The sequence below is a fragment of the Ptychodera flava genome, chromosome 3 (assembly GCF_041260155.1).
Source record: "Ptychodera flava strain L36383 chromosome 3, AS_Pfla_20210202, whole genome shotgun sequence".
Taxonomy (NCBI): Eukaryota; Metazoa; Hemichordata; class Enteropneusta; family Ptychoderidae; genus Ptychodera; species Ptychodera flava.
The window spans coordinates 15,200,024-15,344,202 of NC_091930.1; the positions used below are offsets into that span (position 1 = coordinate 15,200,024).

The window sequence follows — 144,179 nt, forward strand, 5'->3', positions numbered from 1 at the left end:
TGCTCGAATCTCGAGTTCATCATGCTATGCTAGTTGATGTGCCATTCTGCCCTCCGGGTCTCGGAATCAACATCCGTATGTATGTCGTTCAAAATTGTTCACTCTAAATCTTCATCATCTTAGGAAGTTAGGTGTGGCATCCCTTTAATGGGATTTTGCCCTTTAAGTTGCACTTATAACTCTACATTATCGGTAACGAAAAACGGCGACGGATATTACTTTGGTTTACATAAGAATGTTACTGTCAATCATAAGATATAAACAGGTTTTCTAGTAGTGAAACGGTTAATCACCTTACAACTTATACTTTTGGTTTCATATGTGCAACTATCTTATTCTCATATTGCAAGAGTTTGTTTTCAGTTATTCTTTAAAATTGTTTCCTTTTAAATATTGCCAAAAGTATATTAACAACATTCATAATTCTCTCAACTGAAAATTCAACGCTCAGCTGCTGGTTGTCGGTGGAAAGTGGTATGATTTATGCATTCGTTGGACCAATGCTGGCTGTTATCCTTTTCAATTTGGTGATATTGGGCATAGCACTCCGAGTGATTTGCCGGCGAATCACAAACAACACGGCAGACAAGTATAAGAATATCAGGTAGTAAATGCGTTCATTTCACGTACACTTCAATTGGTAGAGATGCTAACACACAGAGTCACACACGGTCACACAGACTCACAGACTCACAGACACACACTGATATATATATATATATATATATATATATATATATATATATATATATATATATATATATATATATATGGGGGTATGTTTGATATATATATGGGGGCATGTTTGCGTGCGTGTATAAAGACGAAATGAACTATATGCAAAATGAACAATATGAATTCCATTCCGTGCACTAGCACTATTATAGCAATATCCCTTTTTTCCATTGTGATATATTTAATCTACTTACTAAATTACCAATCATACTTACTTAGCAATCTCATCTTTCAAATATAATGTTTAAATTTTAAAAAGATTGGAGTAAAAGAATTTACCCGTGTATCTCGAAGTAACTCAAAGCTTTCCCTGTATGTATGTGAACATGTTCACAGATTAAGTCTGAAAGCTGCTATCCTTTTATTGCCATTGCTTGGCATGACTTGGCTGTTTGGTTTTGCTGTCTGTCAGTCATCATACTATCTTCTTTGAGTACATCTTTGCCATTGTCAACTCACTCCAGGGTTTCTTCATATTCATCTTCTACTGTTGGAGCAATAAAGAGGTGAGGTCAATTGTTTCGAAGAGATCCTGAGTCACAGTTTTGATGACAGCTTAAGTATAACATTAGCTAACTGACTAATCGACTAGCTAACTAACTAACAAGCTAAACAACTAACTGACTGACTGGCACACTTACTAACTAACCAACTCACTCATTTACTCACTCACTCACTCATTCACTCAGCAAATAGGTGATGTCTCAAAAAACGTTAATTTTAGAATTTTCATTGATTGTTAAAATTGGCAAAAAATGAAATCCGGATTACCGTAAATCTATGCAAATGTAAAAAGCACGCTACTGATCGGACGTGCCATGTTTGATCCCTGGATCCTATAAAGTTGTCATTTTTCAGTATTATTGAATCTCGCGTATGACATCTGTGAATATATGACCACTAAATTTGAGTCGAAAATGAGCAGAAAAAATGTTCAGCTTTTGTCGGAGAACTCGTAAGTTCATAATCCGTTTCCTGTACGACCATTTGACCCCTATTTGCATGTGTCATGAAAGTGCCCATCACGATTATTCAAATTTATCATGCTGTCAAAGCAATGTTACATGGGAATTCAAAACTCCCGCCCAGTGTATGCAAATAGCTGTGTCATTAGTAACAACCCATTTTGCGCCCACGGCCCTGTAATTACCGCTAAAGGTACTTCATTTACTATATGTAGTTTCCACTGTCTCGCTTGAACATAAATATACACTCTATATAATGAATGAAGCATCAGCATAGAAGAAATATTATTAAATTACATAAGTAAAGAAAGTCAACGACTTAAACAAAGTCTTTTCATTGATAACAAGTTCGGAAACTTACGTTACTTGATATCCCGTTTATAGATAGTAATTGCAACCTTCTGGAATTCACATATCATATGTCTCCGACGATAGTATGATAAACATGCTTCAATTATGTAGATTTCTTTGAATCCCAAGCAGTCCCTTTGCGTCAATTCATGCAAGTCTTCCGTTTTATTCTGTTCATCTTCAGGAAACATTTTAATCATTTTGCGCCTCGATTGCTTATTCAATCAACGAATTTGCTTTTCATATTTACATTTAATTCCGATGCAGCTTTATAATAGACAGACCCAACCGTAATGAGACTTTGTCTATATCTTCATCATCGTTGTCGTCGTTGTTAATCTTCTTCTTCTTCTTTTTCTTCTTCTTCTTCATCATCATCATCATCATCATCATCATCATCATCTTCGGCTTTATACTGATATTAAGGAATGATACACGTGATAATATTGTAAAAAACTTGCGTTTTCCAGGTGCGTTCTCAGCTTGCTCGAAAGAAGATTGCTTTTCTGACGGCTCGAGGGCACAGTGGGAGCGTTACAGTATGGTCAAGTTTTGGTATGACGACAAACCGTGTGATGCCATCACGGCGAACTGACACTGTATCGGTTAACCATTGTTGAGCAGGAGCACATCAGCACACATCGGCAGACAAAAACTGTCAAACACGCAAACATACACATACACACACACACACACACACACACACACACACACACACACACTGATGGCTTGCACGACACGTGCTCACCGTTTGTTAAAACGATTTCAGGTGGTAGAGGCACAGTTTACATTGAGTCCATGTTATGATAAAAGAATTGAGTCTGTCCGCTCCTTACATGATGAATTGTACAGTGCGCAAATTAAAGCCCGTAAAAAACAATCAATCTGAATCAAATGAGCATTGGGTGTGCGGTTTTTCACGTGTACTCACCATGGAGATGAAAAGGACACTTTTGATTCCGAAAGGGCCTGAATATCGCCTGAAGACAGAGAGTATCATCGGGTCGTGTACCAACGGAACCAAAGTTTTTAGAGATTCGAGTTGTCTGAGGGAAACACAGCTAAATAATCTTTACGGCCCCGAGGTCGTACGGCGGAAGGGCCCGAGCGTGCGAGGGCCCGTACGCCGTACTACCAAGTGCCGCAAAAGTCGTATCAGGGCCGTAAAGGTTTTATCATATACCTTATGGAATGATAAAAATGTAGTTTACATAATATTCAACATTGTTAGGAGATAAAAATGCGTGCGATATCAAAACTTCATCGCCATTTGTGTCAGTTTTTCATAAATACGATGGCCGCTTCCCGTCGCGGATTGACATACATAATGACGGCAGTTTGTTTACCTGCAGAATCATAGAACGCGCAAAGCAACATGCGTAGTATAACGTGACCAACAGAGATCCAGGTTGGAATAGAGGTGTAAGAAGGATAAAAGCGTAATGTCAGTTTCTTGTTAGTCATACTGAACAGCCACGCATATAGTATACACAGTATTTCACTAGAATTTAGAAATACAAGCATTTGCAGTAATAGAGCGGGAAGCCACTGCAGTGAAACGCAATAAAACTGCTTACACTAATCAGTTTTAGCTGTAGCCGTGGCCACTTTGGTGTTGAACAAGGCTACTTGATAAAGACCAAAAAGTCTGCTTGTACAAAGGCAAAACTAGCTCTGTCTGAGGCTCGAGTTGTAAATGAGAGTTTACGATTGGCACCCTGTGTTCAAGATTAAGATACAATGTAACATTACCATGGACTGGTCCATGTACAAATCTTTTTTCTTTCAACTTCCCCAGACAAACTGTCTGCATGGGCCATACAATGTTGTCGACTTTGCCAGATGGCTACAGCTGAAACTAATTAGTGTGAGCAGTTTTATTGCAGTTCACTGAAGTGGCTTCGCGCTCTATTACTGAAAAGGGTAGTAAAAGCCGATGCCGCGCACTACGATCTGAGCGAGCTGACGTTTTTTTCTAATCTCGCGCCGGTTTTGTGTACGAATGGAACGTTTGCGGATAGCAACGCGTGTAGTAACCAGAATCGAGATAGTCTGAAATGCACGCGATTGCCCATATTTGGGCATCGGGCCGAGGCGTGATATGTTAAAAAATGCACGGATCTGAGGGCGCTCTCTCCCATAGCTTTACATATGCACGTGAATGAAGGTATATGATGATGACTAAAACAGCCTGTAACAGATCTATTGTCTCACAATTTATCTTCTTTTGTCACTAAAAAGTAGTTTTTCTAGAGGTGGGATCAGAGAATGCGTAAATACCCATTGTGTTCCGTAAATAGATGATATTTTGATAGTAAACTATCCATTTTCAATTCTGGAAACTTTGGCTGTCAACCAGTTTACAGTTCGGACAAGCGTTACTGCGTACTTGGGAGGCGTTGTATGCGCATGCGCTGATAACTCTAATGACGTAAAACACGAAAGGCTTTCGTCTGCGACCGAGCCGAGTAAAAGCTATGCAACATTTCGGATTGTTCAGAAAGGAAACGCGGATGAGGTGTATTAGAAAAAGTATATTGAATGGTCATATTTGAGTTCCAACCCTACATCGCTTATGACAGTTCTTTTGCAATGGACGGAGAAATTACTACTGAAAATGACAGCTTATTACGTAATCAACTGGTTTGATTACGTAATCAACTGGTTTGATTACGTAATCAACTGGTTGATTACGTAATCAACTGGTCTCTATTCAAAGGCCAGTAGCTGTTACTGTCTATTACAGTTTTTTTATTATTCTATTTTTGTATGTTTGACTCACAAATGCACGTTAACCCTTTGAGTGCAGTAATTTTTCCCACCAAAATTTCAGTGCAACGTTTCACACCATTTTTTATAAATTTTTTCTGTAATTTTTGTTGATAATTTTGGATCAACTGGTCATCACATTCCATTGGCTACAGTTTTCTACAAAATTTTTGCAAAAATCTGAAAAAAAAAATTGACTGGGGCACATTTTACAAAGGTGACAAAATTGACTTTGGCGCTCGAAGGGTTGTTAAAACGCCATCTCCGAAGGTCACCGGCACAGTATCTTTGTGAATTTGAAGTCTAGTCCCGACCAGAATCCACATGTCAAGAATAACAATATAGTCTGCAAATGTACAGGCCGACTCGACTAGCTTAATACCGTGTATCTAAACATAATTTTCGATGTACAACAAGAAACTGAAATTGACGCAAAACGCAAACATGATGAGAAACTGATTAAAAGATATAGATATAGCTAGTGGGCTTTTGTCATCGACGTTTGAGTGTCCCATTTCTCGACAAATTTGCCAATAATTGACGACAGCAATAACAAAAACCATACTGTTTTGAGCCGCTTTGAATAAAAAAGGCGTAGAAGATAACAGTAAATGTTCAGGTTTAGATGTGATGTCTTCATTATTAATGAAGCGTGGACGATTGACTCGTTATTCACCAAAGCCGATGACTATATACTTTAGAAGGGCTGAGTAATTATTGATGGCCCTCTTTCAATGATGATTACACCGGTAGTAAATTTGATGAATATACAGGCAGGTAAATATGACATACAATTTTTTTAAGAAGCGAAAAATGATGGCTAATGGTGGTCGCGGTTCTGATAATGCTGCCCTCGTTCTGCTAGTCAAGCTAAGTCGTTGTAACCCCTAACTTAGCGAATTTTATGAGTAAGTTAACTTGTTCTGCCCGACGGGAACACTATGGAAACAAAGCAGGGAACGGAAGGAATGATTCGTCTTAGTATATACCAGAAAACAAGGAAATCATTTTTCGTTTTTGCTTTTTGGGTTTTTTTATTAATCTAATCGACTATTCCCTTTTCGCTTACTATAATGGGATTTCAGAAAGATCTCCTTTTATCTCGACAGTGAATCTCGTAAGCTTTTTTATCTCACGATTTCGTTTCACTCACGTGCATGTTCTAATCAAATGACTCATTCTTAAGTTTTTAAATTTAAACTGTGCTTTCAGAAATTTGCTAAGGATTCACTGTTTATGACAAAGAGAAATGTGCAGTAGAAGCGGCTCAAGTCCAATGGGTATCAATTGAGTAGACACATCACTTACGACAGAATAGTGTTTATTCCACATTGGAGTATGATAGTATAATATCTGAAAGAAAAGCGAATTTAAAATAGGTAATCCAAATCATACTTATTACAAAGTGATAAGGAATACGCAAATAAAAGAAAATATGGAAAAAAGATATTTATAGCCACGCGTCAGTGACCATACGATGGTTACCTCAACGTCCATGGTCATTATCTCATTACACCCTAACACTCAATCAAGTTAATTGTATCACTTTCACACTCGTCACGAGCTTTATGTGAGTGCCGGGCATTCAATTATCCGACTCATGATCTATGGTATGAAAAGACAGTCAATAGAGTGACTTCGACCTGATGATATAAAACGGGGAGATTCGGTTCCAACTTTGAAGGACTTTTGTAAACATATTCTGTGCAAAATCGGACGAGAATGCTTTATTTGTGGCCACTGTGGAAGGGCAAATTGAACTTAAATAATTCATCTCTTCGATTCGTTTCATAATTTTTAATATTACGTTCGTGTCGTGACGTATTCATGAGGGATTGGCCGGCACAAACATGTATCTAGGCTAATCGCCTGAACGCGGAAAATTTCCGCGTTACCGAATTAATGGCTTATGACTCCCCAGAAAGTAAATAGACTACCGATCAAGTAGAACAAAAGATCACAATGTTCGTGAAAATGTCAACACCCGTGATATTTGTAGAGCAATCATCGATTGACAGTCAGTTCACCTCAAGTAAGGTATCTTTTCATATGGAAATGATTTCGAACTTACAGCGTTTGTGCCGGGGAATGCATGTTATAAATGTGTGTATATAAAACTTGGAATATACAATATTTGTACAATTAATTGTCTTTCTTTGAAAGATCTTCACTAGTTTTGTGAATGCATTAACGCTTTATATTTAACTTAAAATACTGGTAACCAATGTCAACATTCTCCTGATAAGCTGTTAGTAAAATTAACCTTATGTAATACGCTAGCAGGTAATAAAGCTCAGATTTGCAATTCGAAGTAAACAATTTATCTTGTCTCATTTGTTTGCGCATGGAGAACGCGAATCAGCAATCGTAGTCATCAAGTTGGAGGATATTGTTAAACTCGTAGGGTTCAAGGGATTTAGCGAAGAATTTTTTGCCAAGAATTCGGCCTTGTTTGAAGACAAAGAAAGTGTTCGGTTTTGTCTATCCAATTCACAATTGAGCTACATGTGTAGCAGACTGAGAGAGAGAGAGAGAGAGAGAGAGAGAGAGAGAGAGAGAGGAGAGAGAGAGAGAGAGAGAGAGAGAGAGAGAGAGATTCCCTGTAGAGGAATTACATTTTTCCGATTTTAAATTAAGCACATTTAAATAAAATACAGTATTTTATTACTACTAATAATGAGATATCATAATATCTATGACATGATATGACATTGGAAAAACTAATTTTTGCTGTAATGTTTCAGCACAAAGGACGGTCAAGTTTTTCAATTGTTTATAAAACAGTAATTGCATGCCCAGGCCAAAATGCACATTTATAGAAATACGATTTCAGTTATAACGCATTAGCAACACCGTCACAGAGTGAGGATCATAACTACAATAATCTTTTCTCGACATTTTGACGGGGATAGAAAGTGAAAGGATCAAAGGTCTGTCTTGCGAACTGGAGTAAACTATCTTGTCACGCATCACACATTTTCAATTTCGAACACTCAAATATAGTAATGCATGATAAACGTATGCGTCATTTCCGTCATGTTGCACGTGACAATCACGTGATCAGATATGATGAGAGTCTACCGCGAGTGTTGTAATTCTCGACGTGAATGCTTACGATATGTAACTGAGATCTAAGGGGCTAATGAACCTATTGGAAGGTAATTTTCTAAAGATGCCAGACAGCAGTTTCAATCTTCACACATCATCAGCTACTATTAATGTAAAGAAAACGATTAAAGTATTCTCATTATCTACCGTTTAGCATATTTTAAACAGACGTGACGTTTACAGCTTCTATCCGATTGAAATTTTACTTTTTGTGAACCAAGTTTTCTCAGTCATAATTTTAGACTACTCGTCAATTATTCCGCCGCTTGAGGGCACTAAATGAACCCACCTATCGTTTCACGAAAACCAAACATCTAATCTTTAACCGAGGCTTAATAAAAGCCTTGGCGCGTCTGCGGACCGCCTCATGTCATCCGTAAATACACTACCTTAAGTTTTCCAATCCAGCGATGCAGAAGCTCGCCTACAATATATTTTAATATGCGCAGAAGATGTGTATTTAGCAAGTCTAATAACATAAGCTGGTGTTGCGGAACCAATTTGAGAAATGGGATGACAGGCGCGTCTCCTGGGACAGTTCACGAGTGCAGCCCTGCGCGTGCGTACGGACAAGGGCTACAGTGGCATCGACGCTCATGGGTCCCAGCCCTTGCTAAACATTTACACTAATGCCTTCTGGGAGAACGTGACCTAACATATGTTTGAAAGACAGACTACAAGAAATTGACAATGTGGGACGTCTTCGCGGGAAACATGAGAAGCCCGGGTGTGTCATCATTGACAATTCTGCTCGCTTGGTTTGCTTTGGGAGCCGCCAGTGTCTTTGACTCGTCCACAGAAGGTAAATACTGAACAGTTAATTGATACAAAATGATGTTTCATGCAAAGTCAAGTGTTTGCTTTCGGTAAATTACCTTTAAGAAAAACCAACTCAGGTGATTGTTACAGCGGCTTAAGTCTTCACGAAATTGTAATACGGTCTTGGCGGGACACGTATAAGGGGACTTGACAACGGTTCTGTAACGCGTTTCTGTTTTTGTCGCTGGAAGACAAGTCTTTCGAAATATTAGTACTAGCAATTTCCTGTGGTGTCAATAGTCGGTCTATGTCCCGGAGGATGACTTGTTGAGTATTTCCTGCGCTGAACCTTCTGTTCCAACGCTCCTCGTATTAAGCGTTTTCAGTGGATTGGTTAATTTACCGTGGATGCGTATACGTTGCTGTTGATGACGTGACGCAATGTGTTCAGGTTTAGGTAATTCGCTTTGCGATGCAACGCAAAGCAATAGCCGGAAGCACTGACTTGAAAGTGCAATATCAGTTACATAGAGAGTCGAGTGACGTTTAGCTCACAAGTACTACATTTCGATACTGTCCGGGAGGAAAGTTCTGTATTCTCTAGGCCTTGATGAGGACAATAATGACTCCCAATTCTCACATAACTCACCACCAGTTACTGTATGTAGGGATTCTCTGTGAGCGCGAGAGAATCAATATTTATTACCCGCACGACAACCCTCCACGTTTGGTGATAAGTTTCGTCTCACCCTGAGCCCAGGCTTGATGTGTTTCTGTGTCTTACAAAATATTGGAAATGAGTGCGTTGAAATTCTGACTAGGAAGTGTATTTAACCGATCGCCAGGAGCAGGCATTAATATAAACAACATCCAGTGATACAATGTTAAAATTTAAACTGTTAATGAATTAATTATCTGCTCGCTCCGTCTCGGTGCGTCACAACTTCCTAGCTCTTAAACCAACAGAGCTATATTTCCCCTACTATATAAATGCGTAATCCATACCTGACACTGTTTAAACCATATTTCAGATTTTCTAAGGTTAATACCCGCTCATTTGATGTGCTCATGTTCGCTTCATTAATTGTTAAATTTTTGGTTGAGTCTATCACCCTTGTAAATCTTCAACCTAAAAAGAAAATAATGTCTAAATGGTATATGTACCCGTTAGCGTTATAATATATTTTTTCTGTATATCGTCAAACATCTACTAAAGATTACTCGGCAAAATAAAGTGGATGAAAGCGAAAGCAGATAGAAAGTGCAGGTAGCTTTTATAATTTTTTTTTTTCATTTGTTGATTTTCGTTATTTTTGCCATCAAAAATAATCTCTTAAAAAACACGCTTCGAGACAAAAATGCCCATATTGAGTAAATAAGTGCTATATTTGTTCTATAGTTCCTAACAGCCTATAACCTCCGACTGGAATTTACAATGTTCTTAAAAGAAAGCTCTTTACAATGTCGACAAAATATTTGCTTTAGAGCAATGAATGGCGATGTAGAGAGGATACTGGCGAGTATCTTAATCACAAGACCGTGGAATACGAAGATTGGGAATGCAAAATTGTTGACATACCGTGCAATACCTGGCGCGTTCTGATTAATTTTTAAAATGAGTTACATTTCAAAACAATTTAAGCATAAGTGTCCCTGGAATTTGTATATGTAGCTCGTTATCCCCGTTAATAAACCGTCCGATGATGACGAAGTTAAATTAGTCACCTGGACTGGACCAAATTAGAAAAGAACGGAGTGTGTGCGAGTGACGTTGTTTTTTTAAATTAAATCCCAGTCCCCATAGCACGGCAACTCGCCTACTCATCACCTACATGGACGCACACAAAATTTCACAGCATGTTTGCATTAAAAGCTACTCGCTTCCCCCTAGCAACTTAGTAATTTATGCTGTAAAAGCGTTTAAAACAACGCCCAGAACGGCAGCGAATTCGTTGGACAGGGATTGACCGTACAGTCGTTAATTTCAGTGAGATCGGATGATCGATGAAGTGTATTTTGGCAGGTAATTTATGTCGACACGGAGACAGTCGCATATTAAACGCCAAGTGCCATGATTTCTTACCCCCCCCCCCTCCCAAATTACAAAAAAAATTGACTATCCGGATGCTTCTTTTCAAAGGGGTGAATTTTCTCAGGGAGCACGCCACACAAAACGTCGATTCTGACCTACAATTGTAGCCGGTTGCTCAGGAGAAAAAGTTCACAATGTGAGTGAGAATGGCACGCTGGGCCGCCATCGACGTTGACAAAAGAACGGATAGCAAAGACAGAGAAGAGCAACGAAGCGAAGCGAAAAGAGTTTTTAGACATTGATAAGATTAAATTGCCTCGACAGGAGGGAGTAATTAGCACACTAATGAAAACCTTGATGGTAGTGTGTCATGCTTTCCAGCAGAAAAACCTTATTTTGTCGCGGAAATTAGAGTATGAATACATTTCTTGATACGAATCCAACAAAAGAAGACACGAGTAGACAAACAGCTTTATTTACACTGCGAAGGAGGATGTTCAGCTTGATAATTAAATATCAGAAGGGTTGTTGACTGCATTGTCAGCTGATGACATGTTCCTCCTACGTGAAAGGAGAAAATATATATACATTGCTAATATCTGCAATAATTGAATTAGCATAGAGAGAAAAACGCAGACTCCAATACAGTCGCTGAGAGAATTAACACTGCGACTAACCGATATAAAATTGTGATCAACAATCACATTTGCAATTATTATTGCGATATCATTAAAGTGCGGTAAAGCTTAAACAAGAAATTATGTTTTTTTTCCGAAAGATGGAGTTTTGGAGGGGGCTTTTAACCCTAGATGTCACTTATTTGAACGTTAAATGCCTAAATTTTATTTACAACACAATGGTCGAAAGCCTTTACTGTAAAGTAATGTTTACGGAGAGAACACCAATTACAAGCCTTATGTAATTATATTTCAACGCTGCCAGATGTTTAGAAATTTAACCCTACGAAGAGAAATATATTAACACCAATATTCAATTTTGAACACACGTGTGCAGATTGTGTTAATCAGCCATTGTATTGAACACCTAGGTGTTCCATTACTGAAAATGTGTTCAAAACCGAACGTATTTACGCCTTCAAATGGCCGTAACATTTTTTGAACGAAATATGTGTCAATGGCTAGAGAACACTATATACACTTGTTGGACACCATCAATTTTAGGCGTTCAGGGGTAGTCCAAACCTTGAAATAACATAACACACAGTGATATTCAGTACAATTGATTCATTTTGATTATATACTAACGATGACTCGAGTAAAGTACAAGTATTTAGTGTCAAATGGACGAATAAATATAACCACTTTGTTAAGTTTGTTAAAAAAAACACCGTCAGAGTCTTACACCTTTCCTATCAAAAATTAAACAGAAAGAAAGTTCCACACTAACAGTGTGGAACCAATTTTTAAAGCAATATTGTAATCAGCGTTGAAAACAGGTTTTACTTACATATAATTTGGGTCAAGTTGTATGTTTATACTATCTTGTTAAAATCATACAAAAAGAATGGTGTTTAAAATATATGTGTGAAATGCATACACTCTGTTTGTAAGATAATTTCTTGAAGCCATTTTACTTGTAAAGACACATAAATTTCGGAAAAAGATAGTCAAGGATTCCCTTATGCATATGATACATAGTTTTTTCTATGTTACAGTGAATTCACAAAGTTAACATGTCAAATTGTCAAAGTGTCACATTTAGGCACAGTATGCAGAAATTGGGTCTTTGGCAGTGTCAAACCTATTTCCTTGTCCAGCAAAGTCCTTCATCAACAAAAGGATTTTGTTTTTGATACCTTGAATTATAAATCCTCAAATAAATCAATGACATTTCAAAAATCTACTTCTCAGAAATTAAAAACACATTAACTAATTAAGACCTCGTTTCATTAGTTTTGCTCTGTGTATCAACAAGCGTTTGCTCTTAAACCTGCAGGAAATTTTAGTCCTTACTGAAACACCCTGGTAAAAGAAAATTGCCGTCTGAAACCCATGGCAACAAACTAAAGTAGCTTACTAGCCCATTCTACACCAATACAGAAATAGTATAGCGGCCGATAGAGCTCGCTGTGTTATGTAGATAATTTTTGATAGCTCTCTTTAGGATGGCTTGACAACAAATGGCAAAAATAGCTGCAAAATACAGAATTGAAGATTTCCTCATAATATGAATATATCAAATTGCGACCACCCCCAAAAATGTGTCTTGCAAATACCAAAGCTATCAGACGAGCACATTTGAGAACCATGTTTTGACCAAAAAATGGTAAAAATTGCAAACAAAATAGAAAATTGCACACTTCATCATAATATTGCCTATAAACTTGATGTCAAAGCAATCAGACAATGAGCTATTGTAAAAAATGACCAAAAATGACAAAAAAATGACTTAGAAACACAAATTTGCATATAACCGCCCAACATGAACATATCTGATAGCGGTAGTCCCTGTGACCTGTAATCCAAATATTTAAGGAATCGTACTGACTGTTTTGACGAAAAGGCTTCTGGTGTAAAAATATGAGGACGATGCCACACCCGTTAGATAAGCTGTGCGTCGCTGACACAGAAGCTAAAAAACGGTTACTAATCCATAACAAAAATACAGAAATTTATCGTATTTAGTTTCTGGCCCTTTAACCTTTAGCAACCGATGAACTGATGCCCTCAAGCTTGTTTCCAGACAGACCTATCCTCAATACAAATACATATACAAGGTATAGAAGATGACCTAGATCAATCCACAATACACATACATGCACACAGTATGGAAGATGACCCCGCCCTATCCTATCCTAATAACAACACAATAAGTACAGTCATGTACACATGATAACAGAAGGTGACCCCGGCCTATCAACAAATACTGGCATGTACATGCTATGGAGATGACCTGGCCTATCCACACCATCTCATGTCATGATGTGTACGTGTACTGAGTAATTGTATCTGCGTATTGTGGATAGGCCTAGGTCATCTTATTTGCATAGGCCATAATGTTTGCATGACGATAGGCCCATGACGTCGTGCAGTGAAGGTTTACCACCTGCCACCCAAAGGAAAAAAAATCACACATTTTAACCATTCCAAATTCCATTCTATACAATAACTACGAAGGATAATAATACAGATGCTTTAAAATTTAACACATTTTACTATTTTGGAGAGAAAACTTACCCTTTTTGGTCTTGCTTCTGCACAAGCAAGACTGCAGCGTACGTGTACAAGAAAAATGCCACAAGTTCTATTTTGATGCGTGATGGGATAAGAAAAGAGACCAAACTTAAACACCAAGTGTTTCGGACTAGAACGTCTCTTGTACGCCGATGTTAAAATCAAAAAGTTCATCGTGGTTTTCGGATTTTCTTTTCAATTCTGCAAAATTTCAACTCGTACTAACATGTGCAAAATTATTTTTTAAACTTCCCTTTTTTAGAGAAAATCATGCTCGCAGCAGTTGTAGACCATGGATATTTTTCACTTCCTGAGAAATGCGGTAAATCGAAATCCGTGTACGTTTGCCAGACAGCAAGGCAGAAGTAAATTGAATATAACCATAGAAAAGTAAAAAAAAAATTAAGATTGTTGTTTCACAGTATTGTAAATTTCTGTATTGCTGAGTTTTTGAACGCTTGAAGGAGATGTTTGTAAACACACCATGTTTAGGTCTTGAAATGTACATCAGTTTTTTATTTAAAATGTTCACAACTTCAAAGTTTAACACCGTCATTTACATTTTGAACGCTTAATTCCTAGTATCCGCTATTTTAAAGTGTGGGCGTCTTGGGAAAATATTCCTCCAATTTCCAATACACCTGGTCTACCATTTGTGAGGGCTGGTTTTAAAGGTCTCTGAGTAAACATTTTATCGTCCTAATATTTCGAAAACCAAAAACTCCACTTTCCCAACAGAGAAAACGCATTTTGAAATAAAATAACTATCGGTAAATGTTTAGGTAATAAGTTTCTCTAGTGCCAACTTTTGCACAGCGACCCTTGATTCTTATTCTTAATTGGTAATATAAGTGATGACAGTTTCAATAAGGATAGTTTGAGGAAAAATCTTGACTCTTTTTACTTTCGAGGCGCATACTTCTATTATGGTTGGTAAGCTTTTATTTCTAAACAAGTGTTCGCCGTTTGCAAAGTGTGGCATTTAAAGCATAGAGCAAAATGTGGGAAAGTAGCGTCCAACTGTATTTGCAAAGGGACAAAAACAGCTGCACCTGGAATATTTATCAATACACAGTGTTCGAAGCGGAATAAAAGAGAGGTTGGGTACAATAACTGAGAATTGTGCTCTTTTCGTCCGTGGCTCGAAAGTATTGACTTTATTTCTGGTGTTACTGACTCTTCCAGTGTTCTGTGGCCGTTACATCGAAGTGACCACAAGTTCGAACCACAACGCCACCGTGTCAACAGCCAATCGGAGCGAAGAGAACACCGTGTGCACCGAGGACGGCGAAAAATGCGTAGCAAAATGGCGAATACATGCATCAGATGCGAAGACCATCCGAATACGATTTCACAGCTTGGACATACCAGGCACAAGTGATTGGCTTGACATATACAAGGCGAGGGAGTGTCCAAGTGAGGCACAGAAGGAGTACAGACGTTTTAATAATTATAGCCCACCAAGGGAAGAATTGGTCATTGACAACGGATTTGCCTGGGTAAGGCTAAGGTCATACGGGGAACACAAGTACAATAACCAATTTAGTCTAACTGCCCTTTCAGGTATGTTTATCTGTACACAACTGCTGGCCGTCAATGGTCTTTATTTTAGTTGTCAATGACAACGAATGCAACGATGATGTATGTATGTATGTATGTATGTATGTATGTGTGTATGTATGTATGTATGTATGTATGTATGTATGTATGTATGTACGTATGTATGTATGTATGTATGTATGTATGTATGTATGTATGTATGTATGTATGTATGTATGTATGTATGTATTTATGTATGTATTATGTATGTATGTATGTATGTATGTATGTGTGTGTGTGTGTGTGTGTGTATGTATGTATGTATGTATGTATGTATGTATGTATGTATGTATGTATGTATGTATGTATGTATGTATGTATGTATGTGCGCACACACGTTTGTCTATCTATCTATCAATAAACCCTTTCTATTTTAAGTTTGGCTCGTTTACATTCTTTACAATTTTTCCTTGTCAAATTTCTGTTACAAAATGTTACAAATGCTTTTAGTGTTACATGAATTAAGTCAGCGGCCGAAGTACCCTTACAGCAGTGTATTTTGTATATTTTCTTCATCAGTTTGATTTATTTAATCGTCATGACTCAGCAAATTGTAACTGAGTAAACCTAAGATAGATCAGCGGTCGATATACGTATATAATCAAACATATTTCCGTAACATTCATTAAACGTTCTGTTATTTAGGGCACACGCATAACATATTCTTGGTCTTCGTATTGCATTTTCCATGTAGATGTCAACGACTGTGCTTCAAGCCCGTGTGAAAACAACGGCATTTGCATAGACATATACCGTGACTACACATGTTCCTGTGTAGGTGGCATGTCGGGGAAAAACTGTGAAATCGGTAGGTGCTCATTTTAGAAACGCTGCAATTGCTACTGCAACTGCTAAAGTAGTATGCGCCTCGAAAGTGAAAGACTTAACCCTTCGCTCAAACTTTCCTCAAGGAATATATTATTTCAACCATTCTCTTTCAAAATAAATGATAGAAATTGGGGGTCACGGTGAAAAAATTGGAACTAGCGAAACAAATTACCGAACATTTGGGATGTTCGAAATTCAAAATAGCCGCCATCCCTGCGTTAACTCTGGTGGGGAAAATTGAATTAAGAATGTTCGAAAAAACTAAGACTACCAATTTATATATCTCCATGAGCTGTAAATGAGCCCCTACAAGTGGGAGGACAGAAAAGAATTGGAAAAATTTGAGAGTCGGAGGCGCGTTCTACCTTATGTAAATGATAGGAGTTGAATCCGTCGATGGATAAACAAGGACAGGCCTTCATAACAATTTCTATTCATTACAAATTCACAGAGTCAATTTTTATTTGGCAATATTTGGAGAAGTTAGTGACATTCTCGTTATCCTGAAGAATGTGTTTTTCTGAGGATATGTTCAATGAATAATTAAAGAATATTGCTCCTGTAAAGGTTGAATTCTCTTTCTGTCTGTGTGTCAATTGGCCTGTCTCTGTCTCTGTCTCTGTCTGTCTGTCTGTCTGTCTGTCTGTCTGTCTGTCTCTCTCTCTCTCTCTCTCCTTCTCTCCTCTCTCTCTCTCTCTCTCTCTCTCTCTCTCTCTCTCTCTCTCTCTCTCTCTCTCTCTCTCTCTCTCCTCTCTCTCTCTCTCTCTCTCTCCATTCCATGGACAGACATCGCAAAAATGACAGCATCACCATCCGGGACGACTCACGAAAATGCCATATTGACGAGAAAGTCGACTGTGCTTATGAACTCAACAGCATAAAACAACAACAACAGCAGCAGACGACGGACACATCTTCAACAGCTACGCAAAAAGAGGCCGGCGTCGTTTTGACCGGAAACACAGCCTTTGTAACGCGGGGTAAAAAACAGTTTATTGTATATCGCCATAACAACAAAAAAATTATCTACCAGTTTTCGTTTTGTCCCTTCAGCGCTGTTAAGTATTGATCCTGTGGCTGATTAGAATGAAATGGTCTGATTAAAGTCATAACAGAATAATTTAAAACGTGACAGTGTCATCAACTTCAGGGACTGTGTGTTAGAAAATAGAAGGCTAAAAAACGTTCCCGTAGGCTGTAACGGTAACATCAATCATGTGTTATTTTCAGCAAAGTAAGCAGAGACAGACAAGCTGTAAAACGAAACAAGTCTAAAAGTAAAGAGCTTTAGCATGTCACAAGAAGACTTGCTCCAAACAAGAGGGACATGTTGTTTTTCCCCTACTTTAATTTCCTGTTATTAACCGCTTTCATGTACAGCTATTTATGAAGTGCAGTGTAAACATTTAATCAGTCAATAGAGTTTTCCGTAAAAACGACTTTCCCGCCTTCAATGACGTCGCCAAAACGGTATAGCGATCAATCATCGAAACTTGAGCGGACTAACTGTGACTGCTTCCCATCTTCGCGTATATACGTTTTCTGGAGCAGAAGGGACTAAATTAAAGAAAAAACTAGTATTGTATACAATGTATCACTTACATTGATTGTGGCATGTATTCTGGTATTCGTTTTGAGGTTCCTGGCTCATGTAAAGCGCAGTACAAATATTTAAATTGTACAAAAATAATAGTACAGAAATAAATTTATCTAGCTGATTAAAGTAAAATATTACAGTGCCGAGGGTCAAAGTTAGCGGATGTATGTAATCGTCAATTTGGGTTTCATTTGGGCAACTGCTGTGTGAACGGATTCAAAGAATATATTGTTTTAAAGAGTTCCGGAATATGACCTGCTCGTAATTCTAATGAGCTTGTCATAGTTCGGGTTTTTGAAATTCCCTCGTGGTGCCAGCTTTAGACTACACTGTGGTTATGTACGTCAAATTTACCTTCGTTCACATAACAATTGTATACGCCACGTGAGAATTCGTTCAATGCACGCTGTTTTCTGTGTCATACAGGGACGACAGATAAAGATGACACAGCATACCCAGTGAGGGCGACTGTCAACACAGTACAAGGCAAAAGTAAGTTCAAGTACTCATATTCCCCTAACCTACCATAGCTATACAACGAATCTAGTATAGGACTGTTCATGATTGACGTCATTGTTTTAAAACATTTTTCCGCATTTTGAAATTACGCTTTTGAAAATTACGCATGCAAGAATGACGAAAATTCATCTTAATAGGCAACTGCTAGTATAACAAGGGATACTAATATTGACGACACAGAATATAAGCTGCAAAAACAGCCACACATGCAACATTGATACAATTTGTCCGCATTTCAAGCATTAGTGCGAGATGTCACGTGCGTGCAGCTATATTTAGTAACAAACCTGTAACCGTGAACAGCGCTATTTTTGCACCAAGTGTGTACCCACTATACAATGTAACGTTGCTATTTACGTAGCACTTTATTGTTCACTCTACCTTGCTTTTGCATGTAGATGGCAGTAGAAATAGCGCCAAACGGCCTTACAAATGCACTCCCATGATCATTAACTGTAATCGTAAATTCATCCGTCTTTTTCGTGTTTATCACGACCAGCTCTTTATGAGCATCAGCAGTTCTGACTTCGAGAAAGAATTCATCTTCATCAATGACTAACATCATACAATATTTTATCATAAACCCATGCCCAATCGCTTCATCATCAACGTGACGTTTAACGTAAAATATCAGCCGTGATATTTCACGGTAAACGTCAAGATATGCACGATTAATGTCGCCAGTTCTGGAGTATTCCCGAACTACGTTTGCAATGTAATAGTAAATAACGTAACAAGAAAATGGCTGCCGCTCTCTGAATACGGGAATTGCATATTGAATCTTGTAATATTTTTTCCGTTGTTTTCCTTTGTCATTTTTTTGTCAATTTTTGGACAAGCTCTAGCAAACATTCTGCAATTCTCCCGGCACAGTCTACCTCCGAATAGGTAGTAAGCGCGTGCCATGACGGTGACAACGATGTCGAGGGCGCGACAACCTGCTGACATGGCAACTCTCAGTGTAAACAAACAAAATGGCCGCCTCTCATCGGCTCTGTTAAAGACGATCGAGCCTGATCGCAATCGAGGGAGATTTAAAGCGGTAGAAAGTTTTAAATTGGTTACTATTGTAATAACACATGGCACCATAAAACGTTCTTCCCGAGCGATTGTTTTTGAGTTTGGTATCTTTACTGAAGCCTGTTTACAAAGGTAGTTACATATCTATGCGCATAGCGAAATAAAAATAAATCCTTAAAATTTCAGGTTTGTCCTATCATTTGTAAAGTTCAGGGCATGGGTATCTGATAAATCGGTTATTACCCAATATCGCTTACATTTCCTTGCGTCGTATTTGCTTTCATGTCAGTATTGCTTCGTCAGACACTCAACTTTGCTGTTCTCTTGTCCGACGCAGCACAAATGACACCCATGCTGATATGACACAGGAACAGGCGATATTTTGCAATAACCTCTAAATACTATGTCGCCAAGAGGGTTCGTTCCTTCACTACCATTTTTTAAATCAAGAAATTGTCCGGTCAATTAATCAAAAATTGATAAATAAAAAGTACGATGAATATCACCTTTTTATACTTGTTTCACTTTGAACGCATCACAGGTTCTGATAAGTGTCGCACTTGCGGTTACTACTTTCCGAACCAGATTTTGTGAGGACCCAGCGGGTGGATATAACTGCAGATGCGCAGATGGTTTCGAAGAGATGGCTGGTGTTTGTAAGCCCTCTCCGCAGGGGAAGGCTGAAATATGCGATGGTAATGGCAAGTGTTTGGTTTTTTTTGTTTTTTTTTTTTGTTTTTTTTTAATTCTTGTTTTATGGGGACAGAGCTATCGTTCATCTTACTACCATGCGGTCTGAACATGATAATTTGCGTTATTTAAATAGCGAAACGATACATTCAGCGTGTGGAAATGTACTATATGTTGAAGGTAACCATAGATTTGAATATAAAAGTGTCTAAATTGTCTGTCAAGGGATAAAGCTGTGGTCTTTTCAAAATTTTATTATTATTTATTATTATAGCTTCAAATCCGTCCGGTAAGTTCTTATTCCAAGGGCCGCATATGTGAAGTTTACCTGCGAAAATTAAGTACACACGAATATACGTGAAATACACTTAAGGTAGTTCGCGCCAAGAAATTGAAAAGCCTAAACATTTTGTTCCCAAACGTTCCTCAAGAAAACATTAAATTATTCCCTAGGCCGTTGAAACCAAGAATGATAATCATAGGTCTTTCGATAACAAGAATGATAATCATGGGTCTTTCGATAACAAGAATGATAATCATGGGTCTTTCGATAACAAGAATGATAATCATGGGTCTTTCGATAACAAGAATGATAATCATTGGTCTTTCGATAACAAGAATGATAATCATGGGTTACAGTGAACAATGTTGTACTAGAGAAAAGCGGGATATAAGATATTAAAATGGCCGCCAGTCCTGTGTTAACTCTTTGGACAAAACTTATTTATCTATTTATTTATTCACATTAAAAGATTACAAATTTATAGACACCGATTGAGTGACAATTTCACAATTGGGCCGTAATGTTCCATGGGTCCTACGATTTAATTTTCGATATTCAAAAAATTAATGAGTCGATGGAAACTTTATTTAGTCCATGGGTTTCAAAATGAGCTCTACAAATGGTAGACAAAATGCACATGCAGAACAAAAGGTTTAGTTTGAATTTTTTCCCTGAGGCATATATAGCATTCTACAACTTTAAACGTTAAACTTCACCTGCTGATCCTACTAAAGGGTGTAGCAGCCATTAAAACCATCAAGAATCGAGTTGCATTAACAAGCAATGTTAGCGACAAGAGAAGCCGATGGCACGGGAAATGTACAGTCCAAGCCTTTTGACAACAAGTAGTAGGTTTCGACAAGCTACCTCATGTGTGCGCAGTGTTTCGTGCGCATGGACAAAATGGCTCTCCCTTGTCCCTCTTATTGGCTGATACTGAATCACCCCAGTCGTATAGCAATTTAACATTTTCTTACTTAGGGGTTCAAGAGACATACCGTACAATAAGTAAAGATAGAACATGTTTTCACAAACCGTAAATGACTATAATGTTTTGCCTTCGAATCCAAACAGTGTTCTATATCTTATTCTTGTGGATTTTATTTTGTTTTGTTATTTTTGTTTTCAGAAGAGACTGTTACAAAGAAATGTCCACGGGAAGTCAGTGACATTGGAGTAGCTAAATGGAAAGAGACAGCTGCCGGCTGTGTGACAGAAAGAAAGCCTTGCAGTGGCCCGTCAGTCGGTAAGCGGCAGAATACTCCCTTGGGGTCAACATTGCAGAACATCTTTTGTAGGGGGAGTCTATTAGTTTGAGGAGCTGACCCTTAAACTCACCATGACAGAAATCATCTCTTTAACGGTAACCAGTTTATCACACACACAAAATATCCCTGACATGCGCCAATTTTCACGTAATGGTATTCGCGTGGTTTTGTTTGAATTCTTTCCGACAATACAGTCGACATTCTGTTGCATGGGGGAATTTAATCTTTTCAATACGCCAAGGTAGAAATTAAACGAATACAACAATTCACCAATTACCAATACCATCGCGTATCAATCGCGTACTGTCCTAACTACACGGCGAATTATTAATGTTTCAGTAACAGGCAGGCGGAATTTATCAAAGCATCATGTACTATTAATATTTAAAACCTGAAAGAAATCATCATAGAACATCTGTTCAATGATTAATGAAAAACACGACGGAAGGTTAATACGTGTTCTGTTGGTTCGTCAGCGGGAACGATGACCAGAAAGTGTGGAAGTGATGGGCAATGGCTTGATCCCGATGTAACGCAGTGCGTCTCTGAGGATTTCTTTGAGATCAATGCCAAGGTAAATATGATCTATACGTCGGTGTTTTCCAATGGTCCTGTCTGTCGGTCGATTGTTTCGGAGCGTACTCGTTTTGCCCCAGCTCACTGCATCAAAACACAATAACACGATAAATTCACATTAATTAGTTGCCTATATTATTGAATAATACAAGTGAATTCACATGAATCCACCTGAATACAGGTTAGCTGAATACAAGCAAAGGATTCTTGACTGTATACGTCTGTATATGCACTCTTCAGCTAAAATACGGCAATAATCCATGCTGATACAGTAAGTAAGCTTATTATGGGTTTTCATGCAGTGCAGGCGATCAGTGATCCTGCTCGCCATTTGTGTGTACACCGACTGGATTGGATAAGTTGCAATACTCTTCTGCACCATTAATTTTAATTTTTTTGAAAGTATAAACTCGTCCTTTCGGAATCTTCCCATTGGATATATTTAACGGTCCTTTAATTACGTGTTTTATTGTGTAAAGAGTTGTGCAGCTCCTTGAGATATCCGTTTTCATGCAAGGCGTGTTTTTGAGAATTGCATGTACTATTCCTTTTAATCACCTGTCAAGGAAATAACGTGTTCTTGTCGAGGTTCAAACTTATTTAGAATTCGAGAGACTTGATGACGACTTTATTACATTTTTGCCGTCTTGTAATCTTTGCGCGTATATCATTTTGCCAATCATGTGTTTTCTTTCAACAGGCTGAAAGGGCAAACACCCTGTCTTCCGCTAACGAGGTACTGGGCGATCTCGAAAGCATCGTAGAATCGGATGACATCATCACGCCTGGTAATCTCTTGGCCAGCGCCGAGGTCGTTCGAAATCTACTGAATGCGTCCCGTTGACGTTTAACGCAAGCGAAGATTCGAAGAAAGCATTTATCTACGTAGGTATTTGTCATACTTAGCTGAACGGTGAGCTAACTCAATCGCTGTCGATATCATTTCATCACACTTTTTGATCTCAAATGAAAAGCTATGCAATCATAAGGTTTAGGATTTAAATTGTGTGTTGAATTAGGCGTTACCTCAGTGTTAATATTTGTTGGATGAGATATTCAATCGTATGTGGGTATCTTGTGAAATACATAGAATTTTCTCGCGACGGTTGAGAGAGAGAAATACACCTCACCGGAATACTGAGGTATCCCCGCCAATTAATTTGAAGACTTCAAACCTTTGCTTAAACTTTCCGTCGGGAAACTTCAAATCATTAACTTTCGAAATCAAGAATGAAGGTCAGGGGTCACCGAGCAACATTTGGTACCCGAAAAAGCAAATTTTCCAAACTTATACAAACCCAGCTTTGATGTTCAAAATGGCCAACGTCGATGCCCACTCTACGAGTGAAAATTAAATTTTCAATTTTCCCAACGTAAGCCGGTTAAAACATTACTTACTCTATGCGGTTCAATTGAGTCTTCACAAGTGGTAGACCAAAACAGATTATTGTAGATTGTGAGAGTTAGAATATCTGTTCCTAAGACACATTCTATATTTATAGCACGTGCAAACGAATAGGTAAACCGTCGTTGTTTCTTACTACATTTTTTTTCATTATACAAGAAATGACCCTTTCATGTGCAATTTAACTAATTTCCAATCGAATTCAAGGCCGCTATAAGGACACTGCGTGTATAGCTTTTATTTAATTAGACATGTCAATAATCAGGTTGATTTCTTTTTTCAAGGACGTTTTCAAGCTGGTGGGATCTTACTTTGGCGAAGAACTGTATGATGTTTGGCATGATATATTCCAGGTAGGAAGAGTATGTTATGGAAGACCGGTCACGACATGCGACATGCGACCTGCGACTTCAAAACTGCGACCTGCGTCCTGCGAGTTTGAAACATACGACCTGCGACTTCGGCATTTAGACCAAGGTGTAGGCCTAACCTGCGACTTCACAACAGCGACCTGCGTCCTGCGTGTTTGTCAAACTGCGATATCAGTCTTGATTTGTTCGCACCATTGCTCTGAACACGAGCCTGAAAACACGAGGGACACCATTGCACTATATTAAAACAGCCGGTTTACCGCATTCTCGCGACCAGAGCATTATTTTCGCACCGCTGGCCTACGCAAAAATCGGCCAGCGAAAGAATTCAACCAGCGATAGAAGTGCATGAAGCTGTGACGGTAGAGAATTCCACAAACGAAGAGCACAAATTTATTTTGCTTCTTACGAAAGGCAAACCGATCTGAAATAATGCAATAGCAATAGGGTTTTAAACGTCTACATCAGTGTTTAATAGTTTCTGGAACTTTTCTGCCTACATGATCTAAAATATTATATACACACAAAAAAATAATATGTATATATCATAGTATGTACATATTAGGCTTAAAGACTGAAAATATGATTGTAGGAGGGTTTAATTATGTCCTGTTTTACAGTTTTAACTCGCGTTATCTATAAAGAACTTGAGTCAGTCTCTGGCTATTCATGGTTAGCAAATATGTTTGCACTTCTGTCAATATCAGTATTATTTTAACTGCTTTACTTTGCATATGTTATTTGTGTAGACAAATGTAGTCCGAAGTTAACCAGTAAGAATATTTTTATTTTTCCAACTGAACAAAAGTTGGATCAATTCGATTTTTTGACGAAAAGTAAAATGAAATTAGACGAAAAGATGGCAACATCCGATGATCAATCACTGGAGAATTGGAACAAAACTGGAAATGTTAGAAAATGAACGACAATAACTGAAAATTCGAATGTTTTCAATGATACTGACGCAGTTATGATAAAGGGGGGACAACTGATGAATTAAACAGACAGCTAGATGGTTATACCACAGTGAAATGAGGATAAATACAAGAGATTTCTAAAAATCAAAAAGTTTGTCGATAACATAAGGAAAGAAGCGAGGTAAGGCAGACGAAGAATATCTAAAATAATTTGAAATTATAATATAATATAAATGCCTAGATCACGTAGCATATTATTTTCCATGCATTAACACGTACTGTCAACATTTCCGTCATAAAATTATCTCTCCAGATGAAAATGAGTGAACTGGTGTGTACATGAATTGAGTTTTGCCAGACTTGGTGAACGATTTACCAAAGCGAAAGCAATGGCTTATTAATTGATCGATGTTGAACGTTAAATCTCCTTTCCACGTTTTACCCTTTGAGCGCTGTAATTTTCTCCCACCAAATTTTAGTGCAAAATTTTACCAATTGTATGAATTTTCTGTAATTTTTTGATAATTTTGGACATGCAAATCGACATCACATTTCATTGGCTACAGGTTTTTCCCAATTTTTTTGCAAAAATTGGAGAAAAATTGACAGGGGTTTATTATATAAAGGGGACAAAAATAGACTTTGGCGCTCAAAGGATTAAAGTTCACGCAAGACGCCTCCAATCTAATACTGAGGAAAACACCATGAAACGTTACGTGTTGTTGTCGCATGTCGCAGTTGTGAAGTCGCAGGTCGCAGTTTGACAAACACGCAGGTCGCTGTTGTGAAGTCGCAGGTTACACCTATAGGTCTAAATGCCGAAGTCGCAGGACGCATGTTTCAAACTCGCGGGACGCAGGTCGCAGTTTTGAAGTCGTAGGTCGCATGTCGCATGTCGTGACCGGTCTTCCATAGTATGTACAGTAAATCTTTTATTTAGTTTGTTCAAACAGAGACGATGACCAGTTTAAAGGTTCTACTGTTTATGAAAACTTATAACCCGTTTTATTACATTCCTCGTAGGTCGAACGTTGATGACGTTGCGGGCATCACTTGACTGAAAGTGAACCGGAACTACTTTCAAGTTGACAACTGCGAGATTTAGAAACTATAAGATAAGACGTTTTACATAGAAAATGATATTTTTTTTACAAAATTATGCAAAAAAAATCAACAAACCGCATAAGTGCAAGATAAAAATCGTTATTAATTTCAACAGATTTTCACCTAACATTGAAATAAAACATACGATTGTCAGTTGTATGTAAACTAAAAATTGAGAATGAAATAAAGAGGCATGCAATAAAAACATTATAATAAGGGACTATTTTACCGCGAGACAGGAGACCATATGTCCTTTTTACACCGGAGCAAACGGTCACCCACACCGGGCACATAGTCCAATGTTTCGGCTACAATATATATTGACGCCAGAGACGTGGGCATAACGATGATAATTTTGGCGTCTATTGCCCTGACGCCGAATTGACGGCAGTTCCCACCAAGAAGATATTACTTAACAATTTTTTTCCCAGTAATCCTATGCACTTTCATTCGAAAGTGAAATTTTAAACCCTTACCTGTATGTCATGATCAGAGTGATCCTAATAACAAAATGTCTCTACCATAATGAGAACAGGCGGATTTAAGACATTTTTTTAAAAAGTAAGCAATATTCTGAAATGGCTGGTATTTTACATAAATAATCCTTTTCACATCCTCCAGCTACAGTTGGAAGGAAACCCAGTAGACGGGCATATTGCAAATGTACGACGATTCACTGAAGACATCTCTCGGTCCGCCAAGAAGTCACTCAATGATACAACAAAGAATATTGGTAAGTTGAATCGTCATAATTAATACTTGCCGTCTCTTAAATCTATCAAAGTTGAACTTGATCAATCACGTGACCCTGCGTACTGTTTTTCCTTACAGCCTTCGCATTTCAACCATTTGACGTCACTTCCGAATGAATGTATATGGGAGCAACGGGAAAGACGACAAAGCGCGGATGAAACGCAGAGTGCAGGACGACTCAGGTAACGTCCTCCTAGAGTTAAAGGCAGGAAAATATTCTAGTAAAGGTATTTGTATACTCCAACTATAAGTCGTAAAATTAATTAGAGTTACTTGTTGAATGGAGCGCGGCCTCGCGTCACTGACGCGCAATGTCGCGCAAAATTGTCGAGGAGGCCTGAATGGCACCTAGAAAAAGCGTGAAGATATGGTATGGCGACGTGACCTTATACGAAAATATCTTTTTTTTATTGTTTTTAAGCCACAAAGGAAAAAATTCAACCATTCGATATCACAAATCGATAGAATGATTTGTTTCTGATTGTAGTACTTGACGGATTGATATAAAGTGTTATGAGCTAAAGTAGTGTTACCAAGATTTGGACTTTTGTACCTGGTCAAATTATCCCATCATACTTACCCTTGGTGAAATGGGTCTGCTGTGCCTTGCACGAATTGTAATGTATACCCTCTCTAGAAACGAAAGGATACACCGTAAACACGACGGGAGATGGGGATGGCAATTGGGAAGCTGTAAACATTTATAAGTTTAGAGGTATATACGTATACTTGCGCCTTCCTTTTTCTATTGACTATATTTCCCTTAATTTTTTGTGAGATAAGACTAAATTTCATGTTCGTGTTGTAAAATATCAAAAATCTGACACCCATAACACCACAGTATTGTTTTTTGTCAAATCTATCACCACATTTAAGTGTCTAGCAATGCCGCTGATTGAAATGATTGTTCAAGTGCCTTTAAGGACAATGGGTATGTAACTTGGAGTGCATAAACGATACCTGGGCATTGTAGCCTACTCGTATCTCTGTGCCGAGTTTCACTAAAAGGCACTGTGTGTACTATCGGGCCAGGCCAGCATTGGATAGACTTATTAATCTATACGTTGGCGACGTCATGAAAATGTTGTGTTTATTTATTTATTTATTTATTTATTTATTTACTTATTTATTTATTTATTCAGAAATCCTACGGGATCAAGTCCCATTTACAGTTCTCTGCATGTTCATGGAAAGGGGCATCTTGTGCCCCAATTATCAACATTAGGGGGGGCAGACTTGACATTGTAGGGGGCAGTAATTGTTGATGTCGATTTTGCCTTCCTTGGGTGCTCTTCATTACGATCGTCATCCATGGTTTGAGCAGGTCTGTCAATATGATCGTCATCTAGTTCAGATTCATGTCTATGTCGCGTGCAGCACCAGCACAGTCATAACACCCATCGTCACCCACAGTCATATCGACATCGTGTAGTTGTCAGCTTGTGATTAGGTTCAATAGTCTGATTTGGTGAACGCGATGATTCGTGTTCTGTTTTCATATCAAACGCGAGAGTAGGCGGAACGGGATCAGTGGTGTGAACGCTATAGAGGGGAGTTTCTCCGGGAATCACAGACGTTGCTTTATTGCATGATCTGCATTGCTATAAATTATTGATGAGATGACGTTTGTAATTACTGATCTATTATTCATAAGATAATATCATCGTATTTTGGGAGGAGTTACCTCTCGATCTCCAAGAGACGTGCATACAATTCACATGGCGTTGTTGATAAAGTGTCGAGTGTGATCCGTCCCACCAAAGTCAGCACGACCTCTGTTCATCGCCGGAAACGTAATTGAACCAGCCTTCCGCAGCCCAAGTCATATCAACTTTCTAGTCGCTGAAGTACGCAGCTTTCAGTCGGTTCAGTCCTCTTTCGTTCAACTGCTGGGCTTTCTCCTTCATTAGAGGAATGCGTGGAGATTTCAATAAGTACAGTTTTAGTCTGTTCTCTTAATATGCGTGTATGAAAATCAGAACAATAATGTGGGGCGACGTCGTAAGTTAGTGATTTACCGCTGCCAGTTGGTGTGCACACGAACACGTCTTTTCCCTGAATAAAACTTTCGACAACTTTTCCCTTTTAATTTCGCATGATTTGCGATGGTCAACCGATCAGTTTTAAAACGCGGTCGAGGAGCCAAATTTTGCCAACAATTTGCTAAGCATGTAACGTACTCAATGTTAAAGTGGATGCATTCTTCTTATCGACCAGAATTAGCGAGGGGAGGGCTGTCAATCAGTGTGATATCGCAGCGGTGCTAGTGGCGGCTATCAAACGCAATCGGTTCAAGTGTCACCGCCACAGTACCGCTGCGAGCCAACCCATAGGCTGTTTTGGTAGTTTACTACGACACCGATCGGTGTCGCTGATTTCGCCGCAAATAATACAATAGAATGTCTTTGAATAAATCAACCTGTCCTACTCCCTGCTAACTATCCCTACTGTATCAACATGTATATTTTGACCCTTTTCGGTGAGCCGTTGGCTTTTCCTGCTCGAAATTGAACTTTTGACCTCCAACGTATTCAGTGCGTTGTACACAGTGTACGCGCGAGCGGGCAAACATCGGAGAAACCGTCGACGGCTCACGGGAATATGGTTCCAAAATACAAGTCATGTTCTTACCGGCAACGTAGCAGGCGAAGAGTCAATGATAAAGATGATACAAATTTATTACATTTCATTATTTTGCGAGGTAATTCAGCGACACCGATCTGTGTCGTAGTAAACTACCTAAAACGCCTATGGGTTGGCTCGTAGACGTACTGTGGACGTGACCCTTGACCAGAGGGCGTTCGATAGCCGCCACCAGCACCCCTGCGATATCACAGCTATCAATCAGTTTGTATTTGCTTTACGTCACTGTGTACACAGTCCGTCTGGCCGCTGGTACTGTGCAAGGAGTCAAAGTCGGTGAATCCGGCAGAAACTAATTCACTACTGCGCAGACTCAAAGGTAACGCGTTTGATAACTAGGACAACCTGGCCTAGGCTGCCAAATTCCAAATAGTAGGTTTGTATGAAATAGGAGAGACGCGAGAGAAACTAGTACAAATGATTTTATTTTTTTAGAAATTCACCGACTTGAACCTTGTCTAGCTTGTGATGTGCTTGGCTACTCTCAATCTTCCGTCGATTTGTCACCACCGGTTTCCCGACTCAGACTTTGAAGTATTTGTTCTGTTGCACACATTTGGGTGCGATTTGGGGGTCTAAATTCATGAAAATAAGCGCCTTTCAAACGATTGTTTCAATGTAATCGGGATCGATCGTGACCGCAGCTTGCTTACACAAAAGCTGGAAATTTCCATAGTTCAATAATTGACACAGTGTTTCAAGTTCTGCGTTCAAAGTTGACAGTTATCAAAACATGAACATAAAATTACTCTAGTATTCATGGAGACTGAACCGCAATCAGGTCGTTGGCTGTTCTTTTTGATGCGAACACTCCACGTCGTCACATCACCAGTTTGAAAGCTTAATGAAAAATGATATTTTGTCTTTTTCGAGGGGATGGACTAGAAGGAACGGCAAATTGACAGGTCGCTACACCATGCGCTTGGGATCATACTCACGTGTGTGGACGTCTTTGCTTACTTTGTTTCGTGCACGATTTCCGCGCTATCAGTAACTTTTCTAGGGCAGACAATGGCTCGAAGTGCGCAATTTGAGCAATTGCACAGTCGAGAAAAAACCTGCTTAAAGTGGTTCATACCGCTGCAAATATAATAAAATTAGATGACAAAGGGAAATAGGTATTTAAATATGTCAACTGTAAAATTGATTTTGCAACCGAATGAACTACAGTGATCAAAGATGGTAGGTAGACTGGGAATTACTGAATGAAAATGCCCGTTTCATTATCTGCTGTGAAAACATTTTAAACAGATCAATTAGACTAATTAAGTCTGTTTCTAGATTAGGTGACTTGAAAGAATTAGGGCAATGTCATTTTCAATGATGTTTACTTCAAATTGCTCTCTGTTTTGTTGTTTCAATTATTGTTGTAATGTTTTTAATGTAAACATCTTGCAAACTTGTGCTTTGGCTATCAGGCAATTTTATCCCTTTCATATCGTGGACTAGCGACTCTGTGTCTGCTTTTAAAAAAGATGCCAGGCGTGTGACAGAGTGCAAGTAACACCGCCCAATGAGTGTAGTTATTAGGGAATTATTCAAGTACAAATACAGAAAGAAACGTGGAAACTTGGATTAAGTTTTCGAAAATTATTTCAATGATACATTCAATATAAGTGATAAATTAATATTGTACAGGAGTGTTCCCCATACTTATCCATGGCTGATATGCGGAGATATTGTATGCGGTGTTTGTCGTCTCCTTCCTACCTCCATGGATCTTAATCCTGTAAAGAAAATGCAAATTCGAGCGACTAAATGCAGATTCTTAGGCTTTTTCGCCATTCCTACAAATTACGGATTACCCAGTTTCTGTTGAATTTTATACTAATTACCACTTCTATGGTAATTTTGAGAAAACATGTGTTCTCGAAATGGCTACCGAAGTACCTTACATAAAGACGGGAAAGCAATCGAGAAGAGGTAAACCAAGTATACACTGATAAACAATATTTTGGCTATTCTATTTTTCCAAGTTCATTTCAAAGTGACCCCTAAAAACTGTTCATGGCGGAATGATTTTTTGGAGAGGACCCCAATTTCCCCTGATTCTACCATTCTAGATACTACACTTAAATATAATCTGAATTACGTCAGAGTAGGCCACTCGCCTATATACTATACAAATGTGCAACGTAATCTCAATAATATATGTGCAAAATCAAGAATATGCGCTAAAAACATTTGTTGGTCAAAATATGTAATTTTAAAAATTGCTACATTGTGAAAATAATGATACATTTTAGGATTGCGAGTGCACTGCATTGAAGGTTTTTTGTAGAACAGCGTAATATGATTAGAAGTGTACATTTCGAGTTTGTCTGCTGACATTCAAAACACATATGTCACTTGTAAACTTTCGAACTTACTAATCCTTTCATTTCCCCCCCGATGAGTACACCAGGAAAGGTCGGTTAGGTACTTTGCTTAGGGTGTCGTCAATAGGTGTGGCCTGAGGGTTCGGAAGAATCTGAGGGGTGTCACTCAACAACTGAAAGCTGCAAGGTAGTTGCTCAAAACGTGGAGAGAAAGAAGGGGGGGTTATTCAATTTTTGGTGTAAAACGAATTGAAACATCTCCCAGATTTTAGCATTGACACATCAATTTCTCAAAATTTTCGATGCCAAAGGGGGGGGGGCACCCCCTCTCGTGCTCTGCCCCCTTTGGGTGTTCTAATGTAGAAACACAGATTAGAAACACATCTCAAATTGCACCAGACTGCACCATTGCGCACATCAATTTCTCAAAAATTTCAACGCAAGAGTAGGGAGAGGGGACACCTTCTCTGACACTTTCCCCCTTAGCCTCTCGCATGTCTTCCCCCTGATCTTAGTAAATCCCCTTTTATGCATGATGCCATCCAAATTGAAAAACAAACAAACAAAACACAACTGGTTATAGTATGAGCTTTTACATCTACATTTTGTTTCGACTTAGTTCGAATTTCATGTAGCTGGTTTCACCATTTTCAACTCTCATGAGATCACGATGATAATCTAGCAGGGTACACCAGACTTTGAAAGATTTGCTATATTGCTGTATTTTTGTAAATTTTACAAACACGTATACTTTACATGACATATTTAACTTTTTCAAGTCTATGGTCAGTCAAAATGTCTGTGCTTGAGAGGGGGTAACTCAAATTCATCACAGTTGGCAGGGGGGGGGCATTCGACATTTCTGAGTTTCCGATGAAAGTCCTCCACCCCCCCCCCTCCCCACCTCAAAGGCCGTAAATAATGGCAGCCCCCTTCGTTGGAATGCTGATTACACCTCGGTGGAAATATATTCAGGCCATCAATTATTTCTAATTTCGACGTTCCCCTACGTTGTCTTTGTGTCGTCTGTTAAATCACTCTGGGTCTGTGCTGAGGGCTCGGAGCTGGAAATGGGTAAACACTGCATTAAAATGCAATAATACAGATAAATTCACACTAATATGTTTCCTGTATTATAGAATAATACATGTGAATTCACATTGGTCCACATGAATATAGGCTTGCTGAATACAAACAATGGATTCTTGACTGTGTTCATCTGTATATGCACTATTCAGCTAAAATACAGGCAATAATCCATGCTTACATCCATGTCCTCCGCTCAGTTTAAGCGATGTATTCATTGCTTCGCTTCGATAAAGTTTTTGTGTGATATGTAATAGTCAGCGTACGAGCGTGAGAGTGCTTCACGAACTCTACGGCGTGTGGATTAGTCGCAGTCAGAAAAATTGTAACAACTTAGCTTGGTTATTGAACTAATCTTTTCGATATTGGGGATTTGGCAGGGCGGTTTTGTCTGTGGCTTCTCCGCTAGGTAACTAGGTGTCGTACGTTGTGAGTTGGAATCGGATTGAAACCAACGTATTTAAGGGCCCATGGATAATTAAAACATGCGCACGGTAAACGAAACTAAGTGCGTCTGTTCTCAACCCTCCTCCCCTAAACGAAAGTTTGGAAGTGCGAAATCCAAACCAAGCCTCATTCTGTATCTGCATCCAACAATGGGTGATTGGTCGCTATGAAACTTTCACGCATACGCTACCTACCCCTCCCCCCGGCATAGGCCTACCCCCTCTGAAATCAATCTCTGTTCAGTGCAAACTCAATAACGATGCAACCAATAGAATGAAATGAAACACTGTATCCAAAGTGATTGTTATGTTATTTTACTCGTACACTGATTCACATGTATGTCAAAAGAATGCTGATGTAGCGCCGCGCTGTTGCCGTACTGGCCTGGTCCTGGTACACGCCAAACAATGTATCGCGACATTTTGCGATACAGAAATACGTGTAGCGAGATGTTGCGATAGAAAAAGTTGTTGTGCGATTTTTGCGCACGGTAATCGCAACACAGCCAACCAAACCTCCTAAAAACAGAAGTTGCGTTTACCGTGCGCGTGTTTATTATCCACGGTCCCTATTACAGGGTTTTCATGCTGTGAAACATGCCAAAGCTCGCCAATAAAACATCCACTACGCGTACACACAAGTGTTCAAAACTAGAACGAAGACATTATTCGAGTACTCCTCACTATACGAGAGATTACTTGCGATGCTGCAGTCTATACAGTATAGGCTCTATCTATCTGGTCGCTGAAGAAATCGGGTGTTAGGCTACCCTATGCTGCTGTGTCACTGCATCGAACGCATTTCCCGGGCTCTCTCTCTCTGTCACACTTTGTACGATCTACACCTGCACTCGCCGTCGAATAATCTGCTGACAAAACTCGCTCATATGTGAGAAAGCTTACTTTTAACGATTTCTACGCGCTGTCTGGAGCCAATTATCATTACAAAGGGCGCGATAAAATGTATCAAATTCTCAGTGAAGCCAAAACTGTCACGCAAATTTGGAACGTACACACATGCACAATACGACTGTGATACAGAATCTGCAATTATAGTCCAGTCAATCTACGAGATTTTGGCACCTAACCCACCACAAATTGCAACAGAATTTTTTTCTTCAGAATGCATTTTAGTGAGGTACCCAGAACAACATATTAAAAGTTTACTCGAAACCACCTTGGGGAAATATGTCTAATTTGCATAAATCAAATATGGCGGCCAACCATCCAACAAAATAACATAATTGGCTATATATCACATATTAAACAAGCTATTTCAGTGATTTCAAAGTCTGACATTTGGCCCAGGGAATCATTTTGGAGGTTTAATGTTTCATATAGGCACCTCATTAATTTGCATAATTCCAATATGGCGGCCAACACATTCCCACAAAATACATTTTCGGTCATATACCACGTATTAAACAAGCTATTTCAGTGATTTTAAAATTAAAATTAAATTTCTTTGGCATGTACAAACAATTTCCAAGATGCTATGATTTGCATAGGTAATTTGTTAATTTCCATAATTCCAATATGATGGCCAACATACCTACAAAAGACATTTTCTGTCATATACCACGTATTAACCCTTTTGGGGCCAAAGTCTATTTTTGTCAACTTTATAAAATGTACCACAGTCAATTTTTCTGCTTTTTGCCTAAATTTTGATGAAAATATGTAGCTGCTGAAAAATGATATCCATTTGGTCCAAAATTATAAAAAAACGTACAGAAATGTTCACAGAAATTGGTAAAATATTGCATTAAAATTTTGGTGTAAAAATTACAGCAGTCAAAGGGTTAAACAAGCTATTTCTGTGATTTTAAAGTTAAAGTATATTTTTTGGCATGGACAAATGATTTTTGAGGTGCAATGATTTGCGTTGGCACTTCGTTAATTTGTATAAATCCAATACAAAAGAAATTGTCGGTCATAAAATGTATTGAACAATCTATTTCAGCCATTTTGAAGTTTAATTATATTTCTTGAGCATGAAGAAACACCTTTTGAAGTTTAATTATATTTCTTGAGCATGAAGAAACACCTTTTGTGGTTCAATGTTTAAAAGACACTTTGATGATTTTCAGAAATTAAATATGGCTGCCAAATTAATGCCCAAATAGCTTCTAATATAAATAAGGTTAAAGTAGAGTTTTTAGGAATAGGAATATCAAGAAAAAAACTGTACCCAACGCACTGTATTTTGCTCAAAATATATTTTTGCAAATATTCTTCCAATTTTTATTAATTTGTTAGCACAAGATTACAAATTGGTTAGGTTCACCTTTTAGCTTGGCAAGCAGTCGTAAGTTGCATGATATAGAAGGGTTAATGTATGCAAATGTATGCAAATCACCCGAATTCCTGCTTCCCTTTTATCCGAATTTAAGATTTCCAAAGAATATATTTTCATATTTTCTGAAATTTCCATATTATGTTTTAAATGCTATATAACAAAAAAACTATTTTGTTTTGCAATGAAATTCTTACATTTTGAATTAGAGGCATTTTTATTTTGCTAACCATGATTTTCAGCATTTTTTTGAGTGTCAGTCGTTCAGCCCATGCCATTTTAGAATGAGGATATAACTCTTGTTTCAAGTGAAATATTACATTTCACAAAATAGTTTGTACGGGTTTCCTTGTCATCTTAGATGAGAAATATTCCTTCGGAAAAAACTGTGTTGGCAAAACTGTGTCGGCAACGTGCAGCTCCACATTAAGTCCTTAGACATTTATTTATTAAAATGCGGAAAATATACAATAAATTTACTTACAATAACGATCCATTTACGAATAAAAGTTTATTTTAATAGGTGTCTGTGATACCTGAATTCGTTAAAATACCCCATAAATATATTGTATTTTGAAAAAAATTTTAAAGCTGATTTGGTAGACTTACATATATGACTTCGGAACGAATTAAAAAACGTATATGTTGATGTGCGTTTACTATTGAGATGTAAGAAAGTCATACAATTTTAATTATCTGTGATTTTTCTAAATATGACAACCGTTAATGATTGTTAGTCATCTAATAATAATCTCTTTCTGAATATAACATTGGATTCATCTGTGTACGGCATTATTTGTGATTTTTATAGGTGCTTTATACTCTACAGTGTTAAAACATGTAATCTTTAATGTTTACTGTTTTAAAAAAGTCGTGGACAAAATCTTTAGTTTCTAATTTAGACTGAACCCCTTCCTTATGGACGAGTGCATCTTTGGTACATCCCCCTAGACGATAGGCAAGAAGTCATCACATATAACAGCAAAAATACAATAAACACAACAAAGATAATAAAAACGCAAAAAATTAAATAATGTGACCAAAACTAACACAAGCCACAATACAGACAAATTAAAACTTAGCGCTGATGCAAACCATGTCAGACTCTTAAAAACTTGATCAACACACAAACTCACAGAAATTGAAAATTGCAAGCTTAGCAAAGACTTAAAATTAATTCAAACAACTCATTAGCCCAACAGAATCCAACTGTTACACGATACAAACATGTACATCTGGAAAAATGACACTTGGAAAAATGACTCAAGATGTACTTCTTTGTTTTGTGTAATAGTTGGATTCTGTGTTTGGATTAATTGTAAGTCCTTGCTAAAGCATGCAGTTTTCAGATTTTTTGAGTTTGTGTGTCCAGAAAGTTTTTATGAATCTGACATTGTTTGCAATAGTGCTAAGTTTCAATTTGTGTGTATTACGACATTTTTTATTTCGGTCATATCATTTTTTCTGTTTTTTCAGCTTTGTCGTGTTTATTGTATTTTTGCTGTAATGTGTGAAGACTTCTTGCCTATCATCTAAGGGGTCTTACAAAGATGCACCCATCAATAAGAAGGGGGTTCAGTCTAAATTGAAAACTAAAGATTTTGAACATGTCTTTTTTTAACAGTAAACATTACAGATTACATGCTTTGACACTGTAGAGTGTTAAACACCCTTACAAATTACGAAAATGCCGTACACAGATGAATTCAATGTTATGTTTAGAAAGAGAATATATCATTCAGAAGACTAACATTCATTAACAGTTGTCATATACAGAAAAATCAAAATATTTTAAAAATGAATGTCCAAGGACTTAACAGTTTCTTCTTGAAAGATTCCTAGTGCTAAAAACTATACAAAAACCGTTATTTATATTACAAGCTATTAAGCCATGGGGCATTAATATGGCAGCCATATTAATTTATGCAATTATTAAAGGGCCTTTGTAAAAATTGAGCCACTAAAAGTGTTTCTTACCCAAGAAAAGTATGAAACTTTAAATCAAAGAAATAGCTTGTTTAATGCGTGGTTTATGACCGACAATGTCCTTTGTAGGAATGTTGGCCACCATATTGGATTTATGCAAATTAACAAATTACCTATGCAAATCATAGCATCACGAAAATCGTTTGTCTATGCCAAAGAAATATACTTTTAACTTTAAAATCACTGAAATAGTTTGTTTAATGCGTGGTATATGACCGAAAATGTCTTTTGTAGGAATGTTGGCCGCCATATTGGATTTATGCAAATTAATGAAGTACCTATCAGGAACATTATACCTCCAAAATCATTCCCTGGGCCAAATTACTAGTGTCAGACTTTAAAATCACTGAAATAGCTTGTTTAACATGTGATATATAGCAAATTATGTTATTTTGTTGGATGGTTGGCCGCCATATTTGATTTATGCAAATTAGACATATTTCCCCAAGGTGGATTCGAGTAAACTTTTAATATGTTGTTCTGGGTGCCTCTCTCAAATGCATTCTGAAGAAAAAAATTCTGTTGCAATTTGTGGTGGGTTTAACCCTATTTTGACTGGACTATTAATCGGTCCAATGATACAGTTGACAGGCGTCCCACAATACCTGTCCGGTCAATCCAATGCGGGGGGGGGGGGGGGGGTAATTTTAAGTGAGCCAAAATTTCCAACGTCTTACTTCCGTGAAAATAGTTTTATTTGAGCAAGATTTGCAAGCATACAGTTATAAAACTACTAAATTAACCTTAAAAATGAATATAAATCTAAAAGCATCCGTATATTTTCGTTTGGGATAAAACATATCACACCGTCCGATAGCCTCGGCCGTGCGTGCGCTGCCCACTTTTGCAGCCGTCTTGTGTCAAGGTCACCGCTCCGCTTATCGCTGTGGGACAAAGTACGTTGCACCATTAGCGTAAAATTAAAAACGAGATCTTATTTGAGGAGTTTCCGGTACCCACTTCACAAGCAACCACATAATACGTCATTCAAAAGCTTACTATCGCTACTACAGGAAAATGAACATCTGGAGCGGCCAAATAGAGTTTTAAAAACCCCCCCCCCCCCCCCCCCCCGATCTGTATAATTCACACAGGTACCCAATTTAGAAACATTCTATAGTCTGTACGCGCTCTTTTTTTCAAAGTTGAACTTTGAGCAAAACCATCCGAAAAGGGAGGTAGAGAGAAGATGTCACCGCTCCACATGAAAACCCTATAATACTTAGTGTATAAGCATGGATAATTGCCTGGATTTTAGCTGAATATTGCATGTACAGATAAATACAGTCAAGAATCGGCAAGGCCTTCATTCATGTGGACAAATGTGAGTTCATCTGTATTATTCTATAATACATCACACATTAGTGTGAATTTATCTGTGTAATTGCATTAGAATATTCATTGTTAACTGCCATAACTATTAAGTGATATATCAAATGAAAAGTATCTGCTTGTAGGACACAGAAGGGATTTCTAAAGAGATATTAAAGCGATTTTAGTGAAATATTTCATATTTCACTAAAAAACATATAATCCCCTTTTGAATAACGCCATTTTAAACAATTTAACAGCAAGATCAATGAAACTGCAAGCATTATGACATACAAAAAGTGCTTATAAAATGGAAAACAAACAGATGAAATGAGTTCTGAAAGTGGATATTTCGTTTGTTTCGTATATGTTTTAAAACATATGAACAACTCTTCTAGTTTGCAATATTATCCAATAACAATGCTTGGTTTCTATAGGTCAGGGGTTATTTCTCCATAACATGCCTAATTTTCGGAATACAATATACCCATTCACAGCATATCAAGACCTATTAATGACACTAAAGAATATTAACAATCCTTTGTAATGTTGTAACTATGGCAACATATTAAACAATGCTGATATATTAATGTTGATTTTTAACATATAAATGATTTGAATGCCAACATTTTTCTTAATATGTGTCAGGAAATATCACCAACTATTATTAAGTACAGACATAAAAAAGATCCGCATGAACCACATAATTAGCGTAGATAAAACTAGTTCTATAGCCGAAATATATGTCGTAGTCAGCTTCAGTCAAAGTAATGGCATTATTCATGATCCATATCACGCACGGTAATACAATTTTCATTCATTTCGAGTAAATCTAGTAATTCATCACCCTCTTCTTCTTCACAATCATCGACATGAATAAAAGGGGTCGCCATAGTTATCGCTGCCTTGCCAGGAACAAAGGCCTGGCTGAGTAGATTAATTTGACAGCAGACACAATTGGTGACATGTAAATAAAGGGAAGGCAACTCCACACATCGTTAATGTCTTAGTTGTTTGCTTTTCATGAATGGTATTGTGTCTATTGAAAGTGTATATTTTGTTCAGCTGGTTTATGTAAAGTGTTGATTAGCCATGGCGAGACGAACCCATACTGCACCTACGTATACGGTTAGATTCATTGTTGAATTCAAACTTGCTGGTTTTTTTTTAAGATTGTTTCTAGCATAACTATCATGCATTTTGTAAGTGGTTGTTTGATTATTAATCGTTTGACTGTATTTCCTGATTTAATGCTCTGCCAGCTGATTCGATTGCTTCATTGTGTGGTGTATTAATATACATTGACCCTACGTTTAGTGTTACCTATGTCACGTGATGTTGGCCGGAACTTTGATTGTCTCAATGTTGTATCTCTGATGTATGTTGGTTATTTCTTCGCGATTTGTTTGAGAAAAACGTCATTACAATGAATTCTGGATACGTGAAAGGTTGGATTGCAGCATCCACTTATAATTGGACGTCCTACGAGCTCAGTTCCTGGTGGTGGCATTTTGTGCATAATTGGCAGGAAGAACCAAAGTGGTGTTAGTATTTACTGTTAACCTGATTACTCGCCATGGCTAATCAACACTTTACATAAGACAGCCAAACAAAATATACATTACACAATATCGTACACAATATGAAGTTACAGCCAATAACCCAAACCATTCAAGGTAATAAACTTACCAGGTCGCACAAACACAAAAATGACAATTTCAGAAAGGACCATCTTGAACCACGTTTATAAGAAATAGTTGTACCAGGTGTCAGTGGATGTGTAAGCGTACCCTTCTCGCATACGACACCGTCAAAAATGGCCCAAAAGTGTCAAAAGAAAAAGTCATCAAGTTAAGATACTGAATCACTCCATTAGTCAAAGTAAGGAATGCTTTCACTTTATTGCCAATGATGAATGTCTTTCTCGAAAGTCATTATATGTGTTGCAATCTCTACAGTATCTCAGGAACTGAAACAGATGCAATATTGCTAGACAAGTACTGATAGTTAATAATTGGAAAATCAAAATCATCCCGCTTGTCATATAGCCATGTTTAAAGAATATTCTGTCTAATTTGAATAAACAGATCAAGATATGAAGCCAAATCCATACTTTCCGTTGTTTTTAGGATCTCGAGCTCATGTGGATAAATATGATGTAGATAATTTGTTATACTGGGATTGTTCCAAATTGAAACATCATCAATGTATCTGTGCGTGTTGTTAAAAAGCTTAACAAACCTTTTACATCCAGATTTATTTATAAGGTTGCATCTATTCGGCTTCATATGAATATAAAAAAACAAAACAGCAAGAAGTGGTGGCACAGTTTGTTCCAGTTGGAATGCCAGCAGTTTGCCTAAAAACAATGCCTGCAAATATGATTAATGTGTTATCAATGAGGAAATGAAGCATCTCAATAACTTCCTCATCAGTAAAGTTCAGTATCGTTACTCAAAGTGGAGGAGTGGAGTTGCTTCCCCTTTATTACATACCAATTAATAAGATGAAATGAAATTGGGTGCCTTCCGTCTTCATGTGCCACATAATTGAACTGAAACGTTCAATATTTCACAAATGTGGTTAATTATCCATCAAAACTATTTCTATAGAAATTCAAACTAAAGTGACATCTATTATGCATAAGGGCCATCTGAAATACAGTTATTATGTTCTTATTTGTTCTGCTATATAGTAATTAGACGGCAAAAGTTCCAGTGTGCTTATCCTCAACAAACAAAAACAATTGCAGCACAAAGCTCGGATGTTTATTCTCCATACTGTTGGCCCTATTCGTACTTACACAAAATTTGAAAATGAGTCAAGATATTCACGAGTTATATGAAAATGTTCAGTAAGAACATGCCCAACACACGTTTGGAGTTCATAGCTCTATTCCACATGCTGAACCTTTCATGTGATATATCACTCATTAGACTTAAAGCATGTTAGAGTAGTTAAAAATGAATTTTGTAATTTTATATTAGAATTATGCAAATGGGGTATCTGTGTGAATTAGGGGTTTACGGCCCTACTTGGCAGTTACACATCGTCAATTTTCTTGAAGAAGAGAAAATAAGCTTTCAAATCATGTATGATTAGGCTGTATGTGAGATGGGTAAATTGAGTGTGAAAAATATGTGGGTTCTGTCGCTCGCCAACCACGAACAGGGAACTGTCACTTTATTGAAATTACACTAGAGCTAAGCCCTTGTGTGATATTAACACAGAATTTTTTTCCAGATCAGTATATCTTTATTAACAGTAAATGGTTAGTCTTAACATCCAACCGCCTTTAATATATTTATCAAAGCTCGACTTGATCAATCACGTGACCCTGGCTACTATTTCCTTACAGCTTTTGAATCGCAACCCTTCGACGTCACTTGCAGAATGAATGTTTCTGGTAATACGCTGGTGAAATGTAGAGTGCAGGACGGCTCAGGTGACGTCATTCTACAGTTCAATGCGGGAAAATCCTCTAAGAAAGGTATTCTTATACTCCATTTATAAATATTTTAGTCTTAATAAGGTCAAAGCAAATCACTTGCCAAATACCACAAGAGTGTGCGACGAAACCTCAAAGATTTGGTTTTTCACCCCAAGTTTGCTTATCAAATGACTATCAAAATATGAATTCATGAAGCACCCGTTGCTATCGACTTGCAATGATAGAGTAATCTCGTATTGTCAACCTTGCGGAGTTCCTTAGAATGCTTTACATTCACACTGACTCTTGCGTATCTTATTCACTCATTAGTAAAAGGTCAATTGGTGCGCGTAACATGAGTATGCAAATCAAGTTATATGGAGTGCCAATCAGTTAACAGAAACTCATCATTTTCTAAAACTTGTTACCTATGAACAATACAGTGACAAAGATTTTTCACCTCATTTTAACTTCTCCAGAATAATTCCCTGTCGGACTGGGCCGATGACCAAGTAAAATGATAATAACCTCAAACCATGGACCTTAGAGTGGGTGTAGGGACCGTGATTAAAGGCCATAGTCTTAGGCTGTGTCCCTGCCTATATCACATTGAACGACACAAGCCGTAAACTATTTTTTGAAACAAACAAATTTGCATTAATTTTCGGTTTTCTCTTCTCAGGCATGAAAATCTGGATCACAAAGACAAAACTGAAAACGATTGGAAATATACTGCCACCAACGACCGTCGTGGAACAGTGAGTATCTTTCCATGGCTGCCTATCCCACTTCTGCCACTGGCTGCGCTATGCTCACGAAATGGATCCGATGCCGTTGTTACAGCACAGCCAGCGGCCGGCATCACAAAGGCACGGACGTACTAGACCGTTACCATGGCAAAGATAGACTCTGTATCTGTAGCTAATTAAAGGCGACGTCACTGGCAATTCACCGCGTGAAAAATAATGCATTGTCAAGAAAATCACCATTTTTATTTTATGTGTGCGCATAACTAGCGGCCAATGAAATGTGTATCTAATAATTTTACTTTCGGCAGAACCTTCCACAGCAGACCTCCACAGAAGAGGAAACAGCCAATACACAGCAGGTGGTTTTCTCTGAAGTGATCGCTGTGTCTTTACTCCCTGCAGAGGCAATCTCATCACGTGACATCAGTGTCCTGGTAAAATTTAACCACGGAAAGGTACAGCATATTTTTGAAAATACCATTATTGTGACGTAATGATCGACTCACTTTAAAACATTTCAAATCGATTTTTGGACTCGAATCTCTTTTCGGCATACCTTAATCGGCATTTTTTTCTGTATTTCTTTCGTTTAACGTCTTCATATATTTACCCGTTCGAGGTCAATACATCTTAAACTAAAACATTGATTAATAATTTATCTTTTATATCTACTCTTTATACAAAATGTTTTTATTGGTCTAGTACTAATCGTTATTTCTTTGAAGTCGCCTTTACAGGTAGGGTCGGTTTCTAAGACATGCGTATACCTGGTGGATGGACACGAAAATGGGTGCGTGATACTGGTGTTCTGATAAATCATGCAATTAAGGTTTCTACACAAAAGATGATTTGCCATCTTGATATCAAATCGCCGTGTGAATAGCTTAATCCTATCTGCAAACAGGAAGATATTTCGATGCCAACAAATTACAAAGAGCAGCAGCCCAAATGTTTTCCATGAATCAAGTGGCATTAATTCAGATCACAGTTCACTTCGACAACTAAACTGTTGAATAAAAAAGAAATGGAAAAAAGCATAGAGAACAAATGCACTCGATACTTTGTGAGTCGAACATAAATATGATAGTCGTGACAACGCATACTACTAGACTTAAGGACGAATTTCTACAGGCCGAGACCTTCTCGGACGGGGTCGATGTCTGACGGTTGAAAATAGATTAAAACACCTGTTGCGCAAAGAGGGTGTCTGTTGTATACTTGTCCGTTTATCTCTCTCTTATTCTTTCTCAATTCAATCCTCTTCTCTGTTTCACTGTCTTTCCGCTTCTTCATGTTTATGTGTGTGTTTTTCTTTTAATTTCGCCTTTCTTTCTGACTGATTGTATGATGGCTTTGTGCCTCTCTTTCCAGCCGTCAATCTGTCTGTCCCAGTATTCTGTATTCTTGTATTCGTCAAGCTCTCTATCGGTCGTTCTGCCCGTCTCCGTCTCTGTTTCTCGAGACTCTCTCACTCCTGTTTGCATTATCATGTCAATTCTGACACGCAAAATGCTCGTCGTTTCAGAATTTGGAAAACCGACGGCTGCTTTATCCAAGAAATGAATGACGAGGAAGGGTACACCCTGTGTAATTGCAGCCGTCTCGCTGAATTTGGCCTCATCATGACGTTTACCGCCAGAGTTGCTGAAATTGTTCACACAAGAGAGGTACAGGAATAAATCAATTTAGACGAAGAGGTCTTGAGAACAAAAATCTGAATGTGAAATGGTTCCGGCGAACGTTCGATAAAGATAACATACAGTTGAATCGCCGCTTTCTTTCTTTTTTTTTTTTGGGGGGGGGGGAAATCAACTCTGTTTCGAAGTATTATTCGGTAACTTTTATGAAACAATGTCCAAAATGATCATATTTTAACAGAATTGGAACTAATTGGCAGATAATGAAGTTATATTGGTTTAATCAGAAAAAGAAAGCCCATCTACTTTTCTTAAAGATTGTATTTTTGTAATTCACTTGTTTTTATAATTTGTAATATCGCAACTTTCACCCAAAGGGCATCTAACACCTTTGATCAATTTTACCAATGAAAGATACTATTCTCCAAAATTAGTTCCGATCGTGCTTTTTTTAATTGATGACAACCGCTGAAAATGATGTCTTTTTTCTCCCTGATACTTCAGGATTTTGCAGTGATAATTCTGGGTATTGTTATCGCAATTTACACATTATCGCTGGCTTTGCTTCTACTCGCAAGGTATGTACGCTTCGCTACATTTTTTCGGCGGTTATTGCCATGTTTCAAACAAGTAAACTTAAAACATTTCAGTAACGGTGTCTCCACGGAGCATACCATGTGCGTTTCATTCGGCTTCTTGCAGCTCACAGAGATCTGTCCATCATTTCAATTTCAAATTTTGCAGGATTAACAACGATCACCACTTTGTCCTGAAGAACACACTAGTCTCTTTTCTCTGTTTGACGGCTTCGATTTTCACCGCAATGAAATCCAAGTATGACAGGGAGGGAACGGTGAGTTTCTCTCACAACAAGAATCAGAAAATACACGTGACACGTCGGGAATGATGACTCTTTTGAAACTGACAAAATGCACAATAATTTGCAAAGTTTTATTGCGATTTAATAATGAAGAGAAATGTACTAAAGATGACATTCAGGCAATCAGAGTATCTCTCTCTGTAATTATGCAAAACATCAGAGGATGTGTGGCCGTGGACATATATCATACCACAAGGTTGCTCATTTAAGGACGAATAGATGTAGATTAGAAAAGGGTATGTTGTCCTTAACAATCAGACTGTATTTTTATTAAATACGTGGCAAGGAATAATTAAAGTGGGTCTTGTATAAAAAAATAAGTCTCTGACAATATGCAATATATGCCAGTATTTTTATGCGCATGTCTCTCATACATAATGTATTTTAATTCACTCATCTGTAGGTGCACTGCTTGTTAATCGCATTCTGCGTGAATGCCTTTCTACTCAGTGCCTGTTCCTGTTCCTTGCTGGCGGCTGTTCACCTGCTACTGAGAATAAGAATATTCATTTACAGGAGTTCAAGGGCTAGGTAGGTCACAGAACCATGTTTATGATAATGCATGAATATACAAACAAGCAATACCGAAACCTGACTCAGATTCCGTGATAATAAAGTTATCAACGAGGCAGGCCTCAATTCCTCAGCCTTGCTTTAGTTTTTGTGCTTGTTCACACTGAGTATTCCCGTAATTTTAGTCCTGTGTTCTTTTGAAAGATGAAGTTGATAAACCTGTCCCTCTAGAGAAGGTGTTGATTTAGTACAGTTTCTTATTTCCCCATTTAAACTGCACGGACGACGTTGATGGCGCTAAGATGACGATATTTTATGACCGTTACGATCAATAACTCTGGTAAAGATGCGACAAGAGCTACTGTCAAAACAACTTGATATTGACAGTGTTTTTGATTATGATGAAGTATATTGACGACAACGATGACTGTCGATGATAACGGTAATGAGATGGCTTCAGTCGCACGTCGCAATAATAGGGAAAATGTGCATATTATTGGTATCGCAAAGGCGGCGTTTTTTTTCAAGAGTGACGCGCCAATTTGCCAAACTCAGACCGTTCAGTTGGGTTAAGAACAGCGATCGGGTCAAATGAATAAAATGGAAAAATTAAAAAGTCGAATCCAACCTTTCCTTTCATTATCTTTCTGAGAAACGAGTTGATAACAATACATGTTTCTATTTTGAAATCATAGCGATATGGTTACGATACATTCTCATGCAAATGTTAAGCTTAATATTATATTATTGATAAGAGAGTGCACGTGGATGGTTAAATCCAATGCTTGTATGGAATTTTTAAGGCATTTTTTTTCTCATCAACGTTAATGCAACTCAAATGTCTGTTTGTTTGTTTGTTTTACTCAACAGGGTATCCTATTTAATCATTGGTTGGGTCAGTCCAGTCATCTATTGCTTGTTCTCTGTTGCAGCGATTCACACAGATTACAGAGACGCTAAACTGTAAGGCATTGGTCAACGCTTTCCTTTTTCTGCATACAGAGTATGTATGTATGTATGTATGTATGTATGTATGTATGTATGTATGTATGTATGTATGTATGTATGTGTGTGTGTGTGTGTGTGTGTGTGTGTGTGTGTGTGTGCGCGCGCGTGCGTGCGTGCGTGCGTGCGTGCGTGCGTGCGTATGTATGTATGTATGTATGTATGTATGTATGTATGTATGTATGTATGTATGTATGTATGCATGCATGCATGCATGCATGCATGCATGCATGCATGTATGTATGTATGTATGTATGTGCGCACACACGCACGCCCGCACGCACGCATGTATGTACGATGTATGTATATATTTATCTATGTCTATCTATTTTTCTAAGTATCTATGCATGTATCGATATAACTATCTATATGTCCATGTATGTATCTATGTAATGCATATGTGTATGTCTGCATTATCTATGCATGTCTCTGCGTGTATCTATATGTCTATGTATTTATCTATGTATATATGTATGTAAGCAAGTACTGAGTACACTGTCGGTGGAAAAATATGCACGGATACATGCAAGCATGCATGTATTTAAACTTACATGTACACTTACGTACGTAATATGTACATACATGATATGCATGCATGTGTCTGGCCGACCCCTTTAGAGGTATGATCTTTTCGAATCTATTACATTTCCCCGATTTTTCAATAAAAAAGCCCTGCTTTTGGACTTATCTTACTCAATTTGACTGTTTCCTAAAAACTTCATATTTGTTTTATGTTTGATTTTTACTTATAATCTACTACTCTCCACGCACTTGCAGATGCTGGTTCATTACAGGCCGTGTAAGTCTCGTCATCATTATCCCTGCTATGGTTCTTTACATGGTAATTGGCTTTACATATTACCTTTTGCTCGTACAGACTGCTTGCGTGAGAGGATTCCTGGGAAATGTCAGCAAGATTGGCCAAAGTAATTATATTCTTTGTTTTGCGTCCCCGCCCGCTTAGGTTTTTAAAGTTTTCATGAAAAAAACACACAATGTATTTGAATAGGAAAATTTAGGACATGACCGCTTAGCTTTTTTGAACTAAAATTTTGTTACAATTTATTATATGCTGCAATCAAATTACATTGTGTTAATTTTCTTGTGTGTGTTTTTTCAGCCGCTTAGACGCGTACCTTTCCCATTTAGAGTGGACGCAAAACAAAGAATTTAATTACTTTGGCCTTACTTATATTTCGAGAGCAATGTGAGGGCGCAATGCCAGCTTATGTTATACGTGTCGTACTTAAATTTGAGCGAATTGACTTAAGCAAACCGAAACACTTTTGTGGACATTGAGTTGAGGAGATTAATGCACAGTTCATATGGAATATACTCAAATGTCAATCCGATAGCTGATAATGTGCAATCCTCCGTTTTCATGTCTACACGTGCGAGGGTATTTCTGCTGCTTCCTCGTAGTTTTCGACACGCTCTTACTGACATACAAGCTTCTTGTATTCGATATTCAGCTAGAGTTCTTCTTTTTGTTTTCTTCCTAGTCAACTCTTTCAGTGATGTTGCTTACGTACAGAAAGACGAGCCTCTACAGATGCAGAGTTAAGATGGAAGAATTCGGCCTCACCCTGTAAGTAACGTGGCCTATTTGAAAGAAAATACTCAGGGCTCGATATTTACCGTGAAAAACACAGTGTTTGGTTAATGTGGCCCTCTCTAAACGTTATACGGCAACCGTATTACAAAAATTATGATACAATTGTAAAACTCTTCAATGTAGACCTATTCTAGACTTCTTCAAACTTTGCAATTTTCGCGGTAGATAGTGCCGTCATATATTTTGTCGTGTCATTGTAAATTTCCTTGTTGAACACTTTCGACCAGAATTGTTGATATGAGTTTAATATGGGTGATGAGAGAAATATTATGAGGTTATTACGAAAATACCGCAAAGGATGCACGAGGACATTGGCGCAGCGTATCGCCTGACCCGAAGCGGAGGGCGATGCGCGGCGCCAATGTCCGAGTGCATCCTTTGCGGTAGTTTCGTAATAACCTTATTATATACATCTTGTATTTGTGACCAGGGCATCAATTGTCTAAGTAATGACCGTTCTCGTGCAATGTCAACAAGTTTTCTTCCGATTTATAGCGCAAGTGTGGAGCGCTATCTCGACGCGCTTCTGCAAGTTCTGGATAGTGTGTGTGTGCACTACACACGTACGTACAGACCGCGCACGAGTACATGTTCTGGCACTCGGTCAATGAGTCCTTTGAAACCGTTCAACAGTGAACGCGCAGATACAGCTGCAGGGGATGGGGCGCCTTGCAACCGTACGTGTTACGGAACAGGCGTTCCGTATAGCTTTTCGAGCACAAGCTAAATTCTATTGTTCTCGACGGTAGATGTATAATATATATATATATATATATATAATATATATATATATATATATATATATATATATATTGATAACCGGGAGGGCACGTTGTATACATTTTGTGTATATGTATATATATATATATATATATATATATATATATATATATATATATATATATATATATATTATATATATATATATATATATATATATATATATATGAGTCGGAAATGTTGCTGGCCTAGACGTTTCGCCTAGTCTTAGCTGGACTGCCACAGTAGGCAATGACCATTTCATGGGATATCCAACAGTGATATTGTTCGACTTTTATTTGTTTGATACCGTTGCTCCCGAGGGTGTCGAGTTTGCTCTTCAAGTATGGAGCTTCATCGTGGCACTGCACATTTAAACATTGTTATCACATGAACTGGCCCGAATTCCCACCTGTGTGACGTAGAACAGGACGGATAAGAAATCCGTATTACCCCTGTTGTACGTCATCAACCGGAACTTTTTTTCTTTCATGGTACCGTTCATACATGCGGGTCACGACATGAACATAGACCGATTTGTCGTGATCGATGACGTGCTCTCATGACACTTTTTCAAAAAAGGTGACCCGATAAATCCACACATGGAATATAGAAGGCATGTCCAGCGAAATTTCGAGTCGCTAAAACTATAGCTGTTCCCGAGAATCGAATAGGGATACCGCCGATCCAGTCGAGTCGCCTCGTAAGGCCTAATGTGGAAGTCGTACCTGGCGATCCCGGTCGCGGTTGGCGATAAACCTGAAATCTTCACCTCAACGGAAGTTCAACTGAATAATGAGTACAGTATAATCTTCGGGAAAGCGACATACAGGCACAAGCATAAAGTCATTCGACTAACAACGATAAATTTCCTTCATCATACAAACAATTCCGTAAATTCTTGCTCGGAATCAAACCTGTAGCGCGGCGTAAGGCTGTAGCGCCAGCGAAGACAACTGTTGAGCTGTATATGCATTGCATGCAGCGCTGTGGAATCCTATGTACTTCGAAAGTTGACTCAGACAACACTCAAAACAGAGTTTTCCGTCAAGTAAAATTAGGATGTATCTACGGGTGAGATATATGTCACTGCAAACATCAAAGTCAAACATTGACGATCGGGATTAACGAGTTGACACCGGCATGGCAGAGACCGGCGCGGTGACGGCAGCGTTGTGGGCATAAACCCGGGCATAAACATGCAATGAGGTACACTCTATGTGTCATCGAACGGAATCTTTCGCGCTCGCTACGGTCGTAAACTTGTGTGATATTTTGAAAAGCCACGGAATCTCTGAGAATGAGAATTACTGTTTCGATCGTGTCGTTGCATTTACTTCATAAATCTATTTGTAAATATTCTGAATAACTCTGAATACTATGGCTATCCGTCGCTAGCACGATGAAAGTTATGTCCACCGTACCGATGGCCGACTTGCCTTGGCATCGGTACAGCGCGAGACAATGATTGACAGGTTCACGTGACAGAATCCGTATGTCCGGTTGGTGGAGATACCCTTTAATGTAGCAAATTTCAGCTTGATGGATTTATGAATGAAAGTATCTCCTGGGTGACGGGCCGCTTTACTCTTTAAATGAAAGTAATCCGCGTAAGTAAAACACAAATCGCGACGAAATTCGTGCAATTTGTTACGATAATTTTGATCCATCTACGTCAAAAGAAAAATAAGAATACTGTTCATGTGATAAATATTAATCCCATGGTATTTTTTTCTGTTTGACGTCATCGTATACTCGTGTTTTTCGCGGAGCCGCACAACTTCTCGCCTTCGGCTCGAAGTTGTACGGCTCCGCGAAAAACACTCGTATACGATGACGTCAAACAGAGAAAAATACCATGGGATTATATATAAATACTTATTCGGAAGTCGACTGCTGAAATTAAAATCACTGTTTCCATCTTGTCCACAGCTTTGACCTGCGTGGGTTGGCATTCATGTTTGCCCTGTTCACGTTGAGTTGGATAGCCGGTATGTGGGCCATCACAGCCATAGCACTGCAGCCAGGGCCATGTTTACACTGCTTATTCTCCTCCAGGTAAAGTTATCATTAGAGCTTTATTTTTCTTTTCGGGGTGGTACAGGAGAGCTATGCATGCAGTAATCTGTACTAAAGCAATTTCTCGGCGGGTGCCGGTAGTGGGAACCTTTTTAAAGAGAAGAGGACAGTGGGGGAGTAGGGGGTGCGACGGGGTGCTTTTCTGGCTGGGAGTGGAACATGAAAACTCGTTGGTGGCAGATGAAAAATTCAAATCGTATTTATGGGGCTATCATCTGCCTCTACGAAGTTCAATTTGTTCAAATTAGTATACGTTAAGCTGGCATATCAACATTTGAAAGCACCTATGGATAAATGTTGACGCTATGAGTTGGTTGGCTGCCCCTAACTATACTTCAAGACTACATAGTCAAAAGTCAAACTATCAAAATAAAAGAGAACGTTAAACGAGAAACTGGCAGGCAAAAGCAGAATGGTTCTGAGGGATTTATAGAACAGTGCTTTGAAATATTTTGCCGAAATAGTGTCAATTAATGTAATTTGTGATGAAAGCGGACTTACGAATGACAAACAAGCGCCACTTACTACATTACAGCGACTATTCGTTGATGCGACGGCTGCGCTCTCACACCTTCCCTGTCTCATTGCTTTCTTCTGTAGGCATCGTTCATTGTTTACTACTTTGTGTCAAGAAAGGAGGTATGTATCTATATGGTATCTATCTGGTATCTATCTGGTATCTAACAGTTCTGTTCATTCGTCTGCAATTACTCGTGTAACTGTTACAAGAGCTCATTTGACTCCATTAACATCCTGAAAAGCTTTGTCATAACCAAAAGTTGACCGATGCAGTCACCATGGACCGTATCGAGAATATTTTATCGAGATCTTAGCATAATAAAGTAGGCTGTCTGATTTTTGCCTTGCTCAAAATATTCACTTCAATGCTACTTTGTTCAAATATTTTTATATTAGCTATTTGTCTATCACGTGATTCGTGAAGGCCATCTATGTACGGCCAACCATTTTAGTTTACCTGTTAGCAACTTTTTATAAGCATCTTTGATGCTTGGCCTAAAGCGAAAACATCTACCGACGCACATTCCAGAAAAACCCCTTCTTGAAAAATCTGGGAAATATCTACCTCAATGCTGTTGCAAGTGAAGGTTTTCCTTGCATTTAGAGATATTTGGGGGAGGGGTTCGAGAGGAAAAGTCAACTCATTAATTTTAGGGGAATAGTTTTTGTAAAAAAGTGAACCTTTGAGCTCTAACATTTGGATACACTTTGTATAGCAGTATCTCGGGGTTGTTTTCTGTCTTCTAGGTTGCCGATTCCTTGCGTCTCCAACTCTGCTGTGTGTACGGATGCGACTGCGCCGCCACGTCGGAGGAGCTGGCGGAAATCAACGTTCGCCGGAAAGGCGTCCTGAAGCAAGCCCACATCGAGGTGATCAAACAAAAGCGATGGCGTAAAGCGGCGAAGGACGTGAACGGGGCTAGTGCCGACGAGGTAGAATCACTGACGCCATCGCAGCGAGAGATTGAGAAACAATTGAGAAACTCCGATCGACTCCAATGGGAGGCGTATGTTAAACCACAGGGAACAGTCTGGGTAAGTGCGAGTACCTGTGACGACATGTGCGCCCTCAACGCCCATAGGTGGCACCTACAAATGTTGTAGGAAAGCGGCCTGATTTCGTTCAATTATGCCCAGCTGTTAGGTATTATTGTACATCAATCACACGCTTCCGATCGTCATGACAGCGTTAGCAAGAAAATTGTTATTTCACTGTCTATTTTTGATAAGAAAATGTACTTTTTCGACGCAGAGATAACTTTCTTGCAACCTGATCTTGTAAAGGCAACAAATTTGTCAATATTTAATGTACGTAAGTGAAACAAAAGTTACCTCGGATGTGTCTTAGTTGAAGAGTAACCAAGTCACCGAGTTCCTCAAACTGCTTAACTGGCGGAGGAGTTATCATGCATGATCCGTTGAATACAACAACACATGCCACCATTTCTCAGAAGTAAAAGCTACTGTGGCAGTAAATGAAACATTTGGCAACTTTTCCAGCATTGTCCCATGGATGAACTAGGAGTTCCTTAGTCTACTTACGGCAGCATTTTTTTTAAATACCCCGTTTTTGCTTTGCCAATATTAATGCATTTTGGGTTTCGCTCGTTCAGCTGTTGCTGAGTCATTTAACATTGAAATTTGATTGAAAAAGAAAAAAAATGATGTAAATAACATTCTAACGGTATTTTGCTTGACTTATTGGTATTTGTACCCGTGCTGCAAATAGTTTTATTCTGTTTCCTCGAATAATCGAATTTTTACTGTGATGACTCAGCAAAAATTTAATGACCGGGACCCAAAATATATGAGCGGGTGTTTTTGGGGTACTGTGGAAAAGCGCAATCTATATTCTCTATCCCCTTCTCTCTTTGCATTTTATAATCCTCATTTTCCCGAAATTGGTTGATAAAAATTCGCTTCAGGGTGCGTAATTGACGACCTTATTCTCTGGAGTGAATCCTCGCCCCCTACCCCCATCCCCCCCAAAAAAAAATGATGCAAACGGATCTTTTCTTCAAGTTGTTGAGTAAAACTTTGATGCATGACGTCACTCTGTTCTCTCTATCGTGATAGGTTGTAAAGCATAAGACGATGTCTCGTAACAACTTTGCTGATTCTCCAGAAAGTCTGGTCTAGTGGAATCACATCGATAATACCAAATTGGAGTTTTCCAACAAGCAAAGCCATACCCGGCGATGGAAGCGCATTCGCATTGCATTGGCTACAAAGCTATGGGTGACGTACGGCCGGCCGTACCAAAGTTCTCAGAGAAGACATTTTACATTAAGCACATATAGTGTGATGTATTACAGCGCATTTTGGTACTCACCTGTCAATTCACATCAAAATAATGTAATATTAAGTACAGTTATTTTCAGCATATATCAAAGGCCGAGAAACAGTATTTTAGGTAGTATGCGCCTCTAACGTGAAAGACTTCAACTTTTTATCACAATTTCCTCAAAGAATATTTCAACCATACTCTTTCAAAATCAAGAATAAAAATCGGGGAGCATTTTGCGAAGTTCGGTACCAGAAAATGAAATTATCAACTATTTACCGATGTTTGTGATTCAAAATGGCCACCATCCCTGTGTTAACTTAGTAGAGAAGGAAATGGTTAACAATTTTCTTACAACGAGAGCTTTAAAATGAACCCCAACAAGTGGTAGATCAGAAAAGAATTGTAAAAGTTTGATTGTCCGAATATCTGTCAACGAGGCGCTTCTACCTTAAGCGATTAACCACATCAAGCGACGGTAAACCTACAAAGATTTTGACCAGTTCGCGACACGTGAGCACGAGCGATAGTGAGTGCATATGGGGGGGAACTGGTCAAAATTGAGTGGTATATCCGTTGCAGAGGTACTTTGTTGTTATTATATCATAATATGAAATTCAAATTCTGGCGTGAAATTTCTCTAGCTCAGAGTTCATGCCTACTCCAACAACGAATATAGCACGGTATTTTTACGTCACTCTTGACCGTTCAGATTGCAGTATTTGCACCATCAATATACTTGTATGGTATCATTTGTAATTTATGATAAGATTACGATAAAGACGTTTTGGATTGAAGAGTTAAGAATACTACGCACACTTTTCTTGTGTATAGATATTGGGGTTGTTAATAATAGTACGCGGTGGAATTCCATGGAATTGAAATAACATTATGGTGGGATGGTTGATAAAAGATTTGTACATTTTGAAGAACCAGTTGTTGATACTCCTGCTGATATTGTGCTACATGATTTTCCTTTAATGATTTACATGGTTTAAGTGCGAACACAATTATTTGTCTTGTGTGTTTCGAATTCTGTTTTATATTGTTGACCTTTCCCATAAAGTAGACGTTCATTTAGTTTGTAAGCCATCTTATCGTTTCTGTGTCCTTGTACGATCTCTGAAATGTCAAAGGGTCTAGGATTAAGGCCCAGTGTATGAGATCTTACTCATTTAATTTAATGTGTCGCTGTCTCATGGTAGCTCTTGCCTTAATCCAATTGTCCAAAAGAACATTTCACATAATCTGATACAAGTTTTAAAAATGCACATCCCTGGTGTACAAAGAAAAAAACTCATCTAAGCACTGTTTTTAAATCGCTACGTTTAAAATTGATTAGTTCAGATTGTTTATTAAGTGTACTTTAATTCCCGGGAATATAATGACCCCGACTTCATTCAGAGTTTTTTTGCAAAATGTCTCATTGTCCGTCCATATAACTTTCAGTTCACGTCACTGTGAGGAATGAGACTTTAGGAAAAAATGTTTCTTTTCATCTCAATGAAATGAGACAGACTTGACACTACCCATCGAGTTTATTCAGTTCAAGTTTCATTACACCAATACCCTTGAATATGTCCACAGTCTCACTCAGAAATAAATATATTTGGACACAGGCACAAAAGTATCATATCGCCTTTAAGGTTTTCATTCAAACAAAAGCACGCTGTATTGGAAACACTTTGATGCACACTTTATTTGAAAGTAAACGAACTTTTTAGACTCTTTAATGATACAGCTAATAAAAAAAGATGAACCACATTTTCGGTGCGTAACGTCATCATTTGTATGAATAGCTGGATCGGAAAATATGTGCCCATGAATGTGAGCCTCTGCCTTAATGGAGAGCTACAGGGTTCAACTTAATGATTCGCACTATCAGCTGTAAGACGTGCATATACGCGTCCTTTTGATTTCATTTATTTACACTGATGGAGTCACCGTGGGGTAGTGGTTAGGGTACCAGACTCACTATCGGAGGATGGTGAGTTCAAGATTCCAGCACGGTGTTGTGTCCTTGAGCAAGGCAGGTTATGGGTACCTCGTCCTGTTATTGGGTTCACCTGTTGGATGAATAATAATAAAAAAGCAATATTACATCATGTACCTCTGCGCGCGCGTGCACACGCACATACACACACAAACTATTAATTAAACATTTACACGGTAAGGGAGTACTTCTATAGGGTGTTTTACGCACATATGTACCTCGGTTTTGCCACATGAAACATTTTAACCAAGAAATTTTGACTTAATCATTTTTTCGACTCCGGAGGAATATTTGACATTTGACTCCGTATTCAGCTAGAGTGCAAGAAAGTCTTGATGTCGCCCGACCAATTGTTTTAAAATAATTCATAAACACGGAAAGAATCAGGCAAAAATACGAATCCGTGAGAACTCTAATAACTTTATTAATTGTTGCATCCTACGCGACCAACATGACGGCCATCGGTGTATGTAAGTGTACTGGATTTCGTTCAGTAAATGCGATGATGAATAAGAAAAAAAAATCTTCCGTTGACTGAAGTTGCATCACTAGCGGGTTTTCAAACACAGTTCAGAGGAGTGTCATCCTGGTCTGCTCAGTTTATCGTGAAAGTGCTCAAGGTGTTTATAGGTAGTAGTTTCAATTACAAGATAAAAACTTGAGTCTTGCTCATGGTTAGTGGTTTTTAATGAATGCAGTCACCAAATCTTTGCTAAGATCAACGTTCGCTGTTCGGCTTCATCTTGAAAGAGTTACCGGACTTGGTAAACACTTGTCAGGGGAAGAGCTTTTTATCTTTAGCATGTTTTGCTTAACTGGCATGCCTGTCATTGAAAATCAAACCATCATCACAAAACACATTTCAAAGGCTGATATACTAATTTCAAATATTTTGAAATTGACCTTAAATTTGGAGGCGAAAGAAGAGCTTTTCGACTGCCTCCCCCCCCCACACACACTAGAATGCTCAGAATTTGTTCTGCCTACATTGTCTCTAATTTCGGCTGTCTACAATCAGTAAGAATGTAACACGTGGAAGATTTCGTTTGCTTCGCAAGAAATTAAAAAATCCCCTGGTTGCTTCTGTAGCTTTGCCAAACCATGAGTCTCTGAGAAAAAAAACATTTTTATATGACCAATAATTACACCAGTGTATTCCCTAGGAAAGTATGGTTATGGTAGGTCTTTAAGCCTTTGTTTGCTCAAATTTTGCGCGAGCTCAAAAATGTTACGCGCGGTGCGCAGGTCTTCTTTTAATGTTGAGAACATGTACCACTGCCCCAGCAAATCAGATTGCCGGAATCCGGCTATTAGCATATTATAATGGTCTATCATTGTCGATTATTGCCAAAGAGTCAATCTATTCCAATAATAAAGGAAAGCAGTAAAAGTTATCTATCAGAAAAAGCTACCATATCATAACCAGTGCTGATTAATCTAAACTGTAGAGCACATGTTCTCAGTTTCATACAGCTGCCTCAAAAATATCATTTTCCTAATTCATCACCACGGAAGACCGTAGCATAATGACTTTTATAGTCGCTGGAGCTTTAGCCATTGAAAATTATCTTACGAGTTGTCAGGGCTCGGCGGACTCTAATGAGTATACGATGCATTGTTTGGAAGGTAATTAAGCAGGCATCGACTCTAGTGTTATTTACAAAAAACCGCGAGAAGCTCAATTATAGGTCGATTTGTATACAAAAGTGACTCATACACATAATTTCCAGCAGGCGCACATTTACGTTTTATGAGCTTGTTTACGAAGTAACTTTATTACAAAATGGCGGTGGCTGTGTTATGCGTTTATCATGAAATTTGTCAAAGACATGCAAATCACGCTCCAACATCCCATCTATAATTGTGATTCTTTGAATTTTAAAATATTTTCTTCAAATGAATCGTATGGATAAAAATGATGCCTTTAATAGAAAGCTTAAATAATGCAAGGAACACGGCAGAGCATAAGGACAAAACCACCGAAGAATACACAATCGGACACACGTAGACATGGAAGAAGGGGATCTCGAGCGATTGCACTTATCAAGCTGATTTTATAACTAGAAAGAAAGACTTTGTAGTCGGCAGCGAACTTTCACGCCTTGGTGAAGTCACTACTTCCAATTCATAAGATCCTGAGTACGTCTTGCCCATTGGGCTAATCAAAGTCGTTGCCCCGGCAGTACTGCTCAGGATGAATATACACATCTGGGGGAAATCTTCTACATGCCTGGTCTACCTATATATGAATGGATATACTTACGTATGAATGGATGTACTTACGTACTATGAATTGATGTATGTATGTATGTATGTATGTATGTATGTATGTATGTATGTATGTATGTATGTATGTATGTATGTATGTATGTATGTATGTATGTATGTATGTATGTATGTATGTATGTATGTATGTATGTATGTATGTATGTATGTATGTATGTATGTATGTATGTATGTATGTATGTAGTATGTGTATGTATGTATGTATGTATGTTTGTATCATTGTATCATTGTATCATTGTATGTGTAAAATTAGTTTAAAATTGTTGCCTCCTAAAATCATTCCTCGAATTTCAACACAACTTGAAACTGTAGCATAATGCCTTTTTGTTGCTGGAGCTTTAGCTTCTCTCAATAATCTTACAGCGTGTCACGCTTACTGGGTGTCACGGCCTGACGGACCGTAATGGGTATACGATGCATTGTTAGGAAAGCAATTAAGCAGACATTGACTTCAATGTTATTAATTAAAAACACGAGGAACTCAATTACAGCTCGATTTGCATGCAAACAGATTCATACACGAACTTAATTTACGGCAAGAGCACAAAGACTCTTATTATGTTGCATGAGTTTGTTTACGAAAGAACTTTAATTATAACAGGGGGCGACGACCTGAATGCGGTTTTTTGCCCCGGTATTACGGCTAATTATGAATACCACACCCGGCAATACACCTTGACGGGGAAATCCCTAGCTGTCTTGCCTTTGGTCGTAATAGGTCGAGACAATGATTGACAGCTTCACGTGACTGAATCGATATCTCTGATTGGAATAGATGGGATTTAATGTATCAAAATTTAAACTTTATAGGATTTTTGAATAAAGTACATGTAGATTATCCGAATATCTCCTCGATCGAAGGTCGTCTTACTCATTAAAAGAATCATCATGTAATGCCGAGAAATAAAACACAGTTAGCGACAATACTCTTGCAATGTGCAACAATTTTATCGATGCACATTGTACGAAAAATTACGAAAACTGTTCAGGTGACCATTATACATCCCTTTATGTTGGTTACTTTTGTTTGATGTCATCGCGGAGCCGTACGTACAACTATAGTTTAGTATTTGGTTAATTAAAATCTTTGAAAGTGACTCATTAAGTTGACACGACCTACCTCTCCTATGGCCGGTCATCACTGCGTAGGCGGATAGATGTCAACCTTATAGTCACCCGTCACCTTCTGTTCTGCGCTATAGTAAGACGTTGCATCTTCGAGTGTGACCAGCTACTCAGAGCAGTTTGCAAACCTGATCTTTAAGCGATCGTCATGAAACAACGGAATCGAAAAAATTGTCCCAGGTTCCACATCAACCTAACCATTGGCGTCGTCCTTGCTGCTTTCCTACATGGATCAGGTAAGTTAACCATTGTCGACTATATTCATAATGTTCTCAAATGGTCATATATGACTGCATAGGCATGAATCTTGAGACGAATGCAATTTTAAATGGGGCCAGTGTGTATTAAACATCGAGTTAAATACTAAACTATGCTTGAAGAACTCCTCGTCGTGATACATATGAAGACTTTCGAGCGAAAAACAGTCCATAAGTACAAAAGCTGGTGGGGCAGGGGCCTGGAGGTGACACTCTCACAGAGTAAGGGCACCAATGTTCGTTCCATAAAATTTAAACATACCAAATTGAGATTTTTCAACAAAAAGACCCCCTTATTTTGAGAAATATGGTAGAAAACACGACCAAAAATACCCCCTTACTTACAAAATGCAGGAGAGGAAGACGTAATATTAGAGTCAGGTCAATGCTGAATTATGATATGGTTTTCATATATATTAATACAACAGAGTCTAAAAGACACTGTTAACTTTGAAACAGGAGTGTAAAAAGCATAGGAAACAAACAATGGAACTTTTGGTGAAGTTTGAGTGTCTGATAGGTATTTCCCGGGATATTTCAAACCTTTCTAAGGCTAGGTTCTTGGAAAAGTGCCCCCTTTTCTTGATTTCACGACCCGTGATAGGGAATAAAAACACCCCCTTCTCCGTGACTTTGGGAACACGCATGGATACCCATTTCCCTTGACGGGGCCACCACCGGGGCAAGGGTTCTCAGACAGTATGTTAGTGAAATCAATTAGGAAGTCTATGGTAGATACATAAATATAGTAAAATGTTACATGGTGGTTAAAGAAATGATGTGTATCAGTATTCATAGGTCTGACTTACTACAGTAAAATGGTAGCATTCGATTAGGTCAAACAATATATATATATATATATATATATATATATATATATATATATATATATATATATATATATATATATATATATATATATTTGGGGTCCTACAAAAATGCCGCCAACCAAAAAAATTTTAGGGTTTTCCTAAAAATAGAGTCAGTTCTAAAATTTTACAGCGTTTAATGGTTCTACGTGAACACAAATGAAACAAAAATTATAGCCACTGACGGACCTACCGTAATTTTCGGAGTTATTTTTTATTTAGCCTTATTCGAAATATGTCACTCTTATACTTTAGTCAACGTTCATGAGTGTAACACGCAAACAGGCTACGCTTACCCACTCTTGACACCTGATACTGTCATTGAACGGGAGTTTACAATGACTCAACCGTTATTGTCATTCTCTATGAGTTCATTGGACCGTGTACAATTAATTAATTATCTTGAACTACGCTTATTATGGGACTTGTTTCAATGTCTTATTCTTGCAGCGGTAACATGTTTAATTTGCTTCGTAAACGCACGTTTTAAAATTTTCAATCGGCCTATGAATTTTATGTATAAAGGGTAACCAGCTTCTTCAGCTGCGGTCAGTTTCCCGCAAAATTCGAAAAAACATATTGTGCAGCATGTTCTTCTTATATCTTCGGCACGAAATTGTACGGTTCCGCTGAAAACACTCGTGTATGATGGCGTCAAACAATGAAAACTTTCGTGTGATATATATTTATCAAATGAACAAACAGTCTTTGAACTCCACGTTAGATGACGTGTATCAAATTTATTTAGTCAGATAGGAGAGATATTCCATTTAGAAGAATTTCTGTGGGCTAGATTACTTTCTTTCCTGTTTGCGCATAGCTGGCTGTGAACGGTCGGTTACCCCTGGTGATATGCAGACAACTTTCATTTATAAATGTGCGTCATTTGAAGGCTACCAATCAGCAGGTAGCCGTTGTAAGTCACATGGGCTAAAATTTTGATACAGAGCGAAGGATACGTCTGTCAATCATTATACTGGACCGGGCAGGTCGATTTGAAGAGTGCATCGTTACGGTCAGCTCTAGCTTGTTACTACACTGTACGATGATCGCGTGAATATACAATTTATTCGACACCTTATCGCTAATAATTATGATTTGACTAATAAAAACTTTACTTTAGAAAGATAATTTAGGAAATATAACATGATTAAGTAACGGTAGTTCTTTTTTGGAAAATGTGGTGGCCCTGAAAAGGGCTGTTTATATGGTTTGGGTCCGAACGGCTTATTGACTTCGGGCTGTCCTCTCTGCTGTCGTCGTGACACTGCCACAAGAAGACGTTCTCGTTGCGGAGACTGAGGTGATGCTTTCCTCCAATATTCACTGCAACGCTTATCGCGCCGTTGTTACAAGTTGCAGTGCCTGATATCCCACCAACAACCAGCATAGCCGTAGGATGTTGAAACGCTTTCGCGTAGGGGACTGCTTTGTAGCTGACGTGCGATGTGAAAGTATAAATGGTCGCGGTTCTGCGTTGGCGTCACCCGGTCTGTGACAAGGTGTTTTTTTTCTGTGGAAGTTAAACGTGAAAATCGCGACAGAATCTCCTACATAGCGAATTCACCGTGCACTTTTCGGTGACCGGAGAGCTGCATTTAATTTTGTTTGGGGGATTCCGCTGACATGAATTCGCATGATGGTTGTTCGTCTTCCGCTGTTGTTGTATTTATCCCTGAGATATCGTATTTAGGATTGTTTTTACCCTTACAGATCGTACTTAGGATAGTATCTAAGTTGTCATCTATTGTCGGTTGACGCTTGAACCAGATACATGTTTCTTGTTGTAATTTATCGCCTGATAGGAGGGCGTAGGGGCCTATCGTTCGATTGATGACGTGGCGGTCGACGGAGCGTATACTGTTTATACGCGTACACGGGACTGCGAGAAGGGTTGTCAGGAATAGCGAAAGCCTTCGGTGGATAGGCCCTGGGTTGTTTCGTTCACTTTCCCCCGAAAGTCTTCTTGTCTTATTTTCCATCTCGGTGAATTCTTAGAATACGTTATTGACAGCCGTACGCTTCAAGGCGATGTCCCCCGACAGCATCTGGCTGCTCTCTTTACAGCCTCTGAACCCTAAGTGCTCTTGGTTATTGAGCCAAACGAGAAATAGCAGCGCTTTGGGGTAGGTCATAAGCGAGTCTGGTTCGTACAAAGAACCGTGTTTTTGACGGACACCGCGCAAAGCTGCCGAGATATATGTCAAGGACATCCGGCCGAATTTCAAAATATCGGTCGTGTAGGTTGCATAGTATGCACCACTTATTGAACTGGTTTACAGCATTTTCTTTCTTTCTCTGTTCGGGCGATCAGCTCTTGCTTGTCGGTCTCGGAGAATGCGACAAAGTGCGATGGCTGAACGTTGGAGGAAACGGGCCGCGACTCGGAATTTTCCTCCGTATCAAAAAATCACCCGTTCCCAATGCTCCGAATTTGTCCTAGACGGAAAAGCTCGAGAATTTCGACTCTTCGTCAAGTTCATCTGATCGTACCTGGGCCATTTTGCTGTGTTTCCGAGTCAGTCTTCGTAGCAGCGAACGCTCGAGACACCTTTTTGACTGGGAAAATACTGAGAATAGCGCAGACGACAAAATCTGTCCTGACGTTCCCGCTACATGTATGAGAACTCCAGTCTTTATTTACCAAGCCTGTCAAATTTTCTGACCATTCTCACATAGCTTGTCACAGTGAAAGTATCGCCTATTGTTCTAAATTTGTTTGGAGAATCTCGCTCGGCTTTGTATTCAGCAATCTCTCTACGTGGCAAGCTAGCGGCGGCTATAAACAAACTGTATACCCAATCTCAACACGGCGATTGAAGCGCGATGTGGCAGTAGTGCGCTTTCGGGTGTATATGTCATTGCGTAAATATATGTTCATGTGCCCGAGAGCAAGTGACAATTTGCCCGGCGCCAGGAGGGCACCACTGTACCAAAAAGGGGATTTGACAGGGTAGGTAAAGTACCTAATAAAACATAGCGAAGTACAGCATTTGACCTCATGACACTTCCTACACCTTTGTTCACAGTTACACATTTTCACACACCTTTGACAGGGGGGGGGGGTGCAACTAGACTAAGTACCACGTTTGATTAGGATGGTAAAATACAGAAAAATATAAAAAATGATTCTTACAATTTCGCTACTTTTACTTATGGACATACAGGCATGTCTTTCCATGCTATGCCATCTCAGTAAAGTTTACTGTGATTCAAGATTTAAACAGGGGTATGAAGATGTGTAAACTTAGTCCTATACCTATGGTTCAAACACGGGGAAAATCGTTGGTATATGTGTACATAGTGTGGATCCAAAAGATAAGTGACTTTTATCCACTGTGCTGCGGTAGCAAAAGGTTTGCACAGGGACTCACCTCTCAACAAATACAAGAATTTCACCAAAAAATGCCAGGAGTGGTAAAGGTTGGCAAAAGGGCTACCACAACAGTCAAAATGTGACCTTGACAACTGATGTCAAAAGTTGTGATTTGTCACCTCTCCACAGAGACAGAAATTTCACCAAAAATACCAGGGGTGGCAAAGGTTGGCAAAAGGGCTACTACAATGGTCAAAATGTGACCTTGACAAATGATGTCAAAAGTTGTGATTTGTCACCTCTAAACAAATACAGGAATTTCACCAAAAAATACCACAGTTTTTCCTGCTGCAAGGGAACATAAACCCATGTATTATGTAAGGCAATTATATTTTATTACACTCCTCTTCACAGTTAATGCTATATGGCATTCAGTTACATGACGGGAATTCTCAAACAATTTTACTTTTTACCAGCATCAAACAGATTTTAACAAAAGTCAAAATAGCTGTGCGCGCATGGATAATTTTGCATGAAGCGTTAAGCGTCTATGTTGACGTCGAAAACGTCGAAGGGCTTCACCAGACCGGGTAACTATGGTAACCGCCAAGTGCATCGTTCACACGGCCTGCTAACTCCCCGGATGTTACTATTCAAATCAATGCACTGATTTGCACTCACATCGAGGCATGTAATAAAATTTGAACAAACTTGAAGCTACAGAGTCTCCGAGTCGTTCATAGCGCCCCACCGGTGTGGGGGCGCGCTAGGTTGTAGTTATCCACGCCGCTACAATTACGGAGATTGCGGTACACCATGTAGAGAAAAAGTTCCGGCTGATGATGTAGAACGGGGTGATTCAGAATTTCTCTCTGCCCTGCTCTAAGTCACATAGGTGACTATTCGGGCCAGTTCATGTGATAAGATTGAGAAACCAGCCTAAAGGTTAAAACATTTTAATTTTGTTCACCTGAAGTTCATTGTGAAACATCATTATCATTTGATACAGCAGAGAAGATATGTCTGTAAGAATAAGAAAGAAGATCAAGCAAGAAAGGTCAACTTGCGTGTAGGCTGACTGTCAATTTCATATTGTCCTAAAACTTAAATGCCCCACAAGGTATTTTGTTTGCAGTTAATAAGCAATCTCACATCGTCCACTTTATATCTGTTTAAAAAATTGGCTAACTGAATTTAACGAGCAAGAATAATTATATTTCCTTTCTCCCACTGTGAAGGCCAACAACACTGACCATATAAAGACTCATATTGTCTTGTTAGACATATGCGTATTGTTTGCAGAAACTTTCAACCAATCATTTGATTCTGTGCTTCGATCAAAATTCAGCTTTTCTGCTCATTTGTGAAAGATTTTTCCTTTATCATTAGACAAGATCGGTGAAAAGATTGTACTCAATATTTCACAAAAAACCCTTACCAATCAATGTAGGGCATTCACAGTTGGTCATGGCAGCATTCGAGATGTCTTTACCAAGTTTTAACCAAGTTGATACGAGTCCTAGTCTCAAATATATATATATATATATATATATATATATATATATATATATATATATATATATATATATATATATATATATATATATATATATGAACATTGATTTGTTTCATAAAACTATCCAATATGCCCGCTAGGTGGCTACATTGTATCAAATGTGAATGCCTAGAGCCGCAACTGATACGATTTCCTTAAAAGTTGGTGGAAGGACATCCCCATACATCATAACAGACATGTTTATTTGTTTATAAATACTTCACACAGTGTACACACATGGTGTTGACTTCATTTTTACATGTTTGATGTAGTATTTAATAATAGATTCAAGGTTGATCTGTTGTCAACTTATTTATATGTTATTTTAACACAAAATTTTGCAAACACACCAAACATGCCGTACAGTAAACCCTGACAGTTCACTTCATTGTGTAAAATTACTTCCGTCTAGCTCAGAAAAGTTTGTTCTTGCTGCCATTAAACCATTAGGTGATGCCTATAGTTATGTGTCTGGACCAAAAATGAATTATTTTTTGCCTGACTTATAATTACTTTGCATATTGCACAGGTTTATAAACAAGACCATATACTAAAAGTGTACGCACCGCCATTTAGGTTAATGTAAATATGTGAGGAACACAGATCGTACATTTTTAACACATGATGTCACCTTTGCCCCTAGCTTTGGCAAGATTTACGTATTTTGGTTTCGGAAGCAAGTTCCAAGGAAGACTGATGTGCGAACGGTTTGGTTTGCAACTAGTGAAAGACGACAGTGAAGAAAAACACGAGCGTATAGTGCAGGCAAACAAATACATCAATTATTTATATTACTGGATTGATGCTACAGTATCATCTGATATAGAAATAGTAAAGACAGCTGATGGTGTTGAACTTACCTATAAACCCTTTGCAGATAATTATATACCAATTGCTAACTCCTGCGTTTCGATCAGGTTAGTGTACACAACAGACGTTCCTGTAGTTATTAAAGTCACTTGAATTAAGTATGCAGGGTGTACCAATGATGCCAAAAATCAGTGAAAAATCTGAATTTGTGATAACCTTCGAGGTCACTGCTTTTCCAAATGACTATTTATTTAGAGCAAATACTCACATAACCGAGGACAATGTAAAAGTCGAACATGAAGTGTTAGTAACATTGCCACATAGAGCCATGTTAGTGTTATCATAAAAATTGCCTTAAACATTCTTAGTGAAGAATAATGTCGGTAATTAATTTTGTTTACAGGAGGAAGAATTGGGAAAGTAGGCCTTGTGACAATTACGGTTACCCGATTTGTGAAAATACTAGTAAGTTATACAATACTTCATTGTTATTCGATAGTGACAAATTGAATGATTTTGTCTTGATTTCCTGATCGCTTAGCACTTCAACCTCTCTCAACGTGTTACGTATTCATGTAACACTTCTAGGTTCGGCGGAGCTTGTATTTTTTGGAAAATGGAACAGAGCACAGGCAGTTGAACTCTGTCAGCAGTTCGATTTGCGCTTAATGCAAATTAGGGAGACGGCGGACTATTACGACGCGATGAGCTTTCTTAGTACCTCAGGGGAAGCCACGTGTACTTTTATAGATGCTTCCTTTAATACCACGTCTTGGGAGTTTAAAACAAACTACGAATCAGTTCTTACACACAGTCCAACAAGATTTGATGTTAAAGAAACCGAGGATGGATCTTGCATAATGCTATGTCGGTAAGTTGATATCAGATCATATTTAACTGTACACTACTAGTTTTAAAAATCTCATACATTATATTTAAGACAGAAAGCGCCTCATTATGGTCTACGAAATTGTTTCAATGATGAAGTAGCTGTCTAACAGCGTTTGCAAAATTAAGTTTCTAGTGTTTTAGATCTTTTTTGGTGTACATTTTTTCTCACCCACCTTTTCCGCTGTCTGGTGCATGAAATTTAAACTCATTGAATTTCATACATTTCAGAGACGTAGGATTCAGAAGCTTGTCATGTGAATCAAAAAGGCATGTGTTATGTGAAGAAATGGGTAAGGTAATTTACATAATGCACACATACACATCATACTTATCTTATCTATAGTAAAAGCTGAAATTTACCTTTTTCTTAGATGATACTGTCCAGTTTTCCATGGATTGCATGTTTCAGTTGTTATGCTGATCTTTCGAATATGTCTCGCGATGGTTGCTGTAACGGACGAGTAGAGGACGAATATTAAATATGATCACTCTACAACGCAAACATTTCACAATGATCGAAACAAAACCTGACAAAAGTTCACCATCATTGTACATAATCTATGATACTTTAAAATACAAAATGTGGGGTCCCTTTGGCTATTACTCTGATAAGCAAAGTTGAGAGAGAGAGAGAGAGAGAGAGAGAGAGAGAGAGAGAGAGAGAGAGAGAGAGAGAGAGAGAGAGAGAGAGAGAGAGAGAGAGAGAGAGAGAGAGAGAGAGACAGACAGACAGACAGACAGACAGACAGACAGACAGACAGACAGACAGACAGACAGACAGACATTTTTTCCAACTTGTTACCTTTATATTTGCATTTATAGCACTTTTTATATATCACTCTTGCAAATTGTTAGAAGACCAAGTTCACTGCGTTGCGTTATCATTAAATGGTTTCATTGTTTGTTTATTATGATGGATATAAAGATGATGGAAACAAAAATGTGACAAGCAACTCCTCAATCGTTTCGAACTCAACTGTACCAACGAAGATCTCAGAGGTAATACGAGTTACTAAAATATCTTGCATTTTATGAATTTCAGGGAGTGAATTATTGACATTTTATGAAATCCAAAATATGTCTTGTCCTTTTGTCCTGATAAACAAGGAAACAAAGGGGTTCCGGAAGTAACTTTTTTTGGAATATTAGTACTGGTGACTATTCTGAACATTGGAGTCTACCATGCTAGTCTATGGCGCATTACTGTGGTTCTTTGACAACCTTAAGTCAATCAATAAACAACTAATTTAACAATTATAGCATCCGTACTTACAGAGTATTGTGAGAACATATGTAATCATGTATGTGATGGCCTAAACATTGCACATTTTATAGCCCACGTCTTGTACATCCCTATCTTACCTAAGTTTTCATATATTACTTGCTTTATATTTTGTCAGAAGTATCGATGTGATTATAGTCATCGCTATTTTATATTCTTATCTTTGCTTCTTTCTCTTGACAGAGACTTAACGATATTGACCTTGACATTTTGCAACTCTTCGAAGGAAATTTCACACTTAACATGACTATCCATGGGGTAGCAGGTATGCTTGTGTTTCTCGCTTGGAAGACTATTTTTAGATTCACTTCCAATGAATAGTGAAAGGGATGATAATTCCAGATCTGACATTTTGTCAGTAAATGCATCATTTTTTGAACTTCCATTTCACCCCGTAAAATTGATACTGCTTGATGTATGCTTTAAACTGAGAACAATTCTGAGATGATGGACTCAAATTGATATAAGAATTTGCTGGGAACTAGGTTTCGTCTCTGATAAAGTTATGAATTCGGCAGATATGAAAAATGACATATTTTGAACCATCTATATATATTCAAAGAAGAGGGTGGAACTTAATCATTTCGTGTTTCCAACAGGATTATTTACCAAAATACAATATGTTTTGGAAGACATTTTGTCAGATGTCAGTGAATACTTAAATACCGAAATACAGAGACGTCTCATGAAAATCATCATGACAGTGACTGACAACGTAGCTAACTTCACTCTCAGTAAGGTGACAGCGCGTGGAGCCGCTGTAGTATTCAAAACTCCTTTCCTCGTAATGCACTTGGAGAAGAACACAATACAGACTCTGACGAATTGCATTTCCATGGTTGGCCCTCATACCGGATTTAGAATTCCTTCAGCCGAACACATCTTTCCACATCTTAGCCATAACGTAACACTGAACAGAGTGGTATGTATATTTTTTTAGTTGAGGAATAATGTGCACATGGTCATATCTTCATTTACATATTTTTATGTCCATACGGGACTTTTTGACATGTGGAGCAGGATAATTCAGAGCGGAAGCTAAAAATTTCACGGTCCTTCTCATTTTCGGAGTAAGCTGTCTTGATGTGTTATTGTGTATGTTTGTGTTTTCTTGCCTTTTTGCATTTTTCCATTAACGTTTAGAGGAGCTCATAACTCTTACTTTGGCTTTGTGCTTTATGTAAAGCTATAGAATTGACGTTTATTGTCGAGGGCATGTTTGTTCTGATCCTGCCGTTGGTAAAATATTTCAGTATGTTTGCGTTGACCTTTTTTGGTGGGGGGAGTGTCATATTTTGTCACTTTGTCAAAATTTGTCGCCACCATTTTGTCTGATGTGGTTCACAAGGAGGTTACCACTACCTAGTACTTCACTGACAGGTTTCCCTGAGCGGTATTCCTTACGCAGCAAATTTACTTGCAATATTCCGTCGGAGTGTGTTGTTTTAACTCGAGTGAGGGGCCTTGGTATTGTGAACAGCGTTTTGATAAAAACTGTCATTGTAGCAACTTTTTTCGCCACTCACTGCGCTAATCGTCAAAACAACTAAAACGTTGATACTTTTACACTCACTACGACTACAATTTATGATTATTGCAAATAGTCGAAACGCTCCGCTTTCGTGTTACGGATAGTAATATTGTAACTTTGTAATGGACAGTTCTAAGGTTTTCTTTTGTTCCGGGTATCACAGACTTCTTTCACTCATAAATCTGATCAAATTGAAAGTTTGAGACTTTATGTGCAATCTTAACCAATCAGACCTATGGATTCAGTCATGTAATATTGTCACTTGTGATTTCTCTCTTCGCTATCCCGACGCTAAATCAAGTCTTGTGTCGACGGCCTGGGCATCCTATTCAGCGGTGAAACGTCACTCGGATCAAAGTTATTAAGAAAATGATGAGCGTCGTGACTTCCTGAAATATCCTAAGCTTTTAATCTTGATAAGCTCGAAAATTATAACAAGCGGACGAGGTCGCTGTTGACCATAATTATGGTACAGTGATCGCTGCTTCCCCCTGCCAGTGCTGTCTTCGTCATATCTGCAACTCTTCGATTTTGAGATCCTATATTTTACAGTGAATTGTCATTTGCCCTGCTTTATTGGATCTAAATCTAAGGCAGTGTTATCGTCGTAATTTTCTGCTGAAACTGCATAATAGAATTGTTTTAGAACGGTGTTCAGTTTGTCCTTGTTCCGATCGCGATAGATTTGTCTATTCGGGTAGGGAACAAAACTGCAAAAGGTACAGAACATCATACATGTTTACATCAATTTTGGGGTGCTGTGGGCTAGTTCATGTGCTATTTAATGCTTTCACTGTGAAGATTCAGCTTTCCTTTCGAGGATGTTGACATCCAAAATAGGTCGCCTATATTCTTCTTTCCCTCGAAGCAGTTTTAGTATTTTTAGCAGAACCAATGGTTTGACAGCCTAAGCGCAAAGAACTCATAAAGTAAGTTGTCCAGGAAGTGTAGACACCAATATATTGTGTACTGAATATTTTCCTTGATATGTGAAAGGTGTAGTGATGAACATGTACAGACGACAAATAACTTCCTGACAGGTAGTTAAAAATTAGTAGGGCGTTTTTAACGACCTGTGTAATATGAAAGAGTTTTATTTTGTAAGATTTTTCTTTGCAATCATTTTATCTCATTTGTCACTATGGGCGTTGATAAAAAGAAGTTGGTCCGAGGGTTCTATTTATCAAAGCCACAGCCAACGATTTAGAACATTACACTTTTTTTTAATACGTTGATCTGCTCACAGGTTTATTTTTCTAAATTCAGATATTTCGTTTTGGACCTGAGTGGCATCAAATTTTGAATGCGTTGGACCAATTTACAACTGACATATTGAGCTTGTATTTTACGAGCGAAGACGGCCAAGAGATCAAAGGTAGGTTTGGTGTCAAAATTGTCCATACTGAAACTATCCACGACACTCAAAGGTTAAAGATTGTTTTTCATCATTGTTTATCACACCAAACATATTTCTAAGTGACGCATATTTTCGTGTAGGCGTGGAAAATATTATTGTTTTATCAACAGTTAAATCAGTCATTATAAAACACAACCCCACAAAAAAGTTGTTGATGCGCCAGTAAATTACATTAGAAATAAAATCACAGTCAATATACGGCATTAGTGTTCAGGTGCACCAAGCTATGCAATGTGGTGACAATATGAGCAGTATATCTTTAAAGTTAAATTTGATCAAGTATTGCTCAAAAGAATGATATAATACTTCATTGTCTACTATATCTCGTATAGAATGGTTATAACACCGGAGAAATGGGGGGGGGGGTCTGAATCCATGTTTAAAATCTGAATCTCACTTTACATGCTGTGATAACTCACTTTTAAGCTTCTTAATATTTTACTGTCTGAAAAAATCGCAATCATACTCATCCGTAATCCACAACACTAAGTCAAAATTCATAATACATTAGCTGTAAACATAGACACAAAACCGCACAGAACAGACAGTAAAGCACCGGTACACAAAACAAAGTCAAATTCATGAAATTAAGATATATTGACAAAAAAAATCACAAGTACAGTGTACACTTGGTGTGCAAAGTTCTGCATTACATATAGCATTGCAATACATACACCATGAGAAATGTTCCGTATCGAGAGACCTATATAGCAGAATCCATTTTAATTTAATCTTGCAATATACAGTAGAATCAATGAAAGTATCCATCAAAATGCAACACTGGGAATCCAGCATTAGAATCAACAATGTATTTCCTAATGACTCCGAAGTTTTCAAGTAGAGTCTAATACAGAGTCAAGCATAACTCGTTGTCGATTTAGCCTTTTTGGTAAAGTGATAGATATATGCTACGTATATAAACGTATTCAAATGATCCATTTACAAAATTATATACGTCACGTATACCACTAATGTTGTGTTCCACATACGTCAATATACGTCAATATACTAAGTATTTCAAGCATTTTACCCAGTGCAGTAGGAAGCAAGGTCATAAGCAGGTCACAACAATAGCAATTAGCGTCACCATGAAAGTGGTCAATTAAGGGGGTGCTGCACCAAACATAGCCTATTTTGCTCAAAATCACCTTTTTGCAAACATTCATTTATTTATTTATTCTGTTTACCCCAAGATAAGACTAATGGTTGGGTTGACCTTTAAGCTTGTCAAGCAGTCCAAAGTTGCGAGATAAATAAGCGTTTACTTATGCAAATGAAAGTAAATCACCCGATTTCTTGGCTTCTCTTTTTCCCCAAATTTCAGGATTTTTGAATAATTTAACACCACTATGGCTTGGTTATATTGTGTGAAATTTGCACCTGATGTTCTTAAAATGCTTTAATATAACAAAACAACTATTTTGTTTAGCAATAAAGTTCTTACTTGAATACTTTGAAAAAGAGGAATTTTGATTTGTTAATCATATTTCAATCACTCTTTTGAGTGTCAGTCTTTCAACCTATGCTTTTATAGGATAAGGATCGATAATGTCAAGTAAAATAGTCGTTTTTTTGCTATACTTAGTCTTGTTTCAGGTGGAATATTACATTTCAGAAAATAGTTTCTATTCTTTGCCTTAAATGTATTCTTATCATTAATGCTAAATTGAGGTTTTTTAAGTCAAACTTTACAGTCTCTGCTTTTTGAAATATATAATATAGGGCGTTTCCATGTCACCATAGATGAGAAATATTCACTGAAAAATTATTGTTGGCAACGTACAGCTCCACCTTAAATCGTCTCTTAACAATCGTAAACTATATTTCCTGTGGCACTGGCCAATCATACGGATATTTGCAAAGTAATAACTTTAATAATTATATAATCGTTGAAACTCAACGCATTCTTTTGGTCACAATATAACTCAAGGATAAATTTCTTAAACCTTTCTTGGTCACGAAATTGTACGTATTTTGTGTAGGTCTAGATATATACCAACAGCGTATGTCATCATTGTATTTGTCTACTAGCTAAATTTTATCCTTTTTATTGCTTCATCATACATCATCTTTATTTTTTTAATTTGAATCCATTTCAGTGCAAAATGCAACAAGGGACATAGAAGTGTGGCTAGGCAATCGTCAAACACCATTAAATGAAACATTTGTTGTGGGGACATACGTTGAAGCTGACGCTGTTACACATTACGTGTTTCAGATTATGGTAAGTCCCTTAGATTCTTATATATTTTACCATCATGGTACATTTTTTTCTACCTTATATTTGTCAGGTCACCGATTTTCCAGACTAGATCATTGACAATATTTTTGGTGACTACTTATTTTTCGCCGACACTTTCTTCATATTTGTCTTCATTAATTTAACGAACGTTCACGATAATTTGTATTGGCAGAAATTACTTTTATGTCACTTTACCTCCCATTGTATTATCAGCATTTTTTTCTAAGTCTGTCTCACAAACAGGCAATAGTAAAAGTTAGAGCATTTTATATTGAACATTTCAGGCGTTCAAGCCCTTCCACGCCATTCAAATAATGCTGGCCTCGTCTTCGCCTGTCTATGAGAACACCACAGCATATGTGTTAACAGAATTACCAGGAAACCTAAGTGCTCGTAGTGATTTCCAATCATCGAGGGACGTCATCTTCAACGGAAACTCCGCCAGTATCTTCCTGCCGGAAGAAGAGGTCACCAAGGCCGGAAGTTTCTATGTAACCTTTGGCCTAGTCTACAGTACGTTTTAATGCGGTTGTTAGCTCCTTCTCAGATCTGTCTCTCTTACAATTGTAGTTGGCACTTTCGAAAGCAAGTGAGATATAAACCTATTCATATTTAGCTTCAACAGGAATTATTCTCATACTGTTACTTGGCTTTATTTATCTCAAGGTCTGAAAGATTGATCTGGTTTTCCTATGTGTATTATATGAACTATAGGTTGTTAAAAATTCAGTTTAAATCATCGTAGTGTGCCTGAAATTATTTTCTAAAAAGAGGGATTGAAGAGAAACGCAAAGAAACTTATGTTCACATTTCTCTCGAAAAATGTTCCGATTTCAAAATTTGTAAATACTTTAAAAGTTCCTTAATATATACGACTTTCTTTTCTTTCCAAGTGAATATATACGTCTCCCCTATGGATTATAATTAATTAATGGATCCTCCATCAAAATATCATAAATCCTGGCAACCCATTACGTCTGTCTTTTATGTTATCTTAAGGTCATGGAGTTGAGTTCAGAGTATCAACCACCCAGCACAGATGCAGTTATTCTGATGACCACACCTACAACTGGCAAAATGGTGGATGTAAGGTAAGATTCTAAAATTTTCTTGAACAGCCTACACAATTTGTTTCGCTTTGAAACGAGCCTACAAAGGGTAACATGTATAGAATAGGCAAGGTAACGTGCAACTCTAATTATACTTACCACGATGCCATTAAAAACGTTATTTACAACAGCGAAACAACATGCCATGCCAGACTTACTCAACACAACATTGTGTTTGCTGCAGTCAAACACTGGAATTCACTGACGTATCATCTTAAACAAATAAAATCCAGACGTAAATTTCAAAGAGATTTAAAATAATATTTATCTTTATATTTAGCTTGTGAAAACTTTTCTGTTTACTCCCTGTAGTTTTTTCCTCTCAACATTGTGTGACTATTTTGTAAATTTTATTACTGTTATAATATTGGGCCGTGGACTCGATTAGTCCATTGGGACTACTTCCACGGTCCAAACCAGATATATTTCAGTATTTTTCGAATTGTAAGTTTGTAATACTTTGGTTTATGTTCAACATTGTATTTATATCTGGTTGAATAAAAGATTCATTCATTCATTCATTCAACATGATAAACACATTCTGCCTTGTCTAATTGACCGAAGAATGAAACGTACTCATGTACGTGTCATATTACGATCATAAAAATAGTGTATTTTCAAAGTTGAAGTTGAAAGATATTACCATTATTGCCAAAAATAATTTTCAGTGCGACTGTTCACGTGATGATTGTCCATGGCATTTATTTGTTTCTGAAATCCACACCTATGTTTTTAACTTGTCTTTCAGGTATCTCCGAAGTCCAACATAAATTCCACTATGTGTTTGTGCAATCACCTTACTACGTTTGGCGCAGCATAATAAGCAGTTCGTGTTATATTCTATCATTGACGTTCAAGGACAAGTATTAGAATTTTTTTTGAAAGCCAAGGATTTTGAAAATACGGTATTACGTATATCCGTAATTATTGCTCATATGAGGATCTTTATATGTAGGGATCGCGTGACAAACCATTTGAATTATCAGTGTATATTCGTAGAATTATTATCTATCTGTAAAAGCGCTGTAATAGCATTTCCCACTTTTGCTTAACAATTGGAAACAATATGAACTCTATAAGTGTGTCTCATATTATTTTGACATACCCAGTATCTTTGTACTAAAATTCTGACGGGTGTTAGAGTAGGGTTCAAACACTAGCTTTACAATTACAGCGTCGCTGAAAATGATCCAGAACCTTGATCCAAAAATCGAATACACACTAAAATAAAGCATCCACATTTTTGTTTTACATTCCAATTTGCTCGAGAATTGGCTTATTTGCAAAATTCTGGTATCAGGCCATGTGTCAAAACTACAAGTATCGAATTAGATTCATTTGACGTCTGTTGAACTTTCTGAAATTTTGTTCAATAAAAAGTTTGATTAGGGTGACATGTGCTTATACACAAATTCCTATATTCCATGAATTACGCAAGAACCTAAATATTAATATAATGTACTGTATTACATTAAACATATATTACAATTTAAAGTTATGCTCAAACATTGATATCAGTTGTACAATTATTGTTTATTCATTAAGATATTTAAGGATTTTTGTTGTAGAATGAATGTTAATATTTAGGGATTATTACACGATTTTGATCGATTCCGCGTCGTATTCCAGTGATGTGACGGTACTTTAACGACTCGCGCAGCAGCCAGTCAAAATGCGGACAGATTTACGAGAATACGACGCGGTCTTGACTAAACTTCGTGTAATAATCCCCTATCATACATGCATACTTTGGTTATGGCTGTGTTTCCTACGGACGTTCGAAATTGGTGATGAAATCAACTGAAATCGACCTTGTTTGCTCATCGCCGTACTCATAAAAAGTTGGTTGCTTAGGGGTGATAACAGCCGTATCACTCCTTGATATCATTTCCCCCTTCACGGGATGGTTTATTGTAACACTTATAGAGCGAACAATTTAAACATTAAGATGTCGACACAGGTTATCAAAATTTGAAGGACGTTTAGTATGGTGGTATAAATAAATCTGAAGCTGAAGGTTTTTTTCGTTTTTTTGAAACATAATCCTATCCCTCCGCGAAAGTTGTGAGGCCTGCAAAAAATCGGGTCAAAATACTCGAGCCAGAATTTGATTTCAAGCTCGATCGATTATGAACAGCAGGGCATAGAGCAAGCCGCTCTACAACATCTACGAATGCTAAGTAGATATAGTAGCCACTGCAGTAAGTTTATCTCCAGGAATTATAAATGTACTTGGACGGTATTGTTTAGTTTAAAGATATTTAGCACTTTTAAATGAAAGAATAAAGAAAGTGATCATAATTTTCCTATCATTCTGAAAAAAGTAATAATATATATATATATATATATATATATATATATATATATATATATATATATATATATATATATATATATACACATTTTCTTTTCACTGTGTATATATCATAAAATGAAAACTTCCAATTAACACTCTTAGTTTGAAGGTAAACCATGTTAAAAGTTGCTATTTGTACAAAAAACAAAAAAATAAAATAATACAACAATGCAAAAAATATATATTTCCGCCCAATGTATGTTGCAATATTATTTATTTCCAAAAAATTGTACAATATTTCGAGATTCAGCAATATATTAGTCAATTTTTGTGTGTCTCAAATATATTAGAGAATATTTTTCAAATTACACCATATATAAGAAACTATTGTAAAAATTCTCATTTCTGTCCTTCAGCATTTGCTACCCACATCTACACCAAAATTTACCATTAGTAATGTATTGTGCGCCTAGAAAGTGAATGACTTAACATTTTGCTCAGACATTACTCAAAAAACCTTTCATCCATTCTCTTACCAAATCAACAGTTAAGATCAGGAATCACCTTGCAAAGTTTGGAACTAGTGATACAAATCACTGGGCAAAATGCTTGATATAAAACAATATATACACATATACTGATTCTGTAAATGTGTCAAATACGTTAAGTATACACGTACGTATACTAATAAAATGCAAAACTACAGTGTACACTTGGTGTGCAAGGTCTGCAATACTCATGATCTGCATAGATATACACTACGCATATCAACGTATTGGAATGTTCCATATACAAAGATATATGTTGCGTATGCAATTAATATTGTGTTGGAAGTTAAAGAAACTACAGAAACGGCCTTTTCTGTTTCATATCTAGACATTTTACTTGAATTTGACTCTAATGGTCACCTTTCTACGAGGCTATATGACAATAGAGATGATTTCAACTTTAGTATCATCAATTTTCCACACCTCATAAGTAATATTCCACTCTCACCAGCTTATGGGGTATACATTCCAAGCTTATTCGATATGCTAGCGCATGCAGTTCATATGGTGATTTTGTAGAGAGACATGGCCATCTCTCTTACAAACTGTTAAATCAAGGTTACACCAGAGCAAGACTTGTCTCTTCATTCAAACCCTTTTGGCAGGTATCGCAAGCTTTTAGATAAATACAATATCTCTCTTTGACAAATGATCACTGATGGAATCGGTGATATTGGGCCTTAATTAGTGACCACTACCTATCTGACTTATAGATTGATATATGGCGGGTGCCACATGTTGGGCAGGATGCGCTTACTATTTTCGAAACACCTGACATCACTTCTTGGTCTTCTGGCCAGAGGTCCGTATACCTTTCTTTCATGAATATGACTTTGTTTGTGTACCGTCTATTTACTATCTGTTCTGTGCTGCTTTGTGTTTATGTTTACAACTATTGTCTTACGAATTCTGACCTACTGTCATTGGATTATGGATTGATATGATTGCGATTATTTCATATACATCAATATACATATTAAATATACTTAGTGTATATCCAGCATTTTGTCCAGTGAATTGCGTAATATTTTTCGATATTTAAAATTCAAAATATCCACCACTCATGTGTTAACTCAATGGAGTAAAAATAAAATTTACGAATTTCACAAAAACTAAGACGGACATAGATTACTTTCTCGAAGAGCTTTAAATGAGCCCTTGCAAGTTATAGATCAGAAAAGCATCGCAGAAATTTGAGAGTCCGAATATCTGTCCCAGAGGTGCGTTCTACCTTTAACCTTACTTTCACTACTGTTCCACCATTTGTTTGTTATTCTGCGATATTTTAACTTAAGACACATCATTAAGCAGACAAGATTTACGGAAATAAAACTGAAAGCATTTTAATCAAAGCACGAAACGTCTTTTACGCTTCCATCGTTTAAGATCTAATTTGACACTGCAAGCATTTGCGCTTTTCTAGCGCATTTTACAAAAATATCAACAAAATTTGCAAGTGGAAAAGTTACGTGGTAAGGGACTATCCAAACCGACTGTCATTAGTTTTCATGAAAACGTCCAAAAAACTTACCTTTGTTTGGAATGGAGTATGTATATATGTGTGTGAATGTTTCAGATCTCACATGAGTAGACTGGTCGCTGTCAAAAATTCGTCCATTATTTGACAACTCTTTTTTTTAAGTGTAGGGATTATGCGGAGCTGTATCGACTGTGATGTCCTTGCAAGGTGACTAGTTAACATACGTTGTGACTTCATATCCGATCTAGAATTTACCAGATTACTTTACTATAGCTAAAACATTACAGAAGTGGATTTCCATCTGGTACATCTTATGATTTCACCTCCTGTCCATTCTGACACATAAAACGACTAACGCAGAATCATTGTTAAATTTTCACAGTTAAGGGAAGTCCGTTGAATGCGAACTACGAGGAGGATCAGGTAACATAGATGTCTTTAATTCACAGATCCCCCTTCTTTATTAGAACGTTACATTTTGTTTCTGTCACTCTGTACAGGGGGCAATGGTGAAATTTGCGTGCGTAGATTAAGCAAACAACAGGACGAGAACTGGCAGACATACATGTGCTGTGCTTCAATGCCATAAAGTTTGCCAATGCGTCTAGCTAGACAGATGTCTATCTGAAGTTACAAGTAATTAAACAATATTGATATCATTCGATTTATTTCAGGTAGATAGATAGATAGATAGATAGATAGATAGATAGATAGATAGATAGATAGATAGATAGATATATAGATAGATAGATAGATAGATAGATAGATGGATGGATGGATGGATGGATGGATGGATGGATGGATTTACAAGCTTTTGCTAATTAACTCACTTTCTTTCTATATTTACCCCCGCTTTAACGGTATAAAAAGCGGTATTTCACGTCATTAATTTTGAAAAACTATCAGCTTGACTGATCGAGTGAGTCGTGAATATCGCTTGATTGAAGAGTTTGTGTGAATTTAACGTTCACCCTAATTGGTCTGTTTGCGCATGTCGAACCAAATAACACTGGCACGGCGATTGTTAATGTGTCCTGTTCTTGCAATAAATTTGAGTTTTGCAACAGTTACTTAACATACTGAGCTTTCAGGCTCAACTGTAGTGTGAAGCCGGAAGTAGAGATAATGTCACTTACCCAAATCAAATTAACGGAATTCCCATGCCAATTAGGTTCGATTTGATCATGACCTTTACTTTCAATATGGTTTTATGAGTAGTTCATGTTTGTCAAGCGATCAGCGTCCTTTAAACACGTAAAACAATAATATCTGTCAATTCCTTGCTTACATTCAAGACTTCATAGGGCCTGGGTGATGGATAAAGGCCCTACATTTATCAGCATCAAATTTTCAGTATTATATATTTGACTAATCTATAGAAACATAAACACCTGACTGACGTTTATGTGGATCTAATATGATGATAGATCCAACTCAATTATTCTGTTTCAATTCATCATGGTAAATGATGCAAACAGAGGGCAGGGAACACGGTAGTTAATCAGCCCTCTTATTGTACGTTTGCCTATACATATTTTATGTCTTGATTTACATTTGCCCTGACAAGTAGCGTAATAGTTGACTTTTTCAAAATTAAATTTGAGATGAGCATAAAAAGTATTATTATTTTATACAATGGACGCCACTTTGAAGGACATTGTGAATTGGAACTAATTAAGATTACCATAAATTTTCATGTGGACCAGTTGACAGGACCTGTTATAACCAGTTTCTGATAAAATGAATGTCGTTATCAAACAATAATATGAGAGAAAACGAGAATAAATATTTGAAAAACATGCTGATTTGCCATCAGTTTTAAATTATTTAAGCCCAAGGAACCTTGAACTTTTTTAGACTTTATAACTTGGCGCTGTCCATCACGTGGTCGATGATTCTTTTAATCGATTTAAAGAAAGTAATGCCTTTCTAAAGATTTAGACCTTCAACTCCTACAGTTCCACAAAATTGAATAACGAGAAAAGAAAAATGTGTGTACGGTTAGAGTAAACGTTTGTTTAATTGCATTATCCTTCGTTTTTGCTAGCCTACAGTTTGTGTATGTTCTATGGCTTCATGCACAAGTACAGTACTGGGCAAGGGCGAAGAGTGGTGTAGAGGATTTCCATGAAAGAAGACTTGGTTTATTATCTAGAGATCAAGAAGGTTAGCGTTATTTTTTATATACCCTACACAGGTGAAAAGCTAAACGATGTGTTATTGTAGTCTTATGCCTGCATGTCCATAAAGGCATACAGTACTCTACAGTCCAATTGTAATCTGCTAACATAGCGAGAGCAATATGTACAAGGTAGGTGAAAATTCAGCGGGCGGATCATGCATAATACACTATGTTAAATGTGTTTTTTGCAAGATCTTTTTAAAGTTGTATTCCTGCAACAGTTGAACCACTTTTCAACTTAAAAAAACTTAATTTCGTCATGGAGCATTATTCACCTTCCCACGAGAAGGCTAGGAAGGTTCCGAATTGGTGCCCGCTGGTTTGAAAGTCCTGTAAAGTGACAATAGCATACATCCATCCATCTATCCATCCGTCCGTCCGTCCGTCTGTTCGTCCGGGGGGGAGAGAGAGAGAGAGAGAGAGGAGAGAGAGAGAGAGAGAGAGAGAGAGAGAGAGAGAGAGAGAGAGAGAGAGAGAGAGAGAGAGAGTTAACACGCAGAGTCATAGATTTCAAGATGTATAAATCGGTATTGAGAGGAGGTTCACGGAACTCTTTCGGACCTTTTCGAAGGCAATGTTTGATACCAATGTTACCCACATCTTCCGCTTACAGGATTATTGTGGCTCCCGTTAGCACGCCATTATTGATTAGACGTCCATGGGCTATGAAAATGTCTTCATTAGATTGTAATGGGACTTAATCGTTCTGTTGTTCGTGACGTGATGAATTGAGCAGTGTACGTATGTCCATTTTCAACGCATGACCAACCTCGCATGCAAATTCGTATCAGAAACACATGTCGACCACTCTGTCTAACAATAAAATGTATTACAACACAACAATTTTAGGGGAACATGTGACCATAATATCATAGGTGTTTATTTACTTAGTAAAAAGTGCATAAACTCGAAATGTTGATATTTATAAAACGTTAATAAAACATTAAATAAAAAAGAAAGTCTTGTCTCTCTAACGTTTGCTTATTTTGAATCAATAGTGATGTTACCGTAATAATCACTGCTTGGTAATAAGTCATTGTTCTTCTTCTGAAAGCCATGAACGTTTCCTCTGTAATAATCTGTCTCATGGCTATTACAACAAATCAATAGTTTCTCATGAAAGATGTTACGTTTACTTCTGCGATAATCTGCCTTAGCAATATATCGAATATGAAATAATATTAATAAATGATATATAAGTAAAAGGACGAATCACTTCTAGAACAAAATAATAATGTAATGAAGACTAAAATATAAGCATCGAGCAATGTAATTTCCCATTAGAACATCTGCATATACTTTGATGCTTTGAAATATATGAAAATGACGGTGAAAATCACTAAATCTACATACGAACTTATAATACATTATCTCACCCAGACGTCTCCGAAACCACAAAATAATCACATGGCATACTCATCAAACTTGAAGTTGAACTAAATCTCAGTAATCAAATGAATGGAACTCTGAAGGCTGATGAAATTCAGTGTACTCAACATGATACAACAAATAAATTGAATTATACTTCTAGTTTTGATATAAAGCTTAATGCCAAAATGAATGGTTTTGAAACTGAAAAAATTCCCCAGCAAGTTGTCAGACATTAAACAAAAGCTGTTGTCTAAATCCTTCTATGTATGTAATGACTTTTTGCTAAAGGTTCGGGATTTTCATAGAACGCCACAATTTTCACACTGGTGACGCTACTCTAACACCCGTGAGAATCAGCAAAAAATACTGGAACAGATACGAGCATGTGTAACACACTTCTGGAACTCGTTATGTTGCCAATTGTAGTAATAAAAACCAGAAATGCAGCATGGTTTGTACGGCGAACATTAAAATATATGAATTTTTGAAACAATTCACTGGACTGTTACGCGATCATTATGTAAACAAAAATGAAAAATTTACAATTATCGTATCAGCTAATTTTTATGCTGTAAGAAAATATTTACTTGAATGTGGCCATTGGATTTTGCAGGGAGTTCGTTTTTTGATAGGGTCGTATGCTTGTACCGGAACCTCAAGAAGAGGACATAACACGTACTCCATATTACGCGGCGGTAAACGTGGTTAGGTGATTGCACAAACACAATGTTGAATTGACGTTGGACTTCGAAGATACCTGCAAGACAAGTTAAAAACATGCGTCTGATTTTCATAAACAAAGAATTACTATTGAGAATTATAAAACAAACAGTCGCACGGACATGTATTTTTGAAACAGTATTGATGACATTTTTCAACATTTCTAGTAAGAATATTGATTCAATTGTTATTATGATAAAATGATACATGCAGAGAACATATACATTGTCGTTCTCGGTCAATTAACCAGTACAAAGCCTTTTCAACATGTTGTCTTCTGGTTCTAAAAAGTAATTTTAATGGCGCCTTTGAAATACATTGAGAGTTGCTTGTTGACCTGCCTTGTCCATCACGTATGGCTTGTGTAGGCCGTTTTACAAGAAATGTTGAATATGCAACAAAATGGGTACTTTGCACAAGAAAATATGAAAAACGTACTCTTGCATCCACCATTTTGCCAGTTGTAGGTGTTGTCATCAGAGTAACTGCATGTGTGCTGAGTGGTTGATACTCTGAACTCAACTCCATGACCTTAAGATGAACGTAAAACACAGATATGATAGCTTGCGAAAAGTCGTGATGTTCGCGATGGAGTGGAACAGTTATTGATTATTATTCATAGGGGAAACACGAAGTGCTATATAAATATATATATATATATGTGAATGTTGACGTGCACTAGCCGTATTTTATGTTCGACAGTAGATAAATACATGCAATGACGTCACGTATCTTCTCTCTCTGGAAATAAAGAACCCTGTAACTATTAAGGAACATTAAAAGCATTTCGAATTAATGAAATTGAGAAAATTTTCCAGGAGAAATGTGAACATTATTTTCTCTGTCTTTCTCTTTAATTTATCTTTTTTCTCTTTAATTTATCTTTTAATAAAAAAATCGATAACTAAATTTTAAGCACCCTAAAGTTCATGTATAAAAATGAGAAAATCACATCACATGACCTTCGACACTTTCAGATAAATTAAGCCTAGTACCAGTCTAGAATTATTCCAGTTGAAGCCAAATATAAAAAGATTTATTTCTCGGTGGCATTCATCGTAGATTGTAAGAGAGATCTGACTAGGAGTTAACTTTTGCATTCAAACGTACTGTTGATAAGGTCAAAAGCCACATAGAAACTTCCGGCTTTGGTGATCTCTTCTTCCAGGAGAAATACACTAGCATGGCTTCCGTTTAAGATGACTTCACTCGACGATTGGAAATCATTCAGAGTACTGGCGTTCCTTGGTAATTCAGGTAGCACATATGTCGTGGTGTTCTCAAAGACAGGGTGAGACGAGGCCAGCATTATTTGAATGGCGTGGAAGGGCTTGTAAGCCTGAAATATTAAACATGAGGCCAGGAAGAAAAAATAAATTGTTCATCGGAATCGCCGCTTCTACTTTGGCGTATTTGGAATTTTTTTTTTTTTTTTGATCTAGGCAAATTCTTACTTCCGCATTACAAATATTTTTAGTACAACTGCTGGTGGCGCCCTACACTTTGTCGGGTTTTCGCGGGCACGGGATTTTGAATGTGTTTGGACTTTAATAGTTGACCGCCAACATGTTGTTGTGACGTCTGAATTTGACGAATCACGGCGCAAAGTGGGTCGATTTGGCCAGAAATTACCTTGTTTTGTAAAGGTTAGTACATGTCACATCATGAGTATTAATTTGATCGCCAACATTCGACGTGATGGCCAACAGTTAGTTCCAAAGACGCTATTCAGTGTTTGTCCTGATTTTACGTTCAGCGATTTGTTCAACAAGATCATGACAGCAGATGGACGGTGCATCCTAATTGCATCGAAAGTATAAAAATTTACGGCAATGACAATACACATGGTTGCGTCGATGTTAAAGTATCAGTTGAAGCTTGCTGTTTCTATTGTGGAGTACAAGACAGCCTTCTGAATGATGACTATATAACTTCACTCCGATCACAGTACAGTGTTGTTAGACCATTGTGTAAAATGTGTAGAGACAGTGGTAAAGAGGCAAAAACATGGGGTCAAAGTAAAATGAAAAAACTCAGATGCTAGGTCCCACCAGGACAATATTAAAGGACAATACTGAATTGTTGGATTTCAGTGATTTGCTGTACATTTCAGTTTATTCTGAGAGAATGTTGAAATACTCAGAATATGTTGTGCAAACACTATGTTATTGTTGGGAAATATAGTATTGAATTCAGTTACCAGTATCAGTGTTTCTTGTTTGAGATATTGCTGGTAAAAAGGAAAACAATTATCTTGCCTTGTCTGCATCTGTGCAAAAATGCCAGAGAACCGCGTTTACCTTCGGCCTAAAAAAAAATAAAAAAAAAAATTTTCGCTCGCCGCTTCTGGAACTTGGTCCAAAAAATCCGATGAACAAGATTTTTTTTTCTCTGGCCTAATGTGCATTTAAAAAACTTTCTGTTCTTGAGACAGACTTTCAAAAAATGTTGATAAATACAATGGGAGGTACAATTAAAGTAATTTACGACGTTTCAAATCATTGTTATTCTCTGTGAATATAACAAAGACAAAAATAACAAAGGTAATAAGGAGTTATTTTAAATGTTGTCCATTGAACTAGGTTGGAATATTGGAAGGCTAACATATATGAGGTAGAAACGAGTGTACAACGACTTACCATAATCTCAAACATGTAACGTGTAGTAGCGTCAATCTCAACATATTGCCCCACAATAAATGTTTCATTTGTTGGTGTTTGACGATTGCCGAGCCATACCTCAATGTCTTGTGTTGTATTTTGTACTGAAATCGGTTCCAGTTAAAAACAAATAAAAGTGAAGTATGATGTAGAATAATACAAAGATTTAATCTAGCTAATAAAAAATACAATAATGTCACACGATGTTGGTACACATTTATGACAAAAACACAAATCTTGGCGTTTCGTGACAAAGGAAATTTTAACAAACTACTGGTTGTGTGGCATAACTGGGAAATATATTTGGTGTGACAAACAATGATGTACATAGATCTTCAATAGCTAGTGTTGAAGGTAGTGTCGGTATGGACAGATTTTGATACGAAACCCACCTTTGATCACTTGACCGTCTTCGCTGCTAAACCACAAACTCAATATGTCAGTTGTAAATTGGTCCGACGTATTTAAAATTTGGTGCCACTCATATCCCAAGCGGAATATCTGAATAAAAAAAAAAGAAAACAAACAAACAAACCTATAGCAGACCAACTTCTCAAAGAAAATGTAGTGTTTTACATCGTAAGCTATGGCTTCAACAAGTAGATTCATGTACCTATAGTGATACTATGAGACTTCCTTTCACCATTGTCTGTAGATATTCCCAATTTCATTACGATTTAGATTAATTATTTGCAAAAAGGAGCAAAACTAATAATACTTTGGAGAAAGAGGGAATACAGGCGACCTGTTTTGGATGTCAAAATCCTCTCGAATTTAGTTGACACTGCATATTGCAACCATTATTTTATGAACCAGCACAATTCACTCAAAGTTGATATAAACATGTGTAATGTATAATCCCTTTGCTAGCTTCTTTCTAACTCGAATATACTAATCTACAGCGATCGGAACTGTTCAATACTGCAATAGTTTTTAACAAATTAAGGCAGGGCTAGCGACAATTCACTTTAAATTACAGGATGGTATCTCTGGTCCCCAAGACGCCAAAATCGACGTGTTCCCAGGTGTAAAATAGGCAGCATGGTAGCGTAAGAGGCGATCGCTGTAGCCATAGTGATGGCCAGCAATGACTTCGTGTGGATGCTATCATTTTCAGACTCATCCAGATCGGAAGCTTAGGATTTTTTTCAGGAAGTCACGACACTCAAAGTGTTCTAAATAATTTTGATCCGAGTGACGGTTCACCTCGGAGTAGAATACCTAACCATCGATACATGACTTGATTTAGCGTCGGGATAGTGGAGTGCGAGACATCTTGTGACATATCACGTGACTGAATCCGTACGTTTGATTAGTAAAGATCGCAGGGAAACGATGTTTTTCCTTGGATTATATACAAAGTCAGACGCTTAATATTTTCAAATTATAAAAGGAAGTGAAAAAGCCCCCAAAGCCAATGCATTGTCCAAGTTGAACAAAATTCACATTTTCTTCAAAAGGGACTACTCAAACGAAAGCATACATGAAAATTGAAGTTTTTTAACCTAAAGTAGAGTTAGAACACACATCCCCTCAATTTTAAACACCTCAATAGCTTTACATGAAAATTACAGAAAGCAAAAACATAAAGGTTAGTGAAGCATGGTTCTGCTTGAAGTAAATGGAGAGCTTTATTCTGACGTTTTGCAAAAAACAAACAAACATACTCAAACGAACACTTCTTGACAGCCTAGTCCGAAAATCAGAATCTCACAGCAAATGAATTCACCGAATATTTTTTCAAGTCTATTAAGTTCGGTTGCGTACGACTAATAAATTGATGCATTTGGGGAGGTTAAGAAGAATTAAAATTAGATGCACATTCCTTACTTATCGCAAAAAAGTAGTCCCGGTACATAAAACACAGATAGCTAGGATGAACATTATTGTAATCTGTTAAATTATTATTAATACTCCACAACCAATATTAAGTACAGCAACTAGTCATAGCATAGCAGATAGATATGGAACTTTGTTTGACGCTTGTCTTTTTTGGACCGTATAGCTTTCTGTCTTCCGCTTGAAAATGAAAAATCCTGTCGAAGCATATGTAAATGAAGATGTAGCTGTGTATACTTTGTTCAGCGACTTAAAATAAATGCATACATACCACTCTGTTCAGTGTTACGTTACGGCTAAGATGTGGAAAGATGTGTTCGGCTGAAGGAATTCTAAATCCGGTATGAGGGCCAACGATGGAAGTGCAATTCGTCAGAGTCTGTATTGTGTTCTTTTCCAAGTGCAATTCGAGGAATGGTGTTTTGAATACAACAGCGGCTCCACCCGTTGTCATTTTGCTAAGAGTGAAGTTAGCTACGTTGTCAGTCACTGTCATGATGATTTTCCTGAGACGTGTCTGTATTTCTGTACTTAAGGTTTCACTGACATCTAACAATATGTCATCCATAACATCTTGTATTTTGGTAAATAATCCTGCAGGGAACATGAAACGATTAATTTTCAACCTCTTCGTTGAATAAATTTATCTTGATAGGAAAACAATTTTTGTTCACATCTGTTGAACTCATAACGTTATCAAAGACAAAACAACATTCCTTGCGGATATTTATGTCAATATCGAGCCCATCATCTATCGAATTCTTCATAGGTTATAAATAAAATCTAAGTACTTTCAATTATCCTAAGGATGTAAAAGTGGATGCATTTGCTGACGATAAGACAGGTCAGGATTTATCAACTTTGTCGCTATTTTTCGGGAATGAAACCCGATATAGCTAACCATGTGAGAACAAACCAACATACAAACCTGCTACCCACTGGATAGTCATATTTAGTGTGAAATTTCCTTCGAAGAGTTTCAATATGTCAATGTCAATATCGTCAGGTCTCTGCCAAAGTAAAAGTAGCGATGATTAGTAGGTAAAATAAAGATACTTATAAACACACTGAAGCGTTTGATAATATAAGACAAATGATAAACTTTGCTAATAGGGGTGGTATAAAAGACATGGGCGATGAAGTGTGCATTGTTTTAATAGGCTATCAAAGATTGGCATATGTTCTCGTAAATATTGCCAAGGACACTACTTTAGTACTTCAGTACGCATGGCTCTATTAATGTCGCACATGTAATTGTTAATTTAATTTTTTATCATATACCCATGCCCATATCGATTCATCCTAGTGACGTTCAGCGTAAAATATCAACCGTGATATTTCACGGTAAACGTCGAGATATGCACGATAAACGTAGTCGGTTTTGGAGGGTTCCCGGACTACATTTACAGTTTGTTGGTAAACAGCGTAAACAAACAAAATGGCTGCCACTCTCCGCCTGATAAGCGATGCCTCCGACGTACAAATTTGAAGGGCTTTAAGGAACAGAGATATTTCGGGTTGCTAAATATGGAAATTACACGTTGAGTCTTGTATGCTTTCCCGTGTTTTTTTCTGTTTAAGTTCTTGATTTTTTGGACTAGCTCTAGCAAACATTTTGCCATTCGCACGGGCCGGCACGGTCTACCGGACAGGTATTGAGCGTGTGGCATGACAGCAATGTCGCGCGCACGACAACTGTTGACATGGCAACTCTCATGGTAAACAAACAAAATGGTTGCCCTCTCCGTGCTGTACGACGATCGAGCGCGAAAATCAATCCCGGGGAGATTTAGAGCAAGGGACAATTTTGATCGGTAGCGATTGTAATAGCATATTGCACCTTAAAAGATTCCTCTAATATGACGATTTTTGAATCCTGGTGTCTTTCTTCCTGGGTTTATAGAGATACGGCGGGCTTGCAACGATGTCGCGCGTGGTGTTGACTTCTTCGTGTAGTTAATGTATGAAGCCTGTTCACATAAATATTCCAATATTTATGCGCAAGGCGTAACAAAGTAAAGCCTCGAAATTTAAGGTTTTTCGTACTATTAATAAAATTCTAGATCTGGGCATGGGTATATGATAAATCGGTTATTACCCAATATCGCCTGTTCCTTGTGTCGTGTCAGCATTCGAAGTCTGACGCACCACAAATGACACGACACTCGACTTCGTTGAGTGTATGACGCATCACAAAATAAGGAATTGTGTATTAACACAAATCCAGTTTGTAAGTCCACGGAGCTAGGCTGCCTGCAGAACAACATGTCCTGAAGTCACTTTGCATTGCTGACGTAGACATCTTATACTGGTTATCTATCTACTCATCTGGTGACGTAGACACTTAGCATCTGCTATCTAGCTACCATCTTTCTTGCGCACGGCACTTGACCTAATCCTTGCTGCAAGCTTCTGGTCCAAGTTCATTCATTCTAGGCCATCAGGCTGTCTGCCAAGCTATTACAACACTCCCTGCTGCTCGTTTCTAGTCACTCCCGGTCTCCTTTCATTGCCGTATCTACCGGACCACAGCGCCGACAATGCCTCCTCGAAAACGAACCAAGAAGTCTACGCCGCGCGTAACGCCGTATGTTCGTCCAGTGACCCGTGCACGATCAGGGACGCGAGGGGCGTCGTCCACTCCTGACCTCCCCGCTGCCGAACAAGGTCAGACCGCTCCAACTGCACCAGCCACCGTAGCGACGGCTGCCCACGGTCTCCCATAGCCTGAATCAGTTGCCGTTACCATACCGCAAAGCGAAACTGCAGTATCAACAAATCAAGTACCACCTCAATCGGGAGTCGTGACGATGGAAATGTTTTCCGCCCTGCAGACTTCGATGGCCAACATGGCCGCCAACATGGCCAATATAGCAAATCTACTGCAACAACGCCCTCTCACCGACCTGCGGGGAGAAGCCTTCACTTCCGGCAACAACAGCAGCCCCCAGCAGAACCAAGATGGCGGCCCCTAGGCAGCTCATGATCCGCCCGTTCAAGCGACCAACCCAGGGGTAAACTTGCCTCGAACTTTTCTCCCAACAACCTCCTCCAGGGCCGCGGTATACCATCCGAAAGACTGCCAAACGTCGAACTGGTTTCACCTGCTATTCGCCGCGATATTCTTTCAGGTAAGGATATCAATCTTGCCTGCTACTCATACCCGGCTACAATTACCACGATGGCGAATGATATATCATCATCGGCAACGAAGCCCTGTCTCTGAAACCTCTCCATGACGGCAGAGTAAATAGACCTCTCACCATTACTGAATTCATTCAAGCTTTCACCGTCTATAAAAACGTCATGTGTGAGGCATTCCCTAATCGTCGAACAGAACTTGATGCATACGTCACGGACATCGTTGGCATGTCAAAACGTTTCAGCGGTTTCGCCTTCTACGAATACCACCGCGACTTTTCCGCCAAGGCGGCCGCACTCCTGTTAAATCATGGCATCAAAGTAGACTGGGGAGTTCGCGATTCGCTCATTTACACCTCGACATTCTCCGGTCTCAAGGCCAACCTTTGCAACGTCTGCAATAGCGCAGTGCATACCATACCACCGAAGTCTGCCCGTACCTCGAGAGTAAGAGACCAAACAGCAATCCCATAAGGTTCCAATCGCCTTCATTGACCATCGATAGAAGCGGAAGAAGACGCGTCACCTACCAGGGTAAGGAAATCTGCAATAACTTCAACTCCCAGCCTGGTTGCAAACGAAGTAACTGTGGTTTTTCCCACGTGTGTTTGGTATGCTACTCATCCGATCACTCATCAGCTCAAGGAAAATGTCGACCTAAAGACCAAGCTAACAGAGCCTGACTGCACGATACGCCATCCACATTTAACGCTGACACTTGTGCACCATCAACACCAATTAATATTGGCACCCTTGCCTCCGAACTCTCAAATCACCCGACAAAGGATTCGTCAAGTACCTGCTTACAGGACTTTCTGAAGGATTTAACACAGGCCTACGCTGTCAACTTTCCTCATCGCTCATCTGTCGCAACCTTCTCTCAGCCCGACAAGATCCGGATTTTGTGTCGCACCAAATTAACTCTGAACTGCAAAAGGGCTATCTTATCGGCCCTTTCACCACACCACCATACGCCATTTATCGCTGTAGCCCGCTAGGTATCGCAGAAAAGAAATACTCAGCCAAAAAAAACGCCTAATCGTCGATTTGTCGTCCCCTCACAACAATGAAGACACACCCAGCGTCAATGACTTCATTGACAAACAGGAATTTTCGCTCTCCTACGTAAAGATAGACGATGCCATTGCAGCCATCCAAAGGGCGGGCCGAGGAGCATGGCTGTGCAAGACTGACATTGTCGATGCTTTAAAGCTCATCCCTATTCACCCCTCGCTATGGCACTTTTATGGCATCCACTGGAAAAAACATTTCTATTTCTTCACCCAACTGCCCTTCGGGTAACGCTCCAGCCCTAAGATCTTCGATCAGCTTTCCAAGGCCATATGCTGGATTGCTCAAGAAAATTGCGGTCTCGAGATAATTTTCCACCTGCTAGATGATTTCCTAACAGTTGACAAACCATCATTCGATGCGGACCGCACTATGGCCTTAATTACCCTCATCTTCAGGAGACTCTCTGTACCCATCGCGCCACACAAGACCGTTGGCCCCGTTACTATACTAGAATACCTTGGAATAGAGCTTGACACAGTGAAGATGGAAGCGCGGCTCCCTCACGACAAACTGTCTAGAATAGCCGCCCTTATCCAGTCCTTCTTATCTCGCCCCATGTGTACAAAACGAGAACTGCTAAGCCTCCTAGGGCACCTCAACTTTGCATGCCGTGTCATTATACCTGGGCGAACTTTCATATCACGCCTAATCGAAATCTCAAAAGGAGCACGGAAACTTCACTACCGCATCCATTTGACCGCCGAGAGCAGACTTGACCTTCGAATTTGGCACCGCTTTCTCTCCAGCTGGAACGGAGTATCAATGTTCCTCGACTCCCACGCTACAAGGGCCTCAGCAATACAGCTTTTTACAGATGCCAGTGGTATTGGTTTAGGCGGGTATTTCCAAGGGCAATGGTTTAATGCACGCTGCCCCCCCCCCCCCATCTCAAGCTTGACGCCAACCGTGAGCTCTCCATTGCTTTTCAGGAACTCTACCCAATCGTCATCGCAGCTCTACTTTGGGGCCAATCATGGACCCGCAAACGCTTGGTGTTCAACTGCGACAACATGGCCACGGTCCATATTCTCAATGAAGGCCGCTCCAAGTCACCATCAATCATGAAACTGATGCGCACCCTCGTGCTTTGCGCTGCCTCCCATAATTTCATGTTCCATGCCGACCACATACCAGGCAAACATAACTTAATTGCTGATTCTCTTTCTCGTTTCCAGATGACATGCTTCCGCCAAGCGGCTCCCTTGGCCAATGCGACACCCTGCCAACTACCCTCCAACATAATGTTCAACTGAATAGGGCGGCCGCCACCTTCAAGCAAGCCGCACTGGGCACCCGGACAATTGAATCTTATGCAACCGGAGTTCGCTCGTGGGTACAATTCTCTGCAAGGTACGGCACTCATGTACAGATGTCTCATTATCCACCCATCTCCGAAGACCTGCTAATCTACTTCATCGTCCACTGTGCAACCCACCTTCACCTCAAGTACTCCACCATCAAGGTTTATCTCGCCGGCATCCGTCATCACTACATAATGGCGGGTCTGCCAAACCCACTCACCTCAACTAACAACCAGCCACACCTTCGTCTCCAGTACACCTTACGGGGAATTCAACGGCTGCAAGGACCATCGGATGGTTTTTGCCTAGATTTTACTTTCGTAGTTTTGCTTGACATTGTATTTTTTCCGTAGTTAGGTTATCACTGCTTTGTATTTGTCCACTGTCGCTTATTAAATTCTTTTAACACCATATCCTGTGTAGCGGTGTGTGCTTATAAATGACACGAATGCTGCTACGACACAAGGAACTGGCGATATTGGGTAATAACCTCTGATTAATTAATAGACTCTACATTTTATATGAAGAATGCGTTATAGATCAGATGGAAAGATGCTACAGGCTATGATCCAATTTCACAGTATTTACATTCTGCAAGATAATTAGTTTTCGGGAGACAGTATTGTTAACTGGTTTATTAGTACAAAATAATTCACACATTCCTACTTAATATATTTCATATAATCATAATCCATTTCCTGAAATTTACACCGTTAGAAGATGCAAGATTTCTTTATTAAAAGCAAATTACCTGTGAGATCTTCGTTGATTCACTTGAGTTTAGGACGGTGGATGAGTTGCTCGTAACTTTATTGTTTCCATCATCTTTATTATGTATTATCCATCATAAAAAAGAAACAATTCAAATAATTCGATGATATAGAAACGTAATTAGTTTGTCTTGAAATAATACAGCGGTACAATATGAAGCGGTCGAAATGTTAACATGTAGGCAATAAGTTGGAGTCTCTCGCTCTCTCGCTCTCTCTCTCTCTCTCTCTCTCTCTCTCTCTCTCTCTCTCATGAATGAATGCAAATATTGCAAAATATCTTAAAAAGATTGATAGAACAGCAGAAACATACAACCTACGGAAAACATGGCAAGCACAGTTAAATAGGGAATATTTTAAGTTCAAGCATACATTAGAACTATGAGTATGTGTGCAATAAGTAAATAGTATTACCATTTTCTTCACATAACACCTCATTTTTCCCTTCGCATGGCATACTTAGAAGTGTTCCTTCCCTAAAATATATATAACAATGCATGGTCAGTATCGTGCACCTATAGTGCTATTTACTCAGTGTTGCAGAATACGCTTTGGGACAGCTATCCCAGAATAGAACTTAATCCTTCTATTGCTAAATGTTAAATGTTCAGCGATAAAAACTCTATCGTTCCATCAATTTGTCCATTGCCCTTTTCAATGCATCAATTTGTAACAAAGATAAACAAAACAGGCAACAGAAAAGGTAAAAGGAAAGAGGCTGAAACGCTTTGCAAAATGGAAAGTTGTCCTGAAAAGATCTCAGAAAGACTGCATAATTTAATTTTGTGTCAGTCTTTAGGCTGTCACTTGCTAATTTGAATCGGTTTCGAATATCATGAAATGGAGACGAGAGTTATCGTTAATTTTAGAAAAGCGCTTAACAGTTTTCAATATGATGTATGTGAGATTTAATACTACAAGTTCACTGCTAATATATGATATGATATCAACTTACCAACATAACACTATGCATGATCCACCTGTGTCGGAAACATCAAATGTTGCTAGACTGTTCGTCAGAACTGATTCGTAGTTTGTTTTAAACTCCCTAGACGTGACATCATAGGAAGCATCTATTAAAGTACATTTGGCTTCTCTTGAAGTATTAAGAAAGTCCATCCCACCGTAATAGTCCGCCATCTCCCTAATTTGCATTAAGCGCAAGTCAAACTGCTCACAGAGTTCAACTGCCTGCGATTTGTTCCATCTATCCATGACGACAAGCTCCGCCGAGTCTTTTGGTGTTACAGGAATACATTAAAAGTTGAGAGAGATTGCAGTGTTAAGCGACCAGGAACCAGAAGAAAGGCATTCAATTTGAAACAATTGAATAAAAAGGAGTGTAGAATAACTTACTAGATTTCTCACATATCGGGTAAGCGTAAAGGTCACAAGGCCTGCTTTCCCACTCCTCTCCCCTGTAAAGAAATTTCATCGCCGACACTATTCTTCATTAAGAATGTTAAAGGCATTTTAATGACAACGTTAATTTGACTATGCTGTGTGTACCGTGATTAACTGTCTGTTCTGAGCTGCCTTGTATTTGTAACTATTGTATTACGAATTTGACCCAGTGTTATCGGATTATGGATTGGTATGATTGCGATTATTATTCTAACATGGCTCTGCATGGCAACCACAACACTTTACGCTCGATTGTAGTGCTGTCCTTGCTTATGTGAGTATTTCAATGAAAAATGCAGTCAGTTAGAAAAGCAGTGACCGTGAAGATCATTAGAACGTCAGAGTCGTCGCTGTATACTGAAATCAAGTGACTATGGTTTACATAACTACAGAAATGATAGTTGTAGATACTTACCAGATAGCGATGCAGGAGTTCGGACTCGGAATATGATTTTCTGCGAACGGTTTATAGGTAAGTTCCACACCATCACTTGTTTTTACTTTTGCTGTATCAGAAGTTACTGTAGCATCAATCCAGTAAACTTTGCTGCTGAATGCGATATACAAGTAATCTTGCTGGTCATTACTGATTTCTTGCACTATATGCCCGTGTTTTTCTTCACTGTCGTCTTTCACTAGTCGTAAACCAAACCGTTCGCACATCAGTCTTGCTTGGGACTGGCTTCCGAAACCAAAATACTTAAATCTTGCCAAAGCTAGGGGCAAAGGTGACACCATGTGTTACCAATTCGAGATTTATGTTGCTCACATAATCACCTGAATGATGGTGCACACACTTTTTGCATGAGGTCTAATTTATAAATAATTAATAAATGTACAAAGAAACCAAGAAAAAATTACATATTCATTTCCAGTCCACATTTCTGCGAAGCTGCATCTACTCCATTTTGTGCCTTCAAATATTCAAAAATCAACAAACAGTTGTCTGGCTTTGTTTTCTTTTACTTTTTCAAAATAATGAAGTTTCGTGCAATCAATCACTTAGCAAGCAGCACACATCCTCGACTTGTAGTGTATCTTGAAAGACTTCACGTAACCGAGGTAGTATTGCGAAAAATTTTATACTTTGTATGAAATATTCAAAAACTGGCACTTGATAATATGGGTCCATTCTGATCGGCCAATTTACAGATCTGAAAATTGCGTTTCCTTCTCCGGAAAAGGATTGATATTAATATATTATATCTATATATATTATATATTATATATATTATATATATATATATATATAGCTATATATGTGGGTTCGAGTCCGCATGGGTCACTTTTCATTCACCACTATATTTCATATAAAAAATCGTATGGTGAGTCATTTCAAATTTACCCTTCTCTGGCTTTGCATCATTCATAAGATTGATCCTCATTACCAATAACTGATTCCTAAGTTGGTGACTTGTGTGCGAGGCCCTGTAGAATCCCGCGGGATCCTTAGGTTGAAAGGTTAGGTGATGAGTTTAGCCGCCTTACTCACCATCAACGCACAACGAATGAAAAGCCCCATCTAAGAGTCAGGACCGCCCACATTGGACCGACTGATCCATTAGCTCAGTTGGTAGAGCATCCGTAATGTCTACGGGGGGTGTGGGTTCGAGTCCCGCATGGGTCACTTTTCATTCACCACTATATTTCATAAAAAATTCGTATGGTGAGTCATTTCAAATTTACCCTTCTCTGGTTTGCATCATTCATAAGATTGATCCTCATTACCAATAACTGATTCCTAAGTTGGTGACTTGTGTGCGAGGCCCTGTAGAATCCCGCGGGATCCTTAGGTTGAAAGGTTAGGTGATGAGTTTAGCCGCCTTACTCACCATCAACGCACAACGAATGAAAAGCCCCATCTAAGAGTCAGGACCGCCCACATTGGACCGACTGATCCATTAGCTCAGTTGGTAGAGCATCCGTAATGTCTACGGGGGGTGTGGGTTCGAGTCCCGCATGGGTCACTTTTCATTCACCACTATATTTCATATAAAAAAAATCGTATGGTGAGTCATTTCAAATTTACCCTTCTCTGGCTTTGCATCATTCATAAGATTGATCCTCATTACCAATAACTGATTCCTAAGTTGGTGACTTGTGTGCGAGGCCCTGTAGAATCCCGCGGGATCCTTAGGTTGAAAGGTTAGGTGTTGAGTTTAGCCGCCTTACTCACCATCAACGCACAACGAATGAAAAGCCCCATCTAAGAGTCAGGACCGCCCACATTGGACCGACTGATCCATTAGCTCAGTTGGTAGAGCATCCGTAATGTCTACGGGGGGTGTGGGTTCGAGTCCCGCATGGGTCACTTTTCATTCACCACTATATTTCATATAAAAAAATCGTATGGTGAGTCATTTCAAATTTACCCTTCTCTGGCTTTGCATCATTCATAAGATTGATCCTCATTACCAATAACTGATTCCTAAGTTGGTGACTTGTGTGCGAGGCCCTGTAGAATCCCGCGGGATCCTTAGGTTGAAAGGTTAGGTGTTGAGTTTAGCCGCCTTACTCACCATCAACGCACAACGAATGAAAAGCCCCATCTAAGAGTCTGGACCGCCCACATTGGACCGACTGATCCATTAGCTCAGTTGGTAGAGCATCTGTAATGTCTACGGGGGGTGTGGGTTCGAGTCCCGCATGGGTCACTTTTCATTCACCACTATATTTCATATAAAAAAATCGTATGGTGAGTCATTTCAAATTTACCCTTCTCTGGCTTTGCATCATTCATAAGATTGATCCTCATTACCAATAACTGATTCCTAAGTTGGTGACTTGTGTGCGAGGCCCTGTAGAATCCCGCGGGATCCTTAGGTTGAAAGGTTAGGTGTTGAGTTTAGCCGCCTTACTCACCATCAACGCACAACGAATGAAAAGCCCCATCTAAGAGTCAGGACCGCCCACATTGGACCGACTGATCCATTAGCTCAGTTGGTAGAGCATCCGTAATGTCTACGGGGGGTGTGGGGTTCGAGTCCCGCATGGGTCACTTTTCATTCACCACTATATTTCATATAAAAAAATCGTATGGTAAGTCATTTCAAATTTACCCTTCTCTGGCTTTGCATCATTCATAAGATTGATCCTCATTACCAATAACTGATTCCTAAGTTGGTGACTTGTGTGCGAGGCCCTGTAGAATCCCGCGGGATCCTTAGGTTGAAAGGTTAGGTGTTGAGTTTAGCCGCCTTACTCACCATCAACGCACAACGAATGAAAAGCCCCATCTAAGAGTCAGGACCGCCCACATTGGACCGACTGATCCATTAGCTCAGTTGGTAGAGCATCCGTAATGTCTACGGGGGGTGTGGGTTCGAGTCCCGCATGGGTCACTTTTCATTCACCACTATATGTATATATATATATTATATATATATATATATATATATATATATATATATATATATATATATATATATATATATATATATATATATATAATATATAATATTATGTAGAATGACAAACATAATTTACACAAAGGGAGGTAGAAGTAATATAGACAGCTATAAATTTGGTACCTGTTCCACATGCATCGAACTCACAATATACGGCACTAAGTTATCCAGCAAAGACATCACAATCAAAACAGCTGGTGTTAATTCCCATCCTTGATAAAATGTGATTCCATAACCGGGCTAACAGAAAAGATTAACAGAAGTACGATCTCTCCACAGAGGACCTTGGCAGATGCATGAAACTTATTCCTCGTGGCGACATTGGGTATTGTAGACTTGGCGAACCACACAGGACGAGATCCCCGCCCCACCCACCCTTTATTTATAATTAAAATATTTTCAAATTTATATTCATGTAGTAAAGACAAGGACAAGATAAAAAACTGTTTGGAAATAAAGAAGGTGTCGTGACTTTAAAAATATCACAAGCGTAATATTTTAAGTCACTGAGCCCAAAAGGTTCCGTTCGATCGAAGACAGGCTTGTAGCCAAAACGCTGTCGTCAACCGGAATCTGCTTGTGTCAAGTCCCGATCCCGATTGTCAACGTTTACCAGATACAGACTTTGATGTTTTCAGTGACATACAAACAGCACGTCGAAATCATTGTCACTTGGCGGAAAGTATCTCTTCGTCTACTTTCGATAAGACTTAAAGCTACAGCTTAAAACCGATGTGTTTGTTAGCCAAACGATGCATGTTTGATTCATGTCAATAGTATTTTATGTAATGAAGAAAATATATCGTCTTTCTTAGATTGTCCGTTTACGAGTAGCTTTCCGGTTGATCAACAGGTGTGACGTCCGCATTCAGCCGGGCGAACGGAACTGCGAGGATACTAAGCTTATCGATCGATGGACCACTGCTTGCAGACCATTGGCATTGGGTCTGCAAAGCAGTGGCAACACTTTCGTTTATGGGGAATGGGTTAAGCAATTTCTTTGAACATGCCTTTCCTGTTTCAGCTATCAAATTCTATGAAACACAACTTTTACAATGACAAAGTATCCTCATGTTATAGTGGAACTAGATCAAGAGAATCCCGATGAAGTCATCGCGATGTGTGTACATTGAGTGAAGCAATGTGAGTAGCATCAGGGAAAAAGATAATAAACCCATTTTGATGTGGTGGTATCACCTTCCACCAACTTTAAAAGAAATCCTATCATATTTCTCGGCACGACCAGTTTAAAGAAAATGGTCGCCTGGCAACTATATTGGATTATTGAGTGATCACGTGACCCTGTCGGGTATAGTCACTCGGAAAAGTCGTACTCCCTAAAAAGTTCTTTCACTGGGGATAAACCACCGTATTCTCTGTTTGTTATGTTCGTGAAGAACAGTGAAAGTATGAGTGTGGGTATTGAGACCTGGCGAGCCGCAATTGACATGTTTAGGCAACCAATTCTAGGATGTCTTTCTCAACTTGTGGTCGGTACATGCCTTACACACAAATGTACACACAAAGGAAACATGGGATGACTGCGAATTAAAAGTATGCCACTTTTTAAAAGAAAACTTGCAGATTGGAGATGCTGATAAAAAGAATACTCTGTGTATCGAAAGAGCCCCTAGGCTGCCTTATAGAACACCAATGGCGATCCTCGAAGAATAATTGTTAATTTCGAGTCATATAAAACACGGTGCCGTGTATTGAAAGTCGGTCGAGCCTTATTGAAAGACTCAAATTACAAAGTCATGGAGGACTTTCGACCATCAGTTCGGGCCAGACGAAGATATCTTATTCCATTCCTGCAGAGAGCGGGAGATGAACACAAAAGAGCTACACTGATAAACGACACTTTCCTCATTGAAGGTGAGGAGTTCAAGTTCGATGAAACAAAGCAAGAACTCACTAAGATGTAGGGTTACGGCCGGCTCACTGCGTGTTTACCGCAATGTTGGCTATCCATCCGGAGCGTCAACTCAAAATTTTCTATTGTTTCCTGGAACTCAAATAGCCTCAAAAAGTATCAACAAAATAAAGAAGTCAAAGAATGTCTTTCAAAATGCGATGTTGTTGGTATATGTGAAACTTTTGCATCATCTGTTCTGATTTTGATACATTCTTACCGGGTTACTCAACCTTTTCTATTTCTCGAAGACGAATCTCGCAAACCGTAAAATTGTCAGGAAGGGTTAGCATTTTTGTCAGATCAAATCTTTCACGGTTTGTAAAGAGAATTTGTAAGTGGATGATGCAGTTTTCCTCGTCTTTGAAAAAAACATGCTACATTCAATGCCTGATATTACTATTGGTATGGTGTACGTGTTACCTGAAGGTTCATCAATCTACAACATAAGGGAACAAAATTACGGCTTGAAAGTAACCTTGAACATATTTTCGTTAGCTTTTTAGACTTTCATTTAATTCTTGCCGAAGGATTTTAACGCACGCATTGGAAACATTGAGGATTTGATTGTCCAACAACATTATGACGAAGATCCCCTTTTCTCATTTGAAAAAAAGGCGTTCAAACTATTTGACGCTGTTATTGTTCCTTACATATGTTACAGTAGTGAAATAAAGGGGTTTGACTATTCTCAAATTATTAAAAGGCATCATTTTAAATTTGGAAGATTTTTAATGGCAGTAACTAGCAGTGTAAACTCAGAAGAACAACTAGGTTAATGTAGCAGACTACCTTTATGTTGTTTTTATTTCAAAAGAGGTATTTCGTATTGGTCATTACTTCTTGTAATGGACGATAATAGGTATCCAAAAGGGTGTTATTTGTTGCCTGAAAAAAAATTGACGATGCAGGGAGAATTACATGGGTAAGTTCTGTTAAAGACTTACTTTTCAGATATGGTTTTGGCATAGTATGGCTTGGACAAGAAATAGGTGACCCCAGAGGGCTTCTGATGAATCAAGGCATAGAATAAAAGATTGTTGTAAACAGGAGTGACACAGTGACTATAATTTGAACATTTCCCCAAGATTAGGGGTATACTGTACTTTTAAATCATTATTCGAACCCGAAAAATATTGAAACTATTTTATTTACAGCAAAAATAAAGTTTCAGCCGATTTTCGTTTCTCAACATATAAATTAAATGTTGAACTAGGGAGTCATTGTAAAGTTTCAGGCCATGAGAAAGTCTGTATGTACTTAAACTTGGTTCAAGTCGGTGAATTTCTAAAAAAATCTTTTGTAATAGTTTCTCGTGTGTCTCTCGTAAAGTCAGGGAATTAGAAGCCTAGAAGTTGAACGAAAAAGGACTGAACAGACAGACTGAAAGCTGTGTAGGCTACATCAGCGACCAGAATGTTGATATGACTTGCGCAGTGGAAGGCTGGTCCAATTATGTTTTCGCTGATGAATAGCTGACTGAGATGCTGACTTTGGTTGGAGTGATCGCACTCAGCATTTTATCAACAACGCCATGTGAGTTTTATGTACATCTCTTCGGGATCGAGAGGTAACTCCTCCCAATATGCCAAATACGATGATGTCATCTTATGAATCAGTAAATACAAACATCACCTCATGAATAATTTATAGCAATGCAGATCGTGCAAGAAAGCCAAGTCTGTGATTCCGGGAGAAACTCCCCTGTATAGCGTTCAACCCACTCACGCGTTTCATATGAAAACAGAACACAAATCATCGCGTTCACCCCACTCAAATATTCACAAATCGCAGACTTGAACCAAGTCCAGTATGTACTGTGAAACTGTCAGAAATGTTCAGCTTATTGACATGAATATCATTTTGCATTGATCTGTCCATTTTACGAGGATATCAGGGTTACACACATTCCCATATCATTTAACTTTAATTTGTAAATCTTCTTTCGTCACAAAAATTAATAGGTAATTTCTCAGTTGTCTTTACATTGTCAAACGCATTTAAAAGATGTGAAGAGTTACCATCTTTTTCAAGGAGCTAGCACCTTCATGGTGTAAGTTTGGATATTCCGAGTGCACATAGCTATTGTTAAATTAGATAATCACGGACCATCTCGTTATAGTATGTCCTCAGTAAAAATGTGCGATGAGGCGAGGTCTTGCATTGAATAAATTTACATTACATTACATTACATTACATTACATTACATTACATTACATTACATTACATTACATTGGATAGTGCGAAACAAATCAATGGCGGACGCATCTCCCGAATTGCCATGATATTTAATTGCAATGATCTTTTAGTGTCTGGTATGAAGGAAAAACTTTCACAGACGAGCATAAAGAACACGGTATTCAATGGACAGAAGCACACTATTGGTTGAAAGTACATAGGAACAATACACTTGAGTCTAACAATACATTTCTAGGATCTGTATAGTCAGCGTTGTTGGCCCAAATAGACGGAGGATAGAGATGTAATTATTCAAAACAAACTCGTTAATGAAAACTGACAATCATCCGCTCAAACAAATAGGCTAATATGTTGCAGCTATGACCCAGTCAATTTGAGATGAATTATTGGCTAGGCAACTAATTAAAATGTGTACCATAAAAAAATTGAGCACAATACGAATTTGACAGGTGGTCTACGTACACGTAAAAGTTACTTGTACTGCCTGATCTTGGTTCTTATTCCAATTGACATATTCTCTTTACGATTTAAAATTGATAATCATGTTTCACAAATTACCTTCAGGCTGACAAAAGAAAACTGTTTGTACCTGTAAATTGGATTATCTATATTCTAATTTTACTAGAAACTGACCGCACTTCAAGCAGCTGGCTATCTGGCTCTTTCTGCATAGGGCGAACGGGCGTTTCGATCGCGTTCGACTAATTTTGCAAATTGCTTTTACGAAGCAAAAATCCATCTTACCGATATAAGACCAAGACATAAAACCATGTGAAATAATTAGCACAGTTCAAGGTAAATAAATAATTAACCCGGTCCAAGGAACATATAGAGAGTGACTATAACACAACAACAACTTGATGGTCTTGAACGATTGCGTAGGATAATATCGGGTGCGCAGAATGGGTTAGGATAGCCTGCTAGCGTGTTTCACACCGATGGTTGACTAAGAGTGAAAACTTTCGAATCAGGCAAAAATAAGTGCTCAAAAACTTAGGGTAAGTAGGCCGAAGGAAAGATATTTTTATTTATTTTTTGTGAGACCCATAAAACGCTGTAATTTAGATAATTTTCTCGGCGTTTTTGAAAATCAAAAACTGGTTTGTTGTTACTTCAGTGGCCTTTAATAGGTTCGGGTGAGTTACCAGAAACACAATCTCAAGCCATCAAATCTCTGTCTTGAGTGGTGTAACATTACCACACAAAATCTGAATATATACAACAGAACCTCTTAAATTAGTTCAGTTATCTGCATTCCTTGAATCGTTTCCTCTCAAGTGTTTGTACTTATAGGCTCCGTCTTGCTCGACATTCATTATACGAGTGACAAGATCTTCCTACATATGTAGTTTCAAGTAGCAATCGTCTTCAGATTCTTGTCTTTGGAATATCTTATGTTATGTAGGTCATTCCCCCCACACTCATCATGACCTGAGTTCAATTAGTCTAGAACATTCCCAAGGTCACTGCCTTAATGACCTCACAACCTTGAATTCAATTAGTCATGTTTGGAATGTTCTGGAAAGTTGATTAGTTGTGTAAGGGAGATAATTTTAGAACAGTAATTAGCATGTCAATAAAAGTTCTAGATTGTTCTTACATGCCTTTATAAAAGGGACGTGCACAGCTTCCAGTCAGACTTTTGGGATCGTGTCTCTTGTGTGTTACTAAACTCCAGCAGTAGTCATTCTCAAGACTTTTCAAGACCTTCACTGTCAACGCTGGATTTATACTGTGGACTTTGTGCAGCTTCAAGCCTGCAAGCCAAAGGACTGTTCATTCATCCGACTGACTGTTACAACTCTGAGACTGGAGCTTTGCCGTCCCAGCTGAGATAAGTAGTCTGTACACTTTTAAGCTTGTACTCTATCCCTGACTTAGCAATTAGTTTTATTTTCGTAATAAATTTTGTTTAAACGTTAACTGCTGAGTTCACCCTTTTGTTCGTTTTCTCTGCACGTAACAAAATTGGGGGCTCGTCCGGGATACGAATATTTTGAGCCGTTTGACAACATTTTGCCAGCCTTTTCAAAACTACTATATACTGTGAACTCAGCGAAATTTAATCATGGCGGAATTTAAGCCAGACGAATTTATGGATGACCTTGATCAGGACACATTTAATTCCCTCAGAAAAGACAACCTCATAGCACTGGCAAATTTCCTTAAAGTAGATGTCAAAAGATCTATGCGCAAGCGAGAAATTCAATTCAAGATTGCAAAACATTTAGTTAATTCTGGCCATTTTGAAGAGTCTGCCTTAAAAGATTATGAGCCTGAGTCTTCCTTCGAACTCAAAAAATTAAATTAGAAATACAGGCAGATTTGGAGCTTAAAAAATTGGCATTAGAAAAAGAAAAAATACAAATGCAATTACAAATGAAAGAAAAAGAATTGCAAATGGAAGAAAGACAGAAAGAAAAAGAAAGGCAGGAAAGATTAGAAATGGAAGAAAGACAGAAAGAGAGGGAATTGGAAATGAAAGAAAAAGAATTGCAAATGGAAGAAAGACAAAGGGATAAAGAAAGAGAGGAAAAAGAAAAGGAAAGAGAATTAGCAGAACACCGACTGCAGTTAGAAATGAGACGTTTAGAGCTTGGACAGTCAGGAAAATTCTTCCCTTCAGACAAGTTTGACATCACTAAGCATTTCAGGTTAGTTCCCCTTTCCAAGAAAAGGATGTTGATAAATATTTCCTTCATTTTGAGAAAATTGCTCAGAGTCTGAATGGCTACTGGCTAAGGAGTCCTGGTCTATGCTTTTGCAGAGTGCTTTGGGGTAAAGCCAGAGAAATTTACATTCAGTTGTCAGTAGAGCAGGCTTCAAATTATGATTCTGTAAAGGAATTAATTCTCAAGGGCTATGAATTGGTGCCTGAAGCTTACCGTCAGAAATTTAGGGATTGTGAGAAGGTGAAGGATCAAACTTATGTTGAATTTGCTCGAACAAAAGAACAACTGTTTGATCGTTGGTGTTCTTCGGAAAAGGTCAGTCAGAATTATGACAAATTACGACAGCTTGTTTTGATTGAGGAATTTAAAAGGTGCATTCGGAGTGACATCAAGACGTTTATCAATGAACAAAAGGCAGATACATTAGAGGTTGCTGCACGTTTGGCCGATGATTATTCATTGACCCACAAATCTTCATTTCTCAGCAAACCATCCCAGTCCTTTTCCTACAGAAACAATGCAGGTAAATTTAACTCCTCCTTTTCATCCAAGAATTTTTCAAAGGACAGTAGAAAATCAAATGACAACAGTTCACAGAGTTCAAGTAACACTCCCACATCATCAGATCCCAAGTCTCAATCTCCTTCTGAAAAACAGTTTGGTACACTTTCTTGTAATTATTGTAAGAAAGACGGCCATTTAATGTCAGAGTGTTTCAAATTGAAAAGAAAACGTGAAGGTCAAAGTGGTCAAAGTGGATCTAAGCCCACCGGCTTTATTTCTTCATCAACTCAATTAGAGTCTAATAATGTGTGCAACACATTTTCTGAGGTTAAACCCCTCTTATCCCCAATTAATGAGGTCAAGGTCAATTCTTCACAAGATAGCATTATGGGTATTTTCGAACCATTTATTCATGATGGTTTTATATCACTTTCTAGTGATTTCTCTTCCGCTACCCCTGTCAAAATTTTAAGAGATACCGGGGCTTCCCAGTCTCTTTTGTTGGCAGATACCCTGCCGTTTTCTGAAAAGTCATTTTCAGGTTCTAAAGTTCTTATTAAGGGGGTAGATTGCAATGACTTTATTCCTGTTCCTCTCCATAATGTCTATTTGTCTTCGGACTTTGTTTCTGGACCTGTGACTTTAGGTATTAGGCCTTTTTTGCCTTTGAAGGGATTCACCTTCTTCTTGGAAACGACCTTGCTGGGGACAAGGTCATTACTAATCCACTTGTGACTGATAATCCTAGTTTAGATCAAAATCCAGAGCCAATAGAGGAAGACATTCCCGGCCTTTTCCCATCATGTGCCATTACTCGAGCCATGTCAAAGAAAACTTCTGAGAATCAAAATACTCTCAAAAATAATGTCACAGATGTTGACTTAAATGACACCTTTCTCAGTCAGGTGTTTGACACGGATCATTCCGTTATCCCTCGTGGATTTGCAACTTCCAGTAAAACTTCTGCTGACCAAAGTCAGACATTTTCTAGATCAAATCTCATTGCAGAACAACACAAAGACCCAGATATTTTGTCTTTGTTTGACAGGGTAGATGATGAAGATAAAACTTCAGATAGCCCTGTTTCTTATTATACAAAGTCTGGTATTCTCATGCGTAAATGGAGACCTCCAGATGTCTTGGTTGATGACGACTGGGCTATAAAACATCAAATTGTGGTTCCAAAGCCCTATCGTGCTGAAATATTGCGCCTGGCCCATGAAACGCCCTGGGCTGGTCATTTGGGAGTAAGGAAAACTTATCATAAAATTCTCAGTCACTTTTATTGGCCTAATCTCAGGCAGGATGTAACACATTTCTGTAAAACTTGTCACACATGTCAGATGGTAGGAAAGCCGAATCAGACCATTCCAAAGGCCCCTTTACAGCCAATTCCTGCATTTCAAGAACCATTTAGTAGGATTCTAATAGACTGTGTTGGGCCCCTTACCAAAAACAAGATCAGGAAAAGATAGAATGAGTACATGCTGACATAATGTGTACATCAACTCGGTTCCCAGAAGCCATACCACTGAGAAATATAAAGACAAAGACTATAGTGAGAGCTTTAGTCAAATTTTTCACTTTATTTGGCCTCCCTAAATGTGTCCAGTCCGATCAAGGCTCCAACTTTATGTCTGGTATTTTTCAACAAGTAATGGATCAGCTAGGCATTAAACAGTATAGGTCATCCGCCTATCATCCAGAAAGTCAGGGTGCTCTTGAGCGATTTCATCAAACTTTGAAAAACATGATTAGGACCTACTGTTTTGACACAGAGAAGCAGTGGGATGAAGAATTCATTTTCTGCTCTTTGCTGTTAGAGAGTCAATTCAAGAGTCTCTTGGTTTTAGCCCATTTGAGCTTGTATTTGGACATACAGTCCGTGGCCCACTTAAGCTCGTTAAAGAGAAATTCCTATCAGACGATGATGATTGTCTGAATATTTTGCAATATGTGTCAGATTTTCGTACAAAACTCTCTAAAGCATGTGAATTAGCCAGAGAAAATCTTGAGTCATCTCAGCAGTCAATGAAAACCAAATACGATAAAAACACCTCAAAACGGAAGTTTGAACCAGGTCAAAAAGTTCTTGTTCTACTTCCAATTCCTGGCAAACCACTCCATGCTCGTTACTTTGGGCCATACCTAATTGATAAGAAATTGAGTGATTTAAATTACATCATAATAACACCTGACAGGCGAAAACAAAAACAGCTATGTCACATAAATATGCTTAAGCCATATTTGGATAGGGATAATCCTACTATAACTCAGCCTGTCAGTACCGTCAGTTCTGGCCATTATGAAGATAGTGATACTGAAACTGACTTGAGTGAAAATACTCTAAACTCAAAGCTGGGCTCGGTCAAGCTTCAGAACTCAGAAATCCTGGAGAAGCTGGAGTCTACAAAGTTGGCACACCTCCAGCCAGAACAACAACAACAGGTGAAAGAACTGCTCCATGAATATAAACACCTGTTTCAAGATGTTCCAACGAGGACAAACATCATCTACCACAACGAAGATGTCTGCGACAGTAATCCAGTGGAACAACATCCAGACGGACTGAATCCTGCGAAAGCGGAATATCTCCAGGAGGAAGCCAAGTATTTGCCGAACAATGACTTTATCGAGCTCAGTAAAATAACCGGACTTTGCCGTGCATACTTTATGCCAAATTCAGTGCCATTTCAAGTTTTCCAACAACAAATTGCAAGAAGATAGTCATGGGACATCCTGTTTGCTACTTTTCACACAAATTTAACAAATCCCAGAGAAACTACTCTACAATTGAAAAAGAGTGTTTATCTTTGATATTAGCTTTACAGCATTTTGAAGTTTATGTTACTTCTTCAAATCAGCCAATAGTGGTTTATATTGATCACAACCCTCTTGTTTTTCTGCAGAAATTTAAAGGCAAAAATCAGAGATTGCTAAGATGGAGTTTAATGTTACAGGAGTTTAATCTTGACATTAGACATATCAAAGGCAGAGACAATTTAATTGCAGACTGTCTCTCTCGTATTTAGAAATTATTGTTGTTCACTTTCAAGAAATTTTATTGTTGTTCACTTTCAAGAAATTTTACTTTAGAGTAAAACAAAATTTGAGTACTTTACTCCTTTTCAAGATTACATTTGTAAAAGAAAGATTTTTCTTTGAAAAATTTTCTTTTTTTGAAGAGGGGGTGTGTTATGTAGGTCATTCCCCCCACACTCATCATGACCTGAGTTCAATTAGTCTAGAACATTCCCAAGGTCACTGCCCTTAATGACCTCACAACCTTGAATTCAATTAGTCATGTTTGGAATGTTCTGGAAAGTTGATTAGTTGTGTAAGGGAGATAATTTTAGAACAGTAATTAGCATGTCAATAAAAGTTCTAGATTGTTCTTACATGCCTTTATAAAAGGGACGTGCACAGCTTCCAGTCAGACTTTGGGATCGTGTCTCTTGTGTGTTACTAAACTCCAGCAGTAGTCATTCTCAAGACTTTTCAAGACCTTCACTGTCAACGCTGGATTTATACTGTGGACTTTGTGCAGCTTCAAGCCTGCAAGCCAAAGGACTGTTCATTCATCCGACTGACTGTTACAACTCTGAGACTGGAGCTTTGCCGTCCCAGCTGAGATAAGTAGTCTGTACACTTTTAAAGCTTGTACTCTATCCCTGACTTAGCAATTAGTTTTATTTTCGTAATAAATTTTGTTTAAACGTTAACTGCTGAGTTCACCCTTTTGTTCGTTTTCTCTGCACGTAACACTTATAACCATTTGAGAAACAGTACTCTGCGAAGACTGACCGTCCTAATCCATATCGTTGATGATGACTCTCTCACACGTACCAAGGTTAATTAAACATTCGCTATATTGTTCAATCTTGGCTGGCATCATTTGAAATAAAATTCCTCAGTATACTGTGTCAAGAGAGCTGAAAACACATAGGATTATGCTTTCATGATAATGATTCAGGATTATAATACTTTGAAAATTACCATTGCCAATTAGCCTGAGTCTTCACAATACAATTCTCTGTACAGTCAGCGTAGTCGAGCCAAACAGACGGAAATTATTTTTGATTTAACGCAATTCTATCAACAGACAGTTCTTTCAGGTAAACTCATACTTTTCCCTGCCATAAACCAGATGGAGTGAGAGTGCTTGTTGGCTGGGAAACAAATTACCCGCCGTAGCATTAAAGTTTGGAGACAATAACAACTTTCCACTCAGCCTATTTTTCTGCGGATTCAAATTATGATGTAAGATAAACGTTTAGCTTGGTTTTTCAGTTGAAGAACATGCTAATTTTTGCTGGAATCTGACCGCAGTTCCAGTTGCTCGCTGCCCTTTACACATAATTCATATGCCGATCGGGGGTTAAGATAGCATTTTGATTTTATAAACTGCTTTAACGAAACAAGTTATCCATTACTGGTGTAAGAATTAGACATCAAAAAAGGTCCGATAATCAACATTGTTAAATTACGCTGTCCAAGGAGCACATAGAGAACCATTGCTCAGTGATGATAAACGTAACCAACTATCATGTTTCTCACATGAAGATTGACAAGAATGACAACTTTCGAAGTACAAACAAAAAGGTGCGTTTGCAGCAACATACCACCGAATATTAGGGTTCGTTAGTCGGAGGGTATATTGCCTGTTTCGTTTGCCCAGACCAATAATACACAGCAAAATTTAAAGAGTTTACTGATAAGGAGGAGAAATGTCGTATAGGAGTGATACACATGATTATTTGCATTTGCACTGCAGTTTCTACCCTTTCTTTGTGTTTTGTGTAAGCTTTCTGCCGAGGAACTGTGGATGTGTGTAAATGTTTATCCCTATTTTTGACGTTCATCCCTATTTTATGCAGCATTGAGTGTGTGGCGTGTATCAATTCGTTGGTATGCAGATCAAGAACGATGCACCTAATTGCCACATCTGCATTTTTTTCGGTCTTTTTATGACGCATAATTGCATCACCTGTCGCTTCTATCAGCGATATCGTTTCCAATATTTAAGGTAAATACAATAAGAGATTGACAGTCAGCCTACACGAAAGTTAAGTTTCCTTCCTGATCCTGTTTGAAATTCCAGTCAAAATATCTTCTCTGCAGTTTCAAATGATAATTATATTTCGCCTATTACTTTCAGGTAAAAAGTGAAATGTGTATATCGTTAAGCTGGCTTCAAAATCAAAACCATGATGCACAATATGGCTATACTAATTTCACTCAGACCGCACTTCCAGTAGCTGGCTACCCTTTACACATAAATTCGTAGACCAATTGGGAGTTTCGATTGCATTTCACTTATTACTAAACGTGCTTTTACGAAACAAATTATCCCCGTTACCGTTGTAAGAATTAGACATCACAACGGCCCGATAATTAGCACTGTTAAAGGTAAATATATAATATACCCTGCTCAGTGAACAAACAGAGAATGGCAATAATAATTGAGTGATCTTGACACGACCAGCGATGGTATCTGGTACCCAGTATGAATCAGTGGTACACACGTGAAGATTGACTAGAGTAACGAATTTCGAACAAGGCCAATTAAAAAGAATTAGTGTCTCCGCCGACGTACCCTCGAAATAAGATTCGGTTGTAGACGGGAATATTCGTCATTTGAATTTTGCTGGTACATGGTAAAATTTAGAGACTTTACTGATTACATGTATATTTTAGAGTTGGTCGAGTGACAAGAAACGCACACATTTATTTTTTTATTTATTTTTTTGCTAAATCTAATGTCACCAAATTACCGTCGTGAGTCGAAACCATGAACACTGTTACACAGCATATCAAGATTATTCGTAGCAGTGTAACACTTCTTTACGAAATCTGCATATCCACCATAGAACCTCGTAAGTGATTTCAGTTACCTACTTTCCAAGCATCCTGCCTCACTAGCTTTTGTAATAACAGACTGTGTCGAAAGTCGTCTCATGAGTTACAGTAACAAGATCTTCCAACATATGTCGGTTTTAACTGTCTGTTGAAAACGCATCGGCCCCGTTTCAAGTCACATTCGAATTCGTTTTCAGATAGTACGTATCTCCGAAATCGTTTATGACCATTTGAGAAAAACAACACTCTGCAAAGATTGACCTACCTGTTTCATGTAAGAAGGCAGCAAGTACGATCCCAATTATAACATTGACAACGATTCCGGGACAAACTTTTCGATGCCTGTATTTCATGGTCATCACTCTACTTTCATCTAAACGGACTTGCAACCGCTTCGAGTGAGCTGTTCAAACTCCGAGATGCAACGTCTTGCAATAACGAAGAACCAAAAGTAGCGGATGAATATAATTTGATGTCTATCTGCCAACGGCTGTAACAGAGACGCAGGACTTGACGATTTAACAAATCATGTTAGTTACCAATACCGAACTCTGCTCGTTTTACGGCTTCGCTAGAAAAACATGTGCATTCCATGACGTCACATGAAATAGTCATTGGATTACATAATTGTCACATGAACAGCTTTTTGTAGTTTTCGTTTTGATGTTCATCGGTACGTACAATTATTGTTAATGATTGCAAAAATATCATCACGATGTGCATTATCTCGCGGGACTACTTTTTAACGAGTGAAACGGCCCATTTAAGAATACATAATATGCAATTAAGGTACATGTGCTTTTATTAATATTAAATATTATCAAAGAGAAATTTTGAGACACCGAATGATATCTGTACCAATGAGACATATCGCTTTCATCACGTGTACTCGCCATTCATTATCTCGCGCTATCCCAACCAAAGGCAAGTCAGTCGTTGGCGGGAAAGGGGAGATCTCACAGGTATTGCCGGCTGTGATATCTACATTGAACCCTACTGCAGGGTACACGACCTTATTTAACTCAACGGATGGCGCCCTGGTGCAATTGAAAAGTTCCCTAAGGGACTTTTCTCGCCTTGGCTCGCTGAAAGGTACACAGGATTTCAATGTTTTATTAATTCAAAGTAGTGACAGCAGGGAGACACGAAAGCTTGCTTTGAACGACACAGTGGATGTCTTTCTAAGTTAACATGCTTGATAGGTGCCCTCGCCAGATATCCGCTTCTTCTATGTCTATGTGTGTTGGTGAATTTTCTGTCGTTCAATCATCTTACCCTGGCTTCTTCCCAGTGGTTTTAATCATACAATGAATAATCCTATGTTAAGCAGGCAACTTGAAAACGGCTAAGTGGGCAAGCAGGGAATGTACTTTTTTGCTTTCGACAGTTTTGTTTCCGACCCAAGGGCAATGACAAATGACACAGAAATGGAAGTGGGGACATTTTAAAAAGGAGAGAACAGTGGGTTTTTTTGATAGGGAGTGAGGAAAGCGGGATCTCTTCTGGTGGAGAGTGGAGAATGAAAACTCGTCGGTGGCAGAGCAAAATGTCAAATGTTAATTTTAGTTGTAAGGCTATAATCTGCCCCTAAAAATTTCAATTTGTTCAAAATAAATTCGTTAACGTGGCCTATCAACAGGTGACAGCACCTATGGCTAACAAATTGCCTTATGGGCTGGTTGACTGTCCCAACTACAGAGACCTACTCTCAAAATAGTGAGCATAATTACAATAGAGAAAAAAACAGGTGGGCAATATCAGAATGGTTCTAATGATTTAACAAAATGTCCCTTTGAAGTATTTAAGGAAAATTGCGGGGAAAATTGAGACGATTTGTACGATAACATTATTTTTAAAAAATGACAAGCGAGGACCGCTTATTAAGGCACAGGCAATATGTTCTGATGAGACTGTTGCGGTTTCTTACCTTTCCTGTCTTATTCCTTTCTTCTATTGGCACCGAATCCTTCATCGTGTACTACTTTGTGTCAATAAAGGAGGCATGGTTCCCTCTCGTATAACATGTGCGGTTCATCGCTTTGCCGTCTGCAATTACCTGTTTAATTGTTACAAGTTCATTGACCCTATCCTGAAAAGCTTACGCGTTTGACGAAACTTGTCATCACAAAGGTATTGGGAACTGACGCAGTCAACATTGACCATATTAAGAATATTTAATGGAGGTATCGCCTAATTCTACTGTGTTCACATATCTGTGTATACGCTAATTGTCTATGGAGTCTTTTATAAGGCCATCTGTGCACGGTCGTCCCGTTCGTTTACCTGCTAGCGACTATTTACAGTTTATTTTTATACATGGTTAAATGAGTATGATTGAAAGCATCTACCCATGTACGTCAAAGCAGTGGACCTTTTTGACAAATTCAGGGATTGTTCACCGTTATGTTGTTGCAAGTGAAGGCTTTCCTTGCTCATAAGGACATTTTTTTATGGTGGCGACCCATTGGGGGTTGAGAACTTATAATTGAGTCAACATGTTTAGGGATTTTTCATAAAAAGTGACCCATTTACGAACATTAACGTCAAGCTGTTTTCTGTGTTCTAGGTTGCCGATTCCCTACGTCTCCAACACTGCCGTGTGTACGGATGCGACTGCGCCGCCACGTCAGAGGAGTAGGCGGAAATTAATGTTCGCCGGACAGGCGAGTCCTGAAGCAAGCCCACATCGAGGTGATTAGCAGCGAGGGACATGATCGGCGCTAGCTGCGACGAAGTCATCACAGCGTAAGATTGAGAAATAATTCAGAAACCCCGATCAAATACTATGGGAGGCGCATGTTAAACTATAGGGAACAGTCGGGAAAAAAGCGAGAACCTGTGATGAAATATTCGCCCTCAACGACCAAAGATGACACCAGTAAATGTTGACGGAAAGTGGTTACCTTCAATGACGCACAGTTGTCTTGGTATGATGCGACATGAGTCATGTGATTTCCTTCTTGATGACCGCAATAGAGTGACAAGTGTTACTTGACTGTCTCTTTTCTGACAAGTAACATAATTTATGACGCAAAGATAACTTTCTTGCAAACTTGTGTTGTAAATGCCACAATGAAAAAAAATGTTATATATATATATATATATATATATATATATATATATATATATATATATATATATTATATATATATATGTGTGTGTGTGTTTGTTATATATATATATATATATATAAATATATATATATATATATATATATATATATATATATATATATATATATATATATATATTCTTCTAATAATCGAATTCAGCAAAAACTAAACGTAAGCGAAACCCTAATATATGAACGGGTGTTCTATGGTCCTGAGGAAAAGTTCAATCCATATTCTGTATCCCCTTTCCTCTTGCCATTTGATAATCCTCATTTTCTGGAAATCTGTTGCTAAACATTCGCTTCAGGTGTATAGAATTGATGACCTTAGACACTGAGCTGAAGCCCCAAAAATAATGCCATCGGATTTTGTTTACGAAAACGATGGTGAGTGACGACACTCTGTTGTCTATCAGGACAGCCTATGAAGCACAAGACGATGTCCCGTAACAACTTTGCTGATTCTCCATGAAGTGAAATCGGACCGAGGTTACTAAATGATATTTTCGGACAGACAAATTGCGTAAATCTTCTTTTCTAGCAGGGTTGATTAATTTTTTTGAAATATTTAAATTGTAAATATTGCAATATCAACCATGACTCTTTTGTCACTTAAATGATATAATGATTGTGGAATATTACACTATTTCTCAAAGACTGCCAGGAAGTTCTCTTACCATTAAAATTATGCCACCAACGAAGATGGCTGCGCAAATAGTTTTCGTGTATAGTTTTTCAGTGGGCGGACAAATGAAAAGAAAATTATCAGCGAGCAGGGAAACAAGTCAATATGTATAGTAGGCGGGGAGAAAATTCAATATTTATAGTATCAGGGAAGAAATTTCAGTCATTTTACTGTGGACGGGCAGACAATTATTGGCAGTGGGTACCAGAAAGTGGAGGGAGGGTGACATTAAACGCTAACCACAGAGGGAGCAATGTCCATCGATTGAAATAATAAGTGTTTTGCTTGCACAATTTTGCGCTGATCTTGGCTGCCATACAAGCACGCCTGATCGGAAAACAGCGCTGTGGCCAGCTAGTACGTGTTGCTTGTGACGGGTGAAACCGAGGGGCTAGCGACAGTTTTAACGTCATGTAGCTTTGCATTCAACAGCAAGGCGTATTGCATCCATGCACAGAAAGAACGCTCACCTGGATTTAGATAAAAATTTCGCAGAGGAAATGTACACATGGGAATATGTGCATCTAGTGGGCAGTGGGGAAGTTTCAGGAGTTTGAGGAGAGGGCACCGTGGAGCTTAAACTAATGTGGGGAATTTGAAGCGGGCTTGCCGTAAATATTGAAGGGCTCTGCGCATCAGTATTCAGTGGGAGGGCATGTATTCCGTATATGTCAGTGGGAGGGCAGCGGCGAACGAGTCTACATTCCCCTCCAAATTGTCAGGTCAAGATCAAAAATTGTAAGATCAGTATATCAGCCTTCGTAAAATATTTTGTGATGATTTTGTTAAAATTGATGATAATTTACCAGTTCGCGGTACCTAATTATGGTATGATATTCAATGATAGACATGCCAGTACCGCAACAATCGAAAGATAATAAACATTTTCCCGTGACTAGTATTTACCACGTCGGTGAACTTTTTCAAATTTAAAGCCAGTCCAACAGCGTACGCTGATGTCAGCCAAATTTGGTGACTGCACACCTTAACAAACACTAGACATGTACATGGCAAGATTCGTATCTCGCTAAGGCTGCGTTCACAAAAAACGGTTAGGGGGCTGGAGGAATTCAGGGGGGATTCGAAAATTTTGGGGGTAGTAGAGGGGGGACTTGAAAATTTTGCTCTACCTGTAGGGGGAGGACTTGAAAATTTTTGGGTCCCTTTTGAGTTTTACATTTTCCAATTCCAAGTTTTTGTAGGTAATTCAATGAAAAATGAATACCATTTTTTATGTCATCAAAATGTTGTAATGTTAGTAATAATTTAACAAAATCTAGAACCATTTTGTCACATTTCATGACTTTTATCTCGAAAAAATCTAAACGTGTGATTTGTCGTAAAAAAGAAACTTGAGCCTCGTAACAGGGCAGAAGCTGCAACTGTTAATGATTTCTGCAATATTTCTATGCAATATAACAACTACAGTTTCTTGCTATCTCCCTACAGCATGCTCAAACACACAATATTTAGTTTGCCTACAAAAACTGTATATATAAATATAAATATGTATTTGGTGATAATTTAATTGGAGTCCAGACTGACAGTCAGTTGTCAGTGATACAAATGCATGGTACACATACATAGGCTGTGATAGCAAGCTGAATACTGGACAATTCAACATGCTGTAGGAGTAGAACAAGAACGCAGTTGTAAAACTGAACAAAAATATTGCCAAAATTATCAAAGTTAATACAGCTACTGCCTACGGGTAGTGTCACTATCAGATACTACCATGCTACTGCAGTGTCACTGTCACTGCATACCTGAACAGTGACAGAGACAGCTCTGACTCTAATGTACATGGTAGTTGAAGAAAGAGTTTAGGTCAAATGACACTCATGACAGTGAAACTCACTTGTACACAAGATCAGGCCAGAGAGCAACACAAGGAAGAAAACATAGAAATGTTTGAATTCTGGCATATGAGAATAATCAAATATTAAAGAAAAAAGATGGGGTCACCATGCTTGATTTTCTAAATTTTCACACTCTTATTATAAAATGATACAGAAGTAAAACTTTGAATAGTAAAGACTAAAAGAAAAAATATGTGACCAAATGGAATTATTTATTTTTTAACCAAATTTGCAATTATCACACCCAAAATTTCAGAGATTAAAACATTTATTTGATGGAATATTTTAACCTTCCGGTATTGTCAATTTTGAGTAGCATCTAATTCATATAGGTCTTGTAGTTTTGAAACAATTTTTTGGTAGGTCACTGTGCAATACGGCAATTAGCCAGAATTCACAATTTTCCTACTCTCTCATGATTGCATTTTGTGTGCTCTTCAACAGGAGCAATTGACCTGGCCAGAGTTGGATTAACTCAAGTTGGCTTTTAGACCAATAAATCTAAAAAATTCACTGATGCATTTAAAGAACTTGCCTTGGGAATATGACTATACAAAATGCTAATACAGGTAGTGTTGAACACCTGTGAGCAGAACGGCGCAATACATGTTTATTTTTTCTGCGCTCACATCCTTTACAAATATGCGGGCCTGTGATAGTTGGGGGGACTTGAAAAATTTTGACCATATAGAGGGGGGGCATTTGAAAATTTTTTAGGGTACTTAGGGGGGGATCTGAAAAAAAATAAGATTTCAATCAAGATTCCTCCAGCCCCCCCCCCCCCAATCGTTATTTGTGAACGCAGCCTAATAGTATCAATTATCCGAATTGTGAGTATAAAGAGGTGATGGAATTAGTTCTGTGATATAAATAATAAAGAAAACAAGATTCAGTCACGCTGTCAAATTGATTAATGACAAGCAGCGCCTAGCAACGGCCTAGATTCTTGTAATACAGAGGTCATAGCTGCATTTCATGACAAGTTGACACCAGACTATTAATAACTTTCCCGGTTTACCACAACTGAGTGTGCGCGCCACAGCTGCGTCATTGAACACGAAAGTTGCATAGCAAATTGCGATCTGTAAATACTGTAATTTAATAAAAGTCTCTCTTCATATGCAAACGTTAAGCCAAATGACGGCTTGATCTATTTTCCTGGTCGTATTAGCCGTCATTATCAAAAAACTATATTGCTAAGGACGACTAATTCATTTGTATGGTGGTCCTCCACAAGAAATCACATATCATCGCTTCAATGATTTCCTCTCGTTAGTAAGAAGGATATTTTAAAGATCATTAGAACAGATTAGTGTTGATCTTGACAATTGCAAAACACCAAAGTGATATCCTGAGAATCTCCACAAATTTCTTCCACAGAGTTAGTGTTAGTTGGGCCGATCGCGACATGCGTAATTGACGACTAGATATTGACGATGGAAATCATATTCAAACAAGCTCCAGTCAAGTGTTATTAACCACATCTTATATTAAGACAGTAAAGCCGATAGTGTTATTAAAGCTATAAACAATGCGTAGTAAGAGGATTTAGTTTAACTCAATCAAAAGTCCCTCTCGGCTGACCACCTATCTGTTCGTTGGGCCATCATAGTTTAGTGCGATCTTGCAAATGACAAGTGTCATTTCCTTTTACATAAGGATTGTTCATGATAGTAAACTAAATATCTGTTGGTCACTGATTTGGTCTAAATGTCAAGGAAAACTCGTGAAGATGAGCAGAACAGCTGGCAATGTGATCATTTGCTCACCACCGATTTGTAGGCTGGAAGTCATCGAAAGCATGACACATTTACCTTGAAGTCGCAGAGTCTGTGTTATTCGGGGTGACACGCGCAGGCCGACTACTTAGGGTAAGCGTTATCAACGACTCGATCAGTTAGTCAAACTCATACTTTTCTGCCGTCCAATAATAATGATTAATGATGTCTAACTGCTTGTTGCGTACATACACACTTGTCATTTGCCTATTCTGGTCTCTCCCTTCTCTCTCTCTCTCTCTCTCTCTCTCTCTCTCTCTCTCTCTCTCTCTCTCTCCTCTCTCTCTCTCTCTCCTCTCTCTCAAACATTTGCTGTAATTAACATCAGTGTGTCCCTGCATCTGCCATTCACAGGATTGTTACGGGTCCCTCACGCCGGACCACATTATCATAGGTGTTTGTTTACCGAATACGTATGCATAGTCTCCAAACTCGAAATGTTGAGATCAATAAAATGTTTTATAGCAAAAAGTAGATAAAAGCTTATGCTGCACGTAACCAACACATTTCTTTCAGAGGAACTTTTTCATCAAAGATGACGGGTCAACCCCATCATAGTATAAATTCTTCAAAAGCAGAGACTCTAAACTTTGGAATAGTAGCTATAACTCACTTGAAGAATAAAGATGTATATATTAGGGGTTTAACACCTCAATTTTATTATTAATGATACAAAATAAAATTTAAGTCAATTTTTTTTACTATTTTCTGAAATTAAATATTAACCTGAAACAACAGTATATGTTGGAAAAACTATTTTAGGATGATATCAAAAGTTCTTTCAGCAATGACAACAATATCTGTCGATTCCAACCTTTAAGCTTAGTCTTCCGATGGTCGGGAGGATTGGCAAATTCCCTTTCTCATAATTACATCATATTGTTTCCAGCATTGTGCAATAAACTTTTCCACATTAACATAAAGACCTGGCTGACTTTCATTTGGATCTATCTGAGATGAACTCTGACTTAATGTGTCTGTTGCAATTCACCATGGGAAATGATAAAACAGTACATCATCCCTCACATTGAACGCTCGTCTGTACATTTTTTTGCCATAAATGCATTTTTATCATGACAGCAATGTTCTTGTTGACGTTTTTAAAATAAATTATTTGAGATGGACATCAAAAGCATTTTACGCAATTGTTGCCACTTTGAAGGATTATGTCAATTGGAACTAAGGACAGGCTAACCTTCCCGTCGCTTTATATTCAACACGAATGTATATTTCATCCACGCACTGAAAGACGGCTCACCGGGTTTAAGATGAACAGTTGCATAAATGAGATATACACATGGGAATATGTGCACCTAGTGGGCAACGGTAAACATTCAGTGGTAGGGAGAGGGCATTGCGGAGCTTGAAGTGTTTGAGGAATTGAGAACTGTGCATCAGATAGATTAGATTATCCGCATATTCCAGTGGGAAGGCAGTCCCGAACCGGTCTACTTTCCCCTCCGCATTGTTAAGTCAGGTTAAAAATTTGAAAAATCAGTATATCAGCCTTCGAGAACAGTTTTGTGAAGATTTTGTAAAAGTTGACGAAATTTACCAGTTTGCGGCACAAAATTATGATATGACATTCAGTGATAGGCATGCCAGTTCCGCAACAAGCAAAAGATGATAGAGATCATCCCGTGACTAATATTTACCACGCCGGGTATCATTTTCAAAAGCAAGCCCAGCAGCGTACACTGATCTCATCAAAGCTTGGCGACTGCATATGTTAACAAACACTTAACGTGCACATGGCACAATTCGTGTCTCGTTCATAGCATCAATTATCCGAATTGTGAGTATACAGATCTAGATGTAATGAAATTAATTCTGTGATAAAAAAACTCAAAAGGAAGGATTCAGTCTCGCTTTGTTACCACATGACTGTCGAATTGATTAGTGACAAGCAGCGCCTAGCAACAGCCAAGAATCTTGTCAAAACAAAGGTCATAGCCTCATTTGATGACAAATTGATATAAGACGAATAACAAATTTATCAGTTTACCATATTCAGTAAGTCCCCCAACTCCGTGTGTGCGTTACAACTACGTCATTGAATACGAAAGCTGCATTAGTAAATTTCGACTTTCTAAATAAATTTAAGTCATCAAACGTCTTTCTTCAAATACAAGCGTTAAGAAAAGTGGCCACTGGACCTAATTTCTTTGTCGTTCTAGCCGTCATATAAACAATTAAGTTTGTTTTTAGAACTGGTGTCAGTCCAACTACAGTAACAGGTACTAGGGGCAATGAAACTTGGTCTTGAGAGTAGTATTGAGCGGATGAAAAACAAGACTCTGTTCCAAAGTAGAGTTTATTTCTAAAACTTCGACGTTTCGATTCCACACAGGGAATCTTCATCAGGAATCTAAAAAACAACGACATTACAGTAAATATGGGACAAGTAAAATGAAAATGAGTAGCACAGGCGTAAAACCATTTAAAAAATATTCGAACAACTGAGTTGTTAGTTTATAAAAGATAATATAGCTAAAAATCAATCTGTACAGACGAGAAGAAAAAGTTTGAAGTTACAAACAGAAGACGAGTGAACACTCAGTCTAAAAGTAGCGATGTTGCCCGGCCGGATCGTACAAAGCTAATGGCGCGAAATACAATGAAAGGAGGGCTCCCCAGAACAAACACTACAGACTTACAGACATGAGGAAAGGACTCCCTAGCTGTAGGTGAAGCGGATGTGAAAACCTATAGGAACTGTACTATTTTACCAGTCCTTTTTATTGATGCCGTTGGGTGACAGAGTACCAAGCTTATGAATGAAATGAAGTTCAAGCTGTTTTCTTATTTTATCTGCTTTTGAATACACTTTGCAAAGACTAGAGAAACGAAAATTATTGATGTTGTGCCCGGGTTCATGAAAGTGGTGGGCTACTAGAGTATGTTTATGAGTTCTGATACTGTATAAATGTTCATAATTCTAGTATGGAGTTCAGGTTTCGTTTCGCGTATGTATAATTTGTTACACTTATCACAGATAATGACGTAGATGATATTGCGTGTATTACATGTAACATGTCCGACAAGAGGTTGAGATTTTCCAGTGAGTTGGTTGGTTATTGAATTTTGTTTTGTTTTCAGCATGTGGGGACATGCTCTACATTTGTTGCAGGGTGTACAAGTACCTGGTTCTGTGTCGTTCTGTGTAGATGTTTTAGTCCGGGCTTTTACCAGCATTTTCTTTATGTTTGGTGGTTGTCGGAATGCTACAACAGGTGGTTTGTCAAATGTAACTTTTGTCTCTTGATTTGATTGAAGGATAGGCCAATGTTTGTTGATTATGGAGGAGATGCTGGGTAGTGACGGGTGGTACGTCAGCACAAATGGAATCCTCGTAGGCTGGTCAGTGTGTCTATTCTTTGTGTACGTAATGAGTTTTTCCCACAATGTCGCCTCAGAAACACATGTTGACTATTGTGTTTGACAATAAAATGGATTGCAACACTACTCCACAAGATGGAAAACAAATTTGAGACCATAATATTTTAAGAATTATTTGCCGAATGAAATGTGCATATTCCATAAACATGTTGAAAACTCTTTTTTGGAAAAAGTCAGAATACATTAAATAAAAATACTGTCCTTCTTATCGTTACAGTATTTGAATCAATGGAACTATCAGCTTCGTCACTGCTTGGTAATAAGCCATTGCCAATAAATGATGTTATTTCTATCCTTTCTGCTGAAAGATATTTAGTTCCATTCTAACCTAATTGCTACTACAGTATTTGTATTGTGAAATTTTGATCAACAATGAATACACAACACGTATACATACAAGGAAAGGATAATATTTGAAATAAACAAACTATCAATTATGGCAATAGCCATTTTGTTTTAATAAAGTTATGTCGTACCACACACACATAAACACACAGAGACACATAAGCACACATACAGAAAACACACACAGAAACGGAGACACAGTCACGCGCACACACACGCACACACACACACACACACACACACACATATATATATATATATATATATATATATATATATATATAAATATATATATATTTATATGTGTGTGTATTGTGATGCAAATCACAATACACACACATATATACATATATTACATAGAGCTTACGGGCGAAATATTACATAGAGCTTAATGGCTGACTGACTTACTGGCAACACATTTAAAGTACGCTATTCAAATCAAGCCCAACATATCCGAAACAAGGCATATGCTAACAGCACAAAATTTCCAAATTATGCCTTGCATTTGAATTCTAAGGACACACCATTTAAGATATCACGGGCATTCCAACTGAAAGCCACTTGTTACTCAAATTTGTCTAAAGAGTGCAATCTTTGTCTGACAGCTAAGCTATTCCTAAATCAATGCCTATAAGCCCGACCTGTTAATCAAACATTCCGTGATGGTCTCAATCTGCTGAAACGAAAACAAATTTTACTTATCAAATTTCGTTCCAACCCATCGCACCAGCTGACTTGGCCAAACTTGATACTTATATGTAATCACCTGAAGTAAATTTCATACAATAAAATCTATCTGACGATAGCGTTAATTCATAAAACTCGAGTAATAGATACAAAACATACTCGATGTGTTACCCAAATTACTTCAAGTACAAAGCAATTATGTCTGTTTCTTAAATTCCATGCCTCTAGCAATCATCATACTACTGTTACGCCCAGGATGTATGCATTTTATAGGCACACATTTTATAAAACCCTAATATAAATATAAACACGGTTTATACGCAGATATATGTCCAATCTAATACAGTGCATTCTGTCCAAATATATTGGTTCATACATAAATTCAGTGAATATAGAAATTGGATAATAATCACGTATTTACACTCATCAAATTTTACTTTTAAGTAAATCTCAGTAAGTCCAAAATCAAAAGACCGATCAAACTCAGTGCATTCAATAAAATTAAAGAAATGGATACTTCGTGTTTTGATACATGGCCTTATACCAGTATTTGCTAATGAGCAAATTCCCAAGCAAATACGAATCTAAAGCAAACGCTGCTGTATTTAATGTGACACGTGTATACGATGTTTTTGCCCCAGGTTCCAGATCATTCTTGATGATGCAGTGATTTTCAAGTCGTTGATTGATCTCTACACAAAAAAACTTTGAGAATCTGTAACGAAATACTAGATCAGATAAGAAATCTGAGATACGTTTTTTAAGTTCATTATGTTGCCAATAGTAATGACAAAAACAGAAATATTACAGCGTTTGCACGGGGAAGGTTACAAATATACGGTTTATCAGAGACAATTTAAATGGACTGTCACGCGACCCTTATGGAAAGAATAATTATGTTACATACAAATTACCGTATTAGCCAATATCCTGATTTTAAGGAAACATTTGCTTTGATGTTATCAGATTTTGCAAGGAATTCGTTGTAGGGGTTTTACTTGTCCTGGAAACCCAAAGATAGAATATAACACGATCTCCATATTACGCTGCGGTAAACGTGGTTAGGTGATTGCACAAACACAAAGTGGAATTGGCGTTGGATTTCGGAGATACCTGGAAGTCAAGTTAAATATATGCGTCTGATTTTCATAAACAAAGTAACACTACAGAGAATTATCACACTCACAGTCGTACAGACAATTCTTTTCTTACAACATAATGATGTTTTTCAACATAATTTCAAGAATACAATTTGTTATGATGGTTAAAATGACACATGCAGAAAACATGTACGTGTCGTTCTTTCGGCGATTGGACGGACAAAACCTTTTCAACATGTTGTCTGCGCGTTCCAAGTAGCGATTTTAATGCGGCTTTGAAATACACAGATAGTTCCTTGTAGCTCCGCTTTGTCCGTCATGTATAGCGTGTGTATGCTTGTTTTAAAAGATATGTTGGATGTACAGAAACAAATTGGTAGGTTGCACTAGAAAATATGAAAATCTTACCTTGCATCCATCACTTGCCAGTGTAGGTGTTGTCATCAGAATAACTGCATCTGTGTTGGGTGGTTGATACTCTGAACTCAACTCCATGACCTTAAGATGAATATGAAATATAGATATGATATCTTGCGAAAATTCGTGATGTTTGCGATGGAGTGGAATATTTAACTGATAATAATTAAAAGGGAAAACACGAAGTGCTATATCAAAGATATAGATCATTTTATGACAGAATGTGAATGGTGACCTGCACTGGCCGTTTCTAATGTTTACAATGATAAATCTATACAATGACGTTACGTGTCTTCTAACTTTGGAAAAAAAGAAACTTATAAATATAAAGGAGCATTTAAAGTATTAAGAATTATTAAATTTTCCAAGACAAATGTGAAGACAATTTTTTCGCGTTTCTTCTTATCTTTAAAGAAACCATTTAGGCACATGGCGATCATTTAAATGTATTTTAAACACCCTAAAAGTATACAAATAAGTTGAGATAACTAAGACCATAAGATATCTTAAACATCTAAGACTTATTTATCTTCTTAATTTTAAAAAAATCTCGCAGATATTTTAAACATTAAAAGTATTTAGAATTAATGAAATGGATAAAAAATTCCGAGGGACACGCAAAGACTTGCTTTTTTTCGTTTCTGTTCAATTCATATTTAATGACTATCATTTCAACTGAATTTTTAACACTTATAAGTTGATGTATAACAAACAGAAAAAAAAAGCCATTAATGTGACCTTCCACACCCTGAGATAAATTAAACAAAGTACCAGAATAATTAAAGTTGAAGCTAGATATGCATAGGTTTATTTCTCACATGCTTTCGAAAAGGCCAATCTACAATTTGTAAGAGAGATCTGAGAAGGAGCTAACTAACACATTCAAACTCACTGTAGATTAGGTCAAAGGTTACATAGAAACTTCCGGCCTTGGTGACCTCTTCTTCCGGCAGGAAGATATTAGCATAGCTTCCGTTAAAGATGACGTCACTCGATGATTTGAAACCACTACGAGCAGTGACGTTTCCTGGTAATTCTGTCGACAGGCATGCTGTGGTGTTCTCAAAGACAGGCGCAGACGAGGCCAGCATTATTTGAACGGCATGAAAAGGCTTGAAAGCCTGAAACATTCACCACAAAAGACATTTCAAAATTACCTATTCTTGAGACAGACTTCGAAAAATGTTACAGATACAATGGGAGGTATAACAACATAAAAGTAATTTCTGACTTTCCAAATTATTGTTCACGTCCGCAGAGATAATGAAGACTAATATGAAAAAGGTTTCGGTGATAAAGTAAGCAGTCACCTTAAATATTTCCCTATGATCTGGTCTGAATATTGGTAGACTGGCGAATATAGGGTAGAAACAAGTGTACAACAACAGAAATAAGAATCCGAGGAACTTACCATAATCTGAAATCCGTAATGTGTAACAGCGTCAGTTTTAACGCATTGCCCCACAACAAATGTTTCATTTAATGGTGCTTGACGATTGCCTATCCACACCTCAATGTCTTGTGTTGCAATTTTGTACTGAAAACGGTTACAGTTAAAGTAGAAAAGGGATGAATGATGTAGTAACAAAAAGGATAAAGTTTAGATGGTGAACGATTACAGCGACGACATACGCTATTGGTACATAGCTAGGACCTACACAAAATACTTGGCATTTCAAGAAAAAATTCGAGTTTCAAAGAATACGTTGAACTCCAAAGATTCTATAGTATGTGAAGGTTATTAACATCGATAAGCATATTTCCATACGATTGACCGATGACAGCAATTTTCTTTTCATGGGGAAATATAGAAATATATACATAGTCATAATCAAAGTCATGCATTGATCATAATGATGCTATTATTTTCATACTACATACTGTTTAAACATTACGGAGCTAATTTATATCATACAAACTTGGATTCAGATTCTAAATATGCATTGAAACCACCCGCTTTCCCTCTTTAAAATCGTTATCAACGAAATGCACTAGAAAAGGAACTATTATCTACAGCAATATTTGCTTAAATGCAACTTACATTATGTTGCTAGATATGTCTCCCCATTGAGCGTATTGATGCTTCTGAACATTATGGCAGTATGTAGACTTTGAATTGCATTACTTAATGATACACTTATTTACTGACACTTCAACCACATTTTTTGCACAGTTGTAGATCATGTTGAATGATGTATTACGATGCTATTTTGTTTGTAGTCTTTATGCGCGGATTGTATTTTTAATATGTGTGTTACATTTGTTTAAAAACATGATTTTCCCAGCCTGTACTAAATTATGCGCCACTGGGAAATATGTCCGGTGCGACAAACAATGATGCACATTGATGTTCAAAAGTTACAGTGTTGTAGGTAGTGCAGTATCGAACCTACCTTTAATCTCTTGGCCGTCCTCGCTGATAAACGACAAACTCAATATATCGGACGTTAATCGGTCCGACGTATTCAAAATTTGGTGCAATTCAGCTGCCAAGCGGAATATCTGAATTAAGAAAAACAGATCTCTGAGTAGACCATCGCACTACGGAAAAACCTGATATAGTATCCTACTTCGTTAGCCATGATGGCTTTTATTAGTAAAACTCTCGGGCCAAGTGATATACTTCTGTTAATCAACCCGCGTAGACATTCCTTATGTCTTCACAAATAAGGTAAAGTGACTGCAAAAAATGGCGTCAGAATGGCGAAGTGCGAGACAACAAGTGACAATATCACGTGACTGAATCCGTAACTCTGATTAGTAAAGATTGCACATGTTGTCTCAAATTTACAACTTGATCAGCTCTATTAATAAAAGAAGTCTGTGATCCCTGTAACACAGGGAAACTTTTGACATTTTCATTACAAACTTACCAAATACACCTTAGTGTGTTGAAACAATGTCCGATCGCCCTAGCTCTGACCATGACACAATCTACTTAACATGAACCAAGCTAGTACTAGTAATAACTAGAAATCACGAATTACCGTTTGACTAGGCAGACGAGAATGTCAAAACGAGAAGTTGACACCACTACTCTCAAGAATTTAGGGAATGATGACAGATGAGAAATGTCAGTGATTTATGGAATGCTTTTACATCATCACAGGCAAATTATATTGCTTATATTATATGTCACAATAGCTTAGGCAAAGGATGGTTTTGCTTTGATTACATACGAAGTCAGAAGCTTTATAATGAGCTTCAAGTAATACGAGAAAACTGAAAAATCCGCCCTCCCAACGCGTGCACCCACGTTGAAAAATAGACATGTTTTCTTCGAAAGAGACTGCGAAAAACATACAGGAATATTGTAGAAATATTTTACCCAAAGCACAATAAGAAAAACAACCTCTGAACTATAATGATTCAAGGGCCAACTGAAAGAGTAGGGCCATCCCGCTTAACGGCAAAAGATGGATTTATTCTGAGGTTTGTAAAAAGAAAACAAACAAAGATACCCATCACACTCTGAACATAAAAACTGCAAAAGGAAAATATTTAGGTTTAGTTGCGCACAACCATCCCGCTTAACGGCAACAGACGGATTTATTCTGAGGTTTGTAAAAAGAAAACAAACAAAGATACCCATCACACTCTGAACATAAAAACTGCAAAAGGAAATTATTAAGGTTTAGTTGCGCACAACTAGCAAAAATGTTCGAACTAATGCAAGTGGACAGGTTTAGAATTAGAATAAGAAGCACATACCTTACTTATTAAAAAGATAGTAATACTGTTCAATAATCACACTGGTCTTCAAAACCAAAGGATGATCACGAATCCCGGTGATTGCTTTGACAATTTTACAATCTGCCAAACAATTTTCATTCTTCCACATGCGATTACAATTACAACTACTCTTCACATAGATATATTGTGTGCAACTTTGTTTGACCCTTTTCCTCTTCTAAGGCCATATCATTTTTATTGTCTATATTTTCTATTCTTTTTTTTTTGTTTTTCTTATCATCCCACAAGCAAATGCCCAATAGCAAGATAAGGTCTCTTTAAGTCACTACCAATATGAGCAATGATAAGCAAAGGTATTTGCTTACGGCCGCAATTCCGTGCTTGAGTCTCTAACCCACCACCTTCTAACAGTGAGTCCCATACTCTAGACTTAACCTGGTTTCGATGTCACCATTTCCTGATAGTGACACCGGTACCCTTAGCGTTGCCACACCACGTTGCCTGGCGATCTGTTATGTATACATTGTTCAGTAACTCGCAAATATACTTACCACTCTGTTCAGTGTTACGTTTCGGCTAAGATGCGGGAAAATGTGTCCGGCTGAAGGAATTTTGAATCCGGTATGGGGGCCAACCATGGAAGTGCAATTCGTTAGAGTCTGAATTGTGTTCTTTTCCAAGTGCATTTCCATGAAAGGGGTTTTGAATACAGCAGTGCCGCCACCCGTTGTCATCTTGCTGAGAGTGAATTTAGCTACGTTGTCAGTCACGGTCAAGATGATTTTCCTGAGACGTCTCTGTATTTCTGCACTTAAGTTTTCATTGACATCTAACAAAATGTCATCAATAGCATCTTGTATTTCGGTAAATAATACTGTAGGAAACATGAAATTATTAATTGTCAACCTTTTCATTGAATAAATTTATTTGAATAGGAAAATATTTTTCCGTATCTGTGTAACGCCTACGTTTATCAAAAAATAGACTAAATTCCTTACGGATATTTATGTCACCATAGGGTCCATCATCTGTTGAATTCTTCTTAGCTCAAAAGCAAATATTGAGCATTATCACTATCTAACTGGGTGTAATGAAAAATTAAAACAGGATGCACTTGCTGACGAAAAAGGTCGGTCTGGAATTATCATCTTTCAAACTCTTTTTCGAGAATGAAACCAAAAATACCTGACCATGTGAGAACAAACAAACAGGCAAACCTGCTACCCATTGGACAGTCATATTACGTGTGAAATTTCCGTCGAAGAGTCTCAATATGTCAATTTCAATATCTTTAAGTCTCTGCAAAGAAAAAGTGCCGATGATTAATTTGTAAAATAAAGGTGCTATAAACAAATTAATAAGTTTGACAAAATATAAGACAAGTGATATGAAAGAAACTAAGCTAATGGGGTGGTATAAAAGAATTGTGCGATGAAGTGTGCGTTATTTAATAGGGTATCACAGTGTGGCATATATTCTTGCAAAGGTTGCCTTGGACACTACTTGAGTACTTCAGTACGCAATACCCCGTTAATGTCGGACATAAAATTGATTTTATTTAATTGTTTAGTTAAGTGACTTTAAATTTATAAGACTAATAATAATTCTCCAAGGATCAAATAGAAATATGCTTAAGTCCATGTTCGAGAGAGTCACAGTACTAATATTCTGAGAGATAATTATTTTCCGGGAGACCGTTTTGTTTTACTTGGTTGGCAGGACAAAATGACTCACACATTCGGCGTTATATATATATTCTGTATCTCCGTAATTCACTATCTGAAATCACACCTTAAGAAACTGCAAGATTTCCTAATTCAAATAAAATTACCTGTAAGATGTTTGTTGATTCAGTTGAGTTCGCGACGGTGGACAAATTGCTCGTTACTGTATGTTTTCCATCCCCTGTATTACATATTATTCATCATAACAAAGAAAAAAATGAAACAATTTGATGATATAAAGACGCAATGAACATGGTCTTCAGATAATTTGCGAGAGTGATACAGTATAAAATGGTCGAAATGTTACCTGTAGGCAACAAGTTGGAATAAATCTCTCTCTCTCTCTCTCTCTCTCTCTCTCTCTCTCTCTCTCTCTCTCTCTCTCTCTCTCTCTCTTGTAGTGTATATATAATATAATATATGTATATAATATATACACACATGTATACAAATATATACAATATATACAATATATGTACAAATATATATATATGTATATATTATATAATATGTGTATATATATATATATACACACATGTACATACATGTACACAAATATATACAATATATGTACAAATGCAAATATATAAGTATACATACACATATATATATATATATATATATATATATATATATATATATATAAGGCTGCTGATTGCATATGTCGTGAGGCAGGTAAATAATTTCTTTTATTTTTGTTGGCACCTGTTTGATTGGTGCGAAAAGTTGCATAAATTAGTGACTACACAGGAGAACTTTTCTCCTGTTTCTGCAGGTTGATAGTAATTCGTTTCTATTGTTGAGGGAGTACATTTCTGGATATGTGATGAGTATGAATTTTTCGTAGAGGCACAGATAACATGTTTTTGACGTTATAGTATAGACTGCATTGCTTTATTATTTTCCAGTCAATCCTGTATCCTATCTTTGAATCGTTCAGTGACCAAATGTGTTTGCTCAGTTCATTGCTGTTTATGTATTTTGTGTTGTGGAATGATGGCATGTGGTTATTATATCTTGTTTTGAATGGAGTTTCCGTCATGGCGATGTATGTTGCGTGTGTATTGTTGTCTTCTCTGGTAACTGTTGCTCTGTAAACCAGGCCCTCGGTGAGGCATTTTCCTGTCAGTGGGCATTTGCTCTTTTGTCTACAGTTGAATACTTTTGTGGAGATCGTGGCGGTTGTATTCTTGCTTTCCATTTCTTTGGCAAGTACTGATTTGTTGTGTGAAGTGATGATACTTTGCATGTTCGGCATACAGCTGTAGCTTAGTTTGAGTGTATTTCTGTTGAATATCTTCCTGAGTGGATGGCCATGCGGGAAACATTTGTCGACTAAATGTAGAAATCTGCGCCCGATGTTGGTGTTGACGCTATTGTTGAACGTTGGGTTGAACCATATGATGTTTCGTGTTCGTGTGCGTTTTTCCTGTTGCTGTACGGATTTGAAAGTGAGTTGGTGGTCTTAGCGTCCTGAGTGCATCTTGTGTGGCGTGATGGATGTATGGAATGTTTGTTTGTCTCATGATATGCTGGGCAGTCGTTTGTTGATGGATTCTGGTATGTTACGGATTATGGCGGGTAGGTGGTGCTTCTGTTGTTGACATATAGTGGGATGTTATTTGGTTTGGTCAAAAGCTTGAAAGTTTCAGTTGGTAGGTCAAAGGTCACGTCCAGGTAGTTGGTAGATTTCTTGTTCGTTTCCTTGGTGATTCTCAAGCCGTGGTCTTTAAAAACTGCCATATTTGTTTCTTGCTGATATCCATTTCCTTGGTGATTCGTCAAGTGCAGCCAGGCCGTCGTCTCTGTAGAGGCCTGCCTTGTCTCCGCATATTGGTTAAAGCAGTGACCGCAGGTAGGCCTATACAAGCTCACAAGTTTCCGCGCCGTCTAACTGCCATTTGTCACGTCGAATAGCGTGTCTGTTGTCTTCTTGCACCATGTTGTGTTGTCGTTGAAAAGTAGTGATTTCTTTGCTTGCAAGATGATGTTTCTCTCTTCGGCAGTGATCGTGTTGTAATTTGATGCAAAGACCAATGCTTTTTCAAGTAAGTCCTCTGTTATTAATGGGTATCAGTCAATTATGTCAAAAAAGACGAAAGTGTGCTTGGATTTGTTTGGGGTCGCTTTGTACCAGTTGATGACATGATGGCATGTGGTTATTGTATCTTGTTTTGAATGGAGTCTCCGTCATGCCGATGTATGTTGCTAGTGTATTGTTGTCTTCTATGGTAAGTATTATATTCGCCCTCTGCGTGTTCATGAAAACAAACTCTCCAAAATATCTTTGAAAACCGACAAAACAGCGGAAGCTTGCACGCCAAGGAAAACATGGCAGTCATTGTCAAGAAATTGGAATCGTTCAGCTTCAGACATATATGAGAATTATTGTGTGCGTACAATACGAAAACGATATTACCTGTTTCTTCACATAACACATTTGCTTTTAATGCGCATGTCCCACTGTGGAATTTCCCATGCCTGAAATTTCAGAACAATGCATAATCCGATTTGTGCATGATGATAGCTATTTTTTGAGTAATGCATAATGCGCTTTGGGACGAATATCCGAGGAAATAACGTATCCTTCTTTGGCTAAAACTTTTTGCTGCCTCCTTTAATTGCTGGTTGCCTTCTTTAGAACAACGGTGGGTCAAAAAATAGACTTCAAAAAATGTTAAAATAAATAGGCCTAAGGCTGAAACCTTTTCCAAAGACGGAAGCGTTCTAAAATAATTTAAAAGACTGAAAGTTTTAATTTTGTATGCTTTTTAGATTGAAACTTCATAACTAGAAACAATTTCAAACATGTCTTAATGAAGGGGGAATGACAGTTATTGTTACTTTTAGAAAAACACTTTTGGTCTTCAATATGATTTATGAGATTTTATACTTTATAAGTAGGTTGCAATTAAATACGTTGCTATATCTACTTACCAACAAACATGTAAACATGGTCCACCCCATGGTCGTTTAACTTCAAATTTGGTCCGATTGATTTTCAGAACTGAATCATAGTTTGTCGTAATCTCCCCAGATGTGATATCAAAGAAGGCATCTATAAGACCACATCTTGCCGTTGTATTTAAGGTGTTTAGAAAGTTCGTGACGTCGAAATATTCCGCCTCATCCCTAATTCTCATTAGGCGCAAGCCAGACTGGTTACAGATTTCCACACCCTCTGTTTTGTTCCATCTTTCCATTAAAAAAATCTCCGCTGAGCCTATTAGTGTTGCAGGAATACATTACAAGTTGAGAGAGATTTATGTGTTAAGCGACCAGGAAATCAAGAAGAAATGCATTCAATTTGACACAATCGAATAACAATGAGATATTTAATAACTTACTGGCATTTTCACACAATTGGGTAAACATAATCGTCGCAAGGCCTGCTGTGCCATTTCCCTTTCCTGTAAAGAAATCTCATCACAGACACCATTTTCCATTAACAACTTTTGGCATTTTAATGATGACATTAACATCGCCCTGCATGGCAATGTCGCTAATGCTTTGAGATAAAATTTATTCTGTCCCTGCTTAGTATTTCCACTTAAAATGCGGTCATTTGGAAAAGCAGTGTGTGTCAAGAGATTTTAGTGATTTTGATATCATTAGTCAACATTGTATACTAAATTCAAGTAACTTATGACTACAGAAATTCTAATTGTAGACTCTTACCAGATAGAAACGCAAGACTTCGGACGCGGAATTTGATTATTTACAAATGGTTTATAGGTAAGTTCCACACCATCACTTGTCGCAACATTTGTTGTTACTGTAACATCAATCCAGTAACCTCTTTCCGCATTTATTGTCTTCTGCACTATACGCTCGTGTTTTTCCTCACTGTCGTCTTTCACCAGTCGTAAACCAAACCTTTCGCACATCAGTCTTCCTTGGAAATGGCTTCCGAAACCAATATATGTATATCTTGCCAAAACTAGGGATAAAGGCAACGCTATGTGTTACCAGTGTAAGATTTACGTTGTTCATGTGTGAAGATTCATATTATAATAACAACTGAATGACGATACATTATCTTTAGGTATATGACCCTATCTAAAAATTTCTAAAATATGCAAAAGAACGTACGCATAAAGCAAATAGATTCATTTCTGGTTCATAAGCATTGCCAAGGAAACCACAAATCAACTCTATTTTGCGTCTTGAAATTGTCAAAAAATTTACCATAAGGTGCCTTTTTACGCTTTTCAAAATGCCGAAGTTTCGTACAGTCCGTTGCAAAGCAAGTAGCACAGATCCTCGACTTCTTACTGCAATTTTGGTAGAGTATCGTGTAAGACTTCTCGTAAGGGTGGCCCTATTTTTTGTTTCTCATCTTCAGAAAAATACTCCAGCATGGCGGGCGGGCGAAATGAAGACCCAAAAAACTCTATTTTTTTCAATTCAATGTTTTGTCCATTCACTCTTTAAAATTTTTAAGTACAAAAATATGTATTTGTTTTAGTTCAATGTTCTGTCACTTCAGTCTGCAATTTCTTATCCTTCAGTTCAGTGTTCAACCATTTTAAGTACATTGCAGTGTTTCATCTAGGATGCTACACCAGGACAAGTCCCCCTTTACATTAATTTTGAGAGGGATTTTAAAATTTTTAGGGAATTTAACTGAAACATATACTTTACACGTAAGTTTTTATGTTGCAATGATGTCACTTGTGATATACATACTACAAGCCAAATATCACTTGCTCACACAAAGCAAGCTGCTTGATGCAAACATTACCCTTTATAAGATTTTTGCAAAAGTCAACAAATTTGAGTGTTACTATTGTGAATTTATAGGGCTTCCAAGAGTGGCGAATGGTTCATCATCGAACGCTCAACTTCATGTGAATATTGACACATCTCATGTATTCATCAGTGTGTTTCCTTTGGAACTTTATGAGTTGATAAGGAATGAACTTCCTAAGAATTTTCAGACGCTGGCGCGACAAGTTTATGTAAACATAGATACTCTGTAGCTGACTGTGAAAAGTATCTGCTGTAAGTACGAGAGGACAGGCTCCCTGAACGCAGCAGGTGATAGACCAGTGCGAGAACGCACCAGAGTTATGGACAACGTTCTCCAACATATCGAGTTCTACAAAAGGCGGCAGCCAAGAATTTACTTACGCGAAATCAGAAGAAAACTTCTTGATAAATAAAACGTGCCATCACTGGCGACAATCCACCGAGCGATAACCAAATACCTGAGCATGGGTCGAAAGAAAATATCAAGTCTTGTCGCCGAATCATTGACTCCAGCTATCGAACAATATACACTGGAGTTCATAGAAACTGTTTTGACTACAATATAAATCAAATTCATTGGTTTGATGAGTCTTCGGTGATCCGAACTTCAGGCAATCGTCGTTTTGGACACGCAGAAATCGGAACACCGCAGTTGAAATACAACGGCATGCATCGAACGCTACAAACACGATCAACCTCCTTGTCAGTGCTACGGGTGTCGATCATTCCGATGTGATCGTTGGACCATCAAACAGGTTGGAGCTACTGAAATTTTTCGATGAGGCTGTTCAAGTTACGGGCAATTTTGGAAATCCGTGTTGGCCGTCGGTGACTGTGTGATATGGTTTCACCACTCGCGAAGTGTTGAGCAAAATCCCAACGACTATTGCAGGAGAAAGGGTTCAACTGATTTACCACCCAGTTCAACGCTTGCGAGCCGTGTTCAACTATATAAAGAGTGAGCTTAGATCTAATCAAGATTTTGCGTACAGGTTCACTGAACTAGCGACTGCTAATGCCATAGCAAACATTACTCCCGGTGCTTGTCGTTTCTTTGCGAAAGAAAGTTGTTTCATTTGGGACCATCATCATTCATAATCGTCACGATACGTTACGTATATACATTTGTGCCGGCGTGAGGAAATGAACCGGCGCGATGTTGACTTTCAAAATGAACCAGCGCGATGTTGACTCTCAAAATGAAAGTTCGACTACAATTCTTCATTGTCTCTTGATATGTGAATCTTAGTTTCTAATTTCACACATTTTAAAGAATTTCTCTGTCGGCCAGGACTCTGCACACATAGACTCTCGCCAGTCGCTTGGTCTCGCGTATTGGCGTAGCTTCCAGTATTTGCTTGTACTTAAAAATTGTAGAGACTAAAATGACAGAACACTGAACTGAAAGATAGGAAATTGCAGACTGAACGGACAGAACATTGAACTTAAAAACAAATACATATTTTTAGTACTTAAAAAAATTATAGACTGAATGGACAAAACATTCAACTGAAAAATAGAGTTTTTTTTGTCTTTTTTTTCGCCCGCCCGCCCTGCTTGAGTATTTCTCTGGAGATGAGAAACAAAAAAATTGGGCCACCCTTATGAGAAGTTTTACACGATACTCTAGCAAAATTGCAGTAAGAAGTCGGTGAAACTATAAATGCACCTTTCACTGGACGCATTATTTTACAGTTAGTCATCTTTCAGCCATTTAAACCGTATTGGGTCTGATTTTTGGTCACACTGTCTCATTATTCCTCATTACAGTATTCTCAAGGAAAGAATTTGGAAATTTTGATTTTCCAGAGCCTGCTAAATTGTGATCATGCTAATGACAAAATTATTGTTCCGGATTTGGACTTTATACCAACAATTTCAACAGGTGCCATCAGAATTTTGGCAAAAGATTTCAGTTTTAAAAATCATCCGGTCACCTACTTACAGCCACACACTGCCGAAAACACGAAATGTGCTGTGCCGAGCGCGGGACCGAGCTAAATATTCATGAAAGAGTTGCAGATTCCGTTTCCCTTTATTTGTCCCTTTCCATTATGATATTTTGGCAAGAATTTTACGAAGGAATTCCAAAAAATCCTGAGCGTTATTATTCATATGCAAAAATAGGTGAAAACACAGCTGACAGCACAAACAATCGTTTACTCATTATTTCATAAAAATAAGAGGGACACAAAAAATAAAACGATAGAGTTTTAGTTTATCTTCATGAGAAGTGTAATCTCAAATATTGTAAAAAATAATGGCGAAACGGTTTTTTTCAGCTGTATTTTTCATTTTACGATGAGGTGAATAAGCTCGAGTTCCCATAGAAAACAATGGCGTCTAATGTACCAAAAAGGTTCAAATTCCTAAATTCTGAACGGTGGTCGTTTGTGTTTGACGTACGAAATTCCTATGGTTTTAGATTTTGATTTCTTGACGAAACGTGTTTTATTTGCAATGTATTTATTCCGATCACTGAAATATTCTCCTTCCCATAATAAAATGGCGATCTAACGGCGCGGCGTTTATATATGCAGAACAAGGGTCTTAAATTCACACATTTTAATCAGTAAGCGTCTCTTAGGTTTAAAAGACCAAATACCTGTTAGGTTGTTGTAATTTACACGAAATTTGGGTGAATATGAACGACGAAAACCGCAGTCAATTGAAAATATAACACATAATGGTAGCGAACGAGCGCAGAGTCCCCACTGTAATCGTGTGAGTGGACACTATCGATCGATATTCTTTTATCGGACATTGATACATTGTTGTCTTGCTCACTGGCATGTCGTTCCCAGGTCACAATGGCGACAACTTGGGCAAAGTGCGCCAAAACATGCTTAAATATAAGAGTATTGCCAAAACTTTAAATAGTTTAATTTCAGTTCAAGAAACAAAGGTTGCGTTGATGTTATGGTAGGTGTTCTGTTGAAATATACATGACATGACCTGAACACACGAGCGGCGGCGTTCGTGCAGTTTTCAATCGATATCTATTTAAAATAAATTGATACAATGTTCGCTGTCGTCAATAGTGACAAGAAGAAAGCACTCTCAAGTACGAAATATGCTTCGCGGAATACAGTGGAATTTGATTGAGTGTCCGGTTTGCCTTGCAGAGCTCGACGAGTCTACATGTTGCTTATCATTAGAAAAGTAAACATTTGCAACAAATTGAGTCTTCGTCTTTGGTTGGTGTTAGATTCACAGGCGTGATGTTTTCTGGGTAGTTTTTATAAGTGTAGTTCTACGTTTCGACGTTCTCTTCCGTAGCCTAATCACCAAGGTAAGAAACAGAATTATCCGGCCTGCCAAGAAAACTGCACGTTCTAGTCGAAAAATAAACACAAATCCTTCATTGAGTTACCTAGTTAGATGCGGAAGGATCTCGGCTGTCCAAAAAACACACTCATGTCACGATAAAATGAAAACTTTCGAAGAAATCTGCCGCGTTTTGACAACATCGGCGTTTCTGATGGCCACCGTTGTAATAACGCAACTCATTAACATAATGGACGGCGCGGTGTCTGCACATAGAAAGTGGTGCATCTCAGTCTGATGCCGTTGATGGCGTTGCTCACGGACCAATCAGCGATGCGGACGGCGTACAATTATGATAATGAGTTGCGTTATTACAACGTTGGACGCCAGAAATGCCTAGTTTGTCAAAACACGGCAGATCTATCCTGAAGTTGTCATTTTATCGTGACATGAGTGTGTTTTTTGGACAGCCGAGATCCTTCCGCATCTAACTAGGTAACTCAATGAAGGATTTGTGTTTATTTTTCGACTAGAACGTGCAGTTTTCTTGGCAGGCCGGATAATTCTGTTTCTTACCTTGGTGATTAGGCTACGGAAGAGAACGTCGAAACGTAGAATAAACTACACTTATAGAAACTACCCAGAAAAACAGCACGCCTGTGGTTAGATTACAGCGCGCGGCAAACTTTTCCGATACAATGTCTCGTCACGATCACTGCAGTCGTTTCAGTATGTCACTCACAACAAGCATAACACTGCACTACATGCACATCACCAGTTTCTTTTAGGTGTTTACTTTTAAATTGGGAACTTTATGAAGAATCAAGTACTTTTCTTCTCCTCTCGATGTCAGCAATCACGACAACAGTTCCTTCAGCATGCAGTCTGTAGCATTGCCAGTGCAGTCTACTCTATCGACAAGTTTGACACGATACAACACTGAATATTGTCAACCAGAAAATGCTAAACACTCCTGCATGAAACTTTAATCCCGCTTTCTCTTTTGTCTCAGCTAAATGAAACTTTCTCAATTGACACTTCTCTGAGCTACAAAATAGACTTGAAGAAAAGTGTTGATTTTGCACATGCAAGTGCAATTCAATCAACACGGTACATTTTGTGCCATTGAATAACACACCCAGTGTTTCTGAAATAATTCACTGTATTTTGGCACTTAATTTCCCGGACGGCATCATACACGGCAACGGGTTAGCATGGAGGGGACGGTGCTATCTCTCTGCCTTCAAAATATTCTTTACCTTTCTGAAGAAATACAATGTTCTACTATGATAAAACGCCCAGAGTCAGTCCGGTTGATGTTGAGAACTTTCCTCGAGATATAGATCCGACACTCGAAAAATATGCCAGTGAGTTTTGTCTGGGTTGTATTTCCCAAATCAAAGTACACAAATAGCTGACAGAAAACTTTGATGATGTGCTATAGCTATAGTGCGGTGTCAAGCTTGTTGTGCATGAGTGGCATGCTGAAACGACTGTCATGATTGTAGACTAGACATGGGTAACGTTCGCCGAGCGCGCTGTATAATCTAACATCAAAGACTCAATTTGTTGCAAATGTTTACTTTTCTAATGATAAGCAACATGTAGACCTGTCGAGCTCTGCAATGCAAAACGGACACTCAATCAAATTCCACTGTACTTTCCACTCAGGCGTCTTTTCGGACCGCAGTAATCTGACCTATCATACTTACACAATCAGTCGAGCAGATAAAGCTAAATGCCCTCACTTAATAACTTCGGTAAGTTTATCGGTATTGGTTACATCCACCAACAATCGATCTAAACCACTTCAGGCTTCCTGTGCCTCTGACAGTAGTCACCCAAGAAGTGCTCAAGCGCTTCAGACAACAACGTCAACCAAACTGAAAACCGCTGCTAAGTCATGGTGTATGGCCTTCTTGCGCCCTTTAACAAATGTAGTGGACCTCCATGGTCGCAACCAATAAAGATATCCAAATGCAAACAGTTACCGATGGCTTTACCACTGTGAAATTTAATATTTCACATACTATTGAACTAAAGCTGACACTCTGAACCGACTTCAGCGACTTTACAAGACATAGAACACAATAATTTAGAGGCTTGTAGCATGGACCTATAAATCTGAAGCCTACTCATCTCTTACAACAACCTTGCAGCTTTGCCTTCTATGGATTCAGCGGTGATTGGTATCTATCTGATGAGAAAACATTAGTGCCAGTCAGAGCAGTAGAATACGACACCATCTCCTACTGTTCGGCTTTTAATTCAGTGTTTTGAACCCGGCTCAAAGCTCCCCCCTTGGTGACGGAACTGTTTCTAGGACCTGTATCTGACTGGTCATATCAGCACATTAATTTCGGGGAGTGTTGCATAGACTAAGAGATCTTTTCACACTAAATGCATTTCACGCCCATCTTCCCTTACAAACTGACGAGAGTATCGAGAGCAGACTCAGCAGCACTCATCTGCAAAAACAGTGCAGGTGTGACAACATCTTTGCTGGTCGAGATAATGGAAAACGCCCCCCCCCCCTGATTTTGCAGTTGGGGCTTTGCATAGTCAATGGGTAATCAGTGTACCTATGTGAATCCTGTTAGGTCAAAACCCTTTAATCAGGATAACGTAACCCAGCATCATGGTCGAGGAATGTTAAGTATCGCTTGGTCAACGTTAAGATACATATTGATATAAAGCCTATGGACAACGAAGAGAACCGCTTCAGCTGGTACAGGCTTAAGGGACAAAGTAAGAGAGGATCGTCATGTGTCTCATCCATAGTTAGAGGAATGGTGGTGCAGTTTAATTTCAAATTGATCCATTATAATCATATTTCAGAGTCTGTCCGCTTTTCCTTCTTTCAAATATGTCCCTCTATATCGACTCAAGTCTTCAAATTCATTTTGAGGAGACCCATTTCTCTTTATTGGCTAGCAATTCTATGAAACAAAACGTTTTTTGTAACTGCATGTTGCGGTGCGACTCGATCGAATATATAGCAAGAAAGTCAAAACTATGTTGGTAAAATATATAGAGTAACGTGTGTGTTATATTATAAAAATCAACATCACGGTTTAGATGTGAAGTTATCTCCATTTGCAAACTAAAAGAGGAATCTTATCATTTGCACCTCATGATATTAACTGCTAAAGTGGTCGCCTAGCAGCCATATTGGATCTTACTGTAAATCAAATTAATGTAAATACATATGAAATCGGATTATCACTTGTGTCAACTTGACGAAAAATCTCCCAAGATGCCAAGATAGACAGCTATTGCTCTCTTTTGATAGGAAAGGGTCGTCTTTTTGAAATATTGAGTAAAATATTTTCATGATCATGTCTGTAAACTAGGGAAAATACTTTTACCGATGAGCAGAAAAGCTCAATTTGATCGATGTACAGAATTAAATGATTGGTTAGTCTAACAAAGCGCATGAGTCTACAATATCATTATTAATCCCTGTATTGTAGGCATTTAGGCCACAAAAGACGAAAACAAATATATTAAAACAACCTCGTCAAAAGAATGCTGTCAACCGTGATCTTAGTCAATTAAACTAATATTTTCAGGCTGCTATTAACATGACTATTTGAAATTGCTCGTTGGCTAAAAAAATACAAATCACCCTTTTGTACCATTGTACATTGAGAACAATACGAGATTGACTGTCAGCCCACACGCAATATTACATTTCATACCTGGTATCATTTTTATTCTATTCGACATATTGTAGATCTTTCCTGCGGCTTCAGATGATATTCCGTAATTACTTTCGTTTGTGAAAAGTAAGATTTTTTATATTTTTAGACTAGTTTATCAGTTGGAGAACGTGCTCCACAATTTGTCGATGCTAATATTGCTTGAAAGTGACTTCAGTTCTAATTGCTTGATACACAAAATTCATAGGTCGATTGGGAGTTCAACTGCATTCAACTAATCTTAAAAAGTGTTTTTGAGAAGCAAATTATCCTTGTTACCACTATAATGAAAAAAGATCAGAATATGCCTGATAATCAGCATACTTCAAGGTCGTCATGTTTAATAAGAGAGTTCTCTTTTGCAGCTATAACAATGCTAACGAAACAACAAGAGAATGTGATGCACTCGCGAAGACTGAACTTTCCTTAAGTTCTAACTAGTTATGATTGCACTGTATAGCTCAACCACTGATGAAAGAATTAGATGCATAGATCAAGCATCAATATATTATTCTGAATAGTGAACCCTCAAGGTGAACTGTACGGCATTTGCGGCGGGCCGTGAATGGCAACATTTTGTGATTACATCAAAACCTAATGTTCAATCCATTGTTGAAGAACTCGTATATGGTACAGGCGAGGTATACTAGTCCGAGTAAGTAATGTGTGCAGAACATTTAGCGTATTGCCGTACACGTGGTCATATACACTGATATAGCTACAAAACGAAAGAAAATGGGTCTTATTCAGTAGATAGTGTCACAGCAGTGCAAGTTCTGGTCCTCAGGTAATCAGATAGCTTCTTACGTGTACTCAGTGAATTGAAGGGACTCGGATCTTTCTAGTTTAACCGAGGGGGGGGGGGACGGGCAGGAGGGCAATAGAAGTAGTTAACACTACTATTTACATTACACTGTAGTTTCTACACTTCCATCGTGACTTGTAAAGGTTTAACAAAGGGATTTGTCTGTACATTTTGATCCTTATTTTAGACAAATCTTTAAGTGCAGCGAGTGTTAAGTTGGTAGCATGCACCAATGCTAGTGATGCCCGTTCGTTAATAGTTATATCTAAAATCATGTATTTATTTGCAAAAAGCTGCATTTGTTGATATTTCATAACTCATAATGAACTCGTTGTAATTCGATGGGAAAATATTTAAGGTTAGACGCCTCAAAAATGACGATGTAAGCAACTGATACATCAGAGTATCCTCAAATGAGACATTGGGCCCTATAT

General features: G+C 38.1%; 4 protein-coding genes and 1 long non-coding RNA gene across 8 annotated transcripts; 4 read left to right on the top strand and 1 right to left on the bottom strand.

The window, feature by feature from the left end:
* Positions 1-8,524: 8,524 nt before the first annotated feature.
* On the top strand, positions 8,525-43,170 carry LOC139129608 (coagulation factor X-like). 2 transcript variants are annotated; one of them, XM_070695271.1, is made up of 14 exons: positions 8,525-8,730; positions 15,099-15,476; positions 16,207-16,320; positions 17,127-17,320; positions 18,364-18,429; positions 20,018-20,171; positions 21,579-21,695; positions 22,194-22,291; positions 22,994-23,178; positions 23,983-24,051; positions 26,712-26,823; positions 26,922-27,025; positions 42,288-42,419; positions 43,042-43,170. In XM_070695271.1, the coding sequence occupies exons 1-4, from the start codon at positions 8,619-8,621 to the stop codon at positions 17,219-17,221; spliced, it is 699 nt and encodes a 232-aa protein (XP_070551372.1). In that variant the 5' UTR covers positions 8,525-8,618; the 3' UTR covers positions 17,222-17,320; positions 18,364-18,429; positions 20,018-20,171; positions 21,579-21,695; positions 22,194-22,291; positions 22,994-23,178; positions 23,983-24,051; positions 26,712-26,823; positions 26,922-27,025; positions 42,288-42,419; positions 43,042-43,170. The 2 variants fall into 2 exon arrangements, with proteins under 2 accessions (XP_070551372.1, XP_070551373.1); XM_070695272.1 differs by having other exon boundaries at positions 8,605-8,730.
* Positions 43,171-43,419: 249 nt separating this feature from the next.
* Positions 43,420-56,162, top strand: LOC139129609 (adhesion G-protein coupled receptor D1-like). Its single transcript, XM_070695273.1, has 13 exons — positions 43,420-43,563; positions 43,834-43,898; positions 44,634-44,775; positions 45,250-45,323; positions 45,490-45,598; positions 46,029-46,156; positions 47,009-47,101; positions 47,921-47,984; positions 48,646-48,731; positions 51,450-51,575; positions 52,197-52,235; positions 52,863-53,150; positions 54,192-56,162. The coding sequence occupies exons 3-12, from the start codon at positions 44,668-44,670 to the stop codon at positions 52,966-52,968; spliced, it is 933 nt and encodes a 310-aa protein (XP_070551374.1). The 5' UTR covers positions 43,420-43,563; positions 43,834-43,898; positions 44,634-44,667; the 3' UTR covers positions 52,969-53,150; positions 54,192-56,162.
* Positions 56,163-59,951: 3,789 nt separating this feature from the next.
* On the top strand, positions 59,952-76,488 carry LOC139125091 (uncharacterized). The gene is made up of 13 exons (XM_070691201.1): positions 59,952-60,039; positions 66,444-66,717; positions 67,014-67,075; positions 67,199-67,481; positions 67,730-67,791; positions 68,427-68,500; positions 68,967-69,048; positions 69,383-69,705; positions 71,581-71,689; positions 73,831-73,955; positions 74,258-74,486; positions 74,973-75,064; positions 75,831-76,488. The coding sequence occupies exons 1-13, from the start codon at positions 59,952-59,954 to the stop codon at positions 75,900-75,902; spliced, it is 1,875 nt and encodes a 624-aa protein (XP_070547302.1). The 3' UTR covers positions 75,903-76,488.
* A 7,630-nt stretch (positions 76,489-84,118) lies between these two features.
* On the bottom strand, positions 84,119-94,932 carry LOC139129610 (uncharacterized). Of its 3 annotated transcripts, none has more exons than XR_011551625.1 (6): positions 90,277-90,412; positions 89,107-89,188; positions 88,450-88,772; positions 85,880-86,840; positions 84,790-85,018; positions 84,119-84,210 (listed from the first exon to the last, which is right to left on the bottom strand). XR_011551625.1 is itself a non-coding variant. In XM_070695274.1 (5 exons), exons 1-5 carry the CDS (start codon positions 94,919-94,921, stop codon positions 86,682-86,684), a joined length of 681 nt encoding a protein of 226 aa, XP_070551375.1. In that variant the 5' UTR covers positions 94,922-94,932; the 3' UTR covers positions 85,490-86,681. The 3 variants fall into 3 exon arrangements, 1 of the variants encoding a protein (XP_070551375.1); XR_011551626.1 differs by lacking the exon at positions 90,277-90,412 and adding an exon at positions 90,019-90,267; XM_070695274.1 differs by lacking the exons at positions 84,119-84,210; positions 84,790-85,018; positions 90,277-90,412 and adding exons at positions 94,446-94,519; positions 94,879-94,932 and having other exon boundaries at positions 85,490-86,840.
* On the top strand, positions 90,960-94,105 carry LOC139129611 (uncharacterized). Its single transcript, XR_011551627.1, has 2 exons — positions 90,960-91,309; positions 93,569-94,105. It is a non-coding gene; the product is annotated as an uncharacterized lncRNA (long non-coding RNA).
* Positions 94,933-144,179: the final 49,247 nt, after the last annotated feature.

Excerpts from the sequence above, each read along its gene's own strand:
- LOC139129608 (XM_070695271.1), top strand. The coding sequence starts at position 8,619 with ATGTGGGACGTCTTCGCGGGAAACATGAGAAGCCCGGGTGTGTCATCA. Across the intron at positions 8,731-15,098 it reads CTTTGACTCGTCCACAGAAG|TGTTCTGTGGCCGTTACATC; the intron begins GTAAATACTGAA and ends TGACTCTTCCAG. Across the intron at positions 15,477-16,206 it reads TAGTCTAACTGCCCTTTCAG|ATGTCAACGACTGTGCTTCA; the intron begins GTATGTTTATCT and ends TTTTCCATGTAG.
- LOC139129609 (XM_070695273.1), top strand. The coding sequence starts at position 44,668 with ATGAATGACGAGGAAGGGTACACCCTGTGTAATTGCAGCCGTCTCGCT. Across the intron at positions 44,776-45,249 it reads AAATTGTTCACACAAGAGAG|GATTTTGCAGTGATAATTCT; the intron begins GTACAGGAATAA and ends CTGATACTTCAG. Across the intron at positions 47,102-47,920 it reads GATTACAGAGACGCTAAACT|ATGCTGGTTCATTACAGGCC; the intron begins GTAAGGCATTGG and ends ACGCACTTGCAG.
- LOC139125091 (XM_070691201.1), top strand. The coding sequence starts at position 59,952 with ATGAAACAACGGAATCGAAAAAATTGTCCCAGGTTCCACATCAACCTA. Across the intron at positions 60,040-66,443 it reads TGCTTTCCTACATGGATCAG|CTTTGGCAAGATTTACGTAT; the intron begins GTAAGTTAACCA and ends CTTTGCCCCTAG. Across the intron at positions 71,690-73,830 it reads AGACGGCCAAGAGATCAAAG|TGCAAAATGCAACAAGGGAC; the intron begins GTAGGTTTGGTG and ends AATCCATTTCAG.
- LOC139129610 (XM_070695274.1), bottom strand. The coding sequence starts at position 94,921 with ATGCCATGCGAAGGGAAAAATGAGGTGTTATGTGAAGAAAATG. Across the intron at positions 89,189-94,445 it reads AATCAACGAAGATCTCACAG|AGACCTGACGATATTGACAT; the intron begins GTAATTTGCTTT and ends TTACTTTGGCAG. Across the intron at positions 86,841-88,449 it reads ACGTAACACTGAACAGAGTG|ATATTCCGCTTGGGATATGA; the intron begins GTATGTATGCAT and ends TTTTTTATTCAG.